Source organism: Aythya marila, assembly GCF_965140915.1.
Source record: "Aythya marila genome assembly, chromosome: Z".
NCBI lineage: Eukaryota > Metazoa > Chordata > Aves > Anseriformes > Anatidae > Aythya > Aythya marila.
This window is the reverse complement of record NC_139080.1, coordinates 36,630,811-36,739,047: the sequence shown is the minus strand read 5'-3', so window position 1 is coordinate 36,739,047 and position 108,237 is coordinate 36,630,811. Positions and strand designations below refer to the sequence as shown.

Sequence of the window (108,237 nt, the reverse complement as noted above, 5' to 3'; positions counted from 1 at the left end):
AGTAGGTGCGCTCTCCTGCTTGTGGGGCGCCTGCCATTGAAATTGTAAATAAATTACTGCTTCACTGAGATCTTCACCTGAGCCTAAGGTATTGGCTATGGAGTGTTTCTCACAATTTGGGGGCTCATCCGAGAGCCAGTCACCTACCGGGGAGCCCCACCCGCAGCAGCAGGAAGGCATGCCATGCTGATTTCAGCAGTCCTGTGCATCGACGGTGGCGGTTCTGTGGAGAGCTGACAGAGGGCCCGAGACTGGTTAAAGAGGCAGGATCTGTGAAGTAGTAGGAAAAGGAAGAAGGTAGGCACTCTGGGTTTTGAAAATTGATCCGGTAACTCTGTGCACAGACCAAGGTAAGAAATATTAAGTATTGCCTTGGAGGGTTGGGTGAGACTCTGTGTGATGTGTGATTGAGATGCACTTTTGTACGAAGCGAGTGTGTAGCCCTGATCTGTGGTTCTGTAGCTGCGCGAGGGGCACGGGTGGAGACGGACAAAGTGTGAGATAAGGGAGAGAAAAGAAGAGTCTCAGGAAATTTGGTGTACGGTAAGCCCTTGCATGGGGAAGTGCTTGGCAGTACACCCCCATTTTCCATAATTGGAACATTAGTTCCCTTCCTGCAGGAGGGAAATTTCTGTAGCAGCACACTGACAAGGGCTAGGAAAAATGGGACATACGAGTTCCAGGGGACAGGGAGATATCCCTGGGGGAGTGCCTACCGACAGTCCCTCCTGAAGAATGATAAGAAATGGGAAAAATAATCTCAAAATTAGAGGAGATGATAAAATAAAATAAAAAAAAATAAATAAAAAAAAAAAGTTAAATATTGTGTATCAGTCCAGACAAAAGAACCAATTAAGAAAACAGCAGCATTTTGGCCAAAATACTTCCCCCCCCTCCCTACCACCAGAGAGGTTAGGAGTTTTAAGGAGATGAAGTCTTTAACTGAGGACCCCATCAGGCTAGCTGAACTATCCTAGGGCCTAACTTATACTCTTGGGGGGAAATGATGTCTATACTAAGCATGTTGTTTACAGGGAAAGAAATGGGAATGATCAGGAGGAGAGCTGCTGTACAAAAATGGGAAAGAGCTCATCCTCCAGGGTCATACCAGCAGGGCAGAAATACCCACTTGCTGATCCTGGCTGGAATAATAATAGTCTGCAACACAGAAATCATATGAGAGACTTGGGGTCAGAATGAGAAAATAGTCGGGGATGAATCCTAAGGACCCAGTATCCCAAGGGCTCTTGAAAGTTCATTTTGTGATTAAAGCCTGGCAAGATACACAGAAAATGCTCCAGAAGGTGGGGGGATGTAGTGAACAGTCACTGGGAGCCCTCCTGCAGGAGGCCCTGAAGCTGTGTGTCAGGAGGGGAGATGAGAAATAAAAACAGAGAACGAAACTAATGGTATTGACAATGTAGCAGGTAGTGAGACAGAGAGTTGGAGAAAAATCTTCAGGGGGAATCAGAGCCAGGATGGAAAGCAGAGGAAGAGAGATGAAGGAATGGCAGGCAAGGAAGGCTGCCTGCGTTGCGGCCTGAATCCTAGCAGGGACAGGCTTTGAGAAGATGTTTTAAGTGTGGCCAGGCTGGCCACTTAAATAGGACTATCTGGAGTGGAAGAAGGAGGAAAGAAGGAAAATGGGATGAAATATGGTATAGTGATATGTTGTTTCAGCATCCTGGAGGGAGAAAGGTGTGGAATTAAGTTGGCCAATGACTGAGCCTTTGGTGAAAGTACAGGCTGGAGAAAGACAGAAAGAAGTGTTAAAAAGGGTTACTGAAGGTGTTAAAGGTGTGGTATGTAGTGTTTGAAGTTGAATGAGCAGGGAAAGAGAATGTAGGCATTATCTAAGTAACAGTCTAGAAGTTTTGCTATATTTGCTGTGGTGTTTGGTCAGTTTCCCAAGTATCGGGAAGGTGGGGGGGGACAGCCTGCTCCACCAGGGGCCTCTCCACAGGCCACAGGGGGGCTTCAGCTCCAGCGCCTGGAGCGCCTCCTCCCCTTCCTTCTGCGCTGACCTTGGGGTCTGCGGGGAGGTTTCTCTCCGAGCTGCTGTTGAGCAGCAGGTTTATGTTTGTTTGTTTGTGTGTCTTCGTGGATGTGCTCTCACAGAGGCCTCACAGAGGCTCAGACTGTGTTGCTCTGGGCAGCAGTGGACCCCTTTGGGACTGGATGAAATTGTCCCTTACCTGCCACGGGGAGGCTTCTGGATTTTTCTCGTGGGGGATGCCACTGCAGCCACCCCAGAACCTTGCCACCGAACCCAATACACTGGGGCAGCTAGGTCATTACTGGCCTGTAAAGTATCAGGGATTAAATTAACTAATGAAACCCTAAAAGTGATGGGGGTTTAAGGGGCTGGGATAACAGTGCCACTTTTGGGGGATACCAAGATGAGGCTAGGGGATAAAATGATCACTGGGCAATTATTGTATGTACCCAAGGCAGGGACTAACTTGTTGGGAAGGGATTTGATGATGAAATTGGGCATTCAAATAGTAAATTGTTAGACTGGAATAACGCTATTATTACTGGGGTGTTCTTGAGCCCTGAGAGCAAACATTTATTCACCTCTGACTGTAAAGACCCTGAAATGGGGGTGGAAGCAACAATACAGATGGACAGTTTTACCTCAGGGGTTTACAGGGCCACGGATTTATTTGGGCAAGTTCTAGAACAGATTTTGGAGCAATCCCAACCTCCCAAGGAGGCGTTATTGTTACAAATACGTAGAAGATCTTTTATTGTCAGGACAGGAGAAAAGAGTTGTGAAGGAAGCTACTAACAAGCTATTCAACCTTCTGGGAAAGCAGGGCTTGGGAGTATTGAAAAATAAATTACAATATGTAGAAAGAGAAGTCAGGTATTTAAGGCATCTAATGTTTGAGGGAAAATGAAGAATAAATCCAGAGAGGATTCAGGGAATTGCTGACAACTAAGAAAGAACTAAAAAGTTTTAAGAGAAATATTTTTTTAAGGAATCAGGAGTCACAAAGTCTGAAGGAAAATGGATACTCCCTGATGGGGAGTATAAACTGTGGGAGAGAAACTGTATTTTGGAACTAGTAGGTGTGCTCTCCTGCTTGTGGGGCACCTGCCATTGCACTTGTGAATAAATTACTAGTTTACATCTCAGTGAATAACCTTGCCTGAGCACAAGTTATTAGCTACAGAGTGTTTCTCACAGTAGCATTACTTGTCTCTGAAAAAATAGGTGGGAACTGGTTGAAGTACACAGCTCACACTGGTGAGTTTCCCTTAAAAAACTATCCACCTTTGATGAGTGTCTCAACATTTGAGAGTTTGTGGGAATTACGAGAGACATAAGGATCCCTTTATCCCTTCTGGCTGCACATTTCCACGACCTCACACCAGCTCTGACAGTCACCAGAACTTGCAGTAAGCCAGTTCAATTCACTGACAGAATAGGAAACTCAAAAGGCTTTTTTGCTGGGTTAATGGGTTGAATGTGGTCCCCAAACAAGTCACTGATCAGCAGAACCAGCATGAAAAATAAGATGAGCATCCTTTTGGTAGCAGTGAGTCACTGTATTGTTCGAGTCATTGTTAAATTCCACCCACTCAAAGGAGAGAATGAGGCCAAGACAGAGGTAGCTAATTTATGTCTTTTTATGCCTCTTTGGCCCAGACAGGTAAGCTCTGCTCCTTGTAGCTAAAAGAATTTTTCCAGAATATTATGAGTTTCTTGATTCATCATTACTATCCTTTAGCAGGATTTAGCACATAATCTAAGAATCAATGGTCTTTTTGTTCAAGAAATAATACCTAGTAGCATGCATGTGCCAGACAGCTGCTGACTTATGCTGAAAGCCTGTAATTTAAGAATCTTCCTTTATTGCAAATGATTCATATTCATTTTCAAGTAGCACAAAATTCCCAGTTCAATGAAGGTCTAGATAATTTTCAAGTCATTTCAATGAAATTACTTTAATCTGCCACCAATTGTCAAATCTACATCTCCAGAAAGACCTGATTTTTTAGACTTATTGGAGCAAATAATACAGTTACTCTATCTGCCTCTGACATGCATAGATAGGGGTTTAAGCAGATTGAGACTATGATATGCTTACTCAGAGACCTTGGAAATAAAAATACCTTCTCTTTACATATTCCTGACTAAGCACTTGATAATTTCTTCATTTCATACCTGGTGGATGTTTTCATTCTTTAATCCTGTAGTTGCCTCTACAGTCTTATGAACTATGTCAATGACATCAGTGAACACTTGATCTCTGGCCTTTGCAACTGTCCTATGGAGTAGAAGTTTTGTCCAGAAAATGGATAAGGAAAATGAAACAAATGTCCCAAGCAGTTGTGCTAGCTGAGATCTGTTCAAAGAATGCTTGAAGCAATGCTGTCACTGTAGTATGTGGAAGATACTAATCATTGTTTAATTTTTGAAGAGCTGTTTAAAACAGAAAACTATGAGTCCAAGTGTTTCATCTTATTGTACAGCTGGTTATGGTTTCACAATATATTGCTAAGATTGTGTGGTAGGGGGTAGAAGCTGAAGATTCACATGCTCTTTCTGGCTTTAATCAATCATTTAATCAGTGACATACAGAGACAGGACGAACATACAAATATTATCACACATAGCTCCAGCTTAAAACATGTATCTGATTCACGGCAATTAAAAATGTAACTGTAATTGAGAATTCCATTTCAGCAACTCCATCTGTCTGAAAGCCACCATGTTGTAGGAAAATGTCAGAATTTTTCTAGTTGTCACTCTGTTGCAAGGTCAAAAACCTAGTTAGACAGGATTGTCTTGTTAGAGAGGTCTTCATAAATACCAGCAGTGGAGCTGACAGATCCCTTTCTTTATATGGTCTTCTTTGAAGAAATAACAGATGCCGCTTAAAATACTAGTCTAAATTCAGGAATACTTTAAAACTGTACATTTACAAAATCAAGTTATCTTGATCTTTTCTGCATAAAATGTAGCAGGATTTCTTGATTTTATTTTATTTTTTTTTTTTGTCTACCTAAGTCTTTCTATGTTTATTTATTTATTTAATTATTTATTTTGAAATACATGGAATTTTGAAATTCCTTTCAAAGCTTTCGGTTACTGTGTCTCTTCGTCCAGCCTAGAAGATAATGGGTCTTAAACTTGTGTTCAAAATGCACGTGATTCCATTTTATTATTTCTAATAATGGGTACTCAGTAACTGAAAAATAGAGATTAGTCCTGCTAAGAAGTATTGAGGATAGAACCTCTTGGTTTTGGCAACCCATGGGAAAGAGGGTTTAAAATAAGCATGAGATTCTTCTCATGTCTGTTTCTAGGAATCTCCATTATCTGGTCTTCACTGTTACCTTTTTTTTTTTTTTTTTTTTTTTTTTTTAGCATACTCCTGGATAAGCTGTTACACTGCAGTCACTTCTCTCTACTCAGCTGAATGATCCATCTGGTGCTCAATGCTGAGCCTAACCATTCAGACTCAGGTAGTGAAAATGCACTGTTTTTGTAAGTACACTTAGATTTATGATTACATTACTTTTAATCTATCATTAGTTGCTCAGATAATCAATCCTATACTACTAGAAATATCTTTGGACATAAATTTTGTTTTAAATATTGGGTTGGTTTATGCTAATTTATCATGTCTCTTGCCTATTTAACCTCTAGGTGCTTACTGAGGTCCTATTGGCCATGGTTAGTAACATAACCTCATTTTGAATTTCATTTCCAATAAAACACTTTTCCTGGAATCAGTTGAGTACTGTAGACCCTGAAATTCTCATAACCTAAGTCTTCATTGTGTTTGCCAGAATAGTCGTCAAGGATAACTATTCCTGTTCTATTTGGATGTTTGCTATAAAATGAGGACAGCAAAGACGGTTGAACTAGGAGACCATGAACTTGATTTGATTCTCTTGCATTCACAATCACATTATATACTGTGTGATACAGGTACAAAAAATAATAGTCAAAGTAAGGAGAGTATTCTAGTGATTCATATTAAACAGGGAATGTTGATGATCTGTGGCAGAAAAGGTTTTCAATCATTGGGGGATACTGTTTTGTGAAGATATCTATTGGTAGTTTGTACTGAAAAGGGCAGTGTTAAAGAAAATGGGGGTACAGGATAGTTTAGAGATGTTATAATTTCAGCAGAGTTTATAGAAAATATCTGCAGATGTCAAACATCCAGACTAAATGATCTTAACTTGCACAGTTTATCTGGGTTGACTTGATTAGAATAAATAAGTACCTTCACAAAGACTAAATAGGGTTTTATTTAAATTTATATTGTTTTAAATATATTTTTAAAATTCATAAATTTATATATTTTTTATAAATTTAATTTTAATAACAAGAAATAATGGCATATAATGGCATACAAATTCAGCTGACAAGTAAGACATACTTGATAAATCTGGCATATTTCCTTGCTGTATAATAATAACAACCAATAGAACCAACTGAAATGATAGATGTTTCCTTTCTGGATGCTTCTCTGGAAAGCACTGTTTACTTCTGTAGTCTAAGGAAAGCAAAATGAGCTAATGATTTTTTTGGCTTTGGCTTTTTAATGATTTTTTTTTATCATTAGCTACCAACATTCAGCTCAATTATTTTGAAATAGAGCCTGCCCGACTAGCCTTTTGTTGGTCTGGTGATGACTGATTGGAATTGCATAACACAAAGCAATATCCATTTGTTATTTTATTTATCTTTAACAGAAGGATGAAGGGTATGAGTGGAAGGCTTTGTAAATATTAATATCTTGTTCCTTGTTAAGTCTCATGGATACTGTTGGAAATGGGCACACTCCTAGAAAACTGAACAAAACAGAAGATGACATGGGAGCAAGTAAGCAAAAGCATCACCATTTATACTGCTGTGTGGTAGTTAAACACTGATGGGCAGCTAAGCACCACACAGCTGCTCTCTCCGCCTTCTCAGCAGAACAGGAGGAGAAAAAAACAGTAAAAAAGCTCATGGATTTAGATAAAGACAGGGAGATTGCTTTCCAGTTGCCATCACTGGCAAAACAGACTCAGCATAGGGAAGATTAATCTATTTTATTGCCAACTAGTAACAAACTAGAGCAGTAAGATCTAAAAGCAAACTATAAAAACCTTCCCTCTATCCCTCTTCTTCCAGCTCCTCCTCCCAAGCAGATCAGCCGTTCTTGTCATCACCATTCTTCAGTCTCACTTTCTTCCCTTGTTCAAAGTGGAGTCTCCCATGGGATGCATGAACTAATCCAATGTGGGCTTCCCACAGGCTGCAGTTCTTCAAGACCAGCAGAGGTTCCTTCCAACCTAAACCATTTTGTGAGTCTGTAATCGCTCCAGCATGGGTCTGTACCATGGTGTCCATCTTTCAAGAATGGACTGCTCCAGCATGGGTCTCCACAGGTAGCAGCTCCCACCAGACCTTCTGCTCGAGCATGGGCTCCTTTTTGGGAGTGAGAGAGAAATGGGGTGCATTTTCTGCCAGGAACCTACTCGTTAGTGAGTTCTTCATGGGCTGCAGCTTCCTTCTGGTCATATCCACCTACTGCAGCGAGGGGTCCTCCATGGACTGCAGCATGGAGATTTGCTCTGATGTGGTCCACAGAGTTCAGGGGGACAATCTTCTTCACCATGGTCTTCTCCACGGGCTGCAGGGGAAGTCCTGCACTGGCACCTGGAGCACCTCCAACCCTCCTTCTTCCCTGACTTTGGTGTCTGCAAGGCTGTTTCTCTCACATTTTCTCACCCCTCTCTCCCAGCTGCTGTTGCACAGCAGTTTTTCTTTTATTTTCCCTTCTTAAATCTGCTTTACCAGAGCCCCAACCAGTCTTTCTCATTGTCTTGGCTCTGGCCAGCAGTGGGTCCCTTTTGGAGCAGCTGGAGCTGGCTCTGGTTTGACACGGGGCAGCTGCTGGGCTCTGCTGACAGAGGCCACCTCTACAGACCACCTGCTACCAAAACCTTGCCAAGTAAAACCAATAATTGCTGTTTTCATTTAAGAATTAGAGGATTAACAATTCTTATACATGTACTAAGAAAGTGCAGATTGCATTATGAGAAGGGAGCATGGAGGTGGCTGGGGACTGGAGCTGTTTTGAGGGTGTTGTGTTGTGAACCCAGGCATCTGGGAGCTGGTGCTGCGCTGGTTATTCCTTACAGGGAGTGGGAGATTTTCTCCCTGAGAGTTAAACACAAATCTCTGCTGCTTGACTGTAGATTTCTCACAGCTTTCCTATTGTCTGACTCCACATTTCCTCTAGCCACTTCTTGCCTGATATATCTCCTTACATAATTTCAATCACAGCCAGGTGGCCTCAGCCTTCCCAATCTGTGAGGATATTTATGTGGGGGAAAGCTTCCTAGAAAGCCGTTCCCACACTAGTATGGTTGGCTACTTACAATTAGAGACTAGATTTAACATATCTGCAGAGACAGATGTCTTAATGCAGTCTGAGATGCATTAATTCTGTGATTCAAAAAAACTTTAAGCCAAAGGAGGGGGGACTCCATCACATCCCAATTGCATTTCACAGTTTTCTTATTGCCTCATTTGTGCTGGCAAAACAGCTCACATACTTGTGCAGGGAATAAAGCCAGACAACTAACATATATATATGTATGTACATACATATATACATATATATATATATATATATTATTTTTTTTAAAGAGACCAAGTTCAGTTTTCTTGTGGCTTCAGAAATGCTTTTGCTAGCAAAAGAAAAGCATCGGCAAGGGCAGAGGCATTCCTTTCCCAAGTTAGTCGGTCAGCTTAAGGAGTTCTTCAAAAACAGCCTCTGAAAAGTGTCTACATACTCATAGCAGGTGTAGTTACTGTGGAAGCAGAAAAGCACTGTTCAAAGTGTGGGATGTGAGGTAGATCTGCCTCATCCACACAGTTCAGCTGTCTGTAAAAAAATTCACAACTTACCTTTGCAGTATGTTGTATAAATGAACTAGTCCACCATTGCAATTTTAATCCAGAAGTACCTACCTGAGACCTTTCCCTCAAGGGAAGAAATAATCAGTCAGTGAAAATAATGGAGTTTGGCCTTATGTTCCAGAGCATATGTAAATACATCAAATGGGTGTGTATACAGTTTTATTTTCCCCTTCATAGTTCCTTTTCAATTTACTAAGGTGATTTACAGGAAAAAGGGTGGGGGGTCAGATGTGAAAGGAATAGGCTGAGTACAGAGGCTGGTTTGTATGTAGACATAAAATATTTGACCCTGTAGGAGACCATTCAACTACAGAAGTGCTTCTCTTTCAGGGCTCCACAGGTAAACAGCTAGTTGAATACTGCCCAGCTGTTTTGTTTTCTCAGGTTAATGGTGTTTTCATCTGAACACAAAAGACTGCAGCCTTCCCAGACACCTCTGTGTTCAAGTTTTATATCTCCTGCTTGAGAAAGCTAGGGGAAGTGACCTTGTAACATATTTCTGGCACCAGATGAGTGAGGAATGAGGTAGAATATCTCCTTACCCAAGGTTTATGTCACTGACTCAGGAGTGACTCAGCCTTTCATCTTTCCAAAGTAAATAAACAGAGTTCTTTGCAATTTACCATGGGTGGTGGTTTCAGTCATGACCTTAGAAGTTTGTGTTCTCTTTTCTCCATGTATCTCTCTCTCTTCCTCTCTCTCCCCTCTCCCCGCCTTCCCCCCCCCCCCCCCCCCACACACACACTCATTCTGTTTTTTTTGCTTAGCCTTTGTTAAAGGTTTCCACTTATCTCCGGATTTCATTACAAAACAGATGACATAGAGACAGCATGGACATATGATAATTTCAGTATTATTTGGCTATGAAATGTTCAGATATGCTTGATATGCATATTGGTCATGCGTATCTCTTCAGGAAATAGACATTGTATTTCTACCTCTCCCCATCTGTTTCAAACTAGCTTGTACAAAGGGAGCGGAGGGGCAGGCGCTGAGCTCTGCTCTCTGGGGACAGCGACAGGACCCGAGGGAAAGGCATGGAGCTGGGACAGGGGAGGGTCAGGCTGGGGGTTAGGGAAAGGGTCTGCACCCAGAGGGTGGTCGGACACTGGGACAGGCTGCCCAGGGCAGTGGTGACAGCTCAATGCTGCTGGAGTTCAAGAAGCATTTGGACAATGCTTTGAGACAAATGGTTTGATTTCTGAGTGGTCCTGTGTGGAGTCAGGGCTCAATGATCCTTGTGGGTCCCTTTCAACTTGGTATATTCTATGATTCTGTTTCTATGAACCCCTTAATCTCTCTATGCTGATAATAATATCGTATAAATAATATTTTCTATAACATACAGGGAGATTTCAGGATGAAAAAACAACAAAGTACTGTAATTGTTCATTATTATTGACTAACCAGAAAGCTTAGGACTCAAGCAGGAAAACTTTTCTGCTATAACAATGTTTTCAGACTTTATTGAACTATTATGTGGGTTTATACATGAAACACTGCAAACCCCTGCTAAGACTTTGTTTCAATCTGAGATAATTCAAACACACACAAACAACAGATTTTCCTTCAATTGTCCAAAAGTAAATGTTGTCTTACAAATAAATAAAAGCATGAATAAATCTGTGGTTAGCACTCAGTGAAAGACATTTATATGAATTAGTTCAGAAACAGTTTATGTTTGTGTGGTAAATTGTTCAGCCTTGCTTGTGTGTTACACAAGCACGACAGACTTGGAGTAACTAGATTTAACTGAAAGCATGGACTAATGTGATGTGCTCTATGACAGTCTGTAGAAATATAACTTCTAAGGTGTTTGTTGGAGTGCAGTGATGCTTGGATGTTCTTTCTTCACTGAGAGAGTGTTGGGGCAATGGGACAGGCTCCCCAGGGCATTGATTATGTCATTAGGTCTGCCAGTGTTCAAGAAGCATTTGGACAATGTTCTCTTAGATGTAATGGTTTAACTCTTTGGTTGCACTGTGTAGAGACAGGAGTTGAACTCGGTGATCCTCATGGGTCCCTTCCAACTGTGGATATTCTATGGTTCTGTGATTCCTGTTATAAGTATACTGTTTTTACTGTAAACACTTAGGAAATTTTTTTAGAACTGCCTATCATTACAGCAGTGTTAATGACAATGCATTCTAATAAAAAGGTACTTAGGGAAAGTGCAGCTTAGGTTTAGCAAACTCTTTCTTCTCAAGTTTGAAAAAAATAAGTATTAAAAAACATTATTTTCTATATTTTCCATACTGCTACAAGTATGTGTATTAGCACATGATAATCTCTTACTAGAGTCTTATCACTACCCGTGTCTATCTAGTCCTGTTTTTCTCCTCTTGGCTTTTTTCTGTTTTTAAGTAGAAAATATAAAACAAACAAACAAACAAACAAAACACACACAAGGAAAGAAAATGGTGATATTTGCAGCTAGAATGTACATTGAGCTGTAATCCTATTAAAGAATAATCTTATTCAAATAATAGTGAATAAAATGCTTTTTGAAGTATCTTGTGGTATGCTATTGGTTGCTCCTGATACTCTCATATTAGATTGCAGAGCACTTATGCCACAATGTTCATCTGACATTGAATTACCAAGCAGGGAAACATGGAAAGGTTATCTGCTTTCACATACAGACTAGAAGAAAATTACCCTTCTCTGGAGCAAACAACTAAGCAAGTCAGTATCATAACTTATCTATGTTTTTGTCCTTCATAGACAATTAGTAACTCAGCCTGAATCTGCTGCCCATTCTTTGGTGGCTTAGCATCTAGACCCTGAGAAACATCACAACATAAAAGCTATTGTAGTACTAAAAATGTTTCATAGAGATCTATCACTACTGAAGGTATTCTGTCTGTCATAGTGTAAATGCAGGGTATATGAATTCAGCTATATATGTGTGTGAGAACAGCATTATTTTTTGGAAGAGAACAAAGTATTTCAAACCTTAGTAATTTATGGCACCGTGGGATAAGATATTTTAGCTTACATATTACTATGTTCACAAGAATATTCAAACTGAATTACTTACAATAAGAATCCAGTTTGTGCTACCATATGTACCGTCCCATTGTAATTCCCCAAAATTTTAAGAAGAGTGCTTTTCTTTACATACTCTGGAGTAAATATAGAATTTGTACATATCTACAGAAAAAAAAAAAAAAATTATCCACAGCATGTCACTGACTTTGCTTGATGTTCTGTGTTCCAAATTCATGCCTGGTTGGAAAAAAACAAAGAAACTGTAAATACCTAATGAATTAGTGCATAGATCTTTGAGTGGCATGCATGAAAGACTTTCTTTTTATCCAAAGAAAGCATGTTACACAAGTAACTAACACAATGTAGAACAAAGCTTCAGCAAATAAAGCAGAACATAATGACCAGATCTGCATCAATGTAAATTCATGTAGTTCCCTCAAACACTGCCAATCTTTGCCTACTAAGAATCTTTTGTATTATTTGAAGTATGAATAGGGTAACAGTCAGAATGTCCTGTTCTTTGGAAACAGCCATGCTAAATATTGACATAGCTCCAGTGACAGCAAATGTCCATGAGCTGTTGATTATATGAAGGCTACTGGTGCTTCTTCACTATTGCTGCTGTAAGTGCCACTGTCAGTGTTGTTTTGATATAATGATGTCTGTTGCTTTATTTGTACTCTAGGGAGTCATGTCTTTGAACAGCAATTATATAGAAAATATGAGGTGGATAGGAAAATGTTTTCCATTCTGACCACTAGGTGGAGCTAAGAATCCTGCAAATTGAAACGTTGATACCATTCCTTTACATCAAGTTATCCCCACCTCTATTTGGTTTTGATGTGTTTTCAGTTTTTCATGGTACAGTACGGCCTTTTTATATAGGCTTTCTCAGAAAACTTCAAACTTCAGTTTCTGTAAATATTTTCCAAAGTCCAGCAATAAAAATCTTAAGAGTGAAGGCTTCATTTTCAAGCTGTACTTTCTACAGAGTGTGAAATGTCTGTCATAGTGTTAAATTTTTCTGTTGTTGTTTATGCTGGGTTAAAAACTGTCTGGACAGTTGGGCCCAGAGAGTGGTGAATGGAGTGAAATCCAGTTGGTGACTGGTCACCAGTGGTGTTATCCAGTGGTCAGTGTTGGGGCCCATCCTCTTTAAAATCTGTATTGATGACTTGGATGACAGAATTGAGTGCACCCTCAGTAAGTTTGCAGATGACACCAAACTGGGGGAAGTGTCGATCTGCCAGAGGGAAAGAAGGTCCTGCAGAGGGACCTGGACAGGTTGGGTCAGTGGGATGAGGTTCAACATGGCTAAGTGCCAGGCCCAGCACTTTGGCCACAACAACCCCAGGCAGTGCTACAGGCTTGGGGCAGAGTGGCTGGAAAGCTGTGCACAGGAAAGGGATCTGGGAGTACTGATTGATGCTTGCCTCAACATGAGCCAGCAGTGTGCCCAGGTGGCCAAGAAGGCCAATGGCATCCTGGCCTGTATCAGGAATAATGCAGCCAGCAGGACCAGGGAGGTGATCATCCTCTTGTACTCAGCTCTGGTGAGGCCGCCTCTCGACTACAGTGTTCAGTTTGGGGCTCTTCACTGCAAGAAGGACATCGAGGCCCTGGAGCGTGTCCAGAGAAGGGCTATGAAGCTGGTGAAGGGCCTGGAGCACAAGGCCTGTGAGGAACGGCTGAGGGAATTGGACTTGTTCAGTCTGGAGAAGAGGATGCTCAGGGGAGACCTCATTGCTCCCTGCAACTACCTGAAAGGAAGGTGTGGGGAGCTGGGGGTTGGCCTCTTATCACAGGTAACTAGTGATAGGAGTAGAGGGAATGGACTCAAGGTGTGCCTGGGGAAGTTTAGATTGGCAATGAGGAGACATTTTTTCTCAGAAAGAGCAGTCAGGCACTGGGACGGGTTGCCCAGGGAGGTAGTGGCATCACCGTCCCTGGGGGTGTTCAGTGAAAGGTTGGACGTGGTGCTTAGGGATGTGGTTTAGTGGGTGACATTGCTGGTAGGGGGATGGTTGGAGCAGATGATCTTGGAGGTCTTTTCCAACCTTAATGATTCCATGATTCTAAAATGCATCATGCTAAACCATACTGAATCCTTACAGACGTGTTGTTTTCTAGAAGGACAAACACAGGGTCAGCGAGGATTTAAGGATATGTCTATGTTCAAGGCATTGGTGTGGCCTTACCTTGAATACTGTGTGCAGTTTTGGGCACCACAATATAAGAAGAATATAAGAACAAAAACATTAGAGAGCATCCAAAGGAGGACAACAAAGGTGGTGAAGGTTGTAGAAGACAAGACATATGAGGCACAGCTGAGGACCCTTGGTTTGCTCGGAGCAGGCTGAGGGGAGGCCTTGTGGCGGCCTGCAGCTCCCTCAGGAGGGGAGCGGAGGGGCAGGCGCTGAGCTCTGCTCTCTGGGGACAGCGACAGGACCCGAGGGAATGGCATGGAGCTGGGACAGGGGAGGGTCAGGCTGGGGGTTAGGGAAAGGGTCTGCACCCAGAGGGTGGTCGGACACTGGGACAGGCTGCTCAGGGCAGTGGACTCAACACCAAGACTGTTGGAGTTCAAGAAGCATTTGGACAATGCTCTCAGACACATGGTCTGATTTTTGGGTGGTCCTGGGTGGAGCCAGGAGTTGGACTCTATGATCTTTGTGAGTCTCTTCCAGCTCAGGATATTCTGTGATTCTGTGAATCTATGTGGTTGTGAAACCCCCTAAATCGGTATGTTCATCAATATTATTCAAGTTAAATGAATATTTAATCACCTTACTAGATTGGATTTCAGGTATTCCTCATGTCAAAATTGGTGCACTAATATATTGAGTTAAGCCTGCTTTTCACATAGACCTTAATACTTATCTAACTATCTGATGTAGACTTTCTATTGTAAAAACAGGCTAAAATTGATAAAGTGGAATGTCTTGACACTGTTGGTGAATTTAAATGTATTGGGTCCTGTTGATGTTACATGGACTTTGTGTGGACAGTGTTAGTGAACAAATCTTCAGTTAGAATAGCAGGCTGTAATTTCAAATGTGAGTATCTTATTTTTAGTTGCAATCTACAGAATATATAAAAGTATTGAAAGAGGGAAGAAAGGGGAAGATTTGTGGTTTATAGGATTTATTCTTCCATGTGGTATTGGGAGGAAGCCTGGTAGTTTTAAAAGTGTTAACACTAGTGTTACTTTTGTAGAAGAGATGAAAATATTTCAAATGCTAGATATGCCTTCCAAAAAACCCTGTAAATATGTTTGTGGTTATGAATTATGCATAGAAAAAGCCACTGTTTAAGTTTGTGATTTGTTAATATTCCACAGAGATAATTTGAAGAATTCTTGGCTGTTCCCTCCCACCATCCTTCATACTATAGCCTTTTGTAAGGATTCTGCATTCTTTTTAGTAATGTGTGCAGCATTCAAAAGGAGATATTTCAAATTTTACATAATTGTTTAAACTTTCCTTCTTGTCATGACACATACTCCTTTACATATGTGTCATACAAATGTAGAAGATATCATTCTTTTAATATGTTTAATTTATGTCTTTTGCTTAAAAAAGCCTATTAAATTGTAAGCTGTAGAATATTATTGAATTGGATACATGACACCTGAAAGGCAAAAGCAAGTCTTCCAATCCAAATGTTTTTATTGAGGAGAAAGTTGTGGCTTGGGAAGAAAAAAAAAATGGAAACCGTAATCTGCTGCAGTACTGCATAATGCTGTTTTCACCAAAATGATAATTACCACCTCCACTGGTTGTCACTATTTTGGAATCTGATTCAGAGACTATTTTGTTCTCATGTTAAACAATCCCAATCAGTTTTCTCAATCTATTGAAGACTTTTCCCCCCTAGAAAAGAATTAATTCCTGCCACGGTGAAATCTGGTCTGCTATGGAAACTTCAGAAGTGAGGGGGAATTTCATGTGTTTTGGGATGGTGTTGCTTGCCCTCTGATAACTGGTAGTCACAACAGCCATGTGACTAGGGTGGACCATTTGTTAACATTTTGTAGGACTAACAAAGATTCTTAGAAGATAAGAAGTAAATAGGTAGACAAGGAATGACGGATTTTTATTTTTTTTTTTAAACTTAGTATAATTAGTTACTCCTACTGTCCAGTACATCCATATCCATATTAATATAACAGGAATGAAATGTTTTACTTCAGTGATTATTTCTGTGCTGAACAGAAACATTCAGCTATCCCGCTAGTATGGTTAAGGGTTTCATATATACATACATATATACAACATGGTATGCTGACTCCTGAATCACTTCCTCTTGAACCATTGTTTTCCTCTTCTTCCTCTTCTGCAGATTTTAAGCTTTTATGCTGATGTATGTGGAATTGCACAACAGAACTGTTACTTTCATATGAAACTTTGATCAGTCTCATGATAGTGACAGGCTTTACGCTGTGTATCTTCTGTAGACTCTAACCAAAGGACAATGTACTAGAATTACTGGTAAGGTCAGTTGTGTCATAGCATAATATCAGAAGTGACTTAAAAAAAGCATTTTACAATCAGAAACTCCCTCTAACATACAATTAAAAAAAAGACAGGAATATATACTAACTTAGGGAGTTAGCAGGGCCCCCTGGGAACCTGCTTTTGTGAGCTTAGGGGTCCAAACGAGCTGGTTACTTTTTAAGAATCACCTTTTAAAAACAGGCAATCCCACTGTGTTGTAAGTTGAGTAAGTAGGGCAGAAGATCTGCCTGGCTGAACAGGGACTCCTTATGGAACTCAAACAGAAAAAGAAAGCATATGATCTCTCTAAGCAAGGCCACTCAGGAAGACTACAGAGCTGCAGTCCACATTTGTTGCCATTGCCATTGTAAGGAATCAGTTGTATCATCTGAATGTTTATAAATCTGCTAGGCCTGTCGTGATTCATCCCTGGGTATCGAGGGAGTTAGCAGATGGTACAGGAGGATCCTTCTCAATTGTCTACAAAAGGTCTGGGGAGGTCCCCATTGACTGGAAACTAGCCAGTGTTATCCCAGTTTACAAGAAGGGCATAAGAGAAGACCTCAGAAAGTACAGAGCTATGATTTTAACTTCAGTGTCTGGAAAAAATTATGGAGAAGATTATCCTGGGTATTATTGAAAGGCACTTAAAGGATAATGCAGTCATCAGGCCCAGCAAACATGGGCTCACAAAGGAAAAGTCCTGTCTCACCAATTCAGTATCTTTCAATGAGAAGACCATCCACTTAGGCACTGAAGGGAAGGCAGTGGATGTAGTTTTTTCTAGATTTTAACAGTTTTTGATACTGCCCCTCACAGTATCCTTTGTAGAAGGATCTACATAAGTCGAAGCATTGGGCCAATAGCAATGCATGAAATTTAACAAGAGCAAATGCCAGGTCCTACATCTAGGGTGGAGTAATGCCAGACATAGGTACAGGTTGGGAGGCAAGCAGCAGGATAGCAACCCTGCAGAAAGAGATATGGGGATGCTGGTTGACAGCAGGCTCAACACAGCTGATTTCACATTAGTCTTGTCCAGGGCTGCACAGTGGCACTGATTAGAGCAGCTCTGAAACAAAGACAACAAATCTGTTAGCTCAGTGCTGAGAGTGGCTGCATAAGAAAATTACACAGAAAGATGGTTACAGGGCTGGTCAGTGCAATTAGAGCCTGTTAGTGCACTCAGGGGCCTGACATATATTTCATATGCATATATACTGGTCCTGCCACTAATCAATAAATTGTTGCAGCATGACGAAATCATTGCCCCTGTTCCATAACTCTGTGTACAGTACTGACATTCTCCTTGTGTGTAATACATCTGTTTTATATAGACCCAAATATTGCACTTCAACTAAAGCAAGAGTTAAGCTGTTGACTCCACTCCCCGAGAGCTTTGCTGAACTGGATATACAGGCTGTTTTGAGCTTGTTTGATTTGTTCACTTAAAATTTTAGATGCAAGTATTATAGTGCTGCAAGCTGAATCAGACTATTACTGCCATGGTAAAAGGTGGATATCACTATATTTGTTCCCTAGTGCTTGCTTCTATTCCAACTGCCATGATCCGTAGTGTCAGCGGAGGTGTTCATATAGGTTGTGGTGATTTTAACCTCACAGAAATGTTTAATTTAAAATCACAATAATTAATTCTGCAAACTAATTAACTAAGCAGCTGCCTAGATTATTTTGCTAGTGTAAAAGAGCAGGCTAATGCAGATGTAGAGGCAAAAGCAAGATGTAAATGGCAGGGGAAGAGAAGGTCATCTCTTTTAACAGTTATGCTAACCCAGCTCATTTTCATGGCCTTTTGGAAGCTTGGAGAGCATGCTCTTAAATGTACACATCAAGACTGTGCTGCTATAGAGATCTCAGCTGCCTGGAGAAATGGGCTGATGGGAACCTCATGAAATTCAATAAAGAGAACATCCAAGCTCTACATCTGTAGTGGAATTACCTTGTGCACTCTCACATGCTGGGAACTGACCAGCTGAAGAGCTGCTCAGCAGAAAAGGCCCTTGGGGTACAGATGGATACCAAGCTGTTGAGCCATCAGTGTGCCCTTGCAGCAGAAGAGGACAATAGCATCCTATGCAGTAGACAGAGCATTGCCGGAGGGTTGAACCCAGAAGGATCACCATCCTTTCCCTGTACTTGGTGCTGGTGAGACACATCTAGGTTCTTTGTCCAAGTCTGGGCTCCCCAGTACAAGAGAGACAAGGAGCTACTGGAGACATTCCAACAAAGGACCACAAGAATGATTAAGTTACTGGAGCATCTCTCCTATTAGGAAAGGCTTAGACTGTTAGCATGGAGACTGTTTAGCATGGAGAAGTGTCAGGTATATATGATAACAGCATGCACAAATACCTATTGAGGGGTGTCAGTAAGGAAGATAGCACCAGACCTCTCAGTAGTGCCCAAATACATGACAGAAGACAATGAGCACAAACTGAAATACTGTAAATTCCACTTAAGCATAAGAAGAAAAAAAAAAAAAAAAAAAAAGCACACCTATTTTTATTGTTATGGTGGTTAAACACTGGACCAGATTGTCCAGAAGAGTTGTGGAGTGTCCATCCTTGGAGATATTCAGAACTCAACCAGCCACAGACCTTGGCAACCTGTTGTAGCTGGCCCTGTTCTGAACATGAGAAGAGAAGATGGAGCCAGACTTCTCAGTGGTGTCAGTGATGGCACAGGAGACAATGAGCACAAACTGAGCGAGGAGTCAATGGCAGGGGGAAGACAGCATCATCTCATATAACAGTCATGCCAACCCAGGCTGTTTTTGTGTCCCTTTGGAGCTCCAGCGTGCATGCTCAGGAGTTTTATTGTGATGGTGGCCAAACACTGGACCAGATAGCCCAGATGAGTTGTGAACAGTCCATCCTTGGACATACTGAGAACTAAACTGCACTCAATCCCTGGCAACCTGTTGCAGCTGGCCCTGCTCTGAGCATGGAGTTGGGATAGAGATTTCCCATGGTGTCTTCAAGACTCAGCAACTCTGTAATTCTGTGAACTGAAATGCATAGACAAGTCATTAGGTACAGAATTAGTATTGTCAGAAAAGTCATTTGCCTATTGTATTTCTAATTGTTATTTATGTGGATAGACACGACCAGAATGTGCAGTACTCTGCAAGTACAGATAACGTGCCACATAGTGTAGTAACATACAAAGAAACAATGAGGTATTCAGAATGAGCTTTCATTTGGTAGTCAACATGCAAATATTAACAAGAAGGTCAGACATATTTTCACTACCATGTCTTCATTCACTTTTTTGTTTAAAAATTTATTCTAGTTGATATCTGCAGTAAACTTTTTATAATGTTAGTGGGATCTGTTATGAACAAAAAATATCATAAATTCTTGTAACTTCCGTAGGTTCTGTATAAGGAGAGAAAATATCAGTAAGACCATATGATCAAAATGAGTTATTTTTCATGATGTTATAAAATCATATAAGTGTTGCAGGATACCAAAGTGGTATCTCAATGATATATAGAAAATACCAAAAAGTTAGTGTGATACTACGCATGTATGTCAGTAAACAGAAATAGGAAGTGAGTCTTTCCTAAATAGATCATCAGAACTATTCTTAATATCATCCAGTTGTGCAGAAACAACTTTTACAGAAGGATTCAAAGCAGTCCTGTAGTAACAAAAGAACTTACAGGAGCTTGTAGGAGCAAGTAGAGCATGGAAGAGAACTTGTATGAAATACCTATCATTGTAAGAAGTAGGTGACAATCTCAAAATTTTTTACTGTTCATGATACTATACATTTCTTTCTACATAAAAAAACAAAAAACAAAAAACAAACAAACAAAAAAAAAACCAACAACACATTAGTTTTGTAAGAAATTTCAGGAATTTTTAATATTTAACTTTAGTTCATTTCACTGTGAAATATTAAATGTCATCTGGCTATGATGCAACTGCAGAAGTTCCCGTACTTCTCTGGCACTACTCTGTGTATATGCAAATAATTTTAGTAACATGGGTGGAGCTAATACTTAGACAGTATTATGAAACAAATAAAAGAGATCCCCCCCCCCCCCCCAGTAATCTACATCAAAGATCAAGGAAAGAAATGTATACTCATTTTAAATTATTTAAATATATTGTTTGAAGCCGTGTGAGAAAACCTAGAAAGGTCAGTGTTGGGTTAAAAGTATCTTAAAAAAATGCTGAAAAGCTGCTAAAGCCATAGTTGCTGACAAGGAGAAAGACTAGTGGTCTTATGCATTATATATTTATTTTCTGTAGCAGTTCACAGGTCAGGTCTAGTCATTTTTTATTCAAATACAATCAGCACTAGAGTTTGCTGGAAGCCAGCAGGCTCTAGGAATTTGAATAATTTCATAAGGGTGGTCTTTTGAAAAAGTGATGTGAAAGTGAGCATGAAAGTTAAGTCATTCTAAAAAGTGAACTCAAGACTAAGTGAGACTGCTTCACCTAGGGTAGCAGACCCTTTGCATCAAAAATATTAAATTACGTGTGCTTTCACTGTTTAGTATAGTGTCCAAGCTTATGAATACCAGCCATCTTACAGCACAATGCTTTATTTTTGGTTTGATTCAGATCTACATGAATTGTTATCTGCCAATAACGTAAGAAAATAGAACCTTTTTCCCCAGAATAACTGTCATAGAAAAAGAGTGGCTTTTAAATCCCAAGAGATTCATGCAGTTCCTGTTAGAATTTGTCTGCTTCTTGAGGGATAGTGGACAGATCACTTGTCACCCCTGTGCTTTTTAAAAGTTAATGTTTTTTCTTCAGAATGACATTTACAAATGTGACTGATTGTGGGTCTAAAATTTAGAAGTTCATATGAAACGCTAACATGTAGTTATTCTTTTGTGTTTGTGAATGTTTGTTTTGTTTTGCTTTTCTTGGTTGCAGCTGTTCTGAGAAATATTACATACCTTTAAAGGAAGCCATGATGTTTGTTTCTACTAGAGGCTCTGTGATCTTCCAGCTTTATCAAAAAGACAGCTTTATAAGTAGTCTCCACTGAAGAGATTTAGAAAAAAAAAAATGGGGTGCTGATATTAATAATTCAGTAGAAGAAATTATTTTATCTCTGCTATGTGACTAGTTTTGCCTTCAGTATTTGTGTAAATGCAGTTACTGATCAGAGGGCTGAACAAGTAACAAAGAAATGGGGGAAAGATCACCCTAATTTGTGAACCTGTTTCCTTTTTTTTTTTTTTTTTTTTTTTTTTTTAACCATAAGGGCATTAGTTTTGACACAAAGGAAAAAGAAACTAGGGGAAAGGTCAGGGATGAAGTATGAGGCAGTCCTGGTAAATATATAGCAGTCTGGCAGTGCTCATCTGACACATCATACTGTGTTACAGAATACGCATGCCACAGAATAGGAGGGGATAGGGTCTGTTGACTCACTCAGGAAGCCTGCTATCTGCTGACTCAGTGACTCACTGTTCCTTCACAGGCAGAAAAAGTGGATCCTTATGAAAAGAGGACTTAAGCATTGGCTGAGTAGTTGAGGAAAGGCAAGGAAAAATCAGATTTCATTGGAAGTGTAAGCAATAGGAAGCAAATGGGTTTTAACTTTACAGGACATACGATGTTCTATTTTGTTTTGTTTTGTTTTGCTTTATTTTGTTTTGTTTTTAAATGTCTGTTTAGCTAGCAGAACAATATTAACTGAGGTAAAAAATACCTGCAATAAAACCAGATTGTGAGAAAAATAAGAATTTTGGGATTTTGTTAGGTGACAGAAAGAAATATTAGTATTACAGATGGTATGCCTCTATAGATAATGACTAAGGTGGGTTCTACCTGCTTAAGATAACAAGGAAAGATGCTGCCCACAGAGTATTTTGCAGATGTTCACAAAATATCTTCAGAAAATAAGCCTGTTGGGATCCTCCCCTTTGCTAAGGCAGGAAGGACAGGGATATTCAAATGGATCTGCGTGCACCTTGGGCTCAGTGTGTGCTTGCTGGGATTTGGATGAAAAAAAATCACCTTCAGGGGAGTCTTTGTGCTCATTCTTATGTGATTTTATAAGCACTTTCAACAATTCTGTCATTGTTACTGGACACCTGCCCTAGTTCTTATTTGAAAGACCAGTCACAATGCTATTTACTTACCAAGCAGCTAAACTGGGATGAATTTCTCAATCTGTTGGCCCAACTTCTCTGAGGAAAAAAGAGACATCCTGTTACGTCTTAATAGCTGGCATGTGGTAATTTAGACTAGTCCCCTCTCTTTCCCTTTTTGTATCATCCTTTTTCTTTTAAGCTTAGTTATAGAAACTTTAAGTATCTAGCTGAAGCAGGAAGGAGACAAAGGAGGCTGGAAGGAGCAAGAAGTTGGCTTGCCAGAGCATGAGAAGGGTTCTCAGGTCTTGAGTTAGTGAGGTTTTGTTTTGCTTCCCTTTAATCCTCTCTGCAGCCATTGCCCACTGTGGCTATGAAATGTATTTGCTGCAAGGGCCTAGAGAGCACCTCTCTTCCTGGGGCTTTGGCTACCTGGGCTCAGGGCCAATGCAGAGACAGTGCAGCTGACACCCGCCCCTTCCCGCTGGTGTCTCTGGAGAGATTCCTCCCAGACAGCACTGCAGGGAAGCTGGGCTTCCCGTGGGAGCTGATTGAAGCTGCCCTTCCAGTGCTTGGCTCCCAGCTGAGCCACGGCTGCCACTGCATCGCAGCCCTGCCCACGCCTGGCCATGGGCCCACTGATCCAGGCCCAGACGCTGCCTGACACGCGGACACCCCAGCCATGTACTTGACCTTCCTCATCACTGTGGACCTGCCTGGTGACCCTCACAGAGCCTGATCGTGACCCTGATTTGCTGACTTGCATTCCTGGCATGACTTTGGCCTTCACCTTGAACCTGCCTGATGTGATGGGCGCTGAGCTGACTCTGGCTGCCATCCCTGGTCATGCCCTACTCACCTTGCTGAGGGGTGTGAGACAGTTGTGTGGCTTGCAAGATTTTGGGATCTCCCTCAGCTCCCAGCTCCCCTCCCCTAGGGAGCAGCCAGCCCATGCTGCATGGTGATGGTTAGCTCAGTCGTGAGCACAGACAGCCAAACCACCAGGAGAAGGGGTGCTCTCACAGTGCTTACATTTACTGAGGGCTATTACTTTCCTAATGTCTTGCTTTATGGGATATAGGATTAAATAGGGTTTTTGCTAATTTTTATATATGTTAGTATACATATATGTGTAGAGGTTTGGGCATTTGTTTTGGTGTTTAAAGCAGTCAGACTGTTTGGCACCCTGAAAGAAAATTTTGCCTGTGAACAGCATAACAGCATCAGAACAATAAACAGTGAATGTCCAAACCCAGGGAATTAGGAGCTTAAAAAACAAAATTAGGTCTACTTACAGCAAACTGCTGAGCACAAAGGGGAATGGAACTATGCCAGGCTGTAACAAATAGACCATATTTTCAAAATGACAAACACATCTTTAGGAGTTTATCTGCATGCAGAATTCCACTCCAGTATCAGCTGAGGGCAATGCACTCAGTCTCCCAAAGTTACTGGAAATCTTGAGTTTTCCATTACATCTTTCCATTTTATAGTCAAACTGCTGTTACTTACATGATCTACTGTAGGACTAGAATATGCAGGTCCAACAAATGTGCTTTGTTCTTGTTCTACCCTTGTAATTCAATCTGCTTTTGTTTTTGATCTGAAATCTTTTATGAGCTCAGTGCACAGGCTTCCTGTACAGTTTTTCATAGGTACAAGTCAGCATCCATTGTTCATTTGGTTACACAACAGAGCTTTACAAATAGAGCAAGGGCAAAGAACTCATTCAAAGTTTTGATCTGATATAACTTTAAAATTGAAATCCTAGGAAGAACTAATCACTAATCATGAAGTTTTACTTTAGTGAGAATGTGATTCTACCAAGTTTTGTTCCATGATGATCCATGATGTTCCATGATGAAACTGCATGATTACAGTTTTGGGTGGGAAAGACACAATCTCCTTTCATTTCACCAGTGCTGATGCAAGAGATTGTAACCCTTACCAAAGGTTACCACAGTTTCAGATCTAGTAGTTGAGCTGCATGTATGAATATTCATTCACTAACCCACATGAGTTAACAAAGATATTTAAACAGTCTGAAACAGCCTACTTTATTTTTAAGGACCTGGTCTGGGGAGTATTACACAATTGGCTCACTGGGCAGATGTGAGAGGGTTGTTTGTATCTGACATGGCAAGGAACAGTAAATAGATGGCAACAAGGTAGGGTAGCAGTTTTTCTCCATTGCTTTGTATCATATTGTCTCTGAAATGTGTATGACTGGAGAATCAGAGGAATATGAGCGTGGTGGTTTCATTGACAAAAATGCCTTTCAGCTCTATGTCAGCAGGCGTAGTTGCTCCCCTCCAAAACAAAAAGGGTATTAATACAGTATTAATACAGTTGATCCATTAATTATGTGTGAAGTTGATACAAGTGGATACATTATGATGGATAATTACTAAACTATCAAAATGATTTAATAAAAGATGTTGACAGATGGAGTTTTGCACTTGTGTTACGTTATAGATAGCTAGATGACGTAATACCAGTAAGGTGTGCAGAAAGGAAGACCAGGTCCTTTAAACCTTTAGAATGTACTCCACAAAATTAGCTTGTCTGCAGAACTTCTTCACTTTCAGAAATTCAGCTAAACCTGTGGAGATACCATTTCTTTTTATTCTGCTCTAAGTGCATTTTCTTCTGCCGGGCTCCATTACAATTGCTGTTACACCCCAGGACTGTCATGGACTTCCTGATGTCTGTACTCCTGTTGTGTTAACTGAAAGCAAGAGCTGGCAAGGAACAGCCTTCAGTGTCTGTCTGTTTTCCTTGAACTTCAGGGAATAGAACATTGAGAAACATCCTCCCGCAGCCTGAGTTGCTTTTTGTCTGCCTTGAACCTGCCTGAGCTAGTTTAACTGATCTTGCCAAAACTGAATTAAGTAATACTCCCAGGGAGTCCTTTGCCAGTAAATCTAAGGACTTCATAGTAAGTAACTTCGTAGAGCCCAAGGAAAACAAACAGCTAGGGAAAATAACCTCTTCAACTTGCAAAGGAAAAGAAGGATGGTGACTACAATCTCCTAGCCTTCTCTTAAAAACAGAGTACTCTTAAACTAGCCTACTGAATGTAAAATCAGTGAAGGTGTAAGATTCACAAAAGCTAGCAGACTGAAAACTAAGCATTTCAAAGTCTCTCACTTCTGTAAAACCTACAAACCTTTCCTTCATTATGATTCATTCTGACTGAGTTAGTTCAGATGAAGAATATTTTGTTGCTCATATTAAGAAAACTTTTCCTGCTCCTGTAAAAAAGACAAAGCTAAAAGAGTGCTAGTTTAGATACAGATGCCTCTAAACTAATAGGAGGTTTTCTATTTATTTCAGTAGACATTGATTTAACTCCTAAGCAAGGAGTTATCCAGATGTTTGTTACTGATGAAATAAGGTCCCTTGTGCAATATAAACAAACAAAAAATGTGAAGACAGGAATGACTAATACAGAAATCAATGTTGTGCATGATTTGTAATGTGCTCTGTAACTCCCTACCTACCAGTATAGAAATTCCTTACAACAGAATCAATATACATGTAGTTCTAATGCCCAGAATAGCAACATTTCAGAGCAGACACATGTACTATTAATAGTACGCATTATCCCTACTTGAGGGATACTCATGAATGTCTTTGCACATGGAAGCTTTTGTGAATGACCATGGCGGCCTGATTCACAGGCCTTTTGTGGTAGAAAAAAAGTGGAACAGTACATTATTCAAGGTTAGAAATAAAACAACCACTCCAAAGCAGCTCTTCTATAATTCTCTGGCCCAACTCAACTCCAAAAAAGCACTGCACAGATGTTTGGATTGTATTCTTTGGGAAGACTTCAGTCAAAGAGAAATTTAGAACTTGGGGACCATTAAAACATGGATTAAAATATCAAAGTGGAATTCAAGATCATTGCCAAAACAGCTGTTGTTTACTGTCCCCTAACAAATCAGATTACTTAAGAAAAACATTTTCTTAACAATCATATTACAGGAAGTTCAGTATTCCTAACAGATATTGCAGGCAGCCCTGAGCTTTTGTTCCAGCTGTACTGTTATGTACCTTGACAGTCTCTGTGCTTTGTTCTTTAAGCAAACCTATTACCCCCAATGCACATAGCCAGAAAATGCCATGGAAGAAAAGAGAACATGAGTGAGCCTCACAATGTTTAAACAGACCAGTTTTCATTCAGTGTGGATCATTCTTTGTTGAGTCCTGTTACTTTAGCCAGCAAAACTCATTGTCTTGTTGTCTATGGTTGGTAAACCAAAGGTTCAGCGCTTTTGACTGTCAGTTGTTCCCTTACTCCTGCTTTCAGTCACTCCTGTTTCATCTGAGATGTTATGAAAGACCAGTATCTGGTTTATAAATCCTTTTCTTCTTTGGCTTCTTGACATTCCTAAGCCTCTGTCAAGAACATGTTGAGCAGACATAATTTTGTAGGACTGCACATTAAAACGCCCCAGAGGCTGAAGCTCATTGAGGGCATCGCATATTTATACATGTACATTAATAACAAAGTGAACTCAACATTTTTGTTTTACACTTGGGAAGACAAAAACACTGAAGCTAGAGCTCAGCTACACTGATGGCCTCTGGTAGTGAATGTCCAATTTGGGCATGACTTTCAGAAACATTGCGTATCCAGGATCTCTAGCCAGAGCTGAGGAAAAGTTTGTTCCTGTGCAAAGTAATGTTATCTCCCTGCCCAGGTTTTCCCATTTCTTAAAGGAAAATTCTACCTTATAAAACACAGTAGGATATTAATTTAAAACAGTTACACTAGCATTATGGGTTGGCTTTACTGCTGAATTTGAACAGTGTGGGTGAGGGGCTGCATTTCTGAGCATCAGAAAAACATTCAGAAGTAAACAACCTATTAAATGTCACAACATCCATGTGGAACATTTAACTACCATGGGAAAAAAAAAAAAAAAAAGTAACTACTCACAAACTCTGTAGGTTAGGATAGATGAACACAAACAGATACCAGCTCAGTGGTTTTATGCTTTAGTCTTACTGGGAGACGAGCACCCAGTCTGGAAGCCATGTAACTGAATGAAATGGGACGCCCAAGCTTGTATGCTCTGCCTCTCAATGCAGCTAACGAGTGTGAGAGAAATGCCATGCTAACAACGTGCCAGAACTTCTAAATCACTGGTTTTATATTTAGCCAGTATGAAGTCTACGGGAGGCCCTCTTTGTTACCAGTGGGTTTTGAACCTTGATCTGCTGATTCTCACTGCCCTGCATCACTGACCAGAATACATCATCTTGTGTACACGTGGAGTAATTCTGGAATCTCAGGCCAGCTCCGTGGAATACAGTTCAGCAAGCATGTAATAGTCAGTTTTAATATCAGTGTTTGATTTAGCAGGTTGGTGAACTATGTGCTACAGCAAAAGATGAATCATTGTTTATAGATGGTGTCAAAGCAGCCAAGTGGAGTTTAACCAGAGTTTCTTAATGTTACTGTGCACGAGTTACACGCCAGTAACTCATATTCAAGACCACTATCTTGTCAAAAGGACACTATCCAGTGTGCTCCAGCAACACCAACATGCTTTAGAAGAGAAACCTATTTAGCCATGTTTAAGAAAGAAGCCACAGAGGTGTGAAGTTTGTGAAAACCTCAGAGTAGCAAGGAAGGACACGTGAAGGAGGAGGAGCAAGGCTGCAGGGGAAGCCTCGTTGAGTTCCAGCAGAAGAACATTTCCCACACAGTGAGACCCTAGACTTGATTCTGTCTCCAAAAGCTTTTACAGCAAGATCTTTTGATGCTAAGTCAGCACAGACCCACTGAAGTCAGTAATGCTGTCAGTAATGACAAGTATAAGGAAACATAAGCAGAAAAAGCTTGAACTTCCTTTTAGTTTTCAGTGAAATGTATTAAAATTAATCCTCTTCCAGTAAGGCAGCTCTTTGAGCTTAATAAAAGAAATTCTTGATCACAGATGAAAAAGTAACAGTTAACTACTAATAACTAGCTAATTTCTAATATATATATATATGTATGTATTTAAAAGAAAGAAAGAAAAGGTGGTTTAGGTGAATTATAGGATCTTGACTTTTGTGGTGGAGGAGTCTACATGAGAGCGTATGAAAGAAGGGGGAAACTGCTCCTCCAAAAAGGAATGCTGTTCATTTATCTTTGAGGATGTGTGGCTGATTAATTTTCTGTTGAACAGCCTTCTCCTAGAATCTTACAGAGATTGTTTAAGCATTTTCTTTAAAAATACTGTCTTTGTGAAGCTAATGTTTTATTTAGAATTTAAGCCTTTAGATGTTAGAGACCTCTGGCAAATTTATTTTGTCATAGGGAAAACAGGACAGAATAACTTCATTATTGAAAGAAAGATAGAAAGCTGTCAAAAGAAAATACTGTTCACATATCATACCAGCCAACAATCAATTCATCTTTCCTTATGGATCTTTCCTTTACAAGTGTATGGGGTTTGCAAATAAGTTGTTCAGAAGTGGCCAAATCCCATCTATGTCAATATCAAGACAGAGGACCTGACCTTGAATTGTTGTTTGCTTTGGAATCCACAATCAGCACTCAGCATTCAGCACACTAATATGGGACCTGGTTCTGACTATAGTGAAAGCTTTTCATCATAATGTTAAAAAAAAAAACAAACAAACAAAAAAAAAAAAAACTGTACAAAGATGATAAATAAGGAAAATCAAACTAAAAGGATAGGATATCCTATGCTACAACCACAGAGATTGGCTTATCTTTTTACAAGTGCCTGTAAGAAATTTATGCTGTATTCCCTTGTGCTGCATAGGGCAGGTATAATCTAGAAAGCTAAGCACATAAGTGACACTCAGACAAACTATACTTTGTGTGGTCAAATTTAATATTTAATTAAAAATAATAATATAATTAAAAAATAATAATCTGAAATGCTTTCCAAAAGTGAAAATTTCTAATAGTGCATAATATAAACTCCTACAGTAATTGATGGGTGCTAAATACAATTTCTTTGAAAGTGTTCAGTCTTTTGTTGAACTGGAGGAGGCTGCAGAGGAAGGCACAGAAACGAAGAACTTCTGGTTATTTTTCAATTCAAGATAGCTGACTCATTCAGTTCTCCTTTTGGTACTGCCAGTGATCTGTTACATGATTTCAGATAAGTCACTTCTAACTTTCCATACCTCTCCTAAACAATTATAGCAACCTCTTTCATTCAAGCATCTTGCCCCACTGTGTGTTGTATTACTTAGGCTTGCACTTTGTTTAGCTCCATGGGCCTAGAATGTAGTTAGTTAAATTCTTGCAGTGTTACTGAATACCAACAGCAACAACAAAACATTAATTTTCTTCAAGGAAATAGTCTAAGTAATGTCACGAGTAATCTCAGTCACCCCTTATCATATTGCAAAGGTCAGGAGTTATCTGATGAATTGTAATAGGTCTTGTGGAAAACCCCAGTAACTTATTGCACACTTACGAAGGGCATCTGAAAGTTACTCTGTTTGTTTGAAGTATTGTGCTACAATGGCATTCATCCTCTTGAAATGTGGAAATATATACCACAATAAATAACTTGAAATATGTAGAAAAGTTTTTGAAATGAACTTGGCTTATTAGAGAAAATGGAGATACTGTCTAAATGAGGATAAAGGATGAAATTCACTGAGGCTGAATGCAAAATGTTGCTTGATGTCAAGATGGCTGTGCAGGCACTGGATGATGAATCATTTGTGAGGTTGTTCTTCAGGGAAGACTCTGAGGATCATAACAGATTACAGTCTAGCTTTAACCATTGCTTTAAAACTAGGGTAAAGGTCAATATCATAGTGAGATCCTGGTAATATGGATTGACCAGAAGTGTTTCAATTTAAGAACACTGCTTCTACTTCAGAAGAAGAATGAGGATCATCAGGCTAACAAACATGGCCAAAGAAGGGCTGATTGAAATAAACCCCTTCAGCCTAAATAAAAGAAGAATAGTACCTGATCTCTAATTTTTCAGAGCACAGAAGAGCCACCAAAGTCCTTGAAATGCACTGGGAGACACTCAGTATAACCATTATAAATGCTAAGATTCAGATAGCCTGGGTGGGTTTCTGAAACTCTTTTTATGACCCTCTGACTTTCATTGTCAGAGGGTCATAAAAACAGGTTTAACAGATTCCTGCCAGAAATGACAAATACAATTGCACACAAAGGAGTGGAATAATCACAGAATCACAGAATCATCTAGGTTGGAAGAGACCTCCAAGATCACCTAGTCCAGCCTCTGACCTAACACTAACCAGTCCTCCACTAAACCATATCACTAAGCTCTACATCTAAACATCTTTTAAAGACATCCAGAGATGGTGACTGAACTACTGGCAGCCTATTCCAATGCCTAGCAACCCTTTCAGTAAAGATGATCTCTTACAATGTGTTCCAGCCCTCTCTTTCTAGGATAACTGACATTCCATCAGCTGATAGAGTCATTAACATCACCTAGATAAGTGGGTGAAGGAAAATGTAAGAATCTCTGCATCCATAGGACTTCTGAAGGGCTTTAATTGCAAGTTTATGTCAAGGCCCTGAGTGCACTTAAAAACTTTAATTGCTGTGACTGGTCTCACTGAGCACCTCTACCCATGGCCCAGGCATCCCATTTAAGTTCAGGCCTCAGCTGTGATATAGATGTGCCTTTCTCCGTTCCTGCTTTCTACTGCTCCTGAACTGTTGTTTTCATTTCCTGGCTTCACCTAGAATCATAGAATAGTTTGGGCTGGAAGGAACCTTAAATATCATCCAGTTCCAACCCCCCTGTGATAGGCATGGATGTCACCCACTAAATCAGGTTGGCCAAACCCCTATCCAACCTGGCCTTGAACACCTCCAGGGATGGGGCATCCACAGCTTCTCTGGGCAGCCTGTGCCAGTGCCTCACCACCCTCACAGTGAAGAATTTCCTCCTAACCTCTAATCTAAATCTATCCTCTTTTAGTTTAAGACCATTTCCCCTTTTCCTGTCGTTATCTACCCAAGTAGAGTCCCTCTCCATTCTTTTTACAGGACCCTTTTAAGTATTGAAAGGCCACAATGAGGTCTCCCTGGAGCATTCTCTTCTCCAGGCTGAACATCCCCAGCTCTCTCAGCCTTTCTTCACAGGAGAGGTGCTCCAGCCCTCTGATCATCTTTGCAGCCCTCCTCTGGACCCACTCTAAGAGCCCCACATCCTTGTTGTGCTTGGGGGACCCAGACCAAGATGCAGCACTCCAGGTGGGGCCTCACAAGGGCAGAGCAGAGGGGCACAATCCCCTCCCTCCACCTGCTGCCCACCCCTCTGTTGATTCAGCCCAGGATGCAGTTGGCCTTCTGGCCTGCAAGCACGCACTGCTGGCTCATGTCAAGCCTTTCACCCACCAGAACCCCCAAGTCCTTCTCTGCAGGGCTGCTCTCAGTCTGTGCTCATGTCTGGGATTGCCCCAACCCAGGTGCAGCACCTGGCACTTAGATTCGGTGAACCTTATGGGTTTACATGGGCCTACTCCTCAGTCTTGTCCAGGTCGCTTTGGATGGCTTCCCTTCTTTCTGTTGTATCAACTGCACCACTCAGCTTGGTGTCATCTGTAAACTTGCTGAGGGTGCACTCAATCCTGTTGTCTGTGTCATTGATAAAGATATTAACTAACAGCAGTCCCAAGACAGACCACACAAGGACACCACTTGTCACCAGCCTCCACCTGGACATAGAACCATTGACCACCACTGTCTCTGTGCAGCCACAGAGACAATTCCTTATCCACCAGGTGGTCCACCCTTCAAATCCGTATCTTTCCAATTTAGAGTTCAGGATGTCACATGGGACTGTGTCAAAAGCCTTACAGAAGTCCAGCTAGATGGCATTGGTCGGTCTTCCCTTGTCAACTGATGCAATCACTCCATCACAGAACACCACCAGATTGGTCAGGCGCGACTTGCCCTTGGTGAAGCCATGCAGGCTGTCTTGGATTCCCTCAGTGTCATGCATGTGCCTTAACATTGCCTCCAGGAGGATCTATTCCATGATCTTGCAAGGCACAGAGGTGAGGCTCACTGGTCTGTAGCTCCTCAGGTCTTTCTACCCTTTTTAAAAATGGGAGTGATCTTTCCCTTTTTCCAGTCACCAGGGACTACACCTGACTGCCAGGACTTTTGAAATATGAGGGAGAGAGGCTTGGCAACTCCATCAGCCAATTCCCTCAGTACCCTGGGATGCATGTCGTCAGGCCCCATGGACCTGTACCTGTTCAGTTTCATCAGGAGGTCTTGAGCTTTCTCTTTGCTTACAGTGGGAGGGACTTTGCTCCCTCAGCCCCTGCCTAGAGGTTCAGGGACTTGCGAGATGTGGGAAGCCTGACCACCAGTGAAGACCAAGGTAAAGAAGTTGACAAGTACCTCTGCCTTCTCCATGTTCTCCATCTCCGTTTGTCAGAGGTGCTACACTCTCCTTGGTCTTTCTTTTACAGCCAGTGTAACTGTAGAACCCCTTCTTGTTATTCTTTGTGTCCCTTGACAAGCTTAGTTCTGTCAGTGCCTTGGCTTTCCTGATCCCTTCCCTGCACATCTTGACAGCATTTCTGTACATTTCCCAGGGCACATGGCCCTGTTTCCACTGTCTGTGCCTTTTTCTTCTTTTGCCTAAGTTTGTCCAGCAGATCCTTATTCAACCATGCTGGTTTCCTACCTTCCCTGCTTGATTTATTGCATAGGGGAGTAGAGAGCTCTTGCACTTTCAGGAAAATAGCCTGAAAGAGCTGTCAGCTCTGATCAGATCCTTTGTCCCTAAGGACTGTGTCCCATGCGACCTCATCCACTTATTCTCTGAACAGCTGGAAGTTTGCAATTTGGAGGTTCAGGGTCCTGACTTTGCCCTCAGCCAGGCCTGTATTCCTCGAGATCACAAACGCAACCAGGGTGTGGTCACTGCAACCCAGACTGCCTCCAGTTTTAACCTCTTTCATGAGCACCAGCTCCATTAACTCTTCTCCCCTGTTTAGTTTGCCTAATAAGTGGACAAGGAAGTTGTCCTCGAGGTACTCCATGAGTCTCCTGGGTTGCTTACTGCTTGCCACATGGCGTTCCCAGCAGACATGCGGGTGATCCCAGGAGGATGAGAGCCTGTGAGCTTCTTGTAGCTGGAGTAAGAAGGCCTCATCCATAGGCTCCCCTTGATCGGGCAGCCTATAGTGGACCCCAACCACAAGGTGCCCTTTATTGGTCTGGTCCTTAATTTTTACCCACAGGCTCTCAACCTGCTCTTGGCTGTTTCTCAGAGGCAAGTCTTCACAATCTATCCATTTTGTAACACAAAGAACAACGCCCCCACCTTTCTTTCCCTGCCTGTCTCTCCTGTAAAGCTTGTAGTCCTCCATTCCAATGACCTTACTTTGCCTTATCTGATGGCTCCCTGACTGTTGATGGGCCCTGACCCTGCTTGGGGACCCTGTTTAGACCCCGTGGGACTGTACCCTGCCACTGAGGGTGCTGCTTGTGCTGAGGGCACCCTTGACTCATGACTTTTTTGCTTTAAAGACCAGGAACTTGTTGATCCCTGACATTTAAAGCCATAACCATCAGAGACATCCTAGCATACCCAAAACGAAATCCCAATAGACCAGCAACTACTGCTAATAAACTGTTGTTCTGATGTATTAAAATTTCCATGAGGGGTTTTATAAAACTTCTTGCATGAACATGAAGGTCATTTTATGCTACTTATATTCCACTATTATATTTTTTTATTTTATTTTTTTTGTCAGACCACCAGTTGGCAAGTAAAATATCATACAGAAACAGAAATATTTATCTGTCCATTGTCTAGAATGTGCTGATTTTTGTTGTGACAGTACATCTCTAGCAGAGCAATTATCAGTATTAAATTATTCAACCCCTTATCCTTCCCACACTTACACTGACTGGCATAATATTGCACTCTTAAAAATAGCTTCTATATTAGATTACATTGAAAGCATCCCATAGAGTGTCCTCTGGTTATGTTATAAATTCTGAGAAAATCATTTTATGTATAAGCAATGATGTCATTCATAGGCGTAGCATACAGAGTAAAAGAAAAGCTTGTTAGTGAAGTAGAAATGAGTAAAGATACTGGAGTAGCTTTATAGACTGATAATGTCTTCATAACACAACCCATTTAAAGTGTTGTAGTCAATACTCCCTTTGCATCAGTCAAATGCATATGATAACTATTATTCTGTGCAGCTAACTAAATATATTGCAATTTTATTGTCTAGCAAGCAATCTATGGTTTAGGTCTAGTACCTATAAATCCAAAACCAGGACTAAATTATGTGAAAATGAAATTACATGAGATTCACCCAGCTATGTTGAAAGAACTGTGTTCACGGAACTTTATCTATGGAACATGCTGAGAAGTCTTGAATGCCATTGTTATCACTGCTGATAAATATGAACAGTACTGACTACAGTACCGATTTGGTAATTAACATCAATGAAACAACATGACATTCTCAAAGAGAAATAAGGCATGATAACTTTATATAAATACACTGAAATATTTTTGGGATGTTGATTTCTTAAGAAACCTGCAAAACAGTCTGAAAATGGACAGCTGGATTTTTTATTTTTTTTAGCACTGAGTTACAAGTACTAACCATAATTCCCTTACTCCATGCCCTCTTCTGAAGGACATGTGCTGCAAGTGCATGTGCTTGTCAGAACTGCTTAGGGACAAAATTGTCTGGCTTCTGGTTAACATAATTATTTCTCTTGCAGCTTTTAGGCAATTATAAATTATGACACCAGATAAATGTCCATGGACACCTCAGCTGGTGGTTTATGGTTACATCTCCCTTCTCTCCATTGCACTGAATATTATATTAAAATAGTTGAAATCCTTATCATTTTCTGTCCTGTTTCCTCTAGTGATAACAGATACATTCCTTAATTCTAAAATAGGGCCTGGGTATTTTTTTCCTGTGCTTGTCTTGTATCTATGATAACAAAATTCTTTCCAGTAACTATATTTTCTGGATGTTAATACTTCTGTTAACTCCTGTCATGGCCTCATCCAGTGTTTTACGGCATGTAAAGCACGGAAGCTACAGGGCTATAACGTGTGTGTCACATGAGACTTGAAGTCTTGCTGTGATCTTTCTGAAAGTGCTGCCAGTTTCAGTAACAGTGTGTTGCTGCTTAGCTTTCCAAAGACATCTGGCAGGAGCAGAGACAACAGTAATTAAATGAAACAAACAAACAAACAAAAAGCCTCTCTGCAGTATGTAGGTATGTATAGTGTGTAATTGACTCCCTGTCCTTCTCAAGCTAGGATGAGTCCCCCTCTTCTTCTGCCTTAATTAAACATCTCAGATCTATTACAGGGGTTGTACTGTACTCATGACGTGGGTGACAGTATCAGCTTGCCTATACTTTTGCTTGCCTTTGCCTTTCTTCAAGAGTCCGCAGCAGAGCTACCTCCTATCCAATTCCTCACTTTTAAATCAGCTGTCAGTCACAGCTGAAGAGGTAAGAGGTAATGATCTTTGGACAGCTAAGAAAAAACATGACCTATCAGAAGATAAGTACATTCCAGAAATGAACCGTGTAATAGAGAAAAACTGCAGATCATGCTGCTCCGAATCAAAAGATGGGAGTGCTTTGATCCTGGGCAGAGCAGAATAAGGATGCTATTCTTATAAAGATTATTAATGTGGACTTAGAAAAGGAGGATCGTGCCTCACAAATCTGATATCCCCTCCTTAGGAGAGAAAAAGTCAAGTAAGCTACAGCAGAGAAGCTATTGACATAATTTACCAAGACCAGGGGAAAGCCTTCATACAGCAATATACCAAGGACTTAACCCCAAAACCAAGATGCAAGGTAGATAGACAGCTCAAGTGGATAAGGAGGTACTTGCAGGTCCAAAGACAGAGCAGTGCAAGGCAGGACTGCAAAGCCTAGGAATGGATTAATGTGGGATTGGAAGTAAAGAAGAACAGTGAGAGACAGCTGAGGGAAGATAACTTTGGTGGTTATGTTTGGTCACAGACAACAGCCTCAAGGTGGCCAAGACAAGTACGCTGCTTCCCAGTTCATTTGGACTCACTTGTATCTCATGACAAAGCAACTTTTATAAACACTAGGAAAAAAATACATGCTTTGAATATGAGAAATATTTAAAAGCAGAGGAACCATAATAATCAATTGACTTGATTATATATGTTATGGATGCTGAAAATCATCTATCTTTCAGGACCTTTAATAATTTCTTTCTCTTAGTGTCCCTAGGGCAATTCTGACTGCTGAGAAGCAATGCAGTGCCAGTGTTACATGTAAGAACCTGAGGTACACAGAAGGTATGCCTCAGTTGTCTCGTGCCTGTAGCTCATTCCAAACAACCTCAAACTGTCACCAGAGACACTTCTTTAAAGCCTGCCATTTTCCTAAAGCTGTGGTGTTGGACATGATTCTTGACCACTCCAGAGGACCACAATTCTGTTCTCACTGTTCTGCAAGCCAAGATCATGGAGAGTTTCTCCTACCATGGTTAAAATGATCTGTGTTAGAAAAAAAGTAAATAACCATTACAAATATGTATGACAACATTTAGTTATAAACAGGCAACAACAGGCTGTCACACAAAGAAATCTGAGGAGGGCAAAATCCCCAAAGGGTAACAAGCAGTTTGAGGTGGTACTTTGGCTGCAAACAGTATGCCTGATTTTAGCCCTAGTAAACTACAAAGTACACCCTGGCAGTATGTTCGCAAGGCCCCTGGATGGCCAGGAGGCAGCTGGATAGGAGGGCTCACTGTATTAATAAGCACTCTAAATGCCTATTATCAAAATTTTAGGAGATAAATAACTTTCTTACAGAGAGTGGTGTGGCAAAGGATGTGGCTGCAATTAGAGTTCTTGATCAAAGATTCTTCTTCTCTTTGCAATCTCATTCCCATTTGATTGCTTTTTCTTTGTAACATCTCAATAACTACTTGGACTTTGCAACACTGATCCTTCAGTAGATAGAACCATATGAATAGGTCTGATGAAATCAGTGAAATTATTTACAGTCTTATTCAGCAAATACTGAATGGCATATCCAATTACCTCTGTGCAAATCTAAAGTAGGTAGTGAAGTATTTTTGTAAATTGGCAGTTATGTCCATGAAACTAAGTATGTGCATATTTCTTTAGAAGACAGGGATTTTAAGCAAATTTACAGACACTCAGATACGGAAATACTGAGATATGAATGACACCATCATAGCAAAATCTGTGTTACCTGAAGATAGTTTTGATGCATTGTAACTCTAAAGATGACTGGTTGCAGCTGTTGATGCAAGGGTCTGAAATGTCATCTACATAGTACGTGTAAATTGCAGTGGACATGTGCGATCTTGTTTAAACAGTACTGCAGATAATATCAGTTTATATATACAGTACAGATGATACATCGTATTGCCTGACTTCCATGTATACCTCTGGAGTCTAAGAGAACCCCAGGTATGGTGGAAGGTTGGCCACCTTGAGGCTGTTGTCTGTGACCAAACATAACCACCAAAGTTATCTTCCCTCAGCTGTCTCTCACTGTTCTTCTTTACTTCCAATCCCACATTAATCCATTCCTAGGCTTTGCAGTCCTGCCTTGCACTACTCTGTCTTTGGACCTGCAAGTACCTCCTTATCCACTTGAGCTGTCTATCTACCTTTAATCTTGGTTTTGGGGTTATGCAGGCTATGCATACTGAAGTAAATGTTGACTTCACTGCTTCCTTTTCGACTCCCCACTCCTCTCTTCATCCACTAGGCATGATGCCAAGTGAAAATCTTTGTATCAGCTCTTACAAATACACTATCTTTCTATCTGTCAGTTGACTCTGGCTCAGCATATCTTGTGATTTAACCCTGGTAGGCAGCTGAGCTCTACACAGCCACTCCTTCATTTCCTCTGCATCAGGATGGGGGAAAGACAATCAGAAGGGCGAAAGTGAGAAAATTTGTGGGTAGACAGGGGCAGCTTAATAGGTAAACCAAAAGCTGCTAGCGCAACCAAACCAAAACAAGGAATTCACTCATGGCTTCCCATTGGCAGGCAGATGTCCAGCCTTTTTTTCTGGAAAGCCAGGTTCATCACACATAGTGGTTTCTTGGGAAGACAAATGCCATCACTCCAACTGCCTCTCCTTCCCCCTTCTTTCCCTACAGTTTTGTTGCTGATCATGATACTGCATGGTACGGGACATCCCTTTGGCCAGTTGGGGTCAGCTATCCTGACTGTGCCCCAGCTGTATTCTTGTAGAGTGTGTCCTGGGACTGCAAGAGTTGCAGATGTCCCTGTATTACAAATAACAGTGATCCGTATTTGTATCTAAAAGACCTGGAATACTCTGGAATTCCCAGTACAGATATCTCTGACAAAAAAAGATACCTGACAATTGAATGTTTTACACCTGAGAAGCCATATAACTGTGAATGAGAAACAAATCGAGGTCTCCGATAACAAGGAGAAAATGCGGAGTGCCTGTGCCTGTGAACTGTTTGGTATGGGTCCTAACAGAGGCATGATAGAGCACTTCAGCGAAGTGAAAATCCCTATTTTGTTCCAGATAGTTTTCTGATCTGTTCTGCTGCGAAACAAGAAGAGTGAACTGATTTTACTCTGCAGAAAAAAAAAAACAACACCATTCTGGGAAGGTCTTTTTTGAACAAGTTGAAAAACCAAACAAACAAACAGAACAGAAACAAACATATGCTCTCTCCCAAAGCCCAGGAATCACAGAATCATAGAGTGGTTTGGGTTGGAAGGGACCTTAAAGATCATCCAATTCCACCCCCCTGCCATGTGCAGGGACACCTCCCACCAGACCAGGCTGCCCAAAGCCCCATCCAGCCTGGCCTTGAGCACCTCCAGGGATGGGGCAGCCCTGTGCCAGGGCCTCACTGAGCCTCACAGTGAAGAATTTCCTCCTCATATCTAATCTAAATCTACCCTTTTGTATTAGGAAGATTGTGTCCTGTGGGAGCAAGGGTCAGAATCTCTCTAGCAGTAGACACGGGGTATTTTATGATAGGAATGGTATTACTTTTTATTATGATGGTATTTTATGAAGGGAATAACAGATAAGAGGGAGCGACGGTTTTTTGTACTTTTCTACCAAGCTTTTGCAAGAAGCCTTCTATCCCCATCCTGGGCAGCTAACGATACTTTTCACTGTACTGCCCTGTGTTAGAGGAATTTGCTGTCCTGGCACACTGATCATCGGAGGAGGAGGTGTGTGTGTGCGGAGCAGTGGAAGCTGGCACAGCATTTACACGGGCGGCTGTGGCGTGGGGCGCACTGAGGGGGCAGCCAGGAGCCTCGGCGTGCTGCGGTGACAGATACGCTGGCTCCTTGTCATTCCCCACCTTAATTAACGCTACCGGGATCTGGGTTTCTGACAGAAAAGTTGAACACGAGTTCCCTGTAACAAACTTTCTCCACAGTCTTATTTTTCCGGTTTTGTTTTACGAACTAATTCCCTCCCCCCCCCCTCCCCTCCCCCCGTACCCCCCCCCTCCCCTCCCCTCCCCTCCCTCCTTCCAGCCCGCCCCACAACGCGGAGCGGCCGTGACGCGCGCGGAGCTCTCGCGAGACGTCGGCGGCCGCTGCCTATAAAGTCGCGGGACGCGGGGCGGCCGCCTCAGTGCGCGGCGCAGGCGGCGCGGGAGCGGTCGGGCGGCAGCAGCGTCTCCTCCTCATCTTCCTCATCCTCCTCCTCCTCGCCCCCCAGCCCCGGTGAGTACCGCGCGGCCCCGCCACTCGCCCGCCTCCTGCACGGGGTCCCCGAGAGGCGCCCTCACAGCGCTGGCTGCCCCTCGGGGCTGGTCTGCGGCCGGGCCCTTTGGGACGCGCTGGCAGCCGCGGGTAATCCCTGTGGACGCGGCCCCTCCTCCTGCCGGCCGGCGGCAGGGCGCGGGGTGGGTGTGAGCGGGGCCCCTCCGCTGCCCTCCCGGGCCCCGCTGTGTTTGTGGTCGCTGCCCCCTGGTGCAACGAGGGGAGGTTTTCACCGGACGCGAAGCAGAAAGTTAAGGCTTCCTGCTCTGGTGCTGTCACATGTGTAAAGCTGCTGTCGGGCTTTCTGGCGCACCTAGCAGCAAAGCCTTCAGGACCGCTGTCCTCTCAGGGACTGCTGTCTGCAAGGCTCTCTGCTCTCCTGTGGGCAGGCTCTGCGGCAGCTTAAGTGCCCTGTGGAGCTGTTGAAGCAAGAAGTGCTGGCAGATCTTGTTTGGCTTCTGTGTGCTCACAGAATGACAACGCACTTCTGGGTATTAACGTCTGCGTTCTCCTGCAGCATCTCCTTCCCCTCTCCCTTTTATAGGGTTTATATGGGGAGAACTATTACTGTTTTCTCCATGGGAGTGCACGTTGGAAGATAATTGCGTAGCACAGGCTTGCTGAACAACTGCTCTCCCCAGCCTGTTTCAATGTGGGCTTAGTAGTAATTCCTAAATTAGCACAAAGGAAAGTTATTTCCTGTTGTGGGGAAGTTCACTGACTGTGCATGCTACAGGAATTCTAACTCTTGAGTAACGGAGCAGTGGAAACCCTGTGTGGGCATCAGATATGTCAGCAGAGATAATGAGCCTATTGTTTTTAGTGGAGCACCTTGGGTGAGAATTAATCTGAGGTTATTGAAATGAGTATTTCATCTCAGTCCCACACTGTGCCCACAACATTTGGACAACAACAACTAACCACATTTCAAACTTGACTCCCTTATGTTAATTTGATTAAAGATACTGGTGTCGGAGTCTTTGTCTGTCCTTTAGACATCCTAAATGAGAGGTTAGAGTTGGTTTAAAAAAAAACAAAAAACAAACAAACAAAAAAACAAAACAAAAAAAAAACTTAGCTTAAGAACAGCTGGGTAGGTTTCCTTCACCCCGGCTCAACAGTTGAGACCAAGTATATATATTTCTCCTAGAAAAAATACATGACTTAAGTTGTAATTCTGTAGTGAACTGCTGTACTTCACATGGATCTCCTACATGCAAGAACAAGCATCCTTAATCCCCTTGATCTGGTGGGATTGATCATAAAGCAATAGTTGGTTTGAAAGCCTGGTGTTTAAATGAAGTAGATATGAGGATGTCCTAACTCTGACATGCTTCCTTCATAGGCTGTGTAAGACTGAAGACCTGAAAAAATGGCATTAGCAACAATTGATCCACAACAGGTATGTTTAAGATAGCCCAGTAGGGCTTTTAATGTATAGTTCAGAAAAATAGTCAATCAACCTCTTTCTCTTTAAACAGAACATTGTATCAAGGGTAGCAAACCTTCCTTTGGTGAGCTCCACCTATGATATGGTGTCGACAGCCTACGTTACCACAAAGGATAACCATCCCTATCTGAAGTCAGTATGTGAGATAGCAGAGAAAGGAGTGAAGACAATTACTTCAGTAGCCATGACAAGTGCTATGCCTATCATCCAGAAACTGGAACCACAAAGTAAGGCAAAGATGGAGTTGCTGATACCTTTAATTGAACTGATTGCTTTATATATCAACATGTGCTTACAGTTGAGCACAGTCATGCTGGTCTGGAGTGCTATTTCAGATAGCTGACAACCATCTCAACAAGCCTTGCTTGTTGAGTAACTTATTACAGATAGGTATGACTTGAGGGAGTGGTGGAATCCAAAGCTGATTCCAGCTTTCATAATACTGAACTGACTGGCTCCTCTTGATTTGCAAGGTGATTGTGTAGTTGCTTGTGCAACACCTTTCTTACCTTTCACCTACTTCCAAGTGCTTTGTACTTTCTCTCACAGAGTAACTTGTGGTTGTATTTGGCAACTGTGTCACAAGGCTACTGTAACCAGGAGCCTTAGTTGCTTCAACTGGCAGTAGGCCAGATGTTTCAACCTGTTAAAACAGCTGCTTGTAAGGTATATGAACAGACTTTCTCTGCCTGCAAGTGAGCTTGCTTAAGGCACTGTAGACCAACCTTCTTGTGGGGCTTTGCTGCCTCAAATCCCCCTGAAAAGGAGGGAGAAGCTACTTTAAATGTGCTACTGTGTGAGCTCCATTTCAAAAACAAGTAACAATTGGAGTTATTTATACTAAGGCAAAACAAAACCTAAAATCAATTATTGTAATTTCTTTCATAGTTGTAGTTGCCAACAACTATGCATGTATGGGTCTGGACAAAATTGAAGAGAGACTGCCTATACTGAATCAACCCACTGACAAGGTAAATCTTTTCTGTGTGCATATGCTGACCAGAAGATCTTTATACCTGTCTCTTTGCTGTTGATACAAAAAATGCAGTGCGGGGAGTTCCTATAAGCCGCACTTGTTTCACAGCTTAGATGCAGTGAGGAGATGGAGTGCATTTCTGTAGAATCGTTTGCTTTTGGGAGGTCACTGAACCATTTTTTTTTTTTTTTTTTTTACATTAGCCTGCTACTTGATATATATGTAGCTGCTGTTCACTGGTAGGCATCCTGTAAAAACTTTTTCTTGCTCATTGTAAAACAAACTGATTTACATTCACTGAAGAGTTTTGAGCTGAAGGCTGCATGACAATCATATCTTTGTTTTGTCCATATGCTTTCAGTGCAAGCTCTTCCTGGATAAGACTTGTATGAACCTTGATGTAATTCTGTTTCCTGGATTATGTAGCTCCTTTTATCAAATGTTTTTAGTGAATCAACCTATTTTTGTTGTTAGGTTGTTGCCAATGCTAAGGATGTAGTTGTTGGAGCCAGAGAAGCTGTAACAACCACTGTGACTGGTGCCAAGGAAACTGTTGCTCACACAATCACTGGAGTTGTGGGCAAGACTAAAGAAGCCATGCAAGACAGTGTGGAAATGACCAAGTCTGTTGTTAATGGTGGCATTAACACTGTCTTGGGAAGTCGTGTGGTGCAGATGGTGAGCAGTGGAATGGACAGCGCTCTCACTAAATCAGAGACCCTTGTAGACCAGTATCTCCCACTCACTGAAGCAGAACTAGGTAAGAACAATTCAGGTTTAATTTTAATGGTATACATGTATTGGAGAAACAAGCAGTCATCTATTTATTACCTTATAGTGGGGAGGGGGCACATGCTTCCCAAACTGTCTTTGGCCTTCCTGGTTGTAATAATGTTTTCTTGACAGGCAAGCAGAATGAACCTAAGTAAGGATTACATGTGTGCCTGTCAACCAAACGTGCTGTTAAAGGACTACTAAGGGAATCAAATATTCAGTTATTATGAAGCAAATGAAATAGTCAGACATCTTAAGTTTTGTTCCACTGGTCAATCTGCTCCCTTTCCACTGTTCTAGAAAAAGAGGCTGCAAAAGTTGAAGGTTTTGAAGTTGGAGTTCAAAAGCCAAGCTACTATGTTCGGCTAGGATCCCTGTCTTCAAAGGTCCGTGCACGTGCCTACCAGCAAGCCTTAAACAAAGTTAGAGATGCTAAGCAGAAAAGCCAGGAAACAATTTCTCAGCTCCACCACACGGTTAATCTGGTAAGTTCAAGGTCTCACTTTGGGTATAAGAAACAAATGTTGGTATAGTTTTCAAAGGTAGAGAACAAGTAGTGAAAAATCAGATAGCTGTGAATAAATTCATTTTCAAAATATAAAGTAATTCCCAACGGAGCTTTTCTCCACCAGTCAGGAGAAGTCCTAAATTAAGCTGATCTGTAAAACAGACCACCAGTTACTTGTAATTTTAAGCACTGCATAAATATAAGTAATATTTAAAAGGTGTTCATGTTGTAAAGGTTCAGTTCTGACACATCTATTCATTGAAGAAAGTGTCTTGCAATTTGGAAACACTTCAGTGCTTTACTTCAGTCTTGATATTAACAAAAAGTAGGATTCTTCATGGGCTTGCTCTTCTTGCTGTGGGTATCTCTGAACATTCCTGAGTGCTTCAGTCATCTGATCCTAACTATGTACCTTCATGTACAGCACAAACTGTACATAAATAGTTATGATCTTTAATATACTCACAATGCCATGTATATGAGTTCAGTGGGGGAGGATGAAGTAGTTGTGGTGTAGAGGGGTAGACTACATAGTATCATGGAACTGCTGCTAGCTTTTCCTGTGGAGAAAGAGCATATCCTGATGTTCTCCGAAGCGTTTTGTTTGAAATTTAAGTGTTTAAAAAAAAAAAATTACAAAGCTGGTATTTTAGGATAGCCCTAGTAGAACTGCTTGGACTCTTACTTTACTTCCTTGTTTGGCTGTATTTCAGATCGAGTATGCCAGAAAGAACATGAATAGTGCCAATCAGAAACTTCTTAATGCTCAGGAAAAACTGTATCAATCCTGGGTAGAATGGAAGAAATATACAGGTCAAAATGATGGTGATGAATCGCATAGTGCTGAGGTAAATAAATGTACATGTAAACTGAAAATAAATGGATTGCATACTGTCAAGGTAACACTGGCTAACAGTCCCCAAAGTGCACAGCATCCTAACAGCACAGAATGCTTCTCTACAAAAGTAGAAGCTAAATGATGAAGCTCAAGCAGCTGCTAGTTCCTCTTATGAAAAGCAGAGGACATCCTAACTCTTAAATGAGCCTACTTTCTGCAAAAACTAACGAGTTATTCTCCTTTCAAGAGAATCCTCATTCTGTGAACTTGTTGGGATATTAACCATATCTAGGTACCAGCTAGGATTCACTTATTTTCATTTTGGCCACATGAGATAGCAATTCCCCAGCATAAAGCAGCCTGAGGAACAGACACACCGAGTCTTATATAGCTTTGAAGAGTGGTTCATCCACTAGAATACTAGTCTGCTTTAACTTGTTATCCGGAGTTGATACAAGAGCTTCCTTATCTGTTGCTGGGTAGATGCTAGCAATGCTTCTGTTCCAAAGTATTTGAACATTGGAGAAATCAAGTACTTTGAAGTTGTCTGTGACTATGCTTAATCCTTGGTATGTTACCTGCTGTATCTTACTTCCACCACTTTTCACTTTGCTTCCTTATCTCTTAAATAACAGAAAACTGCTAGTCACAAAAAGTTACTGACAGATGATTATTATGTTTTTGTTTCCAGCACATAGAGTCAAGAACTCTAGCAATTGCACAGAGCCTCACTCAGCAGCTTCAGACCACCTGCCTCACACTGGTCTCAAGCCTGCAGGGTCTGCCACAGAATGTGCAGGACCAGGTTTGCAGTGTTGGGTCAATGGCAAGTGATGTCTACCAGAGCTTCCGGTCAGCATCCTCTTTTCAAGAACTATCAGACAGCTTTCTTGCTACTAGCAAAGGACAACTGAAGAAAATGAAAGAGTCTCTGGATGATGTGATGGATTATCTTGTTAACAACACGCCGCTCAACTGGCTGGTAGGTCCCTTTTACCCACAACTGCCTGGCATTCAGCATGCTGAGAGCAAAGGTGAAGGGGAGAAAAATTCCAGCCAGGAAGACAAACAGCTTGAACACCCTATTGAGTAAACTGCATAGCATTCATGTACTCTGCAGACTGACCAAACAAGTGACTAACAACTGTAGCTGTCAAAAAGCTTTAGGGAAAAAACTTGTGGGGGAGAAAGTGATTTAGAGAGGACACTCTCCTACAAATGCGTTGTATTGTCCTGAGTAGTAAAGACTCTCTAAACCAAACAGAAGTGCCTAAATATTGGCAGCTTACAGTTGTCAAGATGCCTTGTTTGTACAGTTAAGAAACCTCACTATGCTTATTAGTGGTAGTAATATCCTTATTCTTAAATGATTCTTATCACAGCTGAAAGCATTGGATCTGCTGCTCAGTCTCTACCAGACTAATATAAAAGCCTTACATGCTATGAAATGCCTTTAAAAGCCTTGCATTCTAGCGAGGTACGCCTGAATTCTGTACATGCTGCAGATCATGCATTTGATTATTTTGTAATGGCTGTCTCAAACTGAACTGTTACATGATTCATGAGGATTCTGCGAGGGCAAAATTCCAAAGCTGATAGTGGGGTTTCTGACTGAGTCAGCTGAGTTGAATGCTGTGACAGTGCTAATACTAATGATGTAAACTTACTATTGTATTACACAGTAACCTGACCAAATCATTATCAAAGTATATTTTTGACAGTATAAAGACAAGATTCATGCTGTTTGTACTCAGGTGCCTGCTGTTTCATGCTTTTTGTAGCCAATGTTTTGTAATAATTTTGTACCTTAGTAATAAATGTTTCAGCAGCCCAAGTCTGTCTCCATGTATGTTGTGTAGAACATGTAACTTGCTGTTCTGTGGCTCCTTTAATCTGGGTCCAAGAGAAAGCAAGCTTGCAATGCAAATGAAGTAGACACATTGAAAATCTAAATCTATTTGTGTATAGTTAACATTGCTGCAGTGTTTCCATCTTCCCTTCCATTCAGTCTTTGCTTTACTGTTGCTTTTTTGTGCTTACTGTTACTTGTGCAGACTGTGAACTGGTGGATGGCCTTACACTGAGGGGGGAAAAAGGGTATAGAAAAAAAGTCTTCCCCATCTAGTAGATGTTTGTATGAGAGTCCCAGCTACCTGCTTTGTACTTTAGCAAGTACACTTGCTAAGAGTGTGTACTCTTCAACTGTCAACGCAAGCTTTAATCTTTTTTACTTTATATACCCTCTTTTGAACTTGAGTGACTAATGTGAATTAACACTCATCTACTTGGGTGGAGTTGTTCCCTAGTAACTCTTACGACTCCCTTCCCTTGATGAGAATTACTGTTACTTGGAAAAAAGCTTTCTTGGTTTATTACTGTCCAGGTAAGTTGTATTCTTGACACATACCCTAGGTAACTGTGCATTGCAATCATTTAATTTAGCAATGTTGGTCTAAGTTTCAAAGAACTTGCTAAACAGTGTAAATCAAAACACTAAGTAACTGGGTAACTCTGTAAGTTACTCTGGCCTTTTAGAGATGAGCTACAACTGGTGGCCACAACTAGAACAACGCTTGGTTGTGTTTACAGGTTTCTGCTAATAACCTAAAAAAAAAAAAAAAAACCTGCATTTTTGTATTGTGATTTTTTCCCCCACATGGAAACCAAGTAAACAGAATATGAAGTTTCTGACTCCCAGTGGAATGGGGAGCCCTTTCTTGGAAGAAGAGAAGGCTAAATTATGGTGAATTAGTATGTTCTTGGTTTATTGTACCAAGTACAAGTCCTTGCATTAAGATTATTGGATCATCTTAATGAGGACAGTGTTGGAAGGGTGTTGGAACTGAACTGTAGCTTTTATGGCATGGGTATCTTGCTGGTAATCTAGTACAGCATGTCTCTGGTCTTAATTGCAATTAAGGGACTTCGGACAAAACGTGGTAACTTTTTCTAGCACAGGTAGAATGCCAGTTAAACTGCTCACTGGAGGCATGGATGTCTTGAACATCTTCCAAAACCTCGGAACTGAAGCTGATGTGCATTCTAATAACTACTGAAAAATCTCACATCAAATGAAGAAAACCTAAAATATAAACTGAGCAGAGCCTGCTCATAGATTGATATACGCAATTATAAGGAAAAAGGTAAAATTACAGGGACAAACAGTTACACAACATAAACTTGCTTGCCTTAAAAAAAAAAAAAAAAAGACTAAGCACTACCCTGAAGTGTTTTTCAGAGCTATGAAGCTTCTTGTTTCATTCTCAGAAAATGAAACCCGGTGAAATGAGACTAGATGCATTGAAAATGATGGGAGATGAAATAAAGCTTCACAAATATATTTATAGCAGTATACATATTAGTAAAGCCAAAACTACATGATTTGTATAAGGGCTGGAGTTCTTTAGTTTGCCTCAAACCAAACTTTCTTTAAAGGCAAAAAGCTTTTGAAATCTCTCCCACTTAGTAAGATGATGACTTCCTTCCCTAGAATCTTTTCTAAACTGTATAACTTACGGTAGTGCTATGTAGCTAGTAAGGTAAGCTAAGTGAAAAGAAACAGGCAAAAGGATTTCAGAACAACTTGTAAATCTTTTCTGTTTTAAAAATAAATAGCGTTTTGGCTAAAACAACCAAAAGAACCACAACAAAAAACTTCTCCAAGCCAGCTGGTTAAAAAGAGAAAAGGGAACCTCATTTTATTTATTTATTTTTTTAAGTGTAATCTGTTCATTATTTGCATGATAGGAAAATCTTGAAGCTAGCTGATGTTCTGCTGACTGTACTATGTTTTGTACTATGAGTGGGGAAAAAAATGATTTTTTTGCATAATATATGGTCTGACTAAAGTGCTTCTTCAGAAAGTGCAAAACAAGAATAATATCAAATTGCTCACGGTTCAGCTCTAAAAATACAGCAAGAAAAAGTGGGTGAGCAGATGAGCTTTAAGTTAGTGTTGATATTAACATTTGGACAGCAAAAATGCTGAACTATGTCTTGTGTTATCAACACGAGTTCTGCAAGTTTTATGCTATTTCATTTAGGAAGATCTAACTGTATCTTACATAGGAAAAGTACAAAGAAGGGTCATATCTAACCCTATTCTTGCAAGAACTGTCTTCTGGCTTTCTTTCAACTTCCTAGCAACTACTAAATGAGTTTCATTTCTGTATCACCTTTGTGTTAATTGTAGTCCTTTATCTAAGCAAGCCCATAACAGTGGAGGCTTTGCATTGATTTACTTAGACTGGTGCAGATGGCAGTGTGCTTTTAACACAATGTAATATGCTCAAAACTGAGATAAATGATACTGATACCAACACTGTTTCACTCTGATGCACAGTTACACTCCAATTTAAAATTATTTAATGGCTATGAACATACCACTGGTATGTTAGTAAGTAGTTGACTCCTTTATGTGTGCACTAAGGAGGTAGAAAGCGCAAACTTGAACTGGAAAGGTTGATTCACCTATTATCAATAGGTGAGATGTGGATTTCTGTAATAGAGGTGACCCCATACTTACAACGTAGCGAAAATTACCACTGGTCAGGCACAGTTACTGAGTGCAGTCATGTACCCTGCTCAGTCTAAGTACAGAATCATAGAATCACAGAGTTGAGTTGGAACACTGAAAACCAACCTCCCTGCCATGGGCAGGGACACCACCCACCAGACCAGGTTGCCCAAAGCCCCATCCAGCCTGGCCTTGAACACCTCCAGGGATGGGGCACCCACAGCTTCTCTGGGAAACCTGCTCCAGTGCCTCGCCACCCTCTGAGCTAAGGTTTCCCTCTATATATCTAAATTTACTCTCTTTTAGTTTAAAGCCATTCCCCCTTGTGCTATCGCTCTACTCCCTGACAAAGAGCCCCCACCCCAGCTTTCCTGTAGGCCTCCTTTACGCACTGGAAGCTCCCTGTAAGATCTCCCCTGAACCTCTCTTCTTCAGGCTGAACAACCCCAACTCCCTCAGCCTGTCTTTGTAGCAGCAGTGCTCTAGCCCTTTGGTCATCCTTGTGTCCCTCCTCAGGATCTGATTTAACAGGTCCCTGTCCTTCCTGTGCTGGGGGCCCCAGTGTTGAATGCAGGATTCCAGTTGGAGTCTCACGAGAGCAGAGAGGGAGAGTCACCCCCCCAACCTGCTGGCTAGGCTTCTGATGCAGCCCAGGATGCAGTTGACTTTCTGTGCTGCAAGAGTATGTTGCCAGCTTATTTGGAGTTTTTCCATCCACTGACACCCCCAAATCCCTATCCTCAGAGCTGCTCTCAACTCTTTCTCTCCCCTGTATTCGTGCTGGGGATAAACCAGTTGGTTAAACTATCTGTTTGGGCACATTTTTAAGTGAATTTGCAAACAAACTCCAAATTCCACAAGAGCTACTTTGCCTTAGACTTGTTATGTATCTCTATTTGTATGATGATATGAGGTATGGGGTCATCTGCTGGTACTGACAAAATATATTGTTTTTCTAAGTACAGTAATTAGAGATTTAGGTAAATGCAATAAACTGAAAGATGCAAGACGATTCTTGCTAGTCGAAGAATGTGTTTCCCATGTTCCCGGTGTCTTCTGAATTTTAGGAGAATACTTAACTGATTTAATTTTGAGCAAGGTTAGGCTCTCAAAGTGGTGTAGGCATTTCATTGTATTCATACAATTGCCTGATACGTGGCATGCTGCTTAAATTCTTCCAAAGCCCAGTTTTAATTAATATTTTAATAAGTACCTGGTGTTCTACAGTCAACTACTCTCTAAGGAACTGAGTAATTCACGTTCAGTGCTTCAGTGCTGCCTACAACCTGATAGCTGCAGTAGTAGTCTTTCTCCTTTGGTGTGTTCTCTGTTCTTCTGGCATGTCTTCAGGGAAGGCAAAGCATAGACTTCTCTTTCCAATGCTTTTCCTAAAAATTGATCATAAGCAAGGTGTTTTCTAGTTACAGAATGAATTAAAAGTGCTTCTCCAGCCAGTACTGGTGGCGAGGCACTGGAACAGGCTGCCCAGAGAATCTGTAGATGTGTGCAAGGGCAGGTTGGATGGGGCTTTGGGCAGCCTTATCTCTAGGCAGGTTCCTTTGTATAACCTATTAATCCCAAGGAAAGAAGAAAGGCAAAACAAGTTTAAAAACTTGTGGAAGGTGTCCTTGCCCATGGCAGAGGGGCTGGAATCAGATGATCTTTAAGGTCCCTTCCAACCCAAACCATTCCTAGATTCTGTGATTCTAAATGCCTAGAAGCCTCTTCAAGCCACTGCTTCTTCAGACATACAGAACCAATGTCCCGTGAGCAAGCATGCGCTGATCCTGTCTGGCTTCAAGTATTCATATTACCTATGTTAAACCTAACCACGAATTAAACTGTACATATATGAATTTTTCACTTGGGGTAGAAAACTTCTGGTTATGAGTAAATTGCCTAAATCTATCTCATTTTTCAGAAGAGACATAGTAGTCTAAGTCCTGCTAATGGGACTTAAGCTTATAAGTGTCTTAGCCAAGGTTTTTAGAAGTGTGTAACATCCATGTGTCCACTAATGTCTAACTGTTCCTGAAACCCAGTAGCTGCTTAAAATACAGAATACAATATATGCAGTTGAAATAGAGGTCAGTGTATTTTTGCAGTTCCGGGTATTTGTGTCCTCAGGAAAGGTTTGATGTGGTAGGCAGGCAGAGCGGTACAAAGCAATCTGTATCAAGTTTCTCTAGGCTTCTCCTTTGCATAACCCATTGATCCCAAGGAAGGAAGAAGTGCAAAACAAGTTTAAAATCTTCAATTCTTATTTTTCTAGTCGTTGTTTTTACTAAATGCACTCAGTGAGTTTAGCTCTGTTCCACCTCTACTACAAAATCCTTTCTGCTGAGCAACTGGTTTACGTCTTGGATAATATTTGGTCTTAATGCTATATTTATGTTTAATGCAGGACTGAATATATTTCACTCTCTATTCAGTATTTTGGGTCTGATTTCTAGAGAAATCTAGAGCATTTTTATCTCCTGACTTCAGTCAGGAATACTGAACAAATTTATTTAGTTTTACTTTTGAATTGACTGAAATTTTGTTCCTATACAGGTACCAGATTTCACTATTACAGACCTGTCTTCAGAGTCAGATGATATCCCAGACATTTTGGATTTGGATGAAGATCAACAAGACTTTTCACGCACAAATGGCCCATACACCACAGGGCAAAGAGTTGAATGAAGAAAAGCAGAAAAACGTCTTTTTGATACAATGTATTTTTGCCACGTTTAACCTATATTTCTCCTTTTTGAAGCTGATCCTATCTAGCTTTGGACTTTTTTTAATCAGTGCTGTTTCACTTAGCTGCATCAAAACTGATTATTACCCCCTGAGGATTAGATGCTAGGTTGATTCATTAGCTTGTGTGTCACAACTCCTGCTCTGTAAACCAGGTATAGCCTAGCCAGTGCATCCAGCTGATCTGATCTTTGTTAAATATTTGTATAGCTGCTTGTTCTCCTGTTGGCAACAGCCAAGAGAACACGCCAGTGCTTTGCATAAAGGGCTGCCAACAAAAGGAGTTGATGAGGATTTGCCCACCAAGTGTCCCCTTCCGAGTCTACATGGAAAGCTCCTCTGCATCTACCTCTTTGCTGCTGGAAAGGACAGGAGGCTTTGGCCGTCTCAGTTTTATTTATTTATTTTTATTTTTTTTAGGCACTGTGCCTACAGCGATTAGAGCAGGGTCCCTTCGGGTGCTTTATCTGAGGGTGCTTTATGCACAAAAGGATGCCCTTTCTCTCTACATGCCTTCTGCGTGCAAAAAATTTTGGTCATCCTACTACTGTTGGTTATGGGACCCGAGACTAGCGGAGGGTGAACGCTTGGCAAGGAGAGTTTTCCAGAAGGAAGGACGGCGGCTGCAAATGGAAGGGGAGACACTGGGAAGAGCGAGGGAAAAGGGAAGAGACAGCAACAGGTTTGGACAATAGAAAAATAACTTTTTAAAAAAACTGTGATGACGGCCAAGAGAGGGAACTGCAGGCAGAGGTATTTTTTCGCGATTTTTTTTTTATTTTAGTATTTTTTTTCTTTTGGCGAGGAGCCGGCGCGCTCCCTGTGGCGGCGGGGGCGGTGGGCACGCGGCGGGCAGCGCTGGCTGCGCGCCTCTCTGGGGATCCGGCCGAGCCCGCGGCCGCCGGGCGGGCTGCTGCGAGAACTTCCAAGTCACGGAAATGCCTTGAAATAAAAGACTGAACTGCGCAGCCTGGCGCCCGCCTCGCCTCTCTGAGGGGATCAGGGCACAACGGGAGGCGGGGAGGGAAGGGGAGAGGGGTGAGGGGGAAGGGGGGGGGGGGGGAACGGCCGCAAGATGGCGGCGGCGCCGCCTTGCATAGGGAGCACCGCCTCCCGGACTACACTTCCCAGCGGGCAGCGCGCCGAGCGCGGCCAATCAGAACACGGCGGGGGGGTGCGGCGCGGCGCGCGGCGGGAGCGTGGTTTTGGCGGGAGGAGGAAAATGGCGGCCCGGTGGCGGCCGCTGGGGACGGCGACGGGGAAGGGGAGAGAGAAGGAGAAGGAGAAGGGGAAGGGGAAGGCGGCGGCGGCGGCGGCCGCTCTGCGCCTGTTGTCGTCGGGTGTGCCAGCCAGGGCCGCGGACTGGAAGCGAAGGCACCTCTGGCTCTGCCTGCTGGCGCTCGGCTTTGACCCTAAGGCTGCGGAGAAGCTCTTCGACAGGGAGCTCCACCTGGGAGTGTGAGCGGGGGCGGCGGGGAGGGAGGGGGCAAGATGGCGGGGGGGGGGAGGGGGTGGCAAGGGGGCTTCTGTGGCGCGGGCAGCGCGCCCTGAGGGCTTTGTAAAACGGTGTCCGGCCCGCCTCAACCCGCAGCGGCCGGTGAGAGCGCTGCCCGGGCTCCGGAGCCCGCCTGTGCCCCACGCGGCTGTGTGTGTGCTCGCCAGGTCCATGTTCGATGCGCCCAACGCGGCCGCCTTCCACGTCGTCGCCCAGTTCTTGTTCAGCAAGCTGGATCCGGCGCGCGCAGCGAGAGTGTTCAGGTGAGCCTGCGGGTTCGCTCCGCTCTGAAGCGAAAGGGTGGGCTCCCGAGGAGTGCTGTAGGCAAAGTAGCTGTAACTTGACAAGCTTGGTAATTTTTTTATATATTTTTTTTTTTTCCTAGCTGTGAAATAATCTATCTCTTCTGATATTCCCTGACCAAACGTCGTGTGACTTCTCCCTTTTTTGAATACCTGCCTAAATCTTCGATGTTGTGAGAACCCTATCTTAATGCATTCTCACAACAGCTGAACTATCTTATCATACGTTTTAAAGAAATGGCTGGAGGAGAACCATTGTTAAGAAAATTTTAAGTTCTGAGGCTGCTTTTCCACTTTCTGAGTTAAAAAGAAATGCAGAAAAATTTGTCTCTGAAGTAGTTTGTAATTAACTTTTAAGTTAACTTTTTAAGCAAGAAGACCTTCTAGCTATTTAACAGACTCGTAGCTATGCTTCTCATAGGCAGTATTACCATATTCTCTGAGTTCTTCAGGAGACATCACTAAGAAAACTTCCTCTTAGTTTAGATGTTGTAGTGGTTAATTATGTAACTGAGTATTCGGGTATGTTTTGAAGTTGCTTTTTTTTTTTTTTTTTTTTTCCTCTCTTCTCTCCTCTGCACTTTTTGCATGGAAAAGGGATTGTCTGTTACCAGAACAAATAACCAGAGATACTGAATTTAGGAAGCAATGTTGTTCATGGCTAAAAGATATCACAGTAAGTATTACAAGAGTGGGAATTGATATGTTGCTGGTTTCTGTGACCTCATTCTTTTGTTTTGAGAGAACATATTTGAGTTTTAAATAAAGTTGCTTTACTAGACAAACAGGTTTTATCTCATGCCCTATTTTACAGAGCTGATGATAGACTTCTTAAAAAAAAAATGGCAGAGCAAAGGTAACAAAGTCTTAATCTTGGATCAGAAAACCGTTGTGTATTGCTTTTGGATTATGATATTTTGTTACACAGAAGTCACAGAGTTGTAGAGTATCCTGATCTGGAAGGGACCCACCAGTGTCATCTAAAGTCAGTGTGAGATTCCTTCCGTCATTGAGAATAGTTGCTTCAATGTGGGAGATAATTGCTTAAATTAAATGAGAGAGTATTTATTATTGTGAAAGTAGTTTCAGATACATGCAAAACTTTTAATGTTAATCTTTCTTTCCGGGGAAAAGAGAATAAAGTTTAGGGCAGGCTTTCTAAATAAAAAAAGACAAAATGGCTTGCTTCAGGTATTGTTGATTACTATGCCTTCTCATGCTGCATTTGTTTTAATAAAGATCTGATTTCTAGATCTCTAAGCTACCGGAGCACTTTTATTTTTGACGAGGTGAAAGCCAACCATACAAAATCTTTGAGCAAGATAAAAGTGTGACAACATACACTGATTAATGACCTCAGTAGAAAATATGAAAGGTAAAGGATTACGTTTAGGAGTGAGGAGAGCAGAAGTTTTTAATATTTACCTAACACTACTGATTTCAGTCATTGCCTCAGAACTGTTTTTTATGTACGGAACTAGGGGAGATGGTAGAATGTTCAAAAAGTGTCAGTCTCTTTCTTGGGCTAGAAAGAGCGTCAACGATGGTGGCAAGGTAAATTAGCTTTGCACTGGACTTTCTAACAAGTAGGCTGCATGAAACACTCAGCAAAACGTTTAATGGCTGTTGTTTAGGTTTTATTCCTTAGTCTAATTTTGTGTTTAAATCTGTTTCACTTGTTCAAGAATGAAAGCAAAAACTATCTTCCTCCAATTGCGACTTCTTCATTTCTTTCTCCTGCTGGTTCTAAATTTACTCACCTAATGTATCGGTTTGCAAGATATGTAATGATTAAGAACCTGAAAAAGAACTCTGTAGGTAAGCTATAACGGAATAATAACATTATTTCACTTGTCTGGTTTGATGGTGAATCTGTGAAGTGCTCTAACATATGTCAAGAGCTTTAAGTTATGTCAGTGTTGGTTGCTCAGTTCAAAGTTTTTAACAGGGTTGCTGTGCACTAGCATAAAGCTATTGCTGGTAGAACAATGCAGATTGTTTTGCTTGCTGTTGTTTTACAGATCTTGTTCCTAAGTGTGTCTATGTAATGTGGAGGTGGGTTTTCTTTGCAGGCACACAGTGGTTCAGTTGAAAAGTACTCTTTTCAGCCTATGCTCTTTTTCACAACATGAGGAATTCTGAAAGATCAGGACTGTCTGTTCTAGGCTTTTAATGCTGTTTTGGTGACATAAAGAATGGGGTAAGTGGGTGAGAGTGAAGGAGGGAGAATGTATGCAATAGAAAGAACTGGAAAAAAAAAAAAAAAAAGATAGTATACTGAATACTTTAGTCCAGGTAAAATGGGCAACCTTGTTTATGATTCTCTTAATTAAAACTAGGTAGAACAGGAAGTTGTCTATTTGCTAAAAGTGAATGATATAGCTCAATTACTAACTTTCATTTAGGCAGCGATACATCTTTTACTGAAGCTGTAAACTTAATTCCTGAGGATATGTGCAAGGCAAAAGCAAGATGTAATGTGGCACGTAATAAGCTCCTGCAAATTTTGCAAAAGAAGGATATTATTATTCGAGAATATAACAAAAAATCACAGTAAGTAATATATTTAAAGAAATCGAGTATTTTCTTAAAACTTTACTTTTTTTGCATGTGTTTTTAAAAGGATTTGAGCAGAATGCATCTGATTTTCTTTGTGAGTTTTGCTGAATGTTGTATTTTTCTCCCCCTCTGCCTCCTTTAATTAACTGTTCTACAGTTTGGAATAAATCAGTTTTTTAGTTAGGAGGTGCTATATACTGGGCACCAGTATATAGGTGCCCATCTAATATAGGATTACCTGGGCACTAAAAATGATCCAGGAATTCTGCATATATGGCACTATGATTTCTTAATGTTTTAAGGATCATATTGTAGAATAAAACTGTCTCAGTATGAAATATTTGGTCTTTGCTTTATCAGTGTGGGACACGTTTTATTTGCATAGCCCTTAATTATTTCACCTAATTTATGCTTTTTCTTTATTATTCTTGTTTATTAAAATCACTTGCAGTTTGGGAAACTAGAATAACTGGAACTCTGTGCAGTTACATAGTTATATCATTGGAATTTACAGAATTTGGGTAGGATACTTCACGTGACGGGGTACTGTAGCGGGCAGTTGCAACCTATTTAGAAAAGAGCAGAAAAGGAGGAGGGGATGCAGTGTAGGTAAAAGAGCAGTTTCACTGCACGGAACTTAGCTGTGTAAAATGGGATCAGTCTGTTTCATGACTTTGGATCAAAAATCAGAGGCATTGCCACTAAGGCATGTGATGTGTATCTGCTACACACCCCTCAATCAGGGAAAGCTGATGAAAAGTTGATCAGGGAAAGTTTGCTTCTTTAAGCAAATCAAACACATTTCAGGCTTTCAGGTCCTAATTCTTACTGATGACTTCAACATACCCTGATATTTGCTGGAAAAGCAATGCAGTGATGTGTGAGCAATCTCGGCAACGTTTTGACTGCACTGAAGATTACTTGGTAATGCAGTTAGTGGGTGTGCTGAATAGGAATGATGCTGAGTATCGTAGTAAGTAGTAACTTCATTAATGTAGTTGCGTCTAATAAAAGCCATGCCATTGCAATAGAATATGTTACAGCTAAATTTACAAATACCTTAGTGGCTTTTCAGGCTGTACAGTGTTATTTTCTCTACAGTGTCATGGTAAGGAACTTGTGTATCCGTGTTTGTGTTGTTCTAAAACTGCTCCAGTATGCAGGTTTGGAAAGAATACGTGTAATCACATAGTGATTGTAAGAAATTCTGAGAGTAGCAGAGAAAAACTAAATTAAAAAAAATCTGATGACTGTTGATTTTTTCCTTAGGCTTTTAATTAAAGAAATAAAACAGACAAAATCTGAATATGCATACCACCAGCAACAGTTGTTGAAGTAAGTACTTTTCCTTGGTACTAAGCTAGCATATATAAAATGAATTTCTTAGTTCTAAGGAATGTTATGAACCATAATTTCATTGTAGTCCGCTTAACTTTTGTCTTGCATGTGCACGTAGGATGAGGCTCAATGGCAAAAACAAAAAAGACAAAACAGAGACAATTCAAAAGGTGAGTATTCTTAATCTGTGGCAGTTTACTGTATTTCTAACATTTTTACAACACTTGCTCTCAGATACTGATATTGCTGATTGTCTGCCTGTGATTATGCTAGCCCTTTCATCTGCTCCTACACTGTTTTGATATTGTGTTATTATAGTATTTCAGCAAAAAATTTAATGTAGTATTTTTGTCCTTCTTGCCTATTAAGGTCCGCAGTATGTGGACATTTGTAATGGACACTTTTACATCTCTGAAAAAGGAAATTGAAATCGTAGACGCTGTAATTGAAGGGCGTGTAGATCTGTACACTTTAACTGGAACGAATGTCAATGTTCCACAGCTGTTGGCTGACAGAGTTGAAAGTGAAATCCATGAAGTAAGTGATTTTTGTCCTTTTGTCCTAAAAAAAAGTATGTAAAAGTTTGTTGTGATTATGCTGCTGTTCTGTATTGGTGGTGCTTAAATTATGAACTTTTAAGTAACTGCATTGTTAAATCTGCCTGATGACCACTTGAATTAAAATTGGTCAGACATTATAAAACTTGACCATTTGAACTATCATTCCTAATGGATTTCATTTCTAATGTGCAGTATATGTGCTGTTTAGGCCTGCACCATCTTTTGAGGTAGTGTTTAAAAAGAATACCCCATTAGTTGAAGCATTCTTAGTTTGTAATGCTTTTTAGCTTGTCTTCAAGCAGATGATGCTAATCAGGAAAACCACTCTGAAGCTTAAATCTAGCAAACAGGAATGGATTCAAACTGCAAACTGGAACATTGTGTGTTTGCGCTGAATGTAGACGACAACTTTCTGATATTGATGTGTTGTGATTGTTCACGTATACATTTTCTCTTTTGGAATATTTCAAGGTGTGTACAGGAAATTTATATGAAGGTGAAAAACTGAATTTTTTAACAGTCATTCAGTTATTAAATGGAGCCCTGAGGATCTTAAGAGATGAATGTTGTCAATTTGAATCAAAACATTTCCCGGACATCAAGAATACGAGTGAATTCCAAAATAAAATACTATTGAACTTGAAAGCAGTGAGGTAACTGTCTGGAATTTTTGTCTTGATCTTTAGTTTGAAGATTACGTCTTCCTATCTTAGAACCTTTTCTAAAACTATTGTTTATAGTGAGAATGTTAGTTCTATTTTTTTTCCCCCCTCTGCCTATGACAAGTTCACCTTTGTCTTGATTGTCCATTCAAGTAATCTTTCTGTAATTCTTCACTAGGTAACTTCATTCTCTTGCCCTTACTTCATGGATATTTTAGGGTTTGTTCTTGGAGACCTGGTTTGTTAGATGATCTGCTTTTTCCTATTACATAATTAGTTCTGATATTTTAAAACTTGATCTGAAACTGGCTTAGGGGAAGCTTAAGCTTGTATTTTAGGGTTTGTATGTATTTTGCATGGTTTTTCTATTTCTACTGTAAAGAAGCACAAGGACAAGCTAGCAGCTGATTTTTAGATTGTGAATTTTATTTATTTTTTGTGCAAGAGCAAATGCATGAATAAGTTCCTGCATATCAAAGGTTTTGCAGCATGAGGGGAACATGTGATATGCTCCATTTCTTAAGCAGAATTTTCATCTCCAACAACAAATGCTCATTTTACATGCTCATGTTGTAGGCAAAAAATAGAAGAGCAGCATTGTAAGTCACTGAGAGAATTGATTTCTGGAAAACAGAAGGAGCTGGAAATGAAGTGGAAAAGCCATCTTGACCAGTGTCCTTCTTCTTTAAAGAGAGGTCAGGATCCAGTAAGTGTTCAGTTCATCTGATTCTGGGAAAGAAAAAGAGTGAAGATGGGAAGGGATATACATCCAAGTTGGTGTGTTTTATTGCAATAGAATGATGTATAGCTCTGTTAAGCTTTGTATATAAGGTTAGTGGATTAGATAGTACAGAGTAGCAGAAACTGCTTTATGAATTAGTTTTTCTTCTTTGCAAAGAAGATGCACTTAACTTAAAGACAGCTGGTGTCTTCATTTGAGATGGGGAGTGGAACTACTTTGTCGGGACAAAGCATAAATAAGGGTTAATACTGTTTTTTTTTGTTGTTGTTGTTTGTTTGTTTTTTTTTTTTTTTTCCCTCTTTGAAAATAGAGCTTTCATGTGCTGTCACTGAACATCTGCAGTTATGATTTTCCCCTTTAAGGTTCTCTATGACCAACAATTTCATTCAGACACTCCTATTTCTACAGAGATTCAAGATTATACCCTTGCCTAGGCACACAGCCGAGACAGCAAAAGTTTCGTGTTGAGTCTGGGTGCTGCTTTGAAGAAAAGCTATTGTAAATAACTATGTGTTAATTGCTGATGTTACACGCTTTTACTCAGCTTGCTTGTATTTTTTTTTCTTTTGATAGGATCTTGATTTATTACAAGCTATGTCATGCTTTTTTCATCCTGCAGAAGAAGCTTATAAGGATACAGTCTCATATCAACTTGAAATACCACTTTTAGGTATGTGGACTAGAGGAGCTTCTTTTCGCTCTTCCCACCACAATTGTTAGAAGTTCCTTTGAGTCTGGAAGACTTCCTACTTTTGTTTGCAAGTCTCTTTGAGAGTCTTTGATAACCTGGTCCTGAATGAACGCTCGTCACAATTGCCTAACCTTTTTTCATCTTCATTAACATGTGCAGGGGAGCAGATAGAATCCTGTCTCTGGAACATGCATTCAGGAACAACACAAATAGGCATGGGCTGTTAGTGGCATTTGTGGCTGCAGGTGGTTCCCATGCAAAAAGATTTAAGATTTGCCTGCACTGGTTATGAATTTGCTTGAAGTGTTAATGAATTCCATCCAGTGAATATTGTACAGAGGTGATCTGAGTCACTTTTACTGCCTGGGAAGCCTGAATGGTAGCAAAACAAAAGAAGCAATACTAAAACTTCGACTTACTTTATAGGTATTTATGACTCCATTTGTGAGAAAAATTACAAGAAGGATGAAGAGACCTCGGGAAGTATGATGGATAATTCTACGCTACAACCAACAAGATGGTAATGACTTCAATGAGAAATTGATTGGGGGGGGGGAAAAAAGGCAGTGGAAATCAGAGAAACTTATTTGTAGGCATCAGAGGAATATATTTCATTAGCCCACTCCTTCCATGTCAGAACTACCTAATTGGGCAAGATGGTCCTAGAGTAACTGTGGCTTTCTCCATCTGGAGACAGAGGGACCAACTGGCTACTGCCAGATACAATGTGCGGCAGTGGAGTTGCAAGTTTTTAGCTTCAATTTTTTAACAACATTTATTCAAGTTTCAAGAGACAGAGGGGAAAAATGGAAAACTCTCTTTCTAAGGCTGGGATAAGATAGCCAATGCATAGTTGTTATTGTCTGAGACCAAGAGCACAGACATTCACACATCCCTGGTTTTTTGTGTAAAGAAAAAAAACAAAACAACAACAAAAGAAAACTCCAAAGAAAACCAAACAGAAACACCAGACTTGAGCAAAACTATTGTGCTAATTCTTTATGAATGGGGCTTTTCTCACAAGTCTTCTAAAATCACATTGTCACTTCTGTTATTACAGTTCCAACAAAAGATTAAAACACAAGACTATAGTACTATATACAGCATTATGAAAGGTTTTGACCTGCCATTTAAGTGCAGGAAAGTTTAATGCCCTTTTGAATAATGATGTTTCAGGATAAAAATCCTACAGATAGTTGCAAGTTGCCTAATAGAAGAGAGAGGGAGTTAGCAAAATGAGCTGTCCTATATTTAGTCATCAGTAGCTGTGTTTGCATATAAATCTCAAAAGTTGTCCAAGTAGTTGACAGTTAAATCCTGTATTTCTCTCACTGACTTGATACAACATGTTTTTTTTGTCTATTTGTGATTGTAAAGATAGCCACCAGTGAGTTAAAGTTGCCATTTCTTAACTAATTTTGCTATCATTCTTAACTAATGATGGCTGTACATCAGTTTGTGGAGTGTTGCCATTAACACTACAGTCATTTGAACTGGTAAGACTTGAGTATTTGTAGCCAGATGATGTGTATTTAAATATTTATGAGTTTGCTTTCAAACAGATCTGTGGATATCAGAGGGATTTGGAGGAAGAATATCTAGGGAAAAATACGTTATCAAGTCTGCAGAAGACTTTCCAGTTATCTTTGATAGCAGAATGTAGAAGACTTGTTTGCGAAACATATTGCAAAAACCCTTCTTTTTCTATGTGGTAATCAAGTAAAAGAATTTGATAATTATAAAGTTTGGGAGGCTGATACACAAGTAGGGCTGAATCTGCTCTAATTGTCACATGTTCTCCCTATAGTAAAGCTGCCTTCTGATGACCGGGACGAATTGAGAGAAATCGTAACGGACAGATACGGGGTGCACAAGTATATGATGACATTTTACTAAGACTTGCATGCCACTTATTTATTTTTCTAAAATAGCTTTTTTCTTTTTAGGATCTCTTCAGTATCTTTGGACTTGTCAGAAGCATCTGAAAGCAGAGACATGTTAATTGAAAAGGTTATTCTTCAGTATTGTCCTAAATGTCAAAGAAGTTAAACTTCTATAATATTTGCTGTTTTGCATTGATTGAAGCCTAGACTTAGCATGCTTTTTTTTTTTTTTTTTTTTTTTTTAAAATCATGTAACTACATTTCTGAATGAATCATAGACAGTGAAAGGTAACTCCCACAAACTTCTGTAAGCACTAGGAAAGGAGAATAAGAAATATGGGCACTTGCTGCTGACTTCTAGCACAACGTACCATTTGTCAAAGATTCCCTGCCAGCTGAAACAGTTTTTTTGATATGAACAGTGGTCAGACTGGTTCCTTTAAGCTGTGTGTGAAATTAAGGGGTATAATGGGGCCTACAGGCAACTTGGATGTGCAATTGACCATTGTACAATTGTTCACTGCAGTGTGTTAAAGGTAGTTGCAGGTGATGAGTTGTGTTCTGTACAATAGCTTATTGTAGCCGCTATTTTTGTCCTGCTTCTTTAAAAATACAGTGGGTGTCAAAATGGCTTGTAATTAGAATTTTAGACTTTGAGATATTTTTGTTGAGAAGCTATTGCTCTCAGAATTTGCGCAGCAGCTCCTTCATGCTAGTTTTCTGACACTTGAATTCAAAACTTCTAATAATTCCTGTGTATTCCTCTAGGACTTCCATACTGAAACTTACAATGGGAAAGAAAAACCCGTCACTCCGAAGATCTCAGAGGAGATAGAGGACCTTATCATTTCAGATGAGGAGAATACAGCTATCTGCACAACGTCTGCTGTCCGAAAGGAAGACCTTCTTACGAAAGCCACAGAGGAACTGGCAGAAGAGGTTAGGAAAAGCTGTGATTTAATTAAAAAAATTTTTTTTTTTTACATAAATGGCCGTTAAGTTCAGAGAACAAATCACCAATGTTATCATAAATACATCTTCTAATCTGTTTATATAAACAGATTTTTTTCTGTTAAGTAGTAACCACCAAATTTTAGGAGTGACCACCCAGTTAACTAAACCTGAAAGCATAGCACTTCAGCAGTTATACTTTTAAGCCATTGTGGTGGTTTTACCTTCCTAGGCAGCTGAACTCCACCACAAGCGCTCTCTCACTCCCCCTCCTCAAAACAGGAGGGGAAGGAGAAAAGGGAAGAAACAACTCAAGGGTTGAGATAAGGATAATTTAATTAAAAAATAATTATTAAGGAAAAATATTATTAATTAAATAATATAACTAAAAGGAAAAAAGGGAAAGGGCAAAAGGGAGAAAAAAAAAAAACTACAGGCAAAGGCTGTGTGGAAGTGCGGAGGAAATAAATTGCTCTCTCCTTCCCACCAACAAGCAGTGCTTGACCATGTCCTTGAAGCAGGGCCTTAACGCGTGTAGCACACGTGTAAAAACAGATGTTTTTACGAGAGCCCACCTGTCCCCTCTTCTTCCTTTTTCCACCTTTTATTGCTGAGTGTGTCATCATATGGTATGGTGTCATCATATGGTATCATATCACTTTGGTTGGTTTAGGTCAGTTGCCCTGGTGATGTTCCTTCCTCACCTTTTGCTGAACCCCATCCTGCTGGTTCTTGGTGGGGTTAGAGGCAGTCCTGATGCTGTGCCAGCACTACTCAGCAGCAGACACAGCACTGGTGTGATACCACTGCTGTTCTAGCTACAGTTGCAGAGCACAGTATTGTGTGGACTGCTGCAGGGAAAGTTAACTCCATCCCAGCCGGACCCAGTACAGCTATCGTGAAGTGAATAATGCTTTCAGTAGAATCATGGCATGATTTTTACCACCTTTCATATTTTAAATCTACAAATGACTGCATATATTTAGAATTTAGCAGTCCTTTTAGTTTATGAAATTCTATGAGCTAAATATTTAACAAGCTTGGGGTTTCTAGGCAAGGGTTTAACCTTTTTGTTTTTGGTATTTTAGTTAAGATTTAAATATTATGCCTTATTTAAATAAGGCATTCCTTTAGAAAACTTATTACGTTTACCATAGCTTGATTTGGAAAGTAAATTGCATCTTTCAGTGAAAGGGCACAGTTTGCTGTCATCTGCTAAAGTGTTGTGTTGTTGGAAATGTAGCTCTCATCTTCATTCTTGTACTATTCTTGACCAGTGTCTCAAATATCTGCTGAGCACACTTTCTTATTTTTAAGATGGATTCATAGATGACCAGGGAGCTTCAGATCAAGTTCTAATTTCACTCCTGCATCTTAATTTTATGTTTGTAGGTCGCTGTGCTCATTTTTAAACCCAAACAGTACATTGCAGACAAGTCAAGAGGTTCCAGATTCTTCAGAATATTTGGAGAATGGTATTTGCTTTGGTCCATAGGCTGGCAGAAACAAAGAAGTTACAATTTTATTTTCTCAGATTTTGCTCTTTTCTAACATCCTACAGGTTGCAAAAACTGTGACATCTGAGTCACCTCAGAGTGTTGGAGGAAAAGGAATAACATTAGAAGATCTCATTAGCTCACAGGCTTTTAACCCATTTTTGACAAGGCAACAAATTCCCCGAACTCCTGAAAATCTGCGTAAGTCTAAACCCTGCTTTTATAATACTGTCACTGATTGGAAATGTGATTAATTCATTGAACTGTAGATACCACACAAGAAGAAAAGAATAATTCACTTAGTGAAGCTGCATGTTATCCTAACTGGCTCCTCTTTGTGTAACAGTGTACTATGACTAATGAACACACTCAATTTGCTTTAACATGCATGTTCCCTGTGTGTGGAGTCCCCTTTCTGTTGGGGGGCAAATGGCTGGAAAAACTAGCATTAAGCAGCGTAAAGCAGTTATTACATCCTCTTTTCTGGATTGCTTATATTACTAAAGTGACAGAAGAGAAATATACTGATGGGGAGTATGAAAGAACTTAAATTTTACCTGGGTTTGTTTTATTTAGTTACTGAAATCAGAAGCTCATGGAGAAAAGCTATTCAGACTGACGATTCACCACACGTAGAGCTGGCCCCAGCTGAAGTCATGACAGAAGAATCTCCAATGGATGCTAGTACTACTGTGCTGAATAAAATGGATCCTACTTTAGTCGGGTCTACCTCTGCATCTCCTGTATTTGACTTTGATTCTACTTTGACAGAATTTAAAGCTCAGAACCAGATGAGGATAAGTAATATCAGTGGATGTCCAGTTGGGGAAACATCTGGAGTGCAAGAGAATGAAGGCGATAAAGAACAGGAATTAGAGCACACTGTTTTGAGCAGAATTTCTGTAGACAAGACAGAAGAACCTGCTTCTCTAGATGTAGAAAACAGCATAAATACTCCAGATACTTTTTCAGAAAGCAATAGTAGAATAAATACTGTACCCTCAAACCAACTTTGGGATTCCCTAGTGGATAGAATTCTGCAGTGGGATGCACCTTCAGTGTTAAGGTCTGACAGCCGTGAAGTAGCTGAGGCAGGAATACTTCATGAGACTCTTCCAAAAGAATTTGATAGCATAGATCCTAATAAATCCACAAGCTCGGAGTCTGATTTTGATGTATTGAACAGCAAGGATGTACCAGGTAGTACAAAAATTAAAGGCTGTGTTCAAGAATCAAATCTAGATCTACAGTCTCTGGTCAGCAGATACGAAATGCTGAAAGAGAATGCATCTGGAAATAGAGAGAAACTGCATCAGACACATGCTGGAGATGAATCTGTAAGTTACATATCAGACCTAAATCTTAGACCAGAAAAAGAAAGAGATGACTTATGCAGCACTTGGGATCTATTCAGGTTGGATGAAGAGTTTACCAAGGCACCATCACCATTATCTTTTCCCAAAGGAAATAATTCTCTGTCACCTTTGCTGATGTTCACTGAAGATCTGGAGGAAATGGCATCAAGGATACACAAAATTTCATTAGACTTAGTACGTAAATTGAAGGGTAAGTGTCCATGTATTTGTGCTAAAGTAACAAGGTGTTGTCCATTTTGACTCCAGATATACTGCCATAGGTGTCGTACTCTGAACAGCTGAACCTTGATAGGGAAGTGTGGGATGAAAGATTATTTGCATGCTTACATGTATTCCCTATGGAAGATGAGACAATAACAAAGCAAACAGACTTCCTTTCTCTAGTTTTACCAGCATCTTATCTTGCAAGTAGGAGAGAAGTTACTGTTTGACTTTCTAAGGAAATCTACACCTGAATCTGAAGTTAAATTTAGAGAATTCATGAAGTTGATATGAAATAATGTTTACTGTGAGCAAATGTGGCTATCTAGAAATGCACTGTAGGTAAATGGAACTTTTTTGGTTCACAGTCTATAATACTTACTGGTATACTTTTTATTAGGAAATAACCCCATCCCTGGAAGTGTTCAAGGCTAGGCTGGATGGGGCTTTGAGCAATCTGGTCTAGTGGGTGGTGTCCCTGTTTATGGCAGAGGGGGGGTGGAATCAGGTGATCTTTAAGGTCTCTTCCAACTCAAACCGTTCTGTGATTCTCTACTGAATTCCAGCCTGTCCCCTATGCTTCCAGTGTAGTGTCCTCTTTGGTTGACCATTGTTGCAGTGTTTTACTAAATCCAAGGTTAACTTTCATATACATAAATGAAGATGAGCCAGTAATAGCTATACAGAAGGTTGTTTCAGCAAAACCTGTGTTTTTAGTGGCATGCTAGGAGTTCAGCAGAACAGGTTAATCTCAAGGATGAGTGAGATTTGTGGTTTTCTATGGATTGCCAGTTTAAATTATCAAACAAAGTTTGTGATGCTTTTTCAAGTAGTGCTTGAGAAGGAAAGCTTACTGTATGCATGACTCATTTGTAAATTTTCTTGTAAGGTTATTTGTAAGGTTAGATTGCTTAGTTCTGCTTTACAGTAACCTCACCTGGAGTAAGAGAAATAAAATTCTGCTGCTGTGAGTCTGCTGGTTACAGCTCTGAAAAATAACTTTGACTTTCTAAGGTGCATAGTCTTTTCCCCCAGTGCTGTAGTACAGAACTTAACACTTAATTAGTGTTGTTTTAGTGTATTATTTTGTGAAAAGAGCAGGTGAGGCTATGACGGAAGTTGATTGTGAGAATGACTGTGCCTTTTTTTTAATTTTCTTTATCGAAGGGTAGAATAGAAGATATTTTCGACTAAGCTACTGCCAGTATAGGAGGCAACTTGAGCAAGGCTTCCAAGCATTCTCTTGAAATGGAACATGAACACTTGTGCTATCTATTTTCCTCTTAATTCTGCTGTACAGGTGCAATGAAGTAACTTAGCTTTTGCTTAAATTTGTGGCTATACTGGTAGCAGATAATTTTATCAGACCAGAAACAAATAACAAAATTAGAATTAACATTTTATATGTTTCCTTTTAATATATGCCAGATATTTCTGCAACAGTATTTCTGTCAGTTAATTGAATATTACATGATGTTAACTAATGTTTTTTATTCCAGATGAAGAGCAGTTGAATGAGAAGCTGCACACAAAGGAACCATCTTCAGGACAGAATTTGTAGAGGATAAGCATAACCGTAGTGTTATAATTATGTTGCACTTGTGATTGTAGTATCTTCTCCAAACACTACCCAGATGAGAAGTTGTGGTCCTTTTATTTCTTGCTAAGCCTATATTCCAGACCACTTGTTCAGGCATCAGTTGCCTTCCTCCAATTCCATGTAATCCACTTCTGTATTCTGTATTCAGCTATGTACAAAATGATATATTTTGTAAACACAGTTTTAAAAACAGCGGATGGCATGGGCATGACATAATTGTAGAAAATGGTAAAACAAAAACTGAAGTGAGAAGTAATGAAATTTTCACTTATTAAAATCTGCTTTATTTTCCAAAATATGTATTTTTTGCTCTCTCTTCATATGATTCTTCTCTCCTTTTGAAACTTCTAGTCAAGTATGGCCATCAGTTTTCCCAGTTGATAAAGGGAACTTGACTCCACTTTATTAACACAAACAAACAAAAAAACTTTACACTGAAGTGTGTATTCTCTTAGACAGTTTACTGAGTAATTTTTTTATGAAAGTTGAAAAATTTATAGTTTGTGATAGTGTTAATACTACTTTATTTTTGAATAGTAGATGCTCTTTAATAAATTTATGCAAGTATGTATATTATAATGTATAAATGCGTGTTTATGACTGTGATATAGTTAACTGACAATACATAAAATAGGGGGAAAAATTGTAAAAGTTCAAATTCTGCCAGGTAAACTACGTACTGTAGGAGTACTGACCCCTAACCTTATAGTTTACAGTATTTTGAAGAATCTCAACCTATATGTGACATTTTCCTTTTAAAGCAGAATTTGACAGGTTTAATGAAAAGAGATTTATGTGGCCAGTTGTGGAAGTTACAAGGTGGCTGCTGACAGCTAACTCGTTAAAGCTACTTTGTTCTTGTACCAAAGCACTAGCAGCAGAACAGCTAAGACGGGAATACTTCATAATACTCCATTTCCATGTTGGTCATGGTCAAACAAAGGGAGAACTGGAAGCTCAGACAGTACCTGTGGGCTGTCTGGAATAAACAGAGCTGTGTTCCTTGCAGAACTGTGCTCTACAGCCTGGCGCTGGTGACTTCACAAAGGCTTCCCAGGTGACTGTCCCAAGGAGTAGTGCCCTGATCAGGAGGGCCTTGAAAGCAGGGCCCACAGAGCTCTGGTCAGGACGCCACCAGGCCAGGAAAGGAGCTGATGAGCTGGGATGTGCTCTGTCAGTACAGTCTTGTACCATCGTCATGTGCTTTCATGATGCTTCTGGAGGTTCCCAGATTCTTTTCTGATACCACTGTCTCCAGGGACTGCTGCTGCTAAAGAGATTTTTCCACTATAGAGCATTACCTGATCTGTAACCGTTTTTCTTAGCAAACATGCCTCCCATGTCTCCTGTGCCTTTACATGAGGTTGCATCCTTGAAGAAATGCGTTTGTCAGCTGTGCTCCTGCGGGTATGTAAAAGAGGCTGGGGGAAGGAGTTTGGCGTAGTAGTTCCTTGGCTAGCAAGCTGCATTGCTCCTTAGGGCTGCAGATATTTTTGACTGCTATAAGTTGCATATGGAAAATTAGAAATAAAGGTATTTTAGAGCAGTTTTAAAACAGTAATGATTTTTTTCCACATAGTGCTATTGAATGGCATGGTTCTTGGTTTTGTCATAAGAGTAGACATGTCAGAGAGACTTCCCATTTTGGCTTATGTAAGCAGATTGCCTCTCTAGGAGAGCTTTAAACTTTGTCCACAAACCTGCTTTTGAATAGGTGTTACTGTCTTTGGTACAAAGTGATACTTACTCTGTAAAAATTCAAATTCTGGAAAAGACACAGGGTGAGAGCTTTACAAATAGAAGAGAGAACTGAAAATAGCAGGATGCATTAGTAGTTTTGTTAAGTGTAATTCTTGTGAGTGTACACAAGCTCTTTTCTTGAAAGTAGTAATGAACTTTACGCCTTCTGGCGTATGATCTATTCTCCCATACTTGCAGGTTAAAAGTAAAATTATGATTAGGTAGAAAAAAATATCTTTGTTGCCTTAGTTTGCTTTAAAATTGTTAAATTATGAAGACACAAAAAACCGAAAGATGCCCACACAGAGTTCACATCAGCCTGGTATGCATTATTGTTCATTATGAGTACAGCTGGGGAACTCTGTTGAGTTGGCATAAAGCAGAAATGCAGAGGGTTATGGTATACATGTATTTCTGTTCCTGTTCTGGGTATATCAATAGTTATAGGTCATGTACCATATCTGGTGGTGCTTTTTTTTTGTCACAAACAGTGGTTTCTGATACATTTACATGTAGGCAGAGACATCCCCATGAAGTGGATCTAATCCATATCATATATGTTTGTTCTGGCTGCTTTACTGTCTCTTCCAGCTGCAAGCATTTTAGTAGTAAGCAATTCTGAAAACTAGGCAGGCAAAGCTGCAAGAAGCTGTTTCATATTTAATGGAAAGCAACACAAGAGCCAGGGACACAATTATATCATTGGAGTTTGTGTGTGGACATCTTTAATTGGTTAAAGAGCTTATTTACATAGTATCCTTAATAAATAAATAAAACTAATTAAAGGTGTCAAAGTGTGGAAGATAGATGTTTTAAATCCAAATAGGACTGGTGATGTCTATGCTTTAGCTCCTGCAGACAATACTTAAATGAAAAGAAATGACAGGACACAACTGGTAGCTGTTGCAAATCAGGTAGATGGTAGCTAAAGTAGCCTGTGAGGAAAAAAAAGGAAGTGGTGGGCTGTGTGTTACTAATGTGATTCAGAATAACCTAGAAAGCTGTACACTTATGCAGGAACAGTGCTGTACAGATGATCAAAGATCATTAGGTAAACTGTGAAAAATATCTGTTTCCCTTCTCCTTGAAACAGGTTTGCTTATAGCTGTCCTGGTTCCATATTGCATTACATGCTCTTATGAGATGGAAATGTTTAGATCTCAGTTCGTGGTAATGGAAGGACTACATCAAAATTCCTGGTAGTAACTTCTATCAAAGTGCTTGATTGTGAATTTTGCAGTGTAGATCATCTCAGGTAGCTCAGCCATTATTCAGTCCATCGTCCTGTCCGCTTACCTAGTCCATGCTTCACCAGTTTGTTTGTGAGAACATTAAGGGAGACAATGTCAAAAGCCTCCCTGAGGTTGAGGTAAGCAACATCTACTGCTTTCCTCTCATGCACCAAGCCAGTCTTCTCATTACAGAAAGCTATCAGATTGATTTAATCCTGACATTCCTTCGTTATCCATGTTGTCCTCTCCAAATTACCTTCTTGTCCTTCTCATGCCTGGCATTGGTTTTCCAGCATTGTTTGCTCTGCCATCTACACTGGTTGATGTTGAGGCTGACTGGCCTGTGTTTCACGCAGCACTTGCAGGGCAAGCAGGCGATCAGGCCCAGTCAGCATGGGTTTATGAAAGGCAGATCCTGCTTGACGAACCTGATCTCCTTCTATGACAAAGTGACGCGCTGGGTGGACGAGGGAAAGGCTGTGGACGTGGTCTACCTTGACTTCAGCAAGGCTTTTGACACCGTCTCCCACAGCATTCTCCTCAAGAAACTGGCTGCTCTTGGCTTGGACTGGCGCACGCTTCGTTGGGTTAGAAACTGGCTGGATAGCCGGGCCCAAAGAGTCGTGGTAAATGGAGTCAAATCCAGCTGGAGGCCGGTCACTGGTGGCATCCCCCAGGGCTTGGTACTGGGGCCGGTCCTCTTTAATATCTTCATCGATGATCTGGACGAGGGCATCGAGTGCACCCTCAGTTAGTTCACAGATGACACCAAGTTAGGTGCGTGTGTCGATCTGCTTGAGGGTAGGAAAGCTCTGCAGGAGGATCTGGATAGGCTGCACCGATGGGCTGAGGTCAACTGCATGAAGTTCAACAAGGCCAAGTGCCGGGTCCTGCACCTGGGGCGCAACAACCCCAAGCAGAGCTACAGGCTGGGAGATGAGTGGTTGGAGAGCTGCCAGGCAGAGAAGGACCTGGGAGTGATGGTGGATAGTCGGCTGAATATGAGCCAGCAGTGTGCTCAGGTGGCCAAGAAGGCCAACGGCATCCTGGCTTGTATCAGAAACAGCGTGACCAGCAGGGCTAGGGAGGTGATCGTCCCCCTGTACTCAGCTCTGGTGAGGCCGCACCTCGAGTACTGTGTTCAGTTTTGGGCCCCTCGCTACAAGAAGGACATGGAGGTGCTTGAGCGGGTGCAGAGAAGGGCGACGAAGCTGGTGAGGGTCCTGGAGAACAAGTCCTACGAGGAGCGGCTGAGGGAGCTGGGCTTGTTCAGCCTGGAGAAGAGGAGGCTCAGGGGCGACCTTATCGCTCTCTATAGGTACCTCAAGGGAGGTTGTAGCGAGGTGGGGGTTGGTCTGTTCTCCCACGTGCCTGGTGACAGGACGAGGGGGAATGGGCTTAAGTTGAGCCAGGGGAGTTTTAGGTTAGATGTTAGGAAGAACTTCTTTACTGAAAGGGTTGTTAGGCTTTGGAACAGGCTGCCCAGGGAAGTGGTGGAGTCACCATCCCTGGAAGTCTTCAAAAGACGTTTAGATGTAGAGCTTAGGGATATGGTTTAGAGGGGACTGTTAGTGTTAGGTCAGAGGTTGGACTCGATGATCTTGAGGTCTCTTCCAACCTAGAAATTCTGTGATTCTGTGATTCCTGCTCTTGGCCTTAAAGAAGGTAATGACAGTTGTTCCCCCCACCCATCCTGAGGAGCCTCTTCTTTGGGGGTTGAACGCGATGATCTCTTGAGGTCCCTTCTAACCCCTACAATTCTGTGATTCTGGTTGCCACAGCCTTACAATGTTAACTGAGAGTGGCCTCAAAAGAACATGTGTGAGCTCTCCTAGCACTTGTGGGTGCTTCACGGACTGAGTGCTCCATCAGGTTCTATGGATCTGGATGTGTCCAGTTTGTGTAGTTTCCTGACATGATCCTCCTCCATCAGAGGTAAATCTTCCTTGCCCTGGACTTACCTGCTAATGTCAGTCATGGGATAGCTGAAGGCTGGTCTTCAACAGGGACCAAGGCTGAGACAGATTTAAGGGTCACACTCTCACTGTTTAACACAGGCATTCACGGAGTATCAACAGCCATTTATAGAAAATCAAAGCTGTTGATATTGAACTGAAATGCAAATCACTTGTGCAAGGCAAGAGTCATTTCCTGGGGCTTGACCAGCTATGCCGGTTTTCCAGGCAGGTTTTCTGCAGTAGGAAGAACAATCTCTGTGGCAATGCTGGTAGTTGTCTCTTCAAGTTACCTTTCAAGATTTAATCAAAGAAGAATGTATTTTCAGCTGAGTAAGCTTTATTCAACATATGTCTATAGCCATTGTTTCTCAAACAAGGGAAGTACTAATTACCAGAAAATCTGGATTTCATCAAGGGTTTATAGTTTATCAGTTTGTCAGCATTTTCTTCATTTTTTGAAAAGGTAGGAGTGCAAAATTAATATTTTATGTCATTTCAATTTTATTTATTTTTTTTTCAACTGAGTGGTAAATCAAATGTATCTAGAAGAGAAGAGTTTTTTTTGTGATGTTAGACATTCTGAGATATCTTCTTTTAAAGGCCTCAACATGACATTATAGCAGTATGCAATTCTGGAAAACAATAAAACATTAAAGTCTGAAAGTATTAAATAGGTTAAAATGAAGGTAGACTAGCAAGAAACAAACCAAAAAGCTTAATTATGTTGCTTCAAAATCTACACATTTTCGTGGGTCATGGAACAACGAACTATACCTTCTTACGGAAGACAGTAGTCAAAAATGATGGGGTCTTTCTATTGAAACCAGGCCAGGGTTATGACAGCACACATAACTGCTCTTGGTAGAGTTTTGAAGATAGGTACTGGTACATGTGTTGTGTTTCTGATGTCAGCAGGGCACTTGTGACCTTCAATCCGTTTTCAGTTTCCTTGGTAGAATCCTTTCTTTGCTTTTCAGGCTCTGGTGAAGCTTGTTTGTGAGTGCAGGTCTGTATTTCCTTCAGGAAAACAGTGGCTGTACTGTGTATGAGTAGTGCATTTTTGTGAGTCTTGTGGCCTTCTGCAACTGTGCATATGCCTTTATGTTACATGGTCTGATGTAATAATTTGCAGACCTGCATTTTGTGCCTCTGGCAATAGCTGACACTCAATTGACCTATAGCAGATGTGCTGTATGAGTAATCTTACTTCAAGAGTGTTGGTCTAAATATTTGAAATAGTGTCTTCCTAAATTATAGTTTGACATGTGAGACAACTTCAGTTCAAGAGCTAGTTGTGGGTGGAATAAAAGGGCTAAAGGTTTGCAAGTTGTCATCGTTCTGCTAGATATCCCAAGCATCACACCAAATGTCACAGTGCCCCTTAAACAGCTTTCTCCTCTGTCTTCCTTCTCCATCAGTTTGGTTCTATCATGAAGAAATTACTGCTTTTCATTGCATGTATAGAAAGAAGTGACCTGGGGATGTGAATCCTGGATTTCCCCGTGGAGTCACCACATGTAGGTTTCTCAAATCCGTTTCACAGCTGCACACACTCAATACAAAGAACAGGCAAGAATCAAAACGAAGTGATAGGAGATGTCAGTGGAGGGGCACCTGCTTATACTCTTGCAGATCTGGCTTGGTTAACATAACCTTGCTTTACCTACTTAGTATCAAATTCCATCTGTCCTGATTTTAGGAGAATTAGAGAATTTTAGAAGAGCAATAGGAGATTATTTTGTCTCCCCTATTTCCAGTGCATGTAAATACATGTAGATGGCTCTTGAGGTGTGTTTTACTGTTGGTGGACTGGTCCATTTCTTCGGGTAGAATAGCAGTACTACTTAGTGCTGAAGCTGTCTTGTTCCTCTGCACAACTGTTCCATTACTCTAGGTATGGTAAAGGGTCAGAGAAAGGAGATTTGTGAAAATGATTGTTACTCCCTGTGAGATCATTATTTGTGATCCCTCAAGAGACAATTTTAATTAGCTTGTTTCTCTCAAAGTTATATCGCTGCGTGGGTCATACATACCATCTGCTGACTGTAAGATAAAAGCTCAAGATAATGGGAGCAAGCAAGAACTGATTGTTTTTTCCTGTGGTTCTTCCATGTTCTGATTTTCACCAGAAGATGGCAGCAGGCTGATGTTAGTCACAAACTTTCCTGAGGCTTATTGTTTGATAAATTTTGCAACATGTTCTAAATATTTGGAACTGAATAGTTTGCCATAGCTGACAGTGTGAAAATGGACATTGCAAAGCACTGCATATCAAGCAATTTTGTGGCTTTGTAGGTCTGTCAGTCTGCTGGCTTGCAGTCCTCTTCAAGTCTTGTCTTTTGTTCCTAAACATCAATGACAGACTTTCACTTGTCAGCCTCTCAATAGCATTTAGTTTGGAAGAAAAATCAAAGTAGGAGGAGCTGATGCTTAAATTAGTTTGTATTTATTGCATATTGCCTTTCAGTTCAGGAAAATGTTTCATTCTGTTAGAATTAATTTGCTTGGCAATAAACTTCAGTTAGGCTTGGATGTACATTGTCTGTGAGAAAGACAGCGAAGTTGGAAAAAGAACTGGAGCTGATATTGTATGATAGAGAAACAATTCCTGTTTGCACGGAGAAGCTTATGTAAATATTGATTAAAACTGTGGAGTTCAGCAGCTCTGACAGATGTTTTTTTTTTTTTTTTTTTTTTTAGTGGAAAATAAGTTATGTTAGCCAGAGAAACAAAGATTTTTTTTTTTTTTTTTTTTTTTTTTTTTTTTTTGGGTTGGAAGAAACCTTTAAGACCATCTTGCCTAAGCTCCCTGCCATGGGCAGGGACACCTCCCACCAGCCCAGGTTGGTCAAAGCCCCATCCAGCCTGGCCTTGAACACCACCAGGGATGGGGCATTCACAGCTTCCCTGGGCAGCCTGTGCCACTGCCTCACCACCCTCACAGTAAAGACCTTCCTCCTAACATCTAATCTAAATCTATCCTTTTTCAGTTTAAAACTATTATCCCTTGTCCTATCACTACATGCCCCTGTAAAAAGTCTCTCTCCCTTTATTATAAGCCCTCTTTAAGTATTGAAAGGCCATTATAGGGTCTCCCTGGAGCCTTCTCTTCTCCGGGCTGAACAGCCCCAATTCCCTCAGACTGTCTTCAAAGAAGAGGTGCTCCAGCCCTCTAGTCATGACCCTCCTCTGGAGCTACTCTAATGGGTCCATGCCCTTTTATATTAGGGACCCCAGCACTGAACACAGGACTCTAGGTGTGGTCTTATGAGAGCAGAGGGAGAGAGAGAATCACCTCCCTCATCCTGCTGGCCATGCTGCTTTTGATGAAGCCCAGGATACGGTTGGTTTTCTGGGCTGCATGTACACACTGCCAAATCATGTCTGATTTTCCATCCACCACTACTGCCAGATTCTTCTGCACAGACTTACTCTCAATCCATTCATCTCCCAGTTGGTACCGATATTTGGGACTGACCTGACCTAGGTGCAGCACCTTGCACTTGGCCTTATTGATGAACTTCATATGGGCTCACTTCTCAAGCCTGTCCAGGCCCCTCTGGATGGCATTCCCTTCCTTCTGTTTTTTCAGCTGCACCTCTAAGGTTAGTGTTGTCTGCAAACTTGCTGAGGGTGCACTCGATCCTACTGTCTATATCATTGATAAAGACATTAAATAGCACCAGTCCCAACACAGACTCCTGAGGAACACCTGCTCATCACTGATCTCCACCTGGACATGAGCCACTGACCACAACTCTTTGGATGTGTCCATCTGGCCAATGTCTTATCCATAAAATAGTTTACCCTTCAAATCCCTCTATCTCTGATTTAGAGAAAAGGGTCTTGTATGGGACCATATGAGAGGCCTTACAGAAGTCCAGGTAGAGGACATCAGCTGCTTGTCTCTTGTCCAGTGATGTAGTCACTCCATCACAGGAGGCCACTAGATCCTTGTTCAGCCATGATGGTTTCCTGCCTTCTCTGCTTGATCTTTTATGCATGGGAATTGAGAGCTCTTCTGCTCTATGAAAAGTGCTGCCAGCCTGAACAGTTCCTTTATCTCTAAGGACAGTTTCCCAAGGGATCTCATCCATCTTTAACAATCTTTTGCTCTTCTAAAATTCAGTGTCCTGTCTCTGTTGCTAGTCCAATATCCCTCAAGATCACAAACTCTACCAGGGCGTGATCACAGGAGCCCAGACCTTTTCCAGTTTTGACCTCTTTAATTAGTTCATCTGTGCTGGTCCAGTAACATTTCTCTCATTGGGCTATCTTCTGTCTGCACTGAGATGTTATCCTCAATGCACCCCAGAAGTCACCCAGATTGCTCAGTTTGCCATACTGCTATTTCAGTTATCACGTTAACAAGCATGAAATGTCAGAGTATAGATACATGTGTGGATTTGTCTATTTTCAAGTGTTCAGATAACTCAGAGTGACTTTACTAAAGGCAAAAATCTCCTTCTGAAGAACGTAATTTCTAAAGCAAAACACCAAACCTAGTCATTGTGATCACTTGCTATTGCGCTATGTTTTGATAAAAATGCCAAATCTCCAGATTTCCATGTGTATCTGAGGTTGTGCTTCTCTGAGGTATTCAAAGTAGGAAGGCATGTAAGAATAAGTTTAGTCTGGAGAAGAGGAAGCTCAAGGGAGACTTTATTGCTCTCTACAACTACCTGAAAGGAAGGTGTGGGGAGCTGGGGGTCGGCCTCTTCTCACGGATAACTAGTGATAGGACTACAGGAAAAGGCCTCAAGTTGTGCTGGGGAGGTTCAGATTGTAAATGAGGAGATGTTTCTTCTCAGAAAGAGCAGTCAGACATTGGGACGGGTTGCCCAGGGAGGTGGTGGCATCACCGTCCCTGGGGGTGTTCATGAAAAGGTTGGACGTGGTGCTTAGGTATAGTGGCGACATTGGTGGACATCGGATGATTGGAGCAGATGATCTTGGAGGTCTTTCCAACCTTAATGATTCTATGACTCTACGATTCTAAGAAATTACCTGGCCTGAGATCACTTGGGCTTGCCCAGACCCACTTGTCAGCTAAAACAACAACAGACAAATAACGGACTGAGTCCAAGATGACACTTGTTGATTCCCACATGCTGATTTCTAGTTCACATCTGTAGCATTGATGTGTCAGCAGCTGTTTTTACTGACCTGTTACAGCAAAACAAGCTAGCTGCTTCCAAACTAACAGACCAAAATATTTTTGAACTGACTCTCAATGAGTTTTTCCTGTGGAGAAGTTGTTTGGTTGAGTTATTTGAACTGTAATAAATTCCACAGAGACAAGGAGTCTGGACTGATCTGCCACAAGCAGCTGTAATTCCATTGTTTTCTAGCTTCATTTTGCACCATTGGTTCTATTAACTGTTATAAGAACTGAGTAGTACTCCTTAAGAAGCATATTATTGCAGAAAACTGCATTCCATAATTTGAGAGCAGCCTTTCCAATCATACTTATGGAAAAAAGTAATCATAAAATCATCATCAGTATAATTCTTTCAATGTGCAAGATGGCAGAAGTTCTCTAACTTGTGTCAATCCATTAATTTAGGATTTGCACTGACATTTGGAGTGAGCATCAGTGAACTGGTTCATTTTGATGACCAGCTTTGCACAAGCCAAAAGGGCAGGAATGAAGGATGTCAGATTTTAACCACTCACATACATACTTTTTATTAAAATTCTTAATATGTAGTCTACTCAGCATTGACAGGCTCCACACATGTACTTTTAATCTGTTATATCTGCTTTTTTTTTAAGGGGACTGAATACCGCTCACTAGTGAGATCTTGCAAGTTCATATAGCTGCACTTTAATGCAGCAGAGTAAGGGATCTTCATCATGACAGACAGTGTGTTTTTGCCAGTATGTTTCTAAAACTAGTCCAAATCACCTAGTAGTATAATTACTCAGTGAAGGCAAAATCCGAATTTCCAAAGTAGCTGTTCTTCCTAGCACTTGGACACCTCTTCTTCTGCCTTTTCCCACACTTCTTCCTTCCCACTTAATCTTGGGGTTTCTCTTTACCTCTGAGGGCTCTCAGTATTTCCCTCTAGTCCATCAGCATCCCTCTACACTCTCCATCCTCCTAAGTCCAGAAATTGTCTTCCTGCACTGTTTATCCCCATCCTTCCTCTAAGAACATTTGCTCCTTTTGGTACCAGGTGTTTTCCTCTGCTGCTTCCACCCCCAGCACATTTCTCACATCTCTTTATGCACCTGGGAGCATTTGCTCTCAGCTTGCAACTCCTTTTCCTTCACATACCTGACTGCTGCAGTCTTTTCTGATGGGAAATCTGCAGGAACTGTGCTTTCAATGGGAATGAAAAAAACATAGTATCTGTCAGACTATCCAATTTGTCCCCTTTTGGTCTCCTGCTCCAAATGCATGGCAAAAAGTATGAGGTTAGCGACAGATGCATGACAAAATTTATCTATTGGTTCTTTTTTTTTTTTTTTTTTTTTTTCCCCCACTCATATTAGCTTGATCTATTTAGTAACCGCCATTAGATGTAGTCAATATTTATCTGAACAATGCTTATGGGTAGGCTTCATTTTCCTTGTGACATCTGGCTTGTAAACATATTGTCCATGAAATGATCTGTCATACTGAACTAGGGTTTCCAACAGCATGTTTAAGTTTGCTACTGGTTGAAGTACTAACATTTTTTCAGAAGGCAGTTTACCCACTTTACTTCACAGCATTCTCAAATAACCTAGGAATATTTTCAGAAATTTAGTGTCTTTTGGAGCACATGATGGAAATACAGGTGAGGCAGGGTCTACAAGAGCACAGCCCACTCCCACTTCTCAAGCATAGGAACACAACAACCCAGAATTTAGGTTATATTAATTGCTACTCAATTTCAAAGCAAAAAGTAACTTGGATTTAACGTGAGCAATTTGTTAATATTAATTTTCTTTGAATTCATATAGAAATTATTCATATAGAATTCATATAGAAAGTGCTTTGATTTTCCAGCTGCTGGCACTGCACTCCATCAACTCTTTCACAGGCAAGTTGGAAAAGTTTTGCTTTCAGGTACTTCTCCCTTCTTGTTTTTTCCTGGATGCTGACATCTGTACTGTGAGAAGAGATGATAGAGTCATCCCACAGATCTTGCTGGCTGCAGAACATAAAGGATAAGCAGAAAATTCAGATCCTTCACTTGCAGCCTTTAGCTTCCAGCTTTTCTGATCTCGGTACTTGGCAATGGGGCAGGAACTGGTGTACAGGACTCAGCTGATGCCTCACCTGTTTTGTTGAAGGCTAGGGTCAGAATTTGAGGTGTTTTGCAGCTTGACTAGGCATTTGGGCTGAGTATGTGCAATATTTCCAGTGCCTATTCCTTCTGTCACCTGTAGAATCACTTGACAAAGTGATAAAGGAAATAAAACAAAAGGGCATTGTCCCCTCCCTTATCTCCTGACATGTCTGAATCTCCACTGAGGGTTTCTTTTTGCTGCTTCAAACAGGCATAAACTAGCATTGCCTACCCTGCAAATTTTGGTTCCATATCTCAGTAAGGTGAAGGTATACAGGCACCTGTTGCTTCTCATGGCTTCTGATTTCTGTGACCCTGCTTCTTAGGTTTCCTTTTCTCTATATAACCAGTGAGGAAGTGCAGCCCTCATCTATTCACTGTTGATGTGACATGAAACCTGGTCACACCCATAACGTCCTGTCCGAATACAGAGTAAGAGATACTTCGAATCTTCAGTATCATACAGCCTAGGTCCTGGGGAGAGCATTTGCAGGGAAGAGAGAAGCCCAGAGAGCCCTGTGATGCTGCAGAAGCATTGATCTGAAGGGACAGTGACCTGATGCAACCAAGCACTGCTGGTCCCTGCCCTTGCTGTTTTTGGCTGTGCATCTGGGCTCCAAAGGGTGGCAACACACCCCTGGGGAGAGAAGGCTGGCCTGAAAGGCATATGTAGTGCTCCTGCACCTATGTTTTAACTTGCTCTGCTGTGGGATGTTTGCTAAATATTCTGGCCAAAGCTGAATGCAGTGCTGAGTGTTGCTGTGATTTAGAGACTTCTTGCCAGGTGTTTGGAAAGCCTGGAATGCTTTGGCCAACATTCTAGGTACACTGTGCTCATGAGCATGTGGTTTCTTGAAGAAAAAGTTTAAAAGTTTATGCCTTTTATTAGGTACACAAGTTGTATCTTCTAGGTAGAAAAAAACAGAAAATATTAAGGCAGTTTTCATAGAATCACGGAATGGTTTGGATTGGAAGGCACCTTTTAGGATGATCTCATTTCAAGCCCCCTGCCACGGGCAGGGACACCTCTCACAAGACCAGGTTGTCCAAAGCCCCATTACTCCTTGTCCTGTCACTACAATCCCTGGCAAAGAGTCCCATCGCAGCTCTCCTGTAAGCCCCCTTTAGGTACCAGATTTAATTTAAAAAAAATAATTAAAAATTACTGGTTTTAATTGAAAGAATGCATTTCCCCAGCTGAAACCTAACAACAGATCTTAGTTAATCTGATTGTAGTAAACACTGGTATTTAGAAACATACCTAAAGTTTATGAGAGATGAATTACAGTCTGTGAAGGCCTTTTTTTTTTTTTTTTTTCCCTGCTGAAAGGACTCTAATATCCAAATTATTACAAATGGCTATTGAGAAGCATCTGGAATTCACTCTGTGAAAATTTATCATTATTACAAGTTGTATAATCTGGAAGAATCTCTAAATTTTTTAGGATAGCATGCTGATAAATTTTTGCACCTAAAATAGAAAAGTTTAGCCATCATGCACCAAAAGAGCTAGCCAAAGGCAAGGCCAGGAATTTGTAACTAAGTAAATAGTTTTACTAATTTAATACTATTTTGGATACATGGACAAGCATTTCAGGCAGGTTCTTTTTGTGAAATGCTATTGATCCTTTCATAAGTCTTCCTCCTCTTTATTTAAATGTTCAAGCAACTCCCTCATGAATAGTCTGATGTGCTGCAGCCTGGTACAAGTTCTCAGAAAGAGTACTGATGTACTCAGAAATAATACGATTCAGAAAGAATACTGAAATAAAGCAAAGGGGGTGTACTCTGGAGGTGGTTGTCCCTTTTGAATGGTTGTAACCAATTCGTTATTGCATTGGTATCTCTCCAAGAAATGCCCTGTCTTTTGTTTAAAATGTTTCTAAATATTGGAAACAAATAATCTGTGGTAATATACTTCAAAGAGAAGATAGGTAACTATGGCCCTTAATACTTCTGCAAATAATTTCCAAGCCTTGCACAACACTTGACTACTTAGTGTGACCTACTTTCATAATGCATTGACTTTTGTCGAGCCTTGAATATAATGATTTGTAATTGTAGAGGAACTGGTAGTCTACCTGTATTCTAGCTAAGTATCTTCCTGAAAGAAAAAAACATTTTCTTAAATTCCATATTCATTTGCAAAGAATTTCTGAAAATCTGGTTGCAAAGAATTTCTGAAAATCTGGTTGTTCACTGTGGCACATGAACCATATTTTAAAATTTGATTAATATTTAAATAGATATCTTGTGGAGACTTGTAGAAATATTTATGCCATTGTATTATTCTTTCTACCCAAGTTGTTTCCCTTATGCATTGGTTTGGTTTGACCTGAGGGGTTTTTTGTGCTTGATTTGACAGGGATGTAATTAAATATTTATGTTTGGGGATAGAAAGGTCATAATTTTCAAAGTCCCCCATGAAAGGGGACTTCATGCCTTTGATATATATATATATTTAATCAGAAAAGCTGAAAGTTAGAGGATATATAGAACTACTTTTGATGTGGTAACATAAGTTCAAGAAACAAAACAATGAAAGACATTTCCAATGGACCTATTTTTTCCTCCTTCCTATTTGTAACATACAAAATAGCTTGAGGTAGTCAGGACACACTCTCTTGGGGTGTTGATACATGATGATAATAGTTTTCCTCATGCCCAGCATGCTATCATTATAGCATTTCATTGGTGCTAATGTGCTGGTAGCCAAGTGATCTGGGGAGGTAAGAAGGAGATAATGCTATCTGGAACTTCTGAAAAGCTAGAAAAATTGCTTTTAGTTTTTGTTCCGCTGACAACAGCCTGTTGCATTTGTCAGTGCTATAGTTCTTTGTTTGGAAAGTGTGAGTAACAGCACTTCCTTAGCCTGTGTTCATGACAAAGAGCACAGGAACAATGACTTTCAATTGTTATGTGTACCTTTAGCACTGGGGGCATAAATAGTCACATACAACAATAATATAGATTTCCAGTGTAAGCATCATGGCTGAAAACAAATTATATATTTCTATGCAAGTTATTATTTTGCTTTTTTTTTTTTTTTTTCCTCTTGTCATTCCCATACTTGTAAAAATAGTCAATAAATAAAAAGAGATGGTAGTTACTGTTGCTTGGCAGTTGCTTTGAGGGTGCTATGATGAACCCATTATGAATAGGTTCAGTTTAATGTCCAGTATGTGCATCTGTCCACAGAAAGTAAGACTGCTTAGAGTTTTCATCTGAAATGTGGGCTTTTTCAGAAGTGAAGTTAACAAAACCTCTCTGGGGTAGGGACAGCACATTTCTTGTTTTTTTTTTTTTTTTTTTTTTTTTTAAAGAATGATGTCCAAGAAAGCTTGTCAGTAATTCAGGATTCAGTTCTAACTTACAAATTGTGAAGGTCTGACAGTCTGACAAAACAGAGATTAAAATATGAAAGCCATTTTTTAAAGGAAAGGATGGACTAGGAAATTAATCTTTCCCCAAAAAGACTGTTTTCTTACTTTATATCTGGAAATATGGAAGTCCATCACCCACTAGTAGTGAAAAATGACTGTTCCAGAAATTGAGGGATAGGAAGAAATGGGAAAAAAAGTAAAAAGAAAAAAAAGGAAGAAGAAAAAAGAAATAATAATAAAAGAGAAAGGAAGGAAGAAAGGAAGAAAGGAAGAAAGAAAGAGAGAAATATAAAGGCAAGGAAACAATTCCAGGATTTCAACTTCCTTATGGCTGGATTTTTTAAATTAATTAATTAATTAATTAATTTTTCCAACAGGAAACCTTAAATTTTCCTGATGTTTACCTTACTTTATTTTTTTATTTTTTTTCCCCCATCAAAGGTTTTTACAGCTCAAGAACTCCCATCCTGGCAAGGTGACTGTTTCTTTAAACAGCCAAAATTTGCATGCAGTTCTCTGACCTAGATGGACTCATACTCAAGCTGTTTCCACCTTCCAAACTTATTATTTTGTCAGACTGTATTGCCACATTGCTAACCAGGTTTCTTTACAACACTTCAGGTTGTAAATTTAATAGAAAAATAGAGATGGTGAAAAAGTGCCTTTCCTTTTAGAAAGAGAGAAACAAATTTGATGAAGGTAGGGGCAAGGGAGTTGTTTGTAAATCTCTTTTTCCTCATGTCCCCTCCCTTCTTAATTTGCTTTATGCAGAGTGTATTAGAAAGTTTTAGGAATTTGAAACCCCCAGGAGCAATGAGAGGCCTTGCAGAGGGACCTGGTCAGAATGGCGCACTGGGCGATTAGCAATGGCATGAAATGGCATATGAAGCTCAACAGATGAAAATTCCAGGTGCTGCACCTGGTATGGAGTAATGCTGGACACAGGCACAGTTTTGGAGTTTTGGAGACCAGTGTCTGGAGAACAGCCCTGCAGAAAGGGACCTGGGGGTGCTGGTGAACAGTAGGTTCAACACGAGCCAGCTATGTGCCCTGGCACCTAGGAGAGCAAGCTGCATTTTGGGGTGCATTAATACAGCATAGCATATAGAGGGGCTTCTCCCACTATTTTTAGTATGTTGTGTGCAGGTCTGTGCCTCACAGCACAAAAAAGGTGTTCATGCACTTGAAGGTGCCCAGAGGGAGGGCATCAGGGCTGGCAGGAGGCCTGGAGGGCATGCCCCGAGAGGAGAAGCTGCGCACACTTGGGCTGTCTGGCCTGGAGAAGAGGAGGCTGAGGAACCCCAGGTTTCCCTGCAGCTCCCTGGGGAGGGGAAGCAGCAGGGAGGTGCTGGTCCGTGCTCCTTCTCGCCTGTGGCAGGGTGCACAGCTGAGCCAGGGGAGGGCCAGGCTGGGAGTTAGGAAACATTTCTGTGCCGTGAGGGTGGTCAGGCACTGGGAAAGGCTTCCTAGCCAGGTGGTTGGTGCCCCGTGCCTCTCAGTGTTCATGAGGTGTTTGGACAATGCCCTCAGTACCATGCTTTGGCTTTTGGATAGCCCTGAGAAAGTCAGATGATCCTTTTAGGTTCCTTTCAACTGAACTACTCCACTCCACTCCACTCCACTCCACTCTACTCCACTCTAATTTTCTATTCTATTCTATTTTTCTATCCCATCCCATCCCATCCCACTCTAACAGGGATCACAGTAAGCAGATGTTGGAGATCTTCTGCCAAAGTTTTATCAGCACTCTTCTTATGCTTCCTGAAAGCTAGAACACTTATTGAAAGCATGCTTTTAGCATATGTTTTGCAGCAGCATTCATTTTTACTATGGCACCAAGCTCAAGTCCTATTAAAAGAATACAGGACCTTATTTTCTTCCTAAATGCTGCTGTTGTACATTGGTTTAAATCTACCAAGTGCATAGGAATAGCTCTTTGTTTCACTAGTGTAAAAGGAAATTAGCTAGGGTATTTCTCCAGTTTCTCTGAATCTAAGACAGTTTTTAAAGTCCATTTGCCTCTTTATCATAATTACCATTTTTCCTAAAGATGAAAGGAAATTAATTTCCCCTTTATTATAATAAATGTATTGTGTAATTATTTCTTTAAAAACATTTTTTTTTCTAAAACTTACATGGTTTGAGGACACTAGGCTGTGGTCAGAAGGTGCACAGATTGCAAAGCATCCCACCACCACATCAGGTGTCATCAAAGTTTTCAGAACATGCTGAAGCAGGAACATAGCTGAAGAAAAAGCAAAGGCACCAGAAAAAAAAAACGCATACTGTGGGGCTGGATCTGCACTCTGCGTAATGGAATTACACTGACTCCAGGCCAGGATTGTGGATGTGCATATGGCCCACAGGTTTTGAGATGTGCCTTGAAAAAATGGGTGAGATTCTGGGAGGGGTCAGGGTTGACAAGGCAGAGAATTCCTCCTTTCTGGAGAACACTGTCACTGAGAGATGAGATATGAAAGAGTCTGTTGTGCGAGCAGAGGGGAGGGACTCACTGTGACACAGAGGAAGTTGGCTTCTACTGTGGCAGCAGTACCAGCAGTCATGGCAGCAACTGGCAGACCTTTGTGAAATATAGAGTAGCTATCCCACACTAGGCTTGAAGGACTCTGAAAGAGGTGTCAAGTCTCCATGTGTAGCACAGTTTTCTGCTTATATTCATGATGAAGAAACACTTGGTGATACCGCTCAGTGCAGACATATTATTTCAGATGAGAGAAATTAAGTCTTTTGCCCCAAAGTGTTTTCTTTCTTCTCTGTGTGGCTCAGTGTAAACTGGCCTCAACTCAAAATGAGAGCAAGGCTTTAGGGTTTTGTAAATAATGCTGACTGAGAATCCTGCCTTTCATTTTGCATAAGTTTCTGTCCTAGCTCTAATCTTTGAGGCAGATACCTGACTTTAAGCGTAGTTAGGATGTGTTCTGGTTTAGACCTTTTTTGCATTTGCATTTCATCCTTCCTATAGCAATGGTCACACCACTTTTGTGACTGGACCTTGACCTTGTTGTGGTTTAACCCTCTGACTTGAAGGAGAGCACAGCACTTCTACCTGCAGAGGCTATGACAAGACAAGCTAAAGTTCACATCTGAGTGTCCTTTGCCTAATAAACAAAGGATTGCTGAGCTTGGCTTCTGTCTTCTGATCACTTTGGTTGTATTAATTTAATAGTGAAAGTTGGTATTCACAAGACCAGCAGTCTTCTGCAGTAGTGTTTGGGCAGGGGCCACAACCTGAAGGGCCCATGGATCAGAACAATGGAGCCAGAATTCAGCAGCCACTGGCTTCAATACAGTTGTCCTTGGCACCTGCTGCAACATCACTTTGTCTTTCTGCTTCCACTTGTAAAAATAGACCAATGGTAACTCTTATTTGTGGTTGAGGCTGGGGCTGGGGAGCAGGATAGGTAAGTTAAGTGAGATTGACTGATTGACTGGTGGATAACCTGTTGTGAGCAGAAATAAAATAATATCTTCTTTTCTTTTTTTTTTTTTTTTACTCGAGGGGCACTGTGAGCAGTTTGCCAGTTTGCACTGGATACAAGGGAGTTTCTCAAGATCAAACATGAGGCAGACAAATTTGGCTCTGTATCTCAACTCCTATTCTCATTTTCCAGCATGCTTTGTCTCAGTGGAGGTAAAGGCATTGGCTGTTAATTTAGCACAAAACAGTGGGAAAGATTTTTCTGTTTCAAATCAATTAATTCACATCTCAGCAATTATTAAAATGCTTACTATTAAACATTCAATTTTACTCTAAAACACTTCTCTGTCTGTTCTTCCTGAGTACTTGTATATCTATTTCACTATATTCTGTGATAAGACGTTCAATTCAAGGCTGCATAGATTAGAAGCACTAATCTATTGTCTCAGAAACTCTCTGCAAGCAGTAACATCCATCCTGAGGCAAGCTGGCTCTTTATTTTTAATTTCACTAGGAAAGAAAATAGTCTATTCTCCTTGCAGGTGCCCCTAATTGTGTAAACAGGACATGGAAATGTTCTTGGATTTCACTGCCAACCTCATCCTCTGAGTTGGTTTCTATTTGCTTTGTTTTACTTTGGGCACATCATTTGTTTGTGGTGGAGGAAGGGCACTACTTACATTACAATTGTCATTTAATTCACTTGAGATAAGTGGCTCAAAACCATTGTATCTTCTACGTTAAAACCTGGATGTTAATAGAAGTACATTGTTGAATGAATTCCCTTCTCTAAGTAGTCTTAAATTCATTGATTTATGTGTCTGGGTTTCCATTATCTCCTCTCTTGCTTTTCGCTTTCTGTCTGCATGGCCACATTTTTTGTATGATCAGTAATATTTATTTCCATTGCAGTCATGACTTATGGATGGTTAATTTCCTGAAGAACAGGAGTTACTGGATTTAGGACAGACAGCATTTTCTGCTCTAGAGGCCATCTGAAAGGAAAGTCATTCAATCATGTAGGATGTGTCCTATACAGGCATCAAAGTACATGTAGAAAATTTGGTTTCTGTAATGCATGCATTCACAATATAGCAGAGAAAGTGGTTGGCCCAAATTATGTACAGTTTGTGATAGTTTCTATGCTGCTGTTGTGCTTCAGGTGGCTTCCTGGAATTACTCACACTGAAATGGTGTGAAGGAGAGCAATGTTGGACCTAATTATCCATATGCTGGTGTACTTATTTAGATAGCTTTGATTCCTTTCAGTTTTCACAGATGTTTCAATTATTTCCACTATTTCTCCACTTATGTTTTCTCTACGTCACTCAGTGTGACTGTGCTTTCCTCCGAATACCCACAACAAAAAATGGGCTTAAATAAGAGGAGCCAAGGAAAGTCTAACATATTTCTATTTAGAATGCAAGTCATCAACATTTGAATGAAGTCTAAATTTTTAAAGAACCTTCATGATAGCCAAGATTTTGCCTCCTCATTATCATAGTGGCCAAACACAAAGTCTGTATCCAAAGTGAAAGTCCAGGGTAGTTCAGAATTGTGGAGCTTAGATTGAGGGATTTGCTTCACATTAAAACAAACAAATAAACAAAAAAATAGGCTTTCTGTTTACGAGCTTGCTTATGAGTACTGTTTATGAGTACTGACCTTTAGCTCAGCAGTTTCTTCAGAAGGAGGCATGTTTTCCATTTTCAGCATAGCATTTCCACACACCGGACTTTTGAACTAGCGGGTCGTGGGCAGGCCACTGTTATTCCTGTGGTCTACTGGAATAGGGGAAAAAGGTCCTTCATTTGTTTCCCAGGTGCAGCCAGAAGTCAGTCAATTCCCCCAGATACATGTTAGTATTTGCCATTTCTGACCCCAGTATATGTGGGTGTACTTGACTTTTCCAACTCTCCACCTTCTTTTCAAGGACTGGTAGCCATCTGTTCAGACAAAGCTGATGACTGTTTCATACTAAATCATTTTTCACTCCAGATGTACTGTATTACTGAGACCTGAGGTATCATATGATCCCTAGGATGAAGGATGACACAGTTAATCTATGTAATCCATTCCCTACCATTTCAGCAGGCACAGCAGATGCACCATGATGTCTTCAATCCTGATTCATTCCCTCATTCCTTTCTCTGATGCCCTTAATTGTGCTCTTTCTTTTGGCCAACAATTGTGCAGCCTAGGAAACATCTAAATCTAGAAGTTTTCTTGAATCTCTCCAAGTTTCTAATGTAGTTATTTCCATGAGTTTTGTTCCTCGATAGTGTGAACACGCTAGCAGACAAAACATAAGGGATGCCTGTCATTTGTATGAGAAGCTCTTAGTTATCAGTCTAGAAGAGAAGTTGCCCTCATTCAATACCTCCCTAGCACACTTTTAAAGATACTGTTTTACAAGCTATAATATCCCTGCAAGCCTGAAATGCCGTTGAGCTGTTTGATACTTCAGAAGGTTGTCTCTCTGTTGTCTCTGCCCCTGCCACCCCAGACAGGGTTCACTGACCTGGTCTGCGTCCTAAGTATGGGCACAGCTTGTTGACAATAACACTGGACATTCAACATCCAAACACCTTGCTTCACGTAAGGAAGAAACATTGTCTACTTTACACTGGTCAAACTTTGTGGATTACAGTTGAATTCCCTGAGGTCTGATATGTGAATTTCTTGGATTTTGGCTTATATAAAATACATTCCTTGCTCTCTCATCTCAAGTAAATACCAAGTATATGCATCTACCTGATCTATGGCAGTTCTATACAGTCTTAGATGTAAAAATATTTGCTCCATCATTGCTGGTTAGGTGCAGTGGGTATACACATACAGGGAAAATTTCACTAGGTCTTGCTTTAGTAAGTTACAAAATCTGTCATCTTGAGATTGTATAAAATGTGATATGCAGTGACTGTGTTATTTTACTGAAATCTGAGAGCTCTCACACATGAAATAATGATGGCTTTATAATACTTCATAACAGGTCTAATTGCTCTTTGACTGCTGTCTTGGTAGAGAGGGATATAAAGCTCAGTTCTCAGTTGGAGGGCATAGATAAATTGTATTCATTTTGTGAAGTTAAATCCATTACCAACCAAATTTAGTATCCCTAGTTACCTACCTATTTACTATCAAGAGCACATTCCAGTATTAAAGGATACTGTTTCCACAAGTAATTTATTAAAATTATTGGACTGTTTGGACCTTTCTTTTGCTAATGTCTTGTGTCAGATGACAAAAATAATGCAACCACATATTTTTAGTATGTGCTCTCACTATTACAGATCCTGGAACTCTTGAAAGTGAATTTTGGCATCAGTTTCTCTGTTGTTTCCTGTGTCTGGCTAGGGTGAGTGAATTCTGATAACACAGTAGTTACTGAGTCTATGCTATTGCCTTCATTTGCACAGACTTATTTATTTTTATATATATATATATATATATTTTTTTTTTTTGGGGGGGGGGAGGGAAATATTAATGACAATGGGGGTCTTTAAGACTTCCTTTCTACTTGCTATACTTTCTGTTTTGAATGAGTCAATATTCTTAATAATTGCTTATATTATTTTAAAGAGAACACGTTTGAAGGAGATAGGAATATAGTTATACATGTATTTATTTCTGCAAATTATTGCCTGTGATAATTTAATAAAAATCATATTGATGAGTATTGAAGAGACAGTAGAATGTTTACTCATTGAGGGTATTTGAGGTGAAATTAACAGGAAGATTGTAACAAAGAATCTTTTTATTGGTTGCACATGTAGAAAGTAAGATAAAAAATGTGAAAAAACACAGGAGTGTTTCCAGGCTATGTGGAATATAGCAAGCTCAGAAAGGGGTTTTGCTTGATGTTCATTGAAAGGATGACCATGATGACTGCATGCAGCTTTTGAAAGGGACACGACCACAACAACATGTAATAGCAAACCCTAGAGTATTGGCCTCCTTCCACATTCCCAGTGGTAGCATTCTGATGTGGGTGAATTCAGAGGGCTGGCTGACCACATTTCATTTTTTTTCCCAGTGATAAGCACTGTACATCTATAAATGTGTGTTCCTCTTCTGTTAAACTTTTGCCTGATTTCACAGTGAAGACAATGTGTGTGCAAATGTGTCAAACTTCTCTCTCTCTGTTATCACTTCTATTCATTTGGAATAAGAAAAAGACTGATCCATCTTTTACAGCACTTGGTTAAAGTCTATGTTCCAAAGAAAAAGTGCAGTTTTGCATCCAGAATTAAACATTATGATATGACACAAAGAAAAAAGCTCCTGAGTTGGGTGGGAATTCAACAGAGTTTATTTATTTATTTATTTATTTGTTTGTTTTTGTACTGTTATGATCACAAGTACTTCAAACTTCTCCCAACTGATCTCTTCTTTTATTACACTTTCACCTTTTGTTTCAAGACCACTCACCATCTAAAAGCAGAACCTCGTACCTTTGATGTGCCCCACCAAAATGTTTTCATTGTCTTGATATTATTACCACATCCAATATTTATATGCAATATGCTTTGATACTTTGCACTTGCATGCTTCTCTTCCTTTCACAGACATCTAATCTATCGTCTATTCTTTGGTAACCCAGTCATGTAGCTGGATCTCTCATTGCATCTCCATTGCTTGGAAGAAAAAAGGTTTGCACAAAGACTCACCTTCAGTGATTTTCTTTGCAGCCTGTCTATAAATCATTAGTTCCTGACATAGAGCATATCCCGTTTCTCTGGTGCATTTTCACATTCCTATCTTTACTTGGACACTATCATAGTGGCACCTGAACTAGAGATTTCTGTAACATTGAAATCTTGAAAAATCGTCACAGGATTCCTTCTACTTCTCTGAAGAATGCTGTACTTTAGCTCTCAGAGAGTTATGCTGACTGTGGAGACTGGTAAGTACAGAAAATGAAATCAAACACCCTGGATTCTGGTCCTGGGCTGTGGCTCCAAGTTAACCATTCTTGGTTTAAATGTGTCTTTAATAAACTGTTTATATGTTTCATCTTTACTTCAGTTTAGATGCACCCAAGACCTTTGAAGTCAGTTGCATTCATTTTACCCTTTGTAAGTTTGCTTTGTAGTTCTTATTGATTTCAAAAGGTATTCTCATCCAATTTCCATCTTGCTTTTGACTATGAGATACTCTGAGCAATACAGGTGCAATTTAATCAAACAAAAGAGTGCTGCTCTCAGCATGATCAGCTTACACAGGGGAAGAGCTATTGTTCATACCTTAATTCCCCCACATGAGGGCACAACACTCTTGTGCAAGATGTTGCAAGAAATGCTTGTTTTCAACCTGTATCAACATGTGTAACCGATTGCAATGCAGCACTTGGTGCTGACTGCTTGGCTGCACAATGGAAGCTGGAAACGTCACATTACAGAGGGCATTTTATGAGACAGGAATTAGCAGGTTAAGCTTTCTTGCTTTGTGAGCCAAGAGTGAATGCTGTTTGCATGCATTGTGAGAGTCTGTAGAAAGATATGCCATTCCAGATCTGATTTGTCGTCCATCTAATCTGATATCCTTAAATGTGGAGTGAGCAGCTACAGGGTAAAGCTACAAATATCCTTCTGCCTGTAGCCTGAAAATGTGCACCAACCCATGACAACAAGTTACACCATCACTTGTGGAAAGAACTTTTATTTTCAGTTCTGAATGTTTTGCTTTCCAGACTTTTTATCGAACCTGTAATCAGCTTGCTGTGTGGGGTAAACAATGTTGTTTGATTTGTTTCTTTTTATTTGTCTTTTTAATGTATAGTTCCATTTTTTGGGGGGGATTTTTGGGGGGATTCTTTACTCAATCCTTTCTCCAGGCTTGCATATATTTTTTTATCTGCCTTTGAAACTGCCGTTAATCTGAAATAGTTTTTCTGAAATGGACTATCAGAACCACTTACCACAGATTATATATGATCATTGTCTTTTTTAATGTACTTCAAATTCTTGGCTTGCTTTTTTCTTGAGCATACAGAAGTTATGTTGGTGTTAGTTTTTGCTTAGAAAAACTGTGGCTAAAAATGTTTTCCAACAATGGAGCTGTCTGAGATGAAGGGAACCAGATACTGACTATTGACTTGGGAAGCAACAAAAATCTGCCATGCTCATTCGCAACATCTGTTTGGGACCTCATATATAACTTAAATAATAAATATTATTTATTGTTATACATACATTATGTCTATTATTGATATCAGTATTGTATCTGCCCTTTGCTAGGAAACCGACCTCAAAACCTTTGTTGTGCTAGGCATGGGAATAATGTAAGAGACGAAATAAAATTTAAGGAGGGACCATAATACCTTTATTTGTGTAGCCCCAAAGCCCAATAAATACAGGATTCCCATCACTAGAAAAACCTGCAGGCTCTGTATTAACTCTATGAGACCTCAGGACTTCACTAGAGTTTGAATTTCTCTTGGCTTGCCTGGGGCTTTGTTTTATTCTTTTTAACTTAACAGCAATTCTTCTAATGTCCAGGTGGCCATCACCTTATTTATTTTAGTTCTGCTTGTCTCTGCGCAATCATGTTCTATTGCCACAATTTTATATAGCTAGCGGTAACCTGTATTTCTGTGCATAATGCAAAGCTTATGACCCTATCATAGTAATGCAATGCAAGACAATACAGGCCTGGTGTGATAACAGAGGCCTTGAAAATGTAGACATGGGATATAGCACAGAGGTGTACATGTGTGGGGTGATATGAGAGAGGGAACAGGTAACGGCAGAACCAAAGACCCCATGGCTATAAACAATTAGACTTTTGTTGAGCTGAGAGTATCTTCTTCTGACTGCACAGACTGGTAGGTGAGTTACATGCTATTGCCTAGTTATCCACACTCTGCTAACATAGTTTCAGAACATATTATGTCTTCTCATACTTAACAAATTTGGTACAAGTCTGTCAAAAATGGTCTATAACAAGTGGGCTGAGTTTCAGCAGCAGCTTACACTTGCTGATGCACCTCAACTAGCTTAATCACAATACAAGTTACATCTTCTCCAGTTGTAAGCTGAGAGTGCTCTTTTTAGTCAAAAAAAAAAATCCTGATGCTTAACCTTAAGGAACACATGCCCATAGTATTTTCATATGATACAGTATTTCATCTGTATGAATGTTTCTGTCTTTGTCCCTATGTTTCTCCACAATGGCAAGGTCCTGATCATCTTATTTTCATATGGACAACACATCTGGAACCTTTTGCCTGGATGAAATTTCAGAGCAAGTGTGATTTATTACTGATGCTCTTTTGAATTCTTGGCTTTCTTGTTGTGGACTAGCAGGACATGTTGACATACAGTAATTTCATTTTTCTTCAAAGACAGTGCCTTCTCATGAGATCTGATGTCAGCTGGTGTAAAGTTTGTGTTTGGTGGTGCTGTTGGGAACTAACTGAACTACACAGAACACATTACTTGTTCATCTACAAAGCATAAGATCCAAATCTCAGACAGCTGTTGCTTTTGTGGTTGAGAGTGTAGCCTGGGGAATAAGAGGTGTAGGGTCATTTCCCACATCAAATGTATAAACTGCAGAATGTGAATTTTGTCACTTTTTTCCTACATAGATGTCCTTTATACTAATATTCTGATTTACATATACAATAATGTATATAACTGCTAATTTTATGCTGGAAATATGGACAGCACATTATATGGAATTAGAAGGCTCAGTTCTGCCAAATGGAAAATGTTTTCAGAATGTGTCCAAAACTTCAGCAGTGTAGGTTCCCTTGCTGGGAAATATTTGCTTGCAAGATATCATTGTCTGCTTCTAGGCTACTGGAAATCTAAATGGTTCAAAATGGAAATTCTCTAGCATTCTACCCCTCCAAGAGTCTGGTGTTCTTCCATAATTCTTAGTGGGCCTAAAAAACCTATGCATTTCCTTGTCATACTTGATTAAGAATACTGGCCAGGTTAACTCGATAGACCCCAATCAAGTAAAGAATAATTTGGACAAGTGAAAATCAGGGTACAATTAGCCAAAAAAAAAAAACAAAAACAATCAAAAAAAAAAAAAAAAAAAAAAAACAAGCATCTAAACAGGCAAGCCTAAGAAATGTCAAAATCGAGGTCTCATCAGCATTTAGAAAAAGAGGTACAGTTTGACATATGCAGTACTAAAACAATAGTGACTATAAGGTAACATACCATTTTTTATGACTTGAGCTGTTTAGTTCCGACATTAGTGTGCCAACTTGCAGCAGACACATAACAGTGAATTCAGTACTGGAGAATTATGCAGTTCTTTTATAAATATTTATCATGCCAGAAGGAGTAGTAAAGTGTAGCAAAATGCAAGGTCTAGTGTTCTTCCATTTCTTTTATTTAATAGTTTTGCTCTGTTATTTACATTATTCTTCAGTAAAATATTTTCAATAATATCTCTCAGAATGCAGAAGTGAAGCTTTTATTATATCTTATGTTGGTGGTGAGCTATTAATCGTGATCATATTCTGATTGTAGGCTTATAGAGTGTGTTAATCTAATATCTGTGGGCACACATTGTGATTTAGTGCAAAATAACAGAACACAGAAGATTCAGATTTGTGTTTCTGTCTAATTGTGAGAGGTTTATTTTTGGGAAAGTGTGTTTCTGAAGAGCTAGCTCTGAAAAATCTCCTTCTGTTGTTTTGTGCCTGAAAACAGAGAAAGGAGAAATGTACACATGAAGAGTGGGTGAATAGTTGAGGTATAAAGCACTGCCAGATCATTCAGGTCCCTGATGAAAGCTTAGCTTTATCACAAGGCAAACTACTTGGCACTCTAGGGCTGCTACTATCTGCAGGAGATGCTGTCCTTTTTTTTCCAATCCCGGGTTCTTCAGAAGACCCCTAGTGTTCACAGAACCAGATGTCTGTAAGGTGAAGAATATAGATTCAGCAAACTGTTCCCTTCCTACTTCTGTGTGGTCTTCTGGAGCTATCTGGGCTACCCACCCTTGCCATGTTGATCTGCAGGACCCCTCATGTCTCCTACTCCTAACGGGGCCGTTGGGTAGGCACAGGCCTCTGCCTTCGGTACGTGTCAGGATACAGGACCAAATGCTTGTGACAGAGAGCCTGTCTGACACAGGCAGGGGGAGGCACAGAACCTCTGCTCTGGAACACTTTGGGAGCTCAGTGTTGGAAGAGACCCTCTCCAAACCCTTGTGTGCAGGTGAGCTGTAATGGGATACTACCTGATGATGTTAATGAAGTGTCATTAATTCCTCATTTGCAAAGTGCTACTACAGGGCCATGGTGAACGAGGTGGTATAACTATTTCCTTCACCCTGTTTGAGTGAATTCTGTCATAAAAAGCTAACATAAGGGCCTCATCAACACATTCCAAAGCCAAACTTAAGACTAGCTTGCTGTGTTAGAGACTTTAAGAGAGCAGTGGGAAGAAAGTGCACTTAAGGGAAGTGTGAAGCCAACAGATTTGAAGCAGAAAGACTGGACAGATCATTTTCCCTTGGAGGATGAGGAATAATTCCTAGGAATGCTAAAAGACCACAGACGTGGCCAGAAAGTGTCAGTGCAGCCTATGCTTGGAAGGTTTTTGTCACAAAGTGTGTTTCAGGAATGTCATGTGGACAAGCAAGAGTAATCAGACATTGATTGACCCTCAGTTGCTCAACATCTGATTTAACAGTAATTTTGCTAAGTATAGAAGTTCTTTTAAATGGATAATTCAAATCTGGACTAGATGGAGCACTGGGAAACATACATTCAGAAGGGAACACTCTGACTTTGACAGGAATGATGTATGAGACATAAAACCAGAGGCCTCCTCTCACTGTGAGTCCCGTGGGCTTGTTCCTGAAGTCCTTAATCAGCAAAGTTCACATTGACTCCAGCAGGTTTAAATCAAACAAGAAAGGGACATAAACTGTTATGTCTCTGGGAAGAAATCTGAGGGTGAAATCCAAAGTCTGTCTTTGACAGGATGAGCCTTCTGCACGCTGCTCTGGCCTGGCCACAGCATGGAAAGAAGGAGGTCACCAGTGCTGGATGATCCATGGTGATATTTTAGTTACAGTCAGGAGTGAGCTTCTGCAGAAAATTTGCTAGTTCTTAGTGTCCTCATTCTGCTGCACATCCCAGTCTGAGCTCCATACAGAAAGAGAGATGACCTCTGGTAGAGCACTGGACTAGAGCTCATCTGGGATAAACCTACCCTGAAGTGTCTGTACAATGGATGCTGGGCCTTCAAAGCTTTTTTTGCTTCTATTAAGTTGCACAAATTGCTGGTCTACGGATACACAAATATTTTCTGTTCCACCCTTTGCTTGAGGCCACAACTGAGCCTGGTTATGGCTACACTGCTCTTTCTTTTGTTATGGAGAAGCATCCAGCATTGAGAGATCTTGATTCTGTAACAGGACTTATTCTTGCTATTGTAAACACCTGTAATGGTAGTGATCAGTAGAGAATAATACCGAATCTGTTTCAAGAAATGATAACTCCATAGTTTAGCTCTGCGAAGTCTCTGGAAAGCATCTGAGTTTTAACAAATCTAGCCTCATCATGTCTAGGTTAGAAGTCCCAACAGTAGCTCAGCTTTAATGTTATACAGTTCTGCAAAGAGGATTTTGTATACAAAAACATAATGCAGGAAATGCTGAAGACAATTAGTAGCAATCCTGTAATGAAAAACACAAACTTGTTTTATACACAGCCCTCTTTCATTCAAGAAGAAAACAAAAAATGTCACTTCCCTACCAGTTCTTTCAGTAACACAACCTTTGGAAAACGCTTGCACGCTGGTAAATAATATGTTGCTCAGACAGAGTCCAGACTTCTAAATAGATAACTGCTTTGGACTAGGATGCAGTATTAATTAAGAAATTTGGTGAGCCCCCGAAATAAGTATGGTATGTTTTCAATGATTTAGATGATTTCCATGTTTCTAAGATTTACTCTCACTGAAAAAATAAAATGCATATGACTTTGGTTTTGTATAATTTAAGGGAGTAAGCATATATTAATCAACACTAATTTTAAGAATTTTTAGCTTCAAAAATAACTTTACCTCAGGGGGCCATACTGAGAAATTTATTGTTTACCATGTCAATTGGCCTGTATTGGCTCAAATCTGTAGATAAGTAGGAGGATGCAATGTTTTTTGTTGTTTTGAAAAAGTCACTTCAGGATAGCTTTCTGATCTCTAGGAGCTATAGTACTTCTATGTGCAAGTAGCAGTAGAAATTGACCCTCTCCCGGGAGAGCATACAGTGACGTCTAGTGTACACAGCTACATAAGTGAAAACAGACTGGAAAGCACCACAGCTTTAGTAGTGGTCATATGGCTTCATACGAGACCATTTCCAGAACTAATATACTTACTGTGGTGTAGAGGTTTTAGAAGCTTCAGCTGGCATAAACAATGATGTCCTCAAAGTCAACACCAGCAGTCAACAACATATGTAACTGCTTTGGGAATTAACAAATTACGTTTTCCGTATTTTAGGTGCTGTCCTCCAGAAAATCTTCACTAGAACCAAAGCGTGGATTGTTCTGTTCACCCTTCTGTTGATTCTCTTGTTCACGTGTCAGCCGTAATTCCCCTACCCTGACACCTTAAGTGTGCCACACTATGGCTTCTGCTTGCAGATGTGCCCTCTCACCAGCAGCAAGGCTTGTACTGGTGCATCACATTGGTGGTCTACGGGAGCTGATGGAACTACTTTAATCTGAAGGCTCTGGCTTACTACAGAAGTGGCATTTTCAGAAAAGAAAGGATTTTGTGAAGCATTGAAAGAACAGCAAATAGCAAAAATGTGATGAAATGATTCATATCATTATTTTCATCTTTAGAGCTGTTCTGTAAGTTTTCAGGAGCCTGATCATACATAGAAGGCGCATACATGTTTATCAAGGTACAAACATCTGCTCTCAGCATGTATGCTCAGAATTTCATAGGAGATACTTCCTTGGTATTGCTCCTGCTGATCTCAGAACAAATGTGACTAGTTATGGCAGGAGGACATCTAGATCATTATGGCTCATGTCTCTATTTTTCTGCATATGTGCCATTTAAATCCAGAGCAGAGGAGTGAATAGAGATTCCCAAACTGTCACCTTTTTTCTCACTTATCTACTCAAGTGAACTCAATAAGTGTACAGAGTAGGATAATAAATTAATGAGAAATTGAACAAAAGGAACATTAAATGGAGTTTCCAGTCCAGCACAATATGGAGTACTTGTCTCTATTTCAGATTATTATTTTTTCCTTCATCTAGGTGAACATGATTTTCTTAGACTCTTTTTGTTGGCTTCACTGACTTTTTGTGACTGCAGGCTATAGACTAAGACAGAAACAACCCATTTTTTGTGCAGGGTGTGATTTTGGACTTGGTATAACCAAAGATATAGCAGTCATTGCAATGCTCAGTTATCCACTGTTTCATAGTTGCACCCTACATCCAGGTTATAGAAGGTATTTTCAGTCAGCTGTCTAAAATGACCTGTGAGGCACTAAATCCCCTGTTATTTTTTTCCCTTGCAGATGCCACCATTGTCCACATCTGCCCACCAGGCCTTATGACAAGAGCGAGAAGCCATGTGTGCTATCGGAGTACATGGAGAAATATCCTCTTTATCCCTGCACACTTCCCAGAGACTCATTCAAACCAAAGAATGAGTACAAGATGGCACAGATACCCATGGAAGGCATCTCAACTACAAAGTATGAAAAGTAGTGAAAGAGAATGAGGGCTGTGTTTTAGAGAATGTGTGTTTTAGAGATGGGCAATAGAGAAAACAATGATTGCTTTCCACAAGGGGAACCCGAAGACAACAATGCTGGGGTTGTACAAGCACTGGTGGGGAGTGATGGATGTCTGAGGCCAGTAGTTGCAGTGGAGGGCAGTAGTTATTTTTCTTGCACTTCCAGGAGGTTGAGATGTGATCTGATTGAAGAAAACACAGGCCATAGCAGCACGGTCATGGCCCTGCTCTTTGCTCTCTTCCTGTTTTGGGAAGGCTTCTGGGAAAGAAGCTGAAATATTGCCTGGGAAACTACAGATGATATTTGAGGAGTATTTTTCTTTTGTTCTGTGCTTTGAGTGGCATTTTGTACACTGCAACCTGAGTGACTGGTTTGCAAGGACGTATGAATATGGTAAAGCGTGGTAAATTGAAGGGGGGTGTGGGTGTGCTCCTCAGGGTAGTCCCTATGTAGTGCTGGGCAGTTTTTCTTCTTGGCTATGCTGCAGCCCAATGCTGGTGTTCAGCAGAAATCCTCACACTTGCACTGTTGCCTGATGTTTGCTTTCTTTGCGCTCAGAGGCACAGTCACAAACAACCTCACAGTTGCCTTTGCTGAGCTGAGTATGAGACTAAGGAGATGCCAATGGCTATTAACAAACTCTTAACACCACCTGTACATCCTGATCCTGACAAGCTTTACGAACTCCTTCCCCTCTCTATACCTTCTTAAGTTTTGTCAAACTAAAACACAAATATTGCAGATGAAGGCCAAAATGTCTGACTTCCGCTCATATGTGGGATGCCTCTCTCTATGTTAGAGGTTTCAGCAGGGACTCAGAGGGCTTCAACGAGACTTTCTCACACATCATTTCTATGTATGCCTTCCACTTTCAGCTGAAGCAGCTAGATGTCTTTGTGTCTGCCCATACATCCTGGGCTCATTTTTATCCTCTCAAGGACAGTAAGGAGGGGCAGCCACCATGGAGTCAAGAAATCCTGGAAAATTCTTGGTCAATCAGCAAAACTATCCTTGCTCAGACAAGGATGTTGATTCCTGTAATAACTATTACTCCTGAAGCTTAATGAAAAGCTTTTGAAAAGAAGAAATTAATTCTACTTGCTTCTTTAGAGCATGCATTTTATCAAACAACTAAAACTCACGTTCCCTAGTAAGAGCAGAAAATGGAGCTTGAGCTGCTAGCCATTGGATTGCAAATCTTGTTGTCTTCTGGGCAGCACTCACAAGAAAAGACATCCACCTGAAAAGTACTAAGGCCTCATGTAAAGGTGTCACCATTTGTTAGATTTCTGCTAGGATCTCTACTTCTGTGTGATTAAACACCCCTCAGGCAGAGTGAATTGATGGAGTGAACCCTCTGCTGAACGTCAGATGTTACAGGGAAGCAGTAAGCCTCCTGGACAACGTTCAGAAGTTGTAGGCAGTACCGTTTTTCACAGTGTCTTGGATGCAGGTTGCCACTGACTTACCAGCCCATCAATCTGTCCTCTGTCTGACCTCTCCACTGCAGGTTCTGTTGCAATGCAATGGACAGAGTGAGAGAAAGTTCTCTCGCTGCCAGGAAATCACATTGGTGAAGAATCACCTGCCTGTGGTACAGGCTTGGCTGCTTCAAAATTGGGTTTTATTGTGCTCTGTGAGTGGCTTGGGAAAGATCATGTCTGTTACTGAATCCTCCCTGCTACTGAGGTTGCTGCATGCCTGTGTAGTTTCTGTTTGCCTTTTCTTGTCCCCTTAAAAAAGAATACCAAGTGGCTACAACTTGTGTGATGTCTTTATGAGGAATTCTTGATACCCTTGGAATTATTTACTTTTGCATTTCTGTTTTTACCACTATGATTAAAAATTTGCTATGTGGATGTTCCTCCCTTCTGCTCCACGCAGTCTTTTGATAACCTTGTTCATTTCCTAAATTATGTGACTAACATGTTAAATTCAGAGCCCCAGACTCAAGAAGAATTGTTCCTGATGGAAAATGTAATGTTAATATCAGAATAGCTCCAGTACTGACTGTTTCTCCTGCCCAGCTGCAAAAGGGATAAACAGATTAATATACCATCGGAATGTTATTCTGACACTAGAAACTGAACTCTCCGGTGCCAGGAAGCAGACTGTCTGCCCTATACAAGAGGATGTGGGTGGTGAAATAGGTTCAGGTCAGATGCTGATGTAATTTTCTTCTCCATCTTTTTTCTGTAATGTTTAGTTAAGTGACACTACCCCAGTATCTTCATATAGTTATTTTACAATGGTGCATGAGAAAAAGCTGCCTGTCTTGTTGAGGAAAGTTGAGTTGAAGAAAGAAACCACATTGTTTCTTTCCTCAACTGGTGTCTTGCTGTAAAAATGTTTTGTTGTTCTCTCTCCATCTGGGGTTAAACGGCTGTGCAATCCATTGTCTGAGAAGGCTGTTGTTCCATTTGTCATGCATAACAGATAGTCTGATGTAATTACTGGGCTTTATAAAAGGAATTATGTCTTCTGGTATACCTTCCCCGAAGAACAGAAATAGCTTTGAGTAAGACCATTAACCTTGCTGGGTGAAGAGAAGGGGGAATCTGTCCTGCATGAGCTTGTCCAGAGCTGCCCAAGTTCCTTTTTCAGAATCTGGATTTCCAAAAATGAAGGGCTAGTGTGTTTCATTAACTGCTTGTATCCTATCCAAACTTGCTTAGGTTGTGAAGGTAAGGGGAATTATTAATTTCTGCCTATGTCCAGAACCATATTTTTGTCCTTGATATGAAAGACATAATGAAATTATTATTCACAGGAGAGATTACATAGCTCATGAAGTGTTGCCACTGAAACTTAAAGAACCCGAAAAGCGTGTCAAGAGTGATGAGAGCATGGATTTGACCTCCACTTATAGACAAGATTATAACCCCCACCCTATCTGTCAAGTACTTCCTTGCCTCCCCCGTGAGATGAGAGACATCTCTGGTGCCAAGATGGACACAAAATCCACTTATGAAGGTATGTGCCTTTGCTTCTCATTTCAGGAGTTCACAAGTAGCTTTGTTTTTGAAGACAGATCAAATGCAACTGTAATTCCTTCTGTGCATATATACCAATGAGTTGGGTCTGCAGGAGCCACAAAAATTGTGAGGAATACCTTGTGGGGCTAAGCTGGTCCCCTATTAATGGAAACTTTGGGGTGTCTCTGAATTCACCCCCTGGCCATGTTTGGCTTGCCTACAGGCTCCCAGGTAGAAACAGGGCCATCTGAACTCCTGAATGTAAGTCCAGCAGTATTACCTTTAGGCTATACTGACTATACTCTTGGTGTACTGCATGGTTGAGCCACACAGTCAGTGGATCTGATACATCTAAAATGTGAAGAATTCAAGAGGTCTGAGCAGGTCATGAAACATGGGACCAGTTTTGTGTGTGCTTCAGGGTTAATATGTGGATATACGAGAGACATGTATGAGAATTATGGACATCCAGAAATTCCATGCAAATGTCCAAAGCACTCAAGCTCTCCTCTTGGTAAAACATGTGAACTATACCTTTATTTTTTAAGTAGCAGTAGCTTAGTGTAGGTGGTTTGGCTTTGTGGGGCCGTGTTCCTTCCTTTCCACCAGCATTACTTCCTTGTCTGCATGCACTGGAGGAAAGCTCTCAGTTACACTGTCACAGTAACTATTGGTTTTGGTAGAAGGACTTAAGGAGAAAATTAGAGTTGCCCCATTTTTGCACAGCAGCAAAATGTTGCTAGGCAGATAGCTAGTATAGCTGTATTTCTTACAATATTTTTAATGTCTTATTTTTATTGTGCTTTACAAATACGAAAACTTGTGATTGGTGCTGGCATTGAGATTTGTCCCACTGCACAGAAACAATTTTTCTCAAAACTCAAAATGATAAAGGAAGTAAGGAAACAAGAGGAATGTGAATGCGGTGCTAAGATCACCCAGCTGAAATGACTACAAGTTGGACTTAACTACAGCTGCATATTTGCAATGGCAGGAACTGGAATTTTTACATTAAGGATACAGGAAATACTGTCCATTTAGAATGACTTGCCTGGTGAAGACTATGACCCACAGGTGCAAAATACCCACATATACACAATTTTGAACATTTTGCTTTGCATAGGCTGTGTAACCAGATGGTATTCATTGGAATAACCTCACTGTGTGCAACAGAGGAAGGCTGCTTTGCACAAGCAGAGGATCTTTCATTCTTTATTTATGTATCTGTAACTATGTATCTGAACCAGATGTATCTTTTATCAATATTTAGGTCAATACCTTAACTGTTACTCCAGAACTCCAATAAAATGTAGCATATATACATTTGGTTATAATTTGCAGTATTTCAGAAAACACTGCAAATAGAAATCTTCATCCAAACCACCTGAAAGATCAAGTTGCATACTGAATTTGTTCACTTTTAAAGGCTCAGGTTCACAAAAAGAGTTTTCATTGTGCTATTCTCTAAGCACTCCTAGGTTTTACTTATCAACACTCCAAGTATGAAATTTTGTAACATGCTATTTCATTAATTATTGTAATTCAAATATTTAAGCAGATATTTAAAAGATGTACAAGTGCTGCTTTTTTGTTAAACTGCCTTTCCTACTGTATTGTCCGATTCCTTCCTACTACACGCACCACAAGTCAAATAACATTGTAAGTTTAAGATGTTGATATTGTATATCACAATTAATGTCAGATGACTTTGCAACTTGAGGTATCAAGAGTCTTATTTATTCTCAGATACACGCATGGCTGTTTCTGTTCATTTGCAGGTATGTAATCTAATTTTAGTGTTGTCTCACTTGTAGTGGGATGTGTGTAACCCTCCAATAACATATGGTTCATATACTCTGCTCCCTCCTGTACCCCCTAATGTTTTCAAGATTGTGCTACAAGGGAAACTATTAATATCTATGGGAGAAGAATTAGAGTTACAATAAAATTGTAACATATTTTGAAGGAGTAGTAGCACTGCTGGCTTACACTAAGTAACATAAATTCATAATGCGTATGAGGTCTCTGAATGTGTAGAGTTTGTAAATTTTTTCAAATTGAAGACAGATGGGCTAGCTTGTCATATTTTGAATATTTAAAAGCCATGCTTACATCCAAAACACACTGAGTATCTTCCAGCAAGGATGATGGGGGAACCTAAAAGGATTTTTGTAGCTCTTGATTGGCACCTTAATTGTCAGATCTCTGAACCAGTCCTTGTGCAGGCATGGGCTGAGTCTCATCAGCTGTCATTTTTTATCAGTGTATTAATACATTCCCTGTAATGTCACATTTGTATATGCTCTTGGTTCGCCCTGTTGGACCATCTCTCCAGGACAATAAAATGCCCTGGGCAGAGGCTCGAGATAAGGATCCCACCAGCGGGGCATTGCCTGGATGTCTCTTATTGCCCCAGCAGGAACATGAGCTTGAACACCCCTCAGGCTAGCAGAGCATGTAGCCTGGCCTTCAGTAGCACCAACAACAGCAGACAAGTATCTATGCTGGCACACATCACCATGTTCATAGATGTCTGTACTAATTAGCTGCACGAGGGCAGCCCTGCATGCAAGTGCAGGTTTCCATTGGGCCAGGCCTTCTCCTGTGGACTCAAATGGCTGTCTCCACCAAATCAGGCATGGGCTTCTGTGGGGGAAGGCTTTCGGATGTGGCATTCAAGAAATTCCCTGTGCTGCAGGCCTTGTCTCCCTTGCACAGGCATCCCTGCGGCTCTGTGTGCCTTGCAATGGGGCCTGGCTGCTGGCTGGGGGCAGCATGGCGCCTGTGGCTTCTCCTTGCTCTCCTGTGCCAAGGCAGAGCAGCTTGATTTAAACCAGAAGGACTTCAAATGGACATCTAATTGGGGGGGGGAAAGACTTTGTTTTTGGTAAACTTCATATTGTAATGAACATATCCTTTGTGTAATTGTGTTTGTGTAGTACTGTGGCCGCTATTCAGAAGGAATAACTCTGTTTGGATTGGAGAGTTCGAATATCCTGATACCTAATTGCATCATTTACTCTCTAGTACTTTGAAATCCAGACTTCCTTCCTGCGCAGAGTCAGCTGGAAGCTTATTTGCCTCATGACTCTCAATGTGGTTTGAAAGGAGAGAAAACTGGGGAAAAAAATAAAAAAATAAAAGAGACTTGGGTTAGCTCCAAGACTATTTAATTTCAACTTCCTACCAGTAACCATAATGCTCTCTAGGGGAAGTTGCACAAGATTACTAGGAAGGAAAAAAGAAGGGCTTGTGGCTGCTATACGGGTTTGAGAACTAGGCAGCTTTGCAACAAACTTCTAGTGTGAATGGGTGCAAATTTTTAAGTTTCACTGCTGCCTCACTTTGCCTGGTATCCTGATGAAGAAGGAAGATATTGGTGTCCCTAAACCATCTCCTAGAAATTTTCTTAGTCGTGAATTTAGATAGCAAGATTTCTGGAGTAGGAACCCTCTCTGTGATATGATACAATCCTTCAGATCAGTGCAGATGTGGCCTGCAAATTCTAGCAGTTTTGCTATAATTTGGAGATGAAGAGATAAGCTCCTTCTTGGTTCCTGCTTGTATTGAGAGCAGGAATGCCATACAGAGAAAGGCCAAGAGCAGAGGAACTGCCACAGAGCACAGCTTGCTGACACCAAGATCAACTGCAAAACCCTGTGCATTTAAGAAATCAGGTCATTCTCAGATGAGAAGGTGCAAAGAGGAAAGACAGCTCTGCAACTTGGCCTTCAGGGTGGAGTGGTGGACATCTGGTTTTCCTTGACCCAGAGATACTGGGTGAGACACCTCTATGGTCTCCTGCAGGCAAAGGCATACCCTGCCTGTGCTCTGAACCAGCCACAACATAGCTGCAGAAAATTAAAGGAAAGCATTCAAAGCCCTTGCCATGGTACTCCATGTTTGTGATTTCAGGTTGACTGAGCATGAGGACAGGATTCACAAAGTTACCTGCAGAAAATGTTTCTGCAAGACTTAGAACATTATCTGATTTTCTGAGATTGCATTTCACATCTCTGTAGGCAGGGGGTGGGCACAGCATTATTTTCATGAAACTTGTTGTCTCCTCTGTGTATTTGCTATATTTTTCCAGGGGTTAGCACATTGTTGTACAATGTTTTCTACTGTGACTTTTTCAGTAGGTTTCCAACTGGATATGTCAACATTACACCAGCAAATACTTATAGTTGAACAAGTACTTAGATAGTACTTACAAGTACTTAGATAGGATACCTCTTACATTTCAGATGACTATGTGCTGTGGAATGAACCAAAGACAGAGATGATCAGACCAGACGATGGGTATCACCCATCAGAAGCAAAATTTGACCACAGAACTGTTGTCCAAGATGACTATCTCTACAGGGGACCGGTTGCCACTCAAAGCTTCAAACCTCTGAATCTGAATCAGAGAAGCAAGAATCCCTTTGAAAGTATGACAAATTACAGAGTGAATTACGTGCCACACCCTCTGGAGAAACGTTACATTCATCAGCATGAGAAATACAAGCCCAGTGAGGTCCCATTTGATGGCCTCACTACTCACAAAGTTTCTTACAAGGGGCTGCCTGCTAAGCCAGCCAAGCTGGCTAAACCATACCAGCCAAAGCCTCTCCATGATTGTCCATTTTCCTCTACAACTGAGTTTCAGGAAAAATACCAAGCTTGGCCACTTCATCCTATATTCACCAAAAAAACTGTTGAATATGTACCTCCAGTAGAGAAAATGGACCTTCATACCACTACTCAGTTACACTACAAACACCTAAATGGCAAGCCAGCCAAGATGTGCCGATCTCTGGCCCAGCTTAAGAAAAACACCGGACCATTTGATAGCTCTTCTACAATGAAGGAAGATTATAAGCCCTGGGTATGCAAGAGAGTAAAGCCTATCACTCATGCTCCAGAGCTGACTTTTCCAGATGAACCAATGGATTGCTTGAGCACCTTTCGGACCCATTATCTGCCTCATCCTCTCACAGTTACAAAGAGCTACAAACCTGCATGGTCAGGCCCTAGGCCTCACACTCTGCTGGATGCAAAAACCATCTACACTACCAGCTACACACCAAAGGGCATTGTTAAATGCTTGGCTTCTTACAAAGACCCACCTGGATACACCTTTGAGGGAACCAACGCTGATGGTCACAAACTCTATATCCCTGCTTCTGAAGGTGAATGCTTGAAAGGTTGACACAAGAAAAGAGACTGGAAGTAGCCTTCTTGTGAATAGATTCAAAGCGCAGGGCCTCAGTGAGCTAAAAATGACAGCTTTATTATTATTATTATTATTATTTTGGCAATCTTCTTTAAAACCAATCATTGATTTTATATTTGAAAAAAAAAATAATACCCAAATATTGGCTTTTTCTGGGCCAATTGTATAAATAAAAAACATAAGACCCAAGGACACGACGTATGAATTCTTGTTTCTCTGTATTTTTATTTTTGTTTTCCCACCTAACTTCTGCTCTTTAACTGACAGAGATAACCCTTTCATGAGATACTAAGAGAGATCTCACAGTGGTGTATGC

General features: G+C 40.6%; 3 protein-coding genes across 4 annotated transcripts; all 3 read left to right on the top strand.

The window, feature by feature from the left end:
• The first annotated feature begins 40,166 nt into the window (after positions 1 to 40,166).
• PLIN2 (perilipin 2) lies at positions 40,167 to 53,067 on the top strand. Its single transcript, XM_082783675.1, has 9 exons — positions 40,167 to 40,256; positions 41,641 to 41,697; positions 41,777 to 41,972; positions 42,634 to 42,716; positions 43,196 to 43,481; positions 43,796 to 43,980; positions 44,717 to 44,851; positions 45,533 to 45,823; positions 51,911 to 53,067. Exons 2-9 carry the CDS (start codon positions 41,668 to 41,670, stop codon positions 52,040 to 52,042), a joined length of 1,338 nt encoding a protein of 445 aa, XP_082639801.1. The 5' UTR covers positions 40,167 to 40,256; positions 41,641 to 41,667; the 3' UTR covers positions 52,043 to 53,067.
• A 284-nt stretch (positions 53,068 to 53,351) lies between these two features.
• Positions 53,352 to 68,602, top strand: HAUS6 (HAUS augmin like complex subunit 6). Of its 2 annotated transcripts, XM_082783335.1 has the most exons (17): positions 53,352 to 53,557; positions 53,762 to 53,857; positions 54,494 to 54,572; positions 55,582 to 55,714; positions 56,302 to 56,449; positions 57,725 to 57,790; positions 57,912 to 57,963; positions 58,163 to 58,330; positions 58,825 to 59,006; positions 59,592 to 59,721; positions 60,331 to 60,427; positions 60,875 to 60,968; positions 62,395 to 62,458; positions 63,100 to 63,270; positions 64,844 to 64,979; positions 65,355 to 66,344; positions 67,855 to 68,602. In XM_082783335.1, the coding sequence occupies exons 2-17, from the start codon at positions 53,766 to 53,768 to the stop codon at positions 67,914 to 67,916; spliced, it is 2,664 nt and encodes an 887-aa protein (XP_082639461.1). In that variant the 5' UTR covers positions 53,352 to 53,557; positions 53,762 to 53,765; the 3' UTR covers positions 67,917 to 68,602. The 2 variants fall into 2 exon arrangements, with proteins under 2 accessions (XP_082639461.1, XP_082639462.1); XM_082783336.1 differs by lacking the exons at positions 53,352 to 53,557; positions 55,582 to 55,714.
• On the top strand, positions 68,600 to 107,897 carry SAXO1 (stabilizer of axonemal microtubules 1; the record flags this gene model as incomplete). The annotated part of the gene is made up of 4 exons (XM_082783904.1): positions 68,600 to 69,362; positions 99,507 to 99,686; positions 102,499 to 102,701; positions 106,951 to 107,897. Exons 1-4 carry the CDS (start codon positions 69,286 to 69,288, stop codon positions 107,895 to 107,897), a joined length of 1,407 nt encoding a protein of 468 aa, XP_082640030.1. The 5' UTR covers positions 68,600 to 69,285.
• Positions 107,898 to 108,237: the final 340 nt, after the last annotated feature.

What these genes read in the sequence shown, in the direction of transcription:
- PLIN2 (XM_082783675.1), top strand. Translation starts at nt 41,668, where the DNA reads ATGGCATTAGCAACAATTGATCCACAACAG. An exon ending in ACTCACTGAAGCAGAACTAG is followed by an intron (nt 43,482 to 43,795) that starts GTAAGAACAATT and finishes CCACTGTTCTAG; the next exon opens with AAAAAGAGGCTGCAAAAGTT. An exon ending in ACACGCCGCTCAACTGGCTG is followed by an intron (nt 45,824 to 51,910) that starts GTAGGTCCCTTT and finishes GTTCCTATACAG; the next exon opens with GTACCAGATTTCACTATTAC.
- HAUS6 (XM_082783335.1), top strand. Translation starts at nt 53,766, where the DNA reads ATGTTCGATGCGCCCAACGCGGCCGCCTTCCACGTCGTCGCCCAGTTC. An exon ending in CATGGCTAAAAGATATCACA is followed by an intron (nt 54,573 to 55,581) that starts GTAAGTATTACA and finishes CACTTGTTCAAG; the next exon opens with AATGAAAGCAAAAACTATCT. An exon ending in AAACAGAGACAATTCAAAAG is followed by an intron (nt 57,964 to 58,162) that starts GTGAGTATTCTT and finishes TTGCCTATTAAG; the next exon opens with GTCCGCAGTATGTGGACATT.